Source organism: Urocitellus parryii, chromosome 11 (genome assembly GCF_045843805.1).
Source record: "Urocitellus parryii isolate mUroPar1 chromosome 11, mUroPar1.hap1, whole genome shotgun sequence".
NCBI classification, from domain to species: Eukaryota; Metazoa; Chordata; class Mammalia; order Rodentia; family Sciuridae; genus Urocitellus; species Urocitellus parryii.
This window is the reverse complement of record NC_135541.1, coordinates 88,272,232-88,416,410: the sequence shown is the minus strand read 5'-3', so window position 1 is coordinate 88,416,410 and position 144,179 is coordinate 88,272,232.

The following is a 144,179-nucleotide window of genomic DNA, read 5'->3' as shown; positions in this document are numbered from 1 at the left end:
AAGAGCCAATGTCTGATACTCAGAAATTCCATATAATTCATGTAGGTACTTTAACTTCAAGGGGGTGAAAACAATTTCCTACAACTTAACTTTGGGGTATGCAAAATTACTACTTTATGAGGAGTATACTATGGAAAGTGAGAAAAGAGTAATTTTATAATAGAAAAGGCTGAAAAAAATAAAAGAACTACCTCAACTATGTGTCCAAAGTTAATAACCACAGTGATAAACATGATAAATCATTCATTTGTACATTTAATGTTAGTTGATGATCCTTTTCACCTTATCTCTGTGGTTTTCTTCCCCAAACTCTGTAACTTCAGACTGATCATGAGAAAAAATTAGATATTGTAGCAAAGAGGCATTACAAAATGCCTTACAAGTTGTCCTTAACTCTAAAGGAAATCTTTGAAAAAGGAAAGTCTGACAAACTGTCAAAGTCAGAATTGCCTAAGGAAACATGATGATAAAAGGCAATATAGTAACTTGGGATCCTGGAATACAAAAAAGAAAGAAAGAATATTAGCTGAAAAAATAAGGTAGGTTGAAAAATAAGACAAAGTAAAATAAAGTATAATTTTAGTTTATAATATTAATATTTGTTCTTTATGATACATATATCAAAATATGATGTTAATAATAAAGGAAACATGATATGAAAATGTGGGAACTCTCATGCTGAATTATTTTTCTACTAATTTAAGACTATTCTGAAAAAAATAAAACAGTTTAAGAAAATAAAAACGATGAAAAACACCATTTCTAAATCACACAATATGATTTCTAACTTGTAGATTTGGTATCAGTTAATAAATACTTCAGTATTATAAGTTAATTAAAGTTCACATGAAGAATTAGACTTTTTGATGCCAAAATTGAACTATGATCTACGTTCTTAAAAAGTAATAAATCATTATGATCAAAGTATAAAATTCCTGATTTTATTCCCAATTAATTAGAAATAATTCTTTTCTTTTTTTTTAATCCTACTTGATAATGTTATGGGCCAGGCTACATGGGCAATGACCAAACAGACTGCATTTTACCCTGAGCCTATCATGTAAGAAATGCTTCTCCCATGGAAAAGCCCCACCTCTGTTCCATTAATAGTTACCTAGCATAGCATACTTGGCAACACAAAATAGCAATTCTTATGCAATGTAAAATTGTTCTCTGGTTTCCATTTTTCTTGGGCAATGTAACTTGTCAGAAATTGATTGTCTAGACATTAATAACCATTCTCTAACTTGTACTGAATTAGGGTCATTTTTATCCACTTCCCTTCTCCTTGCTTGGTGCTATGCCAATCTGGAAAGTCCTATGGGAAATACCAAGGTACCCTTTGCATTGTCTCCCTGACTGCCCAATCCAGCTTCTATACTTGCTTGCTTACTGCTATGTCAACTGGGATGTAGCTTTTGCCTTTAAATATCCTAAAATGCTCAGGCTTGGGGCTCTTCCTTGCAGAGATAGTTATGGATCCTGGGGAGGGGGGGTGGATCCTGTGGGGAGCAGTCCCTGGATGGCCTGCTAAATAAAGACTCTTCAATTTGGACAAAACTGGGACTTGGTGTGTTTTCTGAGCAAACTGCCCCACAACAATAATATTAATAAATCTAGTAAATCTGGAGAATCCCCACTCAAATACTAGTTTTCTAAGCAGATAATTGGAACAAGCGTGCAACCATAAGATTTCCAAATGCCCCTATGGGTGGCAGCATCTGTTGAAATAGGAATGGATTTAGCCATTTCAGTTTCATTCTTTTCTCTTCTTTCTATTATTTTTAATAATAAAAGTTGAGGTAAAGATAGTTCAGTTACTGCCTTAATCATAAACCACAGTGCTAATACACGGATGAAAGTTTAAATTGCAATTATTTATTATATATTCAAAACATTGTGTATTTATACAATTATATTTGATATTTATTCAGAAATAATTACTATATGTTTGACAGCTCTTTCCTTGTGTTTACTATACTTCACTTTGTGATATACATTATGTTGATAACTAAAACCTCTTTTCCTTTAAGATCTTGTTTCTTCAAAGGTAATTTTCCGCAATATATATCCCTGTGCAATCCAATCCCATTCATCAGAGACTCACAGAAGTAGCTCCCCCCCCCCCAAATACTGGGAATTATACCCAGGGGTGCTTTATTATTGAGCTACATCTCCAACCTTTTTTCATTTGTTTATTTTTAAATTTTGAGGCAGGGTCTTACTCAATTGCAGAAACTGATCTCAAAGTTGTGGTTCTCTTGCCTCAGCCTCCCTAACAGTTAGGATTACAGACATGGGTCACCACACCTAACTAAAGTGGCCCTTTTCCATAGGACCTCTCACTTAATTGATATCTGGAGCAATTGTTTACTGGTTTGTATCATCCTTTCCCTTCCTGCATGGATTCTGATAGCTTCAATGTCACGTGATTATGGTGTGGTTCTTATTCTTCCATTGGGAAATAGAATCAGGTTTCCTTTGCAAGACAAATGGAAATGATTTTATTAATATAGTAAAGGAAAAAATGTTATTCCTTTGTAACATTAACAGAAATTTTGTGAGTAAAATACTTTGCCAGGAAACAGAGGAGCTTCAAGGAGGTGAAAGTGCTTCCTAGCTTACAGCAGGCAAGACTGACCTTAGTCAAACAGTCATAAGTAAATAAATTTTGTCAACAACCACTGCACTTTATGGTGATTATAGTCTCAGATGACAGTTTGGCCTTCACAGAGGACTCAATTTCAGAGTAGTGATATCCTGAGCAAAGAACTCAGGTAAGCTATACTCAGACCTCTAACCCAAATATCAGGTAATACATTTGTATAAACTGCTAACTTGGTGGTAATTTGTTTGCTACAGTAGAAAATTTGTATAAGTAATTTTTCAAGGGAAACAATAATTCCATTAATTAAAATCCAATAGGTATATAGCATAAAATTGATACATAATTATTATGTTTTCTGATTATATATGTATCTTCTATCTTATGATTATTCAAATTTTGACAATAAACTATGATTAATCTATTCATGCCCCATATCCAATCTGCTACACAATTCTGTTAAATCTACCTTTCTCAATTCCACTAACATTTCCCACTTCTGCTGCTACCACTGAGGTAAGTCATTATCATCATTCTTTTAGATTAGTGCAAAATCCTCATAACTTTGCTGCTACCACTGAGGTAAGCCATTATCATCATTCTATTAGATTAGTGCAAAACTCATAACATTATTTCAATAATCATCTGCTTTCAATTACTTTTATACCTCTGTACTGGTCTTCAACAAAGATGCCAAATATAAATTAGATTATGTCATTCCTGTGCTCAACAGATGACATAATCAATAGATGTCAGTTAAATAAATGAATTTATATGGGAAATTTTTCCTGTTCATTCATTCCTCATTTATAGAAAACCCCTGACATCTGTCTCAACCTAATCCAATCCTTCCTTTGCTGAATGCTTCTATAGACTGCATCATAAATCTTGATAATTTTAGTTTGAATTTAACACATAAAAGTAATTCTTTATTTTTAGTAGGTGAGTCTTGGATCATTAATTAGACTGATTTGAAATTGTTTCTTATTCAACATTTGACATATTTTTGCACATGGAAGATACTAAATTATTAAATTCTAAGACTTGCATTCAGGATATAGGAGAATCTATTAGCTATGAGAAATTTTTGAATTTTTTCAAAAGTGTTCACTTAGAAAACATTGATGAGATATTGGGTAGATTCTACCAGGATAATATAGGCGTAAACTGAGTTGAATTTTAAAAAATTGATTCTGTTATTTTGGTAATTAATCAATTGGATAATTCACAACTGTATAATTACAAATTGATTATATTGATATTCCTTCTAATTAGTTTGGGTGAGGAATGAAATGAACCTTAAATGAGTTCTTACTCTTCAAACTCAGAAGAAATAGTCCTGGAGTATTTTGACACACTCCAACTTTGTGGGTTAAATACAGTGAAGTGTTTCCTCCATTTAGTCCATGGGGACATATGGGGAGCTTACAGAAAGATGCCTGAGCTTCTCAAAAGTAGTGAGAACAACAACTAGTACATTGGGATCTACTATTTATTTTACTCATTTTGACATTTGCCTTTTTCTCATACAGAAATTTAAAGTCAGCAGGCTTCATTGTTTTTCAAACAACCAATCCCACAGTAAATTAGAACTGTGCTAAATAAATGGCACAACATAGCTTCTATAATTCCCCTAACAATACTGAGAGAATTTCCTAAATAAATTAATCAGGACTATCATTTTTATTATTTTTAAATACTAAAGTGTTGCTATCATTATCAGTTAGACATATTCTATAAGTTATTTTAGCACAGGTAGTACTTTATAAATCACTTATAATATATAAATTTTAATAACTAAATCAGATGGCAAAAAAAGGCATTAAAATGTCTTATCTGTCAGAGTTGTGCTACTCACTGTATTTCAAAGGGACTATAACAGATCTAAAACTAAAGGTAACTGAGCTTTGTGGGACTTATGCTTCTACAGGGAGTAAGGGATGAGACACTGCACATCAGTCATATAGCCATTAAAATATTCTTCAGTAGAGGTAATAGTGATGCAGTTGCATAGAAGAAAAAAAATCTATTGTACATTTGACTATTGGCTTCTATATATTTAAAAAAAAAGAAGAAAAGCAAGAAAAGCAAAGAAAATGCAAAACTAAAAACATCAATAATGACCTTAACCTGGAGTTTAAATTTAACTTTAAAAATAAAGTACAATATGATAGAATCTATGGAATATTTGAGAGATAAGGAAAGTTGGGTAGTTCAAGTTGGGGCAGGCGGCATGGGGTTGCTATAGGCAAGAAATATTATTTTAGCCTTAGGCATTTTAAACTGACAGCTGGGTAAGGAAGGAGAGTCTAAGGTTATTGAGGTATATTATTAAAGTTTTGAGAAGGAATCAGTGAAAGTTTCTGATGACTTAGGTGTCAAAAACCCCGATTGGCTAATATTTATTATTAAAAAAAGTGATGGGTATTGGAAAATGCAGGTTGTACCTCAATCTATAACCACAAATCACAGGTAGATTGACTTATGGAAATGAACAATGAATATAATAATTAATCACTTTTTAAATAGCTGTAGTTCTATCAGGGAAAATGTTATATACTCATCATTATTATATATTGTTTCAAGATTATCTGTGATCTTTCTTAGAAGGCACTTGCGATAAACTATTTCATAATACTTTCATCATCATATGTATTTAAATACTTACCATAAATTTTAATACCCCTTTCCAACATTCCCAATAATTTCTATATAATTAATACTAGAAAATAATTTAGTAATAAGATTTAAATATTAATACATGAAATTGAATGCAAGTCATTTTGTGAGCAATTTTTCTAAAGCAATGACAGTTGGTAAAATACTAACTCTTCTATTAATGAGTTAGATGAAAGAACATAAACAAAATCTATACACCTATAAATATTTCTTCTATGGTATCATTTTTTAAGACTTAACACCATGAACCTTCCTATTTAGATATTTTTAAAAATTTACTACCACGCTCAACCTACTAAAATATAAGTGTTTCTTCATATGGTATTTATAGGTTTTAAAACAGTTCACTGCACATAGTAGGCAGTTAAAATAAATACATTTAACAGGAGTTGCCATAGACATTTTCTGATTAATGTAAAATATTTTTAAAAATCATACTGCTATTCTTTCCTGTATTTAGTCATTTACTTTTGTTATTTAGTAGTCCCTTACAGATTTTAAAATGATGATTTTTAATACTATTCTAATGCTATTTTGTAAAACACATTATAAGAATAAAGGGGATTACTGGCCATTAAGTTGAAATGAGCAAGTACACACTGATTCACATTTTATTTTATTTCCAAGAAATGATAAATGAAGAGATTTGAAATCTACTGTAGATCACACAGCCACACTTGAAAAAATCAAGAAGACAGTAACTAATAAAACTGATTTGAGAAGAAGTAAGTAATCACGGACATAAGACTAAATAAAGCCAGGAATGCTGGGGAAGAAAGGTAGGGTCAGCCTTCATACACAGTAAAAGGAATGAGCAGGCAAGGAGGGACAGAAAACCAGATCTGGAATTCCTTTTTGATGCTGAAACACAGTGTCCTGCATCAAGAAAGAGAAGTAGATTTAAAAATAGTTAAACCTAGTAGACTTGCAAATACCAAGGGGTGGGGGCAGTTTTCTGTGAAGTGAAGCACTATATGTGCTTAAAGTGTCTAGTAAACTAGTATTATAACTGTCTTGAATTCTAGTCATTTTGTATTTCAGGGACCCTTTTCCAATAAAACAAATTAACAGGATTGGGGATATAGCTCAGTTGGTAGTGTGCTTGCCTCACATGCACAAGGCCCTTAGTTCAATCCCCAGCAACACACACACACACACACACACACACACACACACACACACAAATAAATAATTATGTTCAATGACTATTATGAAGACTAATATAAGTGTGGCTATATCCATTGTTATATACTCATAATTATTATTATTATACCCATTTTCTTCATTTGATTAAAAAAGTTGATATAAAATCATTACCAAGGACTCCCATAATATTGTGGGCTCTAGGTACCATGACACCTGAGCCTGATGGTTAAGTCAGTCCTGGTGGAGACACTGTTTCTTATGTGGTATGAAACCATGTTTACATTTTTGAGAGTATATTTTGACATAATTATACAAACATGGAGTACATCTTATCTTAATTAGGACCCCAGTCTTGTGGTTGTAAATGATGTGCAGATACACTGTAGTGTATTTATATACGTACATAAGAGAATTAAATCAGATTCATTCCATTGTCTTTCCTGTACCTGTTCCCGGTCCCTTCACTTTTTTCCACTTGTTTAATCTACTGAACTTTTAATTCTATCCCATCCCATACTGTGTGTTAACATCCACATATCAGAAACAACATTGGACCTTTGGTTTTGGGGAATGGCTAATTTTCCTAATATAACAGTCTCCAGATTCATGCATTTACCGGCAAATATCATAAAGTTTTTATTTTATATGACTAATAATTCCACTGTGTATGTAGACCACATTTTCTTTATCCATTCATCAGTTGAAGGGCACTTAGTTTGGTTCCATAGCTTAACTATTGTGAATTGAGCTGCTATGAACATTCATTTAGCTGCCTCACTAAAGTATGCTGATTTTAAGTCCTTTGGGTATAAACTGAGGAGTGTGATAACTAGGTCAAACAGTAGTTCCATTCCAAGATTTCTGAGGAATCTCCATACTGCTTTGCATAGCGGTTGCACCAATTTACAGTCTCACCAGCAATACATAAGTGTACCTTTTCCCCACATCCTTGACAACTTTTATTATTTCATGCATTCTTGATTGTTGTCAGTGAGATAAATTTTCAGTGTAGTTTTAATTTTTATTTCTATAATTGCTAGAGATGTTGGACATTTTTTAATACATTTGTTGATTATTCATAACTCTTTTGTGAGAAGTGTTTGTTTAGTTCCTTTTCACAATTATTGATTGGGCTATATTTTTAACGGAGTTAAATTTTTTGAGTTCTTTATATATCCTGAAGATGAATGCTCTGTTTGAGGTGCAGGTACTAAAGATTTTCTTCCATTCTTTAGGCTCTGTCTTCATATTCTTGATTGATTCCTTTGCTGTGAGAAAGCTGTTTAGATTGATTCCATCCCAATTATTGATTGTTGATTTTACTTTTTATGCTTTAGGAGTCTTATTGAAGAAGTCGAATCCTAAGCCAACATGATAGGGCATGGGGCCTATATTTTCTTATAGCTTGTGTCAAATTTCTCATTTAATGTCCAAATCTTTGATCCACTTTGAGTTTTGCACAGAGAAAGAAATAAAGGTTCAATTTCATTCTGCTACATATGGATTTTCAGTTTTGTTAGCACCATTTGTTGAAGAGGCTATCTTTCCTCCAATATATGTTTATAGTGCTCTTTTCTGGTATTAAATAACTGCACATATGTGGGTTTGTCTCTGTTTCTTCTATTCTATTCCAATGGGCTTCCTGCCTGTTTTTGTACCAATACCATGCTGCTTTTGTTACAATAGCTCTGTAGTATAATTTAAGGTCTGGAATGGTGATGCTTCACTTTTCTCTCTAATGATTGCTTTGACTATTATGGGTCTCTGATCTTTCCAAATGAATTTTACAATTACCTTTTCTATTTCTATGAAGAACATAATTGGAATTTTAATATTATTTTCATTAAACCTGTATAGCACTTTTGGAGATGTGGCCATTTTGACAATATTAATTCTGCCTATCCAAGATCATGGGAGAGGAGATCTTTCCATCTTCTAAGGTCTTCTTCAATCTTTTTCTTTAATATTCTTCATTTTCATTGTAGAGGTCTGTCACCTGATTCATCATTAGTGTACAGGAACACAATAGATTTATGGGTGCTAATTACATTTCCTGCTACTTTTCTGAAATTTTTTTATGAGTTCTAGAAATTTTCTGATAGGAGTTTTTGGGTCTGCTCAATATAGGATTAAGTCATTGGCAAATATATATAGTTGAGCTCTTCCCTTCCTATTCATATCCTTTTAATTTATTTATTTTGCCTTATTGCTCTGAATAGAATTTTAAGGAATATGTTGAGTAGAGGTGATGAAAGAGGCATCTCTGTCTTATTCCATCTTTCAATTTTTCTCTGTTGAATTTTGTCAAATGCTTTCTCTGCATCATATGATTCTTGTTTTAAGTCTATTAATGTAGTGAATTACATTTATTGATTTTTGTATATTGCATCAATCTTGCATCTCTAGGATGAACTATACTTGATTATGATGCACTATCTTTTTAATATGTTTTTGTATGCAATTTTCTGGTATTTTATTAAGAATTTTTGTATTTATGTTCTTCAGGGATATTGGTTCAATGTTTTATTTCCTTGGCGTGTCTTTGTCTGGTTATGGACTAGGGTGATACTACCTTTATAGAATGAGTTTGGAAAGGTTCTCTACTTATCTATTTCATGGGATAGTCTGAGGAGGTTTGGTTTTAGTTCTTTGAAAATCTGGTAGAACTTGGCTGAATATCAATCTAGCCTTAGGCTTTTCATTGTTTATAGGCTTTTCCCATTGCTTGAAACTGATTTATTTAAATTTTCTTTTTTTAAAATTTTTAATAATGTATTTTTTCATTTTTTATTGGTTTCTCAAAACATTACAATGATATTGACATATCATATTTCATACATTTGATTCAAGTGGGGTAAGAAATCTTATTTTTACCATGTGTATAAATTGCGGGGTCACATTGGTTATACATCCACATTTATACATACTGCCATACTAGTGTCTGTTGTATTCTGCTGCCTTTCCTATCCCCTTCCTATCCTCCCTAACCTCCCCTTGTTTAAATTTTCTATGTCCTCCTGGATCAATTTGGGTAGGTCATATGTCTCTGGAAATCTGTCGATGTCTTCAAGATTTTCTATTTTATTTGAGTATAAATTTTGAAAATAGTTTCTAATTATTCTCTGTATTTCAATGATACCTGTGTCATATTTCCTTTTTTCTTTATGAATTTTAGAAATTTGAGTTTTTCCCTCAATCTTTTGGTTAGCATGGAAAAGGGTTTATCAGTTTTATTTACTTTTTCAAAGATTAAACTTTTTATTTTGTTATTTTTTGGAACTTTTTGTTTGTTTATTTAAATTTCATTGATTTTGGCTCTGATTTCAATTATTTCCTGTCTTCTACTGATATTAATTTTTATTTATTCTTCTTTTTTCAAGGGCCTTGAGGTGTAATTATAGGTTATTTATTAGGTGACTTTCTATTCCTTTAATGAATGAGCTCAGTGATATGAACTTTCCTCTAATTAGCACCTTCATAGAGTCCCAGAGATGTTGATATATTGTGTAGCTATTCTCATTTACCTCTAAGTATTTTTTAAAATTTGTCCCTGATTTCTTATGCTATCCATTGATCATTCAGTAGTGTTTTAGTCTTCAAATGTTAGAGTGACTTCTACTTTTTATTATACCATTGATTTCTAAATTCATTCCATTATAATTTGATAGAAAGCAAGTTATCATCTCTTCATTTTTGTATTTGCCAAGAATTTTTTTCTGGTTTAAGATGTTGTCTCTTTTAGAAAATGATCCCTTTGTTGTTTAGAACAAAATATATTCAATCACTGATAGATGAAATATTCTATATATGTCTGTTAAGTCTGTATTATTAATAGTATTTTTAGTTCTGTAGTTTGTTTTTGTTTGTTTGTTTAGTTTTTTATTTGATGGTAAATCCAGTGATGAGAGAGGCATACTAATGTCACTCAGTATTAATGTATTTTCTATTTATTTCCTGAAGTTAAAAAGGGTTTGTTTGATGTATGTAGCTGCTCCATTGTTTGGGGCATAAATACTTATAATAGTTATTTATTCTTGTTGCAAAATTCCCTTATGCAATATGAAATGACCTTCTTTTTCCTTTCTGATCAACTTTGGCTCATATGCTATGAATATAGAAAAACTTGCTTGTATCCAAGATCTGTATGAATGGAATGTATTTTCCCATTCTTTTTCCTTCAGTATGTGGTTCTTTTTCTATGAGGTGAGTCTCTTGGAGACAGCATATTGATGGGTCTTGTTTTCTAATTCAATCTGTCAGTCTATGTCTTTTGGTTGCTGATAATAGGCCATTTACATTCAATGTCATTCGTGAGAAATAGTTTTATTCCCTGGCATTTTATTTCTGCTTCTTAATTTGAATTGGTTTCTGCTTTGTTAAATTATTCTTCTAGTGTATTTCCTCCTTTGCTGGTTTTCAATTTTGTTTTTCATGAAATATTTTCTTGAGTATGTTTTTTTAGTGCGGGCTTTGTAGTTGTTAATGCTTTTCACCTTTGTTTATCATTGAATGTTTACATTTCATCATCAAACCTAAGGCTTGATTTTTGCTCGGTATACTATACAGAATGTGGTAATTCACAGGGAGAATAAGAGAGACTAGAAGTAAATAATTAAAGGAAGAGTGAAAAAATTTGGCTGTGAGCAAAAAAAAAGGAGACTAAGAAAATCAAGGGAAATAGGAGAAATACAACATAAACAACAGCAACAATAACAAAAAAGACAAAACCAAAGCATAACTTTTTCACCCACCACAAAGAGAAGATGTTTGTACACTGTCCTGGTCTTGCACCACAAAGGAGCTTGGAAAGTAACCTCCTCTCCTCTGCCATCTTGATCCCCTCCTGATATCTTTCAAAACTAAGTCCAGTCCAGAAGTATTCAATAAAGATTCCTAGAAAGTAAAAACCACAAATAAGATCTGACATAAGGAAAAGGAATTTCCTATACAATAGGAACTAACAAATAAAAATTACACATTTTATGTTTTTTTTAAACAAAGTAATATTTTTAGCAGATAATATAAAGATTTTATGGAGAATGCATACCCACAGAAAAAGTGAAACAATTTCAAAAGGATCAAGAATACAGTTGTTGTGAATGACTAAATGTATTAATTTGCAACTATTGCATGGATGAAGAAATTTATTAAATAATATTGTAAATTTTATATCAAATGTGACTCAAGGAAATCACACTTTCATGTGCTCCCTTCATCTTGAGTACAGGGGGAATCTTGCCTGTCATCAATAGATTATGGCAAAGATGATGGGATGTTATTCTCTTACCTATATATGTTATGTAAGACTCTGAGTCACTTAAGAATAGATTCTGTTAATGGACTTGAAGAAGTCCGTGTTGGGAGATTGTTGTGGAAGGACCACATGGAAGGAATCCACAGGTGATTCAACAACCTTGTGAAAGTCTCTAGCCAGTCTTTGTCACAGATCCAGGACACTAATTAAACAGTCACAAGATAGAATCCTAACAACTGAAATAAAATTTTAAGCATTCTTCCACAGTCAAGACACTAAACAGAAGTGCAGTCTGGCCCACACCTGGTTTTAACCTTGTACTATGCAGAGCAGAGTTCAGGTGAGACATGCCAGGACTCCTGGCCCACATAAGCTATGATATATATATATATATATATATATATATATATATATATATATATATATTGGTATTAGTCAATACATTATCAATGAATTGAAAGCTAATGCAAATAAGGAATAGGTATAAAAATATGAATTTGGGAAATAAAAATATTCAGTTCTATAAGTAAAAATTTATTCAATACTGATATACACACAGTAAATATTAGAAACAAATGAAAAAAAAATAATTAATAAATTGGAGATAAGTATAAATAAAAATCCTAAAATGAAGCATGTAGAAATAGGAAAAGAAGAACTTAAATTATCACTATTTGCGGATGAAATGATTCTATACCTAGAAGACCCAAAAGGGTCTACAAAGAAACTACTAGAACTAATAAATGAATTCAGCAAAGTGGCAGGATATAAAATCAACACGCATAAATCAAAGGCATTTCTGTATATCAGCGACAAAACTTCTGAAACGGAAATGAGGAAAAACACTCCATTCACAATATCCTCCAAAAATAAAATACTTGGGAATCAACCTAACAAAAGAGGTGAAAGATTTATACAATGAAAACTACAGAACCATAAAGAGAGAAGTAGAAGAAGATCTTAGAAGATGGAAAAATATACCCTGTTCATGGATAGGCAGAACCAACATCATCAAAATGGCGATATTACCAAAAGTTCTCTATAAGTTCAATGCAATGCCAATCAAAATCCAAACAGCATTTCTTGTAGAAATAGATAAAACAATCATGAAATTCATATGGAATAATAAAAGACCCAGAATAGCAAAAACAATGCTAAGCAGGAAGAGCGAATCAGGCGGTATAGGGATACCAGACTTCAAATTATACTACAGAGCAATAGTAACAAAAACAGCTTGGTACTGGTACCAGAACAGGCAGGTGGACCAATGGTACAGAATAGAGGACACAGTAACCAATCCACAAAACTACAACTATCTTATATTTGATAAAGGGGCTAAAGGCATGCAATGGAGGAAGGATAGCATCTTCAACAAATGGTGTTGGAAAAACTGGAAATCCATATGCAACAAAATGAAACTGAATCCCTTTCCTCTCGCCATGCACAAAAGTTAACTCAAAATGGATCAAGGAGCTTGATATCAAATCAGAGACTCTGCATCTGATAGAAGAAAAAGTTGGCTCCCATCTACATACTGTGGGGTCGGGCTCCAAATTCCTTAATAGGACGCCCATAGCCCAAGAGTTAATAACAAGAATCAACAAATGGGACTTACTTAAACTAAAAAGTTTTTTCTCAGCAAGAGAAACAATAAGAGAGGTAAATAGGATGCCTACATCCTGGGAACAAATTTTTACTCCTCACACTTCAGATAGAGCCCTAATATCCAGAATATACAAAGAACTCAAAAAATTAAACAATAAGATAACAAATAACCCAATCAACAAATGGGCCAAGGACCTGAACACACACTTCTCAGAGGAGGATATACGATCAATCAACAAGTACATGAAAAAATGCTCACCATCTCTAGCAGTCAGAGAAATGCAAATCAAAACCACCCTAAGATACCATCTCACTCCAGTAAGATTGGCAGCCACTATGAAGTCAAACAACAAGTGCTGGTGAGGATGTGGAGAAAAGGGTACACTTGTACATTGCTGGTGGGACTGCAAATTGGTGCAGCCAATTTGGAAAGCAGTATGGAGATTCCTAGAAAAGCTGGGAATGGAACCACCATCTGACCCAGCTATTGCCCTTCTCGGACTATTCCCTGAAGACCTTAAAAGAGCATACTACAGGGATACTGCCACATTGATGTTCATAGCAGTACAATTCACAATAGCTAGACTGTGGAACCAACCCAGATGCCCTTCAATAAATGAATGGATTAAAAATGTGGCATTTATACACCATGGAGTATTACACAGCATTAAAAAATGACAAAATCATGGAATTTGCAGGGAAATGGATGGCACTAGAGCAGATTATGCTTAGTGAAGCTAGCCAATCCCTAAAAAATAAATACCAAATGTCTTCTTTGATATAATGAGAGCAACTATGAACAGAGCAGGGAGGAAGAGCACGAAGAAAAGATTAACATTAAACAGAGTTATGAGATGGGAGGGAAAGGGAGAGAAAAGGGAAGTTGCATGGAAATGAAGGGAGACCCTCATTGCTATACAAAATTACATATAAGAGGTTGTGAGGGGAATGGGAAAATAAACAAGGAGAGAAATGAATTATAGTAGATGGGGTAGAGAGAGAAGATGGGAGGGGAGGAGAGGGGGGATAGTAGGGGATAGGAAAGGTAGCAGAATACAACAATTACTAATAGGGCATTATGTAAAATTGTGGATGTGTAACAGATGTGATTCTGCAATCTGCATTTGGGGTAAAAATTGGGAGTTCATAACCCACTTCAATCTAATGTATGGAATATGATATGTCAAGAGCTTTGTAATGTTGTGAACAACCAATAAAAAAATTAAAAATAAATAAATAAATAAATAAATAAATAAATAAATAAAAAGAAAGAAATATTTATAAGAACAGGGGCTGGGATTGTAGCTCTGTGCTAGAGTGCTTGTTTTGCATGTGTGAGTCACTGGGCTTGAATCTCAGCACTATATATATATATATATATATATATATATATATATATATATATATATAAAATAAAGGTCTATCAACAACTAGTATATACTAGAATGAGTAGCTTTATCATATATTTAAAAGAAGTTTCTTAGAAATATTAGAAATAATTAAGGGAAAATAACTTTTGAAAGCTATTTGAAAATGACAAAATATTATGGTTGAACATTTTCTAATATTAAGTAACATATCATGTCCTTAGATGAAAAGCATTGCTAGGTAAATAGCAAAAGTATAGTATAATTACTATAATTACATATTTACCTCATCTATTAAAATTGAAATGTCTCATTTGAAACTATAAACTTTTTCAAGTAATGAAACAAAGAATAATTTTACAGAAAAAAGTAAGGAAACTTTAGAAATCTGCATTGTCCTAAATTATTTACATTTTCTGATGAAATGTTGACTTTGTTTGTAAAGAATATGAAATGCATAAATATATAAAATGAAATTTAAATTTTAGTTGAAAAACTGCAGAAAATTGAATATAAACACAAATTCAAAAATCAACTGAAGTGAAAATGCATTGCAAAAAAACCCCATAACAGTGAAATTAATAGAAATATTTTATAAGCAGGGATGAATAAGTAAACAATGGAGTAATAGTCCTAAAATTAAGTGAAAAATAAAAATACCCTGGAATTCAGTTATCCTCTACTATCATTGAATTACTCAAAGACTATTTTATCATCATTTGGGAGAAACGAGGAATAAATTTACTATACTCTATTCTTCATTAAGAAGAAAAAGCCATCCAAAAATGACAAAAAAGAAAAAAAGTGAGGGGAATTAAGGAGACCAAAGAAATTTATGTAATAAATCAGAACATATGCATAATAATGTACTGTAAATAGTAAATGAGCAACAAACATTAATGCTGAAAATCTGGCATTCCATGCGAACAAGAATTGATAGTATAGGTAAGGAATAAAATAGAAACGGAAAAGGGAAGTTCAATGATGTTTCCACCACTCTAATACTATCCCTTATCCTATAAGAGGACAATGATTCTCATTAACCCTGGATACTTAAGTATTAAATTCGCTACTAGAATAACAAGATATAATATTTTCTAAACCAATTAAAAATAAAAAGTTTATGAGAAAAAAATTTTATTAATCCTACAAAATCAAGAGGTTTTTAAAAATAACAAAGAACAATCAAGGTGAATAAAAGTACCATTTGAGATGCAAATAATAGCTGGAAAATATGATCATAATTACTATAATTACATGTTTACCTCATCTATTAAAATTGAAATGTCTCATTTGAAACTATAAACTTTTTCAAGTGATGAAACAAAGAATAATTTTACAGAATAAGTGGAAATAAATTGATGGAGGAAGATACCTAAAAAAGAATAAACTACCTTGCCCAAATATTTTGTGCTTTTAACACTTAGATTAAATATGAACTTAGAAAAAAATTACTTAATTGCAAAATTTATATTAAGAAACTGAAGGATATGGATAGGGAGGCTGAGGCAGGATGACTGCTAGTTTAAAGTCAGCCTCAGCAATTTAATGAGGCCCTAAGCAACTCAGCAAGACTTTGTCTTTAAATAAAATATATTTTTTAAAAGTCTAGGCGTGTGGTTTAGTGGTTTAGTGCCCCTGAGTTCAATCCGCAGTGCCATAAAAAAATAAAGAATATACAATAATATTTTTAAAGTAATGCATACAATTGTAATTAAAATATTGTCTAAATATATATAAAGAAAAATATAGGAAAAATCCATAGATTTACAAGGCAATCATAATCTAACAATTATGATAGAAATGGTACTATAACACATGTTTCTCAGAAACATAATAAGGCAAACAAAATAGTTATTTGGTTTTAAAAATAGATATAATTTGAATGTTATCATATACACATAGATTACATTAATGGCTCAAAGGTTTTGGGAACATGGTTCAGTAATACTCTTGAGGACTAGGTTTAATTAATGAGGAAAATGTAGAACATTATTCTTAATGTATTTCAATGGTTTAGAAGTAAATGGAAATTTAGAGTAACTGCAATGTGTTAGCAATGTGTATGCTTTTATATACTATAACAAAAAGAGCCAAATTGATTGAGTTTGCCTAGTTAAGATTTAAACTTTCTAAATTCATGATTAAGTATTTATTATTTATTACCTTTCACCAAATATGTGAAGTGCAATAATTTATGGCCTATCAAATGATTTCAAAAGCAAACATAGTGCTAAAATGTACTATAATCCTGCTATGGAATAGACTCAGCCTTTTAGGTACAATTTAGTATTTTAACAAACAATGCCAAGCTGTGAATAAAGCCCAGTGTGAATTGATTTGGAGAGTAAATTCAAGTTTTCTATTAGCACCAAAAAGTAAAAGAACTGTATGTCCTATTTGAATAATTAGCCTTGAAAGTGAAAGGGAACTTTGTAGGAGATCTAAACCTCACTAACCAGCTGATTATAAGGGAGGTTCAACAATGTGGAGAATTATAGAAGAATATCCGACTGGGAAATTTATTACACATTGTGAAATTTACAGATGTCATGTTTAAAAGGAGAAAATACTATAATTCTTATCATTTGAATGATTCAAAATATACCTGATTCAACAGAAAGATATAAGTATCTACAAAAGGGATCAAACCATGTGTAAAAAAAATTAAATTTATCAATAAACTAATCAGAACAAAGCATATTTCAAGGAAAGTAAGCAGTTTCATTCCAATGGGTAATAAACAGTCATATTTAATTGGGTCACCAAGTCTTAAACAGTTGGAGAAATCATTCATAGTAAGGAGGGTTCTCAATTAAATGTTTAAGTAAAGGCAATGGTTGACTATTCAGATGAATGCTTATGTTAGTGTGGCCAAAGCAGGTTCTGTTAAGCAGTGACTTTGGTTGTTTCTGTTTCCCTTTCTCCCTTCCCTTTGGTTGGGAGTAGCATCCTGCACCTGGCCACCCCTGCCCCTTTCCACAGGGCTGAGCCTCTGCAGCTAAGGGCAGTGGCAGTGGTGGCCGAGGTGGCAATGACTGCACTAGTGGTGATGGCAATGGATGCAGTAGTGGTGATGGCAGTGGCAGCAGTGCCAGAGGTGGCAGAGAATAGCAGAGACCACCTTGTTGCCAAGCCTTGGTACAGAATACAAGTAGAAATGGAAAGGATGGCAGTTGGGGCATAGGTAGTGACATTTCATTCTCCTGCACTATTTTGACCACCTCAGTGGAGGTACTCTCTTCCTTCAGTTTTCATTAAGAATCTATTTTCCATTGTGTGTGTGTGTGTGTTGTGTGTGTGTGTGTGTGTGTGTGTGTGTGTGTGTGTGTAAAAGAGAGAGAGAGAGAGGCAGAATAAGAAAGTGTTATTGCTGTGCTGATTGATTCATGGACTTAAATACATAGACATTTGTTTCTTTTATTCACCTTTAGCTTTTAAAAAATGTAATTGTTGTGTTTTTATTTCCTTTGGAGTGTTATGCATTTTTGGTTTATTCATTTTGATATTGTTGTTTAGTTTCATTTGCTTGTTTCTTTTCCCACTAACAATCAATTTCTCTTGTTCTCCCTTCTTCTTTTCCTTTACTTTGTTTTCCTTACATTTCCTGTTCCTATCTTATAAACATTTCCTGCTACATGTCTTCTGCATACTTTCTATTCACTTTTTGAAATTGTAAATTTTCTTCTATCTTTCTATCACATGTTCTTTTCTCCTAATAACTCCTGCCCCCAATATGCTGTTGAAATTTTGATATAGATTACATGGTTGACACCAGTAGTTTGCTTTATTGCTAGATCTAGTTCTCGGTAACTGTTGTTTTTGCAGTTGGCAATGGCTGACCCCACCTCATTTTTTGTTATAATTAACATTGTAGTTGCCATGTTAGGAATCAGACATTTATTTTAATCCTATATGTTGTTTGCATCAATTTTTATTTTTATTGTTTATTTCCCCTTATTCTTTAAGGTTCTACTAAGCTACAGGGACACTACAAGTTCATAAAGTAGAGATTCTGCTGCTGAACAAAACTCAGGCAAAAGATATTCCTCTTGTTCCACACATGAATTAGTGACACTCAGACATTAGCTGTACTTTAATACAAAGACTAGGAGAGACAAAAACCAAAGCTAATGACCATACCCCAAGTAGGAATGATATTTCACTCATGGATAGCCCCTCCACGAGCAAAAACAGAATGAACACAAATGCTGTGGATACCACACAGGAAAACAAAAAGTGTGTGGGGGGGAATGGTAACATGACACCTTCTAAAGTTCACAATCCACCATCATTAATTCAAAAGAATGATTATAAAAATGATCAATGCATTTCAAAAAACACAGAAAACAACTGAATGAATGTGGAAGTCAATAAAGGATGTAAATGAGAAATCCAAAAAGAGGATAGAGAGATTAATAAAGAACCAAACAGAAATCTTAGGAATGAAAAACACAATAAATCAAATAAAATGTTCAGTTGAACATCTCTTTAATAGAAAGATCATGCTGAAGACAGAATCTCAGTGCTGGGAGAAAAAGAGGTAAGCTTTGGACATTCAGACCATATTAAAGTAAATAATTTGACCATGATCAGAATATACAAAAACTCAGAGACAACATAATGAGACCAAACTTACAAATCATTAGAACTGAAAATGATTGTGCGATGCAAGCTAATGGAATAGATACCTTCTTCAGGGAAATAAAATCAGAAAAATTTGTAAATTTTGATAATGTGATATATATCCAGATATGAGAGGTATTCAGAACCAAACTAGACAAAATCAAAAAAGAACATCTCCATGACACATTATAATTAAAATACTTGATATGAAGAAAAAGATAGAACTTTAAAACTCTCAAGAGAATTTCAGGTCAAGTTTAGGGGTTTGCAATTAAAAATTACTTCTGATTTGTTATTATAAATGCTGAAAGACAGGAGTTCTTAGAGTTGTGTGTTCCAAGTCCTGAAAAAAAAATGACTGTCAACCAAGATTCGAACCAAGATTGGATATCAATGCAATCATTCAAAATTAAAGAAGAAACAAAAACCTCCCAAGATAAGCAGAAATGGAAAGAATTCATGAATACTAAGCTGACACTATAGAATTTACTTCAAGAAAAACAAGAGAGAGAAATGAATTACAGTAGATGGGTTAGAGAGAGAAGATGGGAGTGGAGGGGAGGGGAGGGGAGGGGGGATAGTAGAAGATAGGAAAGGCAGAATACAACATACACTAGTATGGCAGTATGTAAAAAAGTGGATGTGTAACCAATGTGAATCTGCAATATGTATACGGGTAAAAATGGGAGTTCATAAACCGTTTGAATCAAATATATGAAATATGATATGTCAAGAGCTTTGTAATGTTTTGAACAACTAATAAAAAATGAAAAAAAAGAATTTACTTCGAGAAATACTCCACAGAGAAAAATTACAAAACAAAACCTAGAGCTTACATATAAGCAAATCTCAGTTGAATAGAAGCTAAGCAAATGAGAAATAGGGCTAAATTAAAGATTATAAGTAAACCAAAATGTGAGGAATTAAATGTCTCTCTTATAGCATTGAGAGTAACATAGGTTGGAAGAATGATTTACAAAACAGACTGACTGAACTCTATGTTGTTTGCAAGACACTCACCTTACAGGCAAAGACAACCACAGGGTTAAAATAAAAAATAAAAAAATGGAAATTAGTGTATCATGCAAATGGAACCTAAAAGCCAGCAGCAGTAGTTATCCTCATATCTGAAAATGCAGACTTCCAAATAAAATTAATGGGAAGAAACAAAGTAAGTCACTTTATACTGGTAAAATCCACAATCCAACAAGAAGATATAATAATAATAAACATTTTTGAATCAAATATGGGTGCATCAAATTACATGAAAGAGACACTACCCAAATTTAAGCCTCAGATAGACCCTAGTACAATAATACTTGGTATGTATACACAATTAAATTTTATTCAAGCAAAAAAAAAAGAAAAGAAAAAATGAAATTATGTTATTTGTGGAAAAATGGAGGAAACTAGGGACCATTTTGTTAAATTAAATAATTGAAACTCAGAAGGTCAAGAGTCATATGTTTTCTATCATATGCAGAAGCTAGAGGAGAAAAGGAAAGGTGGAGGTTGGTAAAGATCTCATAAAAATCAAAAGGAAATCAGTAGAGGAAAGGTATCGGAGGGTGGTAAGGTGTGGAAAGAGGCTGAAAGTGCTGGGAATCCATACTGACCAAATTCTATTGTTATATTGTGTGCCCACCCAAATATGTAACAGCAAATACAATCAATTCATACAACTATAATTCACCAATAAAGACAACAAAAAGATAATGATAATTGTGCTTTGGGGGGTGCTTCAATTAGTCTATTAGCTTATTTTATTAGTAATAATTATCACATGCACTTAAAAGAATGTTCTTTTTTACTCTGCATTTTGTATAAAGAAATTAAAACTCAGGAACTATTTCAGCCTTTATATAGACATTGAGAGAACTAGGATTCTAATCCAGATTTCAAAGCCTGAATTGTTTTCAGGAATACCTGATGTCTCTCTGAAGAAGTTTATGTTGTACATAATATAACATACAATCTGGTTGCTGTATTAAAAAAAATAGAAATTAGCCTTCACGTTTTATAATTGGTGTTAGCCTGATGAAAAAAATGTTGTTATTTACCAAATTCTTCTAGGAAGTAAATACCTTCTAACTGAAAGACTGAAATGAAAGATAATTAATCAGTATTCAATATTAAAAAATAATGAGAATGCTTATTTTGATTTTTGTGATTGATTTACTAACATTTTTGTATTAAAGACAACTTAAGCATGAGAGAAAACTTTATAAAAATTATCAATTGGCGAGCTAAATAATTGATGGGTTAATGGAATGAGTGCTTTGATTATTTTTAATACAAGTTCCTATACTTACCAATGAAATGGAAACTGGTGCACCAAGAAATTTGTAAATTCTTCTTTCTTAATTGTTTATAACTGTATTGTTATGAAATATTTTATAGATAAGAAATATTTTTAACAAAAACAATGTGGCAGTTGGTGTGTGTGTTTCTATGTGTATTTCTTTATTTTTCAACACAAACCAAACCTACTCAGCAAAAATAATGCACATGTGAACTCTATGTCTATTTTCTTTGTGTTTTTCCAACAATATATTTCCTAACAAGTTGAAATGGAGTGGCCCTGGCATCTTAGTTGCTCGTCTGAGGAAGGAGACCCTTCTAACTTTAAAGGACAACGTATTCAACTGGAATTCTTCTCATTTATTATTTAAATACTCTCTAGAACAATTCATACATCTGTTTATTTGATAAAATATCAGGTTAAGAATAGCTGGGGAGTAATTTTTTTTATTTCAGCTTGAATAATTGTGGCAAAACAATGTGGCAGTAGAAGTTTAAATGATGCATCTAAATTAATGTCCTTTAGAGAACTGTAGGAGGAGTTTAAATTACAAAACAGCTCATAACTTAAACATTGTCAGATAAGTAGAAGCCTTACTCATTTCACTTGATCACCTACTGATAATTCTATTGCTAAGCATCTCATGCTAATTTTCCAATGGCAAAATTTAGGTTTTAACTATGCTATTCATTTTTCTATAATTGCATTATTCTATAGACCCATTAAACTAATCAAAGGACAAATGAAGAATGCTATATGAGGCAAAAAGAAGGCAATATAAGAATTAGGTATGCATACAGGTAGAAAAAAAAATAAAGTTGTCTGTGATAAATATTGTAAATTACAAAAAAATTAAAATATTTGATTGCATATAGTATTTTTAGTGGAATAATATAACAGTATTCAAATAAATCATTGCATCTTCCTCCAGCTGTGCTTCCTCTCAAAATCTCTATAATTCCCCACTTTATTCTATCTCCTATAGTGTTTATTGAGATTTACCAAAATCACTGCAGTCTTAGATTATACTCCACTGTGACTGTGAAATTATTATTAAACTTCTAGAAAAACATAGCATACCAACAACAATCAGGTTTTTTCATCTATAACTTGTATCTTGTATTTTTACCTTATTTTTTTCTTTTGTGACATTTGTTTATGTACAATGTAACAGTATGATAATCATCACATAGGATACAAACATGAAGTTGACACTGCATCAACATACTGAGAGAAAATAGATATTGATAAATGGTATGATCATTGTCTTTCTTGAGCATAATTATAATTTACATGTAAACAAAGCCATTAAACACACACACACACACACACACACACACACACACACACACACCAGTCACAGCTATCATGAGAAGAGGTATAATTACGTTCTCTTTGTAATCTTTATGACATTTGTCATGTATCAACTAACTATCCCGACCAAGGACAGACATTTAGTTTCCGACTTATCTATTTATCTCAGGTAGAACTTCTCTCTATTAGGTTCATGATAATGAACACATACTCACATGCTCCATCACAGGGTTATACAATGTAGCTATAAGTGAAAGAGACTCTAGTCCAAAGGGTGATCCACAAAAAACAAGAGAATAGTTTGGAGGATACAAAAGAAGGATACATAGCAGTTTTCAGATGGCCTATTATTTTGGAAGATACAACATCTGGAGCATCAGTCCTAGTAATCATAAAGCTAGAAAGAACAGATAATGTATATAAGGGCTTTAAGAATTTTCCTTTTTATAATACGTGATGATGCATTAGTCAGGATTAGAAGTATTCAGCATATTTTCTTTCTACTTTAAGCAATCATAATTATTTGAAATTATAAGCCAAAGCTTAGAACATTCTTGCTAGATAATTTAAACTTCTTAGATTATATGTAATGGAAAACAATAAAAACTTTTTCTTGCACTTTTTCTTCATAATCTTATTTTCTTGCAATCTTCTTTAAAGACAACCACTGTCATCAATTTGGATATCTAAGGCCATTTGCAATCTTTACATACATATGTACATATGTATGATGACATATATATAATATAATAATTATGTTATAAATAATATGAAATATTATATACTGAATGTATTATATGTAATATGTATATTATTTCAATTTTTAGGTAAATTTTTCATAAATCATTTTTTCTTGAAAAATTCTACATGTATTTATTTTGAAAACTCTCCAGAACGAATTTAGGTTCAAAACGTGCATTTTAATTATGAAAAGATATTTCTCTAATTTAAATATCCAAAATTTATTGTACCATATATACTAAAGAATAGCATAAATTCTTCTCAAATTATCAATTAAAAATAAATAGATTAAATATCTCTCTATATATTCACCTAATTAAATCTATCAGTATTTCCAGCTTATACTTATAATTGGAAACTATGTGTATGGGTTTATTCAAGTAAAAAATAAGCACACAAAGATGGTATTAGACAATATTTACTCTCTCAAAGCGATTTTCAGGAGATTCTATTTTGAGGTTCTTCTGCCCATATAAATTTTCTACTTTATTTCTCCATAATTTTTGTCTTTTTTCTTTGATATGTATTTTTAGAATTCTATTATCATAAATAGTAATCCTTTGCCTGGCATGCAAAAATATTACACTTAACATTTTTTTAGTCTTCTCCAGTTATTTTAATAACGTTTGCCCTATGGGTATTTATTTTTATTTGTTGTCTGCTAAAATTATTTTTTAAATTTTTTTAATCCCTATCTTTTTTCATCCCAGTATTTTCAATACTGCCTTTAACAAACCTAAATTTACTTCTGCTACTTTCTAGCCTATTAGTTAACCAATAAACTCATTTTAAGTATTATTTTCAATAAATCAATATAAAATTATAATAACAAAGTATCTTTTATATCCACTTATTTTATAATATGAAGGTTTGTGTATATAGTGTCTCCCTTAGTCTTTTTTTTAAAGAGAGATAGATAGAAAGAGAGAGAGACAGACAGACAGACAGACAGAGAGACAGAGAGGGAGAGAGAGAGAGAGAATTTTTTAATATTTATTTTTTAGTTTTCGGCGGACACCTCATCTTTGTATGTGATGCTGAGGATCGAACCCGGACGGCATGCATGCCAGGCGAGTGCCTTACCACTTGAGCCACATCCCCAGCCTCACTTACTCTTCATTACTGAATATTTCAAAGTGTTTAGTACAAATTTCTATAAATACGTGAGTTATTAAAAGTTTGCATAATAGTTACATTTTGCATAATGCACATTTATTCCAAGAGTTTATCTTTTAGACATATTGTCCTATTTTTTTATCTGTTTCATGACAATCTTATCAATGTTCAATTCACAATTCTTTGTGTATGGACGCTTCTAAAATAAATTTTAGATTCATTTTATTCATTGAATTAGTTAAGTCCTTTTTATCTTTGGAAAACTTTTTATGGCTTCATCTTTTTAGTTTGCCATTGATACTTTTTATATTCTATCACCATATTTTTGTAGTTCCTCCAATTTGTGGGATGTGGTTTATATATCCCAAGTCTTTGTTTTAAGTTAATGCAAGTTTATAAAAGCTATGTCTTTTTTACTGGCTGTCTTATCCTGTGGTACTCCTTTGCATCCCTATTAATTCTTTGCCATTTAAATGTTAAGAGATTATCTTTATAGGATTTTGAGGACAGGTTTCATTGATCCCAGTTCATTCTTACCAGTGAGTTGTAAATGGTCAATTTGTACTAATTTGCTCAATGGTCCATTAGTTAAATAACCATTTCTCTCAGGTTATTTCACCTAACAATTGAGTTATAGTTGAGTAGTTTTCATTTATTTCTTATGATGGAGTATAAAATAATGTTCAACTTAGCTTGCCATTAATGTTGCTACTGAATAACTCAACATAGAAAGAAAATGATTAAGTTATATGACAAATTTGGTGAAAAATGATATAAATAAACATTATTTTTATTATTTTGAAAATATTATCTCATAAAAACATAATCATGAAATTTCTCGAATATTTCAGAAGATATTTTCATTAATGTATTCATAAAATAATACTTTTATGGAAAAATATGTTGTTCCCCTCAGTTTCTCCCATTTCTTCTTAGTCCTATCAAATTGAAAGACTATAATTTCAGAATTTAGTTCCCAGTGTAGACAAAAAACTTTTAGTTATAAAACTTTCCCTGAAGATCAAAGGAAATGAGTCAATTAAACATGTTATATTAAAAGTATAAGAGTACTTATAATAGTACTTATAATCAATCATTCAAGGATAATATTATGTAAAAAATTATTTATTTGTTGCTTTGTCTCATTGTAAGTTTCTTTAACTTTCAATGCTCCATGTATATTTTCCATAAGCTATTGTTAGTCATCCTGTTTTTCTGTTTTTCTTTTTGTTGTTCTTGTTTTTTTTTTTTTTTTGTTTTTTTAGGTACTAGAGATTGAACTCATGGGCACTTGACCACTGAGCCACGTCCCCAGCCCTATTTTGTATTTTATTTAGAGACAGGGTCTCATTGAGTTGCTTAGTGCCTGGTTTTTACTGAATCTGGCTTTGAACTCATGATCCTCATATCTCAGCCTCCAGAGCCTCTTGGATTATAGGCGTATGCCACCACACCTGGAATCATTCTGTTTTAAGAACACAGAAATAATTTATCATATATGTTTAAATTGTTATTCAACCAAATATTGTATAACTCAATAAGTAATAACAAATTGCATGGAATATAAGTTTGAAATATCTAAAAATTATATTTTGGTTACTCTAGTATTTCATTTACGCACAGAAAATGCAATTTAACATTTATATATAATTTTTTTTTCCTTTTTAGAATTGTTCTAATTAGTTGTACCTGATAGTAGAATGCATTTTTTCCCTTTTTTAGTTGTAGGTGGACACAATAACTTTTCTTTCTTTCTATTTATTTATTTATTTATTTTTATGTGGTGCTGAGAATCAAACCCAATGCCTGCCATGTGCTTGGCAAGCACTGTCCCACTGAGCCACAACTCCAGCCCAGTAGAATGCATTTTGACACTTCATACATAGAATATAATATCTCATTCTTCTGGTACATGATGTAGAATTACAGAAGTTGTATAATCATAAATGAAAATAGGGTAATAATGTCCAATTCATTCTACTGTCTTTCCTACCCCCACACCCACTCCACTCTCTTCTCTCCCCACTGTCTAATCCAAAGTATCTCTAATCTTCCCCAGCCCTTCCATTTTATTGAGAATTAGCATCTGTGTATCAGAGAAAATATTTGGCTTTTATTTTATTGAAATTGGCTTATTTTGCTTAGCAAGATATTTTCCAGCTCCATCCATTTAAGAAAAATACCATAATTTCATTCTTCTTTAAGCCTGAGTAACATTCCCTTTATAAAAACCACATTTTTTCTATTCATCTGTTGAAGGGCACCTGGGATGGTTCCATGGTTTAGCTATTGTGAATTGAGCTGCTATAAACATTGGTGTGGCTGTATCACTGTAGTTTGCTAATTTTAAGTCTTTGGGGTACATGCTGAGGAGTGGGATAAGTGGGTCAAATGGTGGTCCCATTCCAAGTTTTCTGAGGAATCTCCATACAGCTTTCCAGAGTGGTTGCACCAATTGCACTCCCAACAGCAATGTAAATGTGTACTTTTTTCTCCACATCCTTGCCAACATTTATTGTTGCTTTAATTCTTGATAATTGCCATTCTGACTGGAGGGAGATGAAATCTTAGAGTACTCTTAATTTCCATTTCTCTAATTGCTAGAGATGTTAAACATTTTTTCTCAAGCAAAGAAAACAAAATATATAGTCTTGCAAATAAAGTTGACCATGCTTCCTGGTTGCCATGCCCTGAGCTGCTTTCATTCAGCCATGCTATTCTGCTTTGCCTTGGGCCCAGAGTCATAAAGTCGGCCATCTACAAACTGAGACCTCTGAAACCATGAGCCAAATAAACTTTTCTTTCTCTGATTGTTCTTGTCAGGTCTTTTGGTCGCAGTGACAAAAATACTGACTAAAGAACCCCTCAAGGATGATTTGGTCCTGTTTTTCCCTCCTCAGACTGATAATTGAAGAAAATGTGTATGTTGTAGATGAGGTCATTGGTAAGGCAGGAAAGACTGATGCAGGTAGTAAATAAAAGCACAAGCTGCCACATGGACATACAGAGATTAGAAAGACCATAAATTCCTGAGGCAGGCTGGACTTTTGTGACCTGTCCACAACGCATTCAATAGCTCTTTCTGGCCAGTTAAAAAGCTAGATAGAACTATAGAGAATGATGATGGATTCACAGAACAAGTTCATCTTTACTTAGGAGGAGAGACAATGAATATTGCCTTGGGGATATTTGAACTGTGATTATATCTATCATGGTGGCTTGGAACATCACTCTGTTCCCATTCCCCAAATATATTACATTGATAAAAACACGCTATTTGGTGAAGGTTTTACACTTTCATAGCACACAGTAGAATGACTATGCACTCCCCTAAGCCTGGGAATGAACTGTCAATCACAATGATGGTCAGGGATTTGGACCATTTGTATTGTTCCTATGGGTGGTATGAACAATTAAGACTCATTTTATTCTTGGCCATTGTGAGATAAAGTGGAAACATTCCATATACCCTACATTAAAGGATTTATATGTTTTTATTAGGACTCCTGGGTTATTGGCAAGCTTTCATCTAGCTTAATGCCTATACCTATTATATCAGATGATTAAGAACTCCTTCATGCCAAATTGTAATGTTCCCAGAATTAAGCATTCCAAAAGGCAAAGATATTGGTATTGAGACCCAGGCTTTATGCACATATTTATCAGATATGCCAGTGCAGTTAGAGATCACAAGCAGAGCAGAAGGCATATATTAGATTCTCTGGCAGTAACAACAAACATCAAAAAAAATTACCTCTAGGCTTTTGATCATATATCTGGAAGGGATCTGGACTGGATATATCACATTTGGAACAGTGGTTTCTACCAGTGTACTGTACCATGTTATAGGTGGAGTCACAGATCAAAACTTTACTGCAAATTGGACTATATGTAAAGGGATGGATGAGTGGTTCATTTCACCAGCCTCAATCTATTTTAGAATAAGTCTCTAAGTGAGTGGCATGTGTATTTAAAACAATGTTATATCCTCTCCAGCAGCTTTTTGACTCCCAAGATGCAGATGATGTTGAGTCAGTTACATTTAAAACTTCCTCACACCTAACATGGCCATTCCAGGGCCAACAATTTCACAAATACAAAGAGTGTTCCCTATCACTTCAATCTGCAGTGAGAATGAACAGCTCTCCAAATGCAGGAAGTGGGTTGGACTAAGAAATTATAAGAAAGTAAGACAAAGACTTAAATATAAGTGAAAGCAGAACACAGTATGTGAGTTCTAACAATGAGCAAGGCTTCAAGTGTTTATCTTATAGGTTTTAAACATCAAAGGGATTCACTGTGAAAAGACTTCTTGAGGTAAACTGGAGGAAGTAGTAAGTAAAACAGCTTAGGTGGGGGCTCACAAGTTTATACCTGTCTCTTCTATCCCAGGCAGCTGGGATTTGAATTCAAGGGTTTCAAACTAGCAAATTCCATGAAAAGCATGGAATTATCCCTATCAACAGTTGTCATCTGCAAATGTGCATTCCCCTAGGTCCCCTAGCACCAAAGCATTCCCAGGAGAGGTGTCTCATGCAAGGATTCATTCACAGCTCCCTGCAGTTCCCTACCTGTCACTGTTGCTATCTTGTTGTGATTGAATAAAAATCAGAGCAGCCAATGGGAAGAATTAGGAGTGAGATGGCAGGTAGAAAAACATGAGTCCTGGCCACTTCTTGTTTGTATGTACAATTGGACGGTGTATCTAAGACTTGCATTGTGGAGGTTACAGTGGTAAGTGAAAAAAATGACTTATTGTCCTTACGCAACTCTTTCCTAGCAAAAGGACTAATCAAACTGCTAATATAAAGACATTTAAAAGTTAATTATGGGCTGTCTCTTCCTGTACAGATGGCCCACATTCTCCCCTGAAAGCATATCCCTTGCTTTACTCCAAAGGTTTCTCACTTTCAAGCTGGCCAGGCTTCTCCCTTTAACATGCATTTCTTACTTTTCTCAGAAAGATGTCTCCTTATTGAAATTGGGTTTTTGAAAATGTATTTAAACTAAAACAAGGTCATTAGGGTGGTCTCTGATCTTGTATGACAGAAATACTTAGAGAAATTCTGGACACAGAGGCAGAAAGAGTATCATGTGCACATGAAAGCAGAGATCAGGGTGATGCATCCGAATTCTGCAAAATGACAAAGAGTGACAACTAATTGAGAGTATCCCTTGGAGAGAAGAAAGACATGGACCTCCTCTCACAGTTCTCGCCAAGAGGTAACCATGACAATGCCATCTATTGGAATTCTAGCCTCCAGTAAATTTATTCTGAGACAATAAACTTGTGAGACCATGTTATGGAAATCCGAACCAACTGTCTTTATCAGGAAATGTGTGTGTACTTTATCTAGAACATATGACTTATTGATTGATAATTGGTTATAGTATTGTATATTCTCTTAAGACCCTTTTCATTTCTGTTAAGTCATAAGTAATATCCCCCTTTCATTTCTTATTTTACTTATTTGAGTATTCACTATTTTCCTTGGAGAATTTGGCTAGTATGATTATTAATATGATCTAATATAATTATCCTGAAAAACACTTTATATTCTTTTGAAAAAAAGTACACATTCTGTTGTTGCTGGGTGCAGTGTTCTGTAGATGTGTGCTGGGTCTTTTTTTAGAGTGTTGTTAAAGTCTTCTATTTTATTTATTGATCTCTAGTAAAGATGTTCTATTTATTATTGAGAGTGGGATTTGATTTCCAACTATTATTCAGAACTTTCTACCTTGTCTTCAATTGTGACAATGTTTATCTCATATGTTTTGACTCTATTTTTTAGAGACTCAATATGTGTATAATTATTATATCATTTCTCTGAACTGACTCCTTTATCAATATAAAGTGTCCCTCTTTGCCTCTTCTAATACATCTTTTTAAATGATATATTTTGCATTAGTACAGCTTACTAGCACTGTTTTGGCTACTATTTCTATGAAATACCCTTTCTTTCTTTCTTTTTGTTTCTTTTAGAATCTTGTTAGTCCCTTGAGTGACTCACATTTTGTTTTTCTATTCTATCAATCTTTTTTTCTTTTTTTAAAAAAATATTTTTTAGTTGTAGATAGGCACAATACCTTTATTTATTTTTATGTGGTGCTGAGGTTTGAACTCAGTGCCCCACACATGCAAGGCAAGTGCTCTACCACTGAGCCACAAACCCGGTCCCTCAATCTTTTTTTTTTAATTGGTGAATTTAAGTTGCTTTCATTTAAAGTAATTATTGAAGGGGAGAGGGGATAATAGGGGATAGGAAAGGTAGCAGAATACAACAGTTACTAATAGGGCATTATGTAAAAATGTGGATGTGTAACAGATGTGATTCTGCAATCTGCATTTGGGGTAAAAATTGGGAGTTCATAACCCACTTCAATCTAATGTATGAAATATGATATGTCAAGAGCTTTGTAATGTTGTGAACAACCAATAAAAAAAGTAATTATTGATAGTAAACTATTTACTTCTGTCATTCGCAACCTTTCTCTATATGTCTTATATACTTTTATTCCTCAGTTTCTCTAGTACAGAGATCCTTATTTGATTTTATTTCAGTATATCATTATAATTACTTCATATTTTTTTCTGTGTGTCCTTTAGTTATTTTCTTAATGTTTTCCATGGCAATTACAGTTAATGTTACAAATGTATGACAATCCATTTTCAGTTAACATCAATTTACCTTTGATGGCATACAAGAACTTTGCTCCTGTTCAATTCCGTTAGTCTCATTTTCTTTGTTAGTAAAAAAGTACAGCAGTATAATTTTGTGTAATTAACAAAAAATATGTTTTGTGTACTTGCCTTTAAATCACACAATAAGCAAAAACAAAAAAAAAATAGTCTGTACCAAAATAGAAATAACACTAGATGCATATTTTCATAAAAATTATCTTGACCAGTGATCTTTATTTTGTTGTCTAGCTTCAGTTAATCATCTACTATCCCCTCGTTTTTTAGGAGGTCCTTTCATATCTATTAGCATGTTCTTTGGGGCTAGTTTATGAAAATCTCTTAGCTTTTTTAAATCTATAATCTAATCTCTCTTTAAATTTGAGGGGCACATTTTACAAGATATCAAATTCTTGGTCAAAAGTTTTTCATTTTACCCTCATAAATACGTCACCCCTCTGTCTGTAGTCTCTATGGTCTCTAATGAGGAACTGGTCTTTAATCTTCTTGAGGATCCTTTGTATATGAGTTCCTTTTCATGCTGTTTCTGGGATTCTCTTTGTCCTTGACTTCGAAAATTTTAATATCCTATATCATGAGATGAGACTTTGGTTCTTTTTTTCCTCCTTGTAATTCACTGAGCTTCTTGAATATTTAAATTTGTGTCATCACATTGAAGTTTCTAGACATTATTTTTTAAAATGTTATTTCTGTCTCATCTCTAGCTTCCTTTTCTTTCTTCTTTCCTTCCTTCCTTCCTTCCTTCCTTCCTTCCTTCCTTCCTTCCTTCCTTCCTTCCTTCCTTCCATTTGTGAGATTCCCACAATATGTGCTTTGATGTTCTTAATGACTCCCACAGGTTCCATAGGCTCTACTCATTTTTATTTAATCTTTATGCTCTTCATATTAAATAATTTAAATTCTTACCTTCAAACCCAGTAATTATTTCTTCAATTTTAATCTTGAGTGAAAAAGACATTTATTTCATTTTTATTTCAATGGTTGTGCTTAGTAGTACCAGAATTTTTATTGGGTTTTATTTTATATTTTTTGTGTCTTTATTGGTATTCTTTACTTGTCCATATATCACATTCCTGTTGTCTACTTGTCCTCCATCCAAGGTTTCATTCAGTTTATTAGTTTATTGAGTATATTGAAGGCAGTTAATATCTTTAACATTTCTGGAATTTCCCATGACTTATTTTCAACTTCTTGTTTTCCTCTGAATGGGTTATATATTCTTATTCTTTGTAGGCTTTGTAATTTATGTTAAGGACTGGACCTGTTATATGTGGTAAATTGGTATTTGGGGTAAACATTACTGTTAATATTAGACAAAGGCTATAGTATTCTATTTGTTTTGTAACTTTTCCCACACAATTTTTTACAAAAACTATTTTTTTTCTTGTGTTTTCACTGAATTTCCTGTGCCTTTATCTTTGTGGTCAGCGAGTTACCTGGCAAAGATTTACTTTAATGCCTGTATCCATTTAAAAAACAAAAGGAAAAAAAAGATGCTCTGTGTGTTTTTAAATCCTGTTTACTGGTGATCCAGAGGAAGTGATCCAGCACAGAGGGGTTAAAACAAGATTCTGCCTTTTGTTTCACCTCCACCCACATGATCAGGAGTGATCAGTTTTCTGCGCTGACACTATTGAGTCACACAGTGAACATGGCCCAATATCTCCATGGCTGACTGCTGCAGGGGATAGCAGTAGCTACCTCAAAAAGCCAATTTTACTAAAGTTTACTAACCTCTTTCTTCACTATGCATATTCTGTGTAGTACATTTATGTATAAATTTCAGTGTTTTGCTAAATTCAAACATTCCAAAATAGTCAGATCATTTTTGCCCAGTTAAATAGATTTTTGTGGAGGGTATGAGTCATGAAACTTCATATTCTAATATCTTCTATTCTATCATGTTATCATTCCCCACATTTTCTCCCCCTCCACCTCTATTAATGTAAAATTTACTTTTAACAGAGTACATCATTCTCATTCTTCTACTTGTATTATCTTTAATTGTATGAAGTTTCAAAGAGAAAAATGTAGTTTCCTATTTGTTCTATACCAATTATTTTATAGAAACACCAGTTACCATAACTTCAAATACTCTTTGCAGCTATTTTTACTTTCTTTTCTCACTGTTTCCATTGCTTTTTAAAACTTATGAAAAAATGTTAATCATATATTTCCAGGATGAGAAAATAATTCTCGGTCTTATTTGTAAGAAAAACCATTAAACCCCAAAGAAACATAACACATTTTAATTTTTAAAACTATTGCTGGTTACAATGCTTAGGCAGTTTGCACTTCCTGAAGACCTGAATAAGTCCTTGAGTTATTCTTGGAGTTCTGTATCAAATTTCAATGACTTCTCTTAAGTGAAACAAAGAGAAATAAACACTGGTGATGACTGGTCTCCATCTTGTTCCTTGAAACTTTTCTTCTCAATCATACTGGTTATGTATTTGTACATATATGTTATCACACAAGTTTGTAACTCTGCATTTAATATCACATATAGTTGCATCAGTCAGTTTTTTTTGTCACTGTGAACAAAATATCTGACAAGAATACTTTAGAGGAGACAAAGTATAATTTGTCTCTTAGTATCAGAGGTTCAATCCTTCTGGGCCAGAGATGAGGCAGAACATCATGGCAGAAGTGTGTGGTGGAAGAAAATTGTTCATCTCATGGCAAATAGGAAGTAGAGAAAGTGAGCAGCCACAGACAAAAATCCCCCAAAGCATGCCTCTGGTGACTAACCTCCATTGCCATGCCCACTTATCTACAATTACCATCCAGTAATTAATTCAAATGTTTAAGCCACCAAATGGATTAATCCAATGATTAGGTTATGACTTCATAATGTAATCTTTTCATTTCTGAACATTTCCACATGTCTCAGACATGAGCTTTTCAAGGGGCATCTCATTCCTATGTTATTACTATATTTAAAAACAGAAAATATTTTAAATCTTATAAGTTATTTATTTATTTATTTATTTTAACATTTTAAGCCATGTTTTTTTGTTGTTGTTTTCCAGGGATTGAACGAGGCAGGTGGGGGTCAGGCACTCGACCATTGAACCCCATCCCCAGTCCTATTTTGTATTTTATTTAAAGACAGGGTCTCTATGAGTTGCTTAGCACCTCACTTTTGCGGAGGCTAGCTTTGAACTCTCCATCCTCCTGTCTCAGCCTCCATAGCTGCTGGGATTACAGGGTGCATCACTATGCCTGGCTTAAGCAATGGAATCTTTTTACTATATAAAAATTACAAGTCTGTGTTTATATTTAAATATCATAGATGCATACGTCTTTATATCTATGTGTGTGTCTCTGTGTGAAAATAAAGGGTTCTTCTTACGACAAGAGCCTCTTCCTCTAACTCTCCCTGAGTCATTGAACATTTTCAGGTTGTTCTTGAGAAACTCCTTGGTAGGAACCTTGAATGAATTGCTGGCTTGTTTAGGCCATTTCTAAGCAGAGGTATGCCTCTCAGAGAACTCTCTGTGTCCTCATACCGCTCTAAGACTGCTCCATTGCCTTGGCAATGTCCTGCTCAAAGAATAATTCTGTGATACCATGGGATTTATTGGTTCAGACAGCCCTAGGTTCAAAGGTAACTCCCCTGAGGTGCAAAGAGATACCGGTGTGCCCAAGTAGTCTGGAGGCACCAGCTGCATGCAAGAGAAAGAATCACTGTGCAAGTGATAAGTTCGAAGTCAGACCAACTTCCCCACAGCCTCTCACTTCTTGTTTATCTTGAAAATGTTTTTCTCTTATAATAAACCTCCATTTGATGTGTTTCACTATAAATAAAGCATGTACACCCTTTTTTCCTTTGTTAGGATCAGATCCATCAGGTCTTTTCCACCCACCAAGCCCTTGCTTTAACTGTATTTCTTGTGTCCTTTGGCTTTCTTAATACTATTTTTTCAGCCTTTTATTTCCAGCTGTACCCCACTTTCATATGGGCTTCTTATTCCCTCCCCACACAGGATGCAGGGAGAACAGTTGACAAGAACAAAAAGAAACTGAAATGACTTAAGTGAATCTCCTTGAACAATGAACACAAAAACTAGTAAGTGACTCATTCAGAATTACAAATTCGTTGACAAATTATATTGTATTTATACTTCTGGTTTTGTTTGTTGATGTTGTCTTTATATAATTTTTGGTTGGACTAATTTGTTACAACCTGTTTATGGTCCAATGCTAGGTCATCAAATGTGATAGGAGAAGTGTTGATTTCATGGTCATTATATATTTATACAATATATGCTATATGTCTATCAAAATGTTCATGATTTTCAACATATTAGCTTCAGAAAGTTTTGCAGGTTCAAATAACAGAACTCAAGTTAATGTAAGGAAGAAAAGCATTCAAAATGTCTACTGTCATTCAGACATAGTGGTCTGAAATGACAGAAACAAGAAATTGATCATAAACTTAGAACTCAGGCTGTTCTTTTCTTGTGTATTTTATTTTGCCTTCTCTTTGATGTCTGTGCTTTAACAGTGTCTCCCAGCATCCATGGTTTCCTTCTTGTCCTTGTACATAGGAAAAACGAGCAGGTCATAGGACCTAGAAACAATCTCACCCATTCTTATCCCTGGCTCCAGCAATATGTCCCAAACAAATTTCAAATTTCCAAAAGAAACAATCTGACTGAACTTGTTCAGATGAAGATGCTTTCCTTTGTCCAAACAAGTATGGCTAGGGAATTTACTATGAGGCCTGAATAAGATTGTTAATTAAAACTTCATATGTCAACGCTTGGCAAAAAGTAACCTGTTTTTGTTATTACCTTCATTCTTACTATAACGTGTTCACCTGTGCTGAAGGACACCCATTCTAACTCTAACTTCCATGTTTATTCTAGGGTGGATGTGTCAACCCAGTATTCTGAATGGTCTGAGATAAAGGGAAATCCAAAAGGTATTACTTAATATGAAATATATTTTCAGAGAAAAAAAAATCTTAACAAAGGTCAAATATAATTTTACCCCCTTGGTTTGTTGAGCTAAGATAATATTTAATCAATAATATTCACACCCCATGAAATATCAAATATAGTAGTAGTTCAGTTTTGCCTTGATCATTTATTATCTTACACTTTTTTTTACTGTTGTTATTGTTGTTTTATTTTGACTCAATATATTTGGGAAAGCTTAAGAGTTTTAATTCAAAATAAGATCTTGATACAGTACATTCCATAGGCAGCATGCTATTTGAACATGGAGGGATTGCTAATTATTGGAAATACTCAGAAGGGTGAACCTGAATAAGAGAGTCAGTACTCCTGCCCAAAACTGCAGTGAGGTAGTCTGAGCAATTCTGAAGGATAAAAATCCGAGGACTCAGAGCATTTGCAGCCTAAGGCTATGGCACAAAGCAGCCACGACATTACCTTGCCTGGAAACCACAAAACAGTTTAAAGTGTCGTTGTGGGAGTAGGGAAAAAAGTGCTTAGAAAATGTTTGATTTTTAATATTTCTGAGTACACAAAAGATAAAAAGTATTCAAATGTGACATTACCATATCGGAACCAGTTTTGTCTCTGCATTACAAAATCTCTTAGGGTTTTTTTTTTATAAGGGAAACAATAGTGGAGGTATCAAGGGAAAACACAATCACTTCTTTTACATGAGAACATTCTGAGACTTACAACAGAATATGTTTTCTCATTTAATTCAGAGACCCATAGCAATAAAGAAAAAGGCTATATAATGTATTCTTCTCCCATTTAATGGCACAGTTAATAAAATCACATCCAGTAAAAGAGGCTATGAAGTCTTGATCCTCTGAATTGCATTTTGTATCTCATTAGTTCATGGGGCTCAGTTGAACTCCTTTGGTATTGGGAGCTTCAGTTTTTTCAGCTATTTTCTGAATCCATACTCTGTCACCCAAGATGCTCTCTTAAAACACTTGCTACTTAGCTGTCCTCACACTGGGGTATTTTATTGCCAATTTTAAATTAACTGTAGCACCACTTAGACCCCCCAAAACAACATTGTTAAATGAGAGCCTCAACACTTCATTTCTCATGAAAACTTTGCATCAAATATATTCACAAGAAGCTGTTAAAAGATGTTGAATAATTCAATCAGCAGTCAAATTTCAAGAGTGTACTATTGCTCTCTTTCTTCCACTAGCCACATGTCAACAATAAAAGCAACAAGAAAAATATCAAAACCAGCCCACCTTGTTTCAATACTCAGTCTGGTGTGCAATCCTGAGCTTCACCAGAAGAGAAACTGTGTGTGATTTTCTGTTTGTTTTTGTTTTTGTTTTTTAGCTGAGAAAACAATGACAGTATTTTTAAGTGCAGATGGAGAAAAATATTGGGAAATATGGAAAAGTGGTATAAAATTCATCTCCATGTTGAGTAAAGGAAAAAAAAAAACTCCAAAAATAACATTGGTATGCATTCAGGAGACCAGTCTTACTTTCCTAGAGACAGATAGATGTGCCTCCTCTCAGAGGCTGCAGTTCATGGTTGGAATGGGAGAGACAAATTTTCCTCAGGAGAGGACTGTCAGAAGATGAGTTTAAAATAGCCTAAGGTAAGACCTGGGAAATCTTTCAAAGGTTTTTAACCAAGACCAGGAAACCTCAATAATGCAGGGAGAAAAATGAAAATCAAAATAACACTAAACTTTATTTTGACAGTGGTAGAACAGCATGCCTGTTTCATCCCTAGATCCCTAAGATTGCAGAAGTCTTTTATTTGGAGCTCCCTGGACAGTGAGATGACCCCATGTCTCTTCTGATCCACCAGACCTTCACAGGTGCATGGGTCCATGGGAAAAAAAAAATGGAATGGGGTGGCTGCTTGTGCAATCTCTGATTTTAGCCTCTATGCCAGCAAGAAATTAAATGTTTGTTATTTTCATATTGGACATGCAGCTACCATTGGCTATGTAAACACCTGAGATTTCTGCTTTCCTCAGCTCAGCCAAGTTCCTGACAAAGTTATATAAGTTTCCTTTAGAGTTATTAAAAAATAATTCTAAGTGTGTCAGTCACTCAGGTAAATTTCCTGTCTTCATTCAGCAGATATTTAAGTAGCAGACCCTGTGGCCCGTGCCACATGAACATACTGAGCTCTGAGCTACAAAACAGAAGCAGCTGAAGTGATGTCTTTGCCTCTTTGGGGAGGTATAGAAATGACATTGCCAAGCAGGAGTTGCTTTTAAACCCTAGAGAATGTTCCAGAAACATAATAGATAAGTAAAGTCAGAAAAATAGTGAAGGGTAATACAGTGAGACTGCATAATTTTGATAAGAATACATAGCCTAGGGAAAGTTTTCCCTCATACATAAAAGAGATGATGGCATGTATAAGTAGAAGAAATGCAGATCTCACCACACTCTGCCCAGATGCTAATCACACTATCTCCATGGATTGCTTGACTTCAAAACTAAAAACACTTATAAAAATTGTGGTTCTTTCTATTATTTTACAGCTTGTATGAAAATCTAGCCTTTTATTTTATGTGAAATTATGTTTCATCAAATTAAGTCTAGTTGAGGTAAAATAAATGATTAAAAATATGTTCTTGTGTGGAGAAAAGGGTATTTGAAATGAGTCAGCCTGGGTGAAGCTGTCTTGGGAAGAATTGTCAGTAAACATTAGGTCCTGGGCATTTAGGGAAGAGTTGTTGAGAGCCACAGCCAAAGGGGCCCCAGCAAACTTCCAGCTGCCAGCAAACTTCCAGCTGCCAGCAAACTTCCAGCTGCCAGCTGATGATTGGCTCACAGCGGCCCCAGCAACTTCTAGCTGCCAACTGATTGGCTCCTCTGTGGTGATGCTCATTGGGCTGTTTCCCTGCCGTTTCAGACCATGGAGCTGCTCATTGGGGGACTTTTTTGGCTCCTCCCACGCGACCCAGCAAATCGGCCTCAAGAGCAGGAGGAGTGGGGGAGGTAGAGAGGCTTGTGGGAAGCTGGTGGTGGCAGTTGGGCTCTGAGGGTTTTTCCTGAGGAGCTGTTTTGTTTGGCCTGTGTGGTTCTAAAAATAAAGTCGGTTTCTTTTGACAAGTGGCTCCTGAATTGTGCCCAGCCAGACTGATATTCATTATCCTAAAAATGTAATAGGCTTTACATTTCTTACAGCAAATAACCAGTAAAAATGTCAGTTATTATTGTTCTGAAATCTAAAAATTCCTATATAATGGGAGTGATGACCAGTGTCTCATTGAGGGGTTCTTCTTTCTGATGAGGATGGTGTAAGCTACTTAGAAATTCAAAGTCTAAAATAATTAGTGAAGAACAAAAAACAAACAATCAGAAATATATTTACAAAAGGTGGAGTCCCTGATAGATCTAGTCCACATGGGTGCTGGAACTAGACAAAGGAAAGATGGCTCCAGTGATTTATTTAAGGACGTACCTCAAAGGCAGAGATGAGGTTTCAAGGGTGGAGTCTTGCTTTGATGATGTCTTGCAGTCAGCAGGTTGATTGGCATCTTGGCAGGTCACACCCATCTAGGGTGCTAAGTGGAATATGGCAGAGTGGGATAGAAATTCACACTGTCCCTGGGCAATTGACCAGAGACAATGTCTATTGGTCATTCCCAGACACCAGATGTTTCGATCCACTAGACTTCAATGCACGGTGATTCACATACAACCCATGGAGGGCTTGTGACAACTGTACTCACAGGAAATCATTATTCAGTATGAAGTTTTCTCTGGTGATTACCTACATTCTTGTGTTATATATAAATATGTAAAAATATATGTATTTATTTTTTAGGTATATATATATACTTAAAAATATATAATATAAATTATATATATATGTGTGTGTGTGCGTGTGTGTGTGCGCGCATATACATATTTATAAGTATTGAATGAGTAGCCACAAATTTACAATGAGATCCACTGGAAGTGGTAATCTCATACTGTTGCCTTAGTTTACTTACTAACATGGAAAACCTCTAACTGATGAGGTGGTATTCTCAGACTACTGAGACCCAAAAAAGTTTCCTACACTTATGTTTTTTGGTGCTTATACTGCAAACATTCATAGCTCCTTTTACAGCAGGTGTACCCCAGGTCTCCCAGACACAATGTCAAAATAAGAAGATGGTGAAAATGCCAAGTATATGTCTCAATGCTTGAGACCCAAATCTGGTACCTCAGCAGTGCATGTGTCACAGAGAGGATGTGTCTATGGGATGATTCTGACTTGTCAGAAGTCTTCCAGCTGCTTATCCATCACAACTTCAAAAAGCACTAGTCTACTCTAATGATATATTTCAAAATCCTGAGTTTACAGAAGCAATTGGTGGTTATTCAAATGTGAATTCTAAATAAATGCATAAAATTTTACTTAATGACCAATGCTCTTAAATAATAAGGCATGGTGAACATTTCATCAATTACTACATACTTTGGGAGTTATTCAAAATCATAATACTCAAGGAAAATGATTTGCATTATTATAGATTCTTTGTCTCTTGAAACACATTTTCTTATAAATTTCATACGAAATGTTTAGATTAAAACAGAGGTAGTTACTTTTATATTCAATTATAATGCATGACATTCTCCCTAACTATGCTGTTTATTTTTTCTCTAGTTCATGGCTTTCTGAACAATTTCAACAAATAACTTTGTACCATTTTCCCTTCTTTTCTTACATAAGGATTAACACTAAAACTGTCATCCATGTTGGCCTGATTTATACCTCTACCTCTCCTATTTCTTTCACTATTTTCTTTCATAAGATTAATTGTACACTGACTTTTTTTTTGCAGTGCTGGGAGTTGAACCCAGGGCCTTGTGCATGCTGCGCAAGGACTATATCATAGTCACATCCCCTGTCTTATACACACATCTTTTCATCTTACAGCAGTATATATAAATCCAAAATTTTCCTGAGTAGACCTTTAAGAATTAATTTTGGGGGCTAGGGCTATAGCTGAGTGGCAGAGCACTTGCCTAGCATGCATGAGGCACTGGGTTCAATCCTCAGCACCACATAAAAATAAACAAATAAAATAAAGTTATTCTGTACATCTTCAATTACAAAAAAAATTTAAAAAGAGAATTAATTTTGGTTTCCCCCAATTTCTTGAGATAGAAAACTATCTATTTTTGGTTCCTATTTGCTCACAACACTCTTAGGGATTTTTCTTTAAAATCTGGATTTTATTCCTAAGTACTTTTGACTTCCTTCTTGATAGTTATCTTGTTATAGTTGACCCTTTAAAAACATTCTCACAGTCTTTATTTTCTCTATGATGATTATTATTGCAGTACATTCTACTGTTTTGAAAATGATGTTTTTTTCTTCCTTTTCTTCACTACACCATGACGATTCTCTTGTCTTTTAAGTAAATTCTCCCCTATTTAACTTGAACAAAGAATTAAGTCATTGTTTCCCCTTCAACTGCGACTACAGAAATGGGTCAACATATCTATATGCCTCTGGTTTGGCAAAAAGTATCCAACTGGAAGTCATTTAGTGTTCTTAGGACCCATTCATCTGCCCCCGGCTCTGGAGAAGGGTTTTGCATCACCCTCTCATCCTTGCTGAGTTCTGTGGCTGTTGTAGCTATATTTCAAGCAGATCTCAGTTTGTTGTCTTCAGGTCACCAACCTGGGCACTTTTCCATAACTCTTAGATGGATTATATTCTCAACTTTTAGTTCTTACTAAGATCCAGACAAGCATTTCTTCTTATACAGACTTGTTTTCAGAGGACAAAATATTAAACAAATAAAAAACACTAAACTTTGTCTACCCTGAATAAAGAACACAAATCTGTGCCCCAGCTCTACTTCTAACCAAGGTGAGAATTTAGGGAAGTTCCTATCTATCGCTGATGAGAAATCAGCTGTCAATCTTGGGGATTGTTTCCCTTGTTGCTTTCAATATTATCTGGTTTTGGCTTTCAGCAGTTTGATCATTATATCTAGTTGTGGATAATTTTATTTCATCACTAATATTGTCAAACTTTCTTTTAAGTCTAAAACACGATTCCCTTAATACTTGGAAAATATTTATCTGAGGTCCTTAGAATCTTCTTGTAAGTCCATCATTTGGGCTCCCTCAAGGCAGTTTCTCAAACATGAAAACAAACATTTAGCTCAAAACTTATTGTGAGATAAATAGATGATCATAAATTCTTCTATGCGAAGGCTGGAGATACAAGCAATATATTTGGTGGAGGGGACTTTTTTTAACCATTTTACTGATACTTTTTTTTTTTTTTTAGCTCATTTGATGTACTCAGTTTCTCTTTAATATCAAAAGGAAAGAAAAAGTCAACACTTCTCCCTGTTGCTTCCTTTAGTCTTTTGCTATTCTATTTGGCAAATAATCCTATGATCAAATATTATACTTATTTGTGTATATCAGCAGTTGACAGATATCTAATTTTTGATCAAGAGAATGTACAATTAAAATTAAGAAATGATTTTTAAAAGTACAAAATGTGTAATGCAAAGGTATATGGACACTTCATATATTTTAATTAATTGAGTATGATTCTCTTTCTGAAACTTGCCTTATGACCTTCTCTTCACCTTAATTCATGAAACCAATACTTTTCAAATATGATTCTTTATATACTATGGAAAAGCACTCCATGTCATCCTGTAGTCTTATGCACACCTGCAAGCACAAATATTAGAGTCTATTTTTAGAATAATTTCTCCTCAATAAGGACAAAGATTTTGTTTGAGCCTTAGTTCATCTATGATTAGTACTTTATGATAGGACTTTCCTATGAATTTCTTCACAAATTAATTTCAGAGAATTCAGCTGTAGCTTTTTTTTAAAAAAAAATGAACTAAAGCAGTGGGCAGTCATTTAAATTACAAATTCTCACCACATAAATATTATTATGTATCATGTTTAACATAATATCATGTTTTCCCTTGCTCTATAGGTTAATAATATGATTGTACACTACTTAAATTTAAAACTATGAACATTTTTCATGCATTTTAAACTTATATCCCTTATGGCTGTATGTATAAACATGGCTGTATAATTGATCTTGCAATCTGTACTCATGGAAAAATAAGAATTCATACCCCATTTGAATCAAATGTATGATATGTCAAGATCATTGTAATGTTTTGATCAACTAATAAAAAAAATAAAAAAGGTTAAAAAAAGAAAATAAACTTATATCCTTTAAAATTTACATATATAAAGAATATTGTGAATTGAAATTCCTGGGAAAGAGGGTTAGGGGAAATTTGAAAATATTGTGGATTTATTCACTCGTTAAAAATGAGCATTTAGTCAGCATACTATAGTGATGTGGCCACAATGATGTTCATAGCAGCTCAATTCATAATAGGTAAGCTATGGAACCAAACGAGGTGCCCTTAAAGACAATGTGAAAGTGGGTCAAGAAAATGTGATACATATAAACAATGGAAGATTACTTACTCTTGAAGAATAATGAAATTATGGCATTTTGCCAGTAAATCGATGGAACTGGAGACTATCATGCTAAGTGAAATAAGCCAATCCACAAAAAACAAAGGCCAAATGTTCTCTCTGAAATGTGGAGGCTGATTCACAATAGGTGGCAGGGAGGAATGAGGGGCTGTTCACCATATTGGACAGGGGGAATGAGGGGAAGATGGAGGTGGGTATGGGAAAAACAGTAGAATGAATTGAACATAACTTTCCTATGTTCATATATGAACACACAACCAGTGGAACTCTACATCATGTACAATCACAAGAATGTGAAATTATACTCCATGCATATATGATACATCAAAATACATTTAACTGTAATATATAACTAAAAAGAACAAACAAACAAATAAATAAATAAGCTTTTAGTACATTATTATTTCAAAACTTAATTTAAAAAACAGCTTTGACTCTGTGATTAGCATTTTGCATACTTTGTTCCAGAAATAGTTTTCCCCAATGTGGATGTGTGTGTGAGTATATGCAAATGTATATATGTGTGTTCATATTTATTTATAAATGTAGATTTGCATTATGGAATTGGGACTGTGTTGACATAAATAACTGGTTTTTTTTGTATTTTCACAAGATTTGTGCATTCAATATTTTGCTTCTCATTAATCATTACCCATCACTTGATTTCTTCTTATTATGTAATCATTTATATATGCAACATTTAGTGAAACATTTCAATTTGTGTGCTATTTGTTCTTTTATCCCTGAATTTTCATTCTCATAAATAAAACTCTGATGAGTATCCTTGAATACAAACTTTAGCTTGCACCTCTGATTATTTCTGGTAGCATTTCTAGGAAAAAATAAAGATCTTGATTAGTTAGTTAAAATGAATTGTTTGAGGGTCAAATAAAGGCTACTAAATAACTAAAAATGTTATTGCATTTTATAATCCCAGAAAAAGTTTATGTGAGAACATTTATCCTCTCCTGGTTTTCCAAGATGTTTGGATTTTACATAAGAAAAAAAAAGTATAGTGGGACAGATCAATATATATTTTTATTGGTTCTTTTTAGTTATGTATACCATTAGAATTTATTTAGACATAATTATGAAAACATGAACTATAGTTTGTTCTAATTCAGTCTCCAGTATTTCCATTTTCTCTCTCCTACTCCCTTTCCTTGTTCTCTTTCTTCTATTGTACTTATATTTCTGATATATAAAAATATATATCAGAGATTATACATATAATTATATATAATGACATATATGTAATTTACATATATAATTTTACATATGTATAAAATTAGTGTTTTTGAATATATATGGTAATGAAATCTTCTGTGGTATATTCATATGTGTACACAGGAAAACTAGGTCATATACATTCAAATGCTCTTTCCTTACCTCATCCCTCTTCTCTCAATTTTATTCCACTTCATCTACTTGGTTAATCTTTTTAAAAAAAATTTCAACCCCCCCACCAATTTATTGTGGATTAATGTTCATGTATTAGAAAAAACATTCAACCTTTTTTTTGGGGGGGGAACTGCCTTATTTCACTTTGCATGATAGGCTCCATTTTCATCCAGTCACAGGCAAATGGCACAATGTCATTCTTTCTTTATGGGTGAATAATACTCCATTGTGTATATATACCACATTCTTGTTTTTGTTCATTCATCTGTTGAAAGATAGCTTGGTTGGTTCCATAACTTAGCTATTATAAATTGTGCTGCTATAAACACAATGTGGCTGCATCATTATGATATACTTATTTGAAACTTTTGTATATGTATTGAGGAGTGGGATAGCTGTGTCATATGGTAGTTACATCCGTGATATTCCTGGAAAAATCTCTGCAATACTTTCCACAGTGGTTGCTCTAATTTTCAGACCCACCAACGATGTATAAGTGTACCTTTTCCCCCACCCTTGCCAATGTTTATTGTTACTTGTATTCTTGATAATTGCCATTTTGAGAATAGTGAAATGAAATCTCAACCTAGAATTTAATTTTCATTTCCCTAACTGCTAGAGAAAAGTTGAACATTTTCTCATATATTTGTTGACTACCTATATCTTTTTCTTTTCAGGCATATCTTTTACTTATTTTGCCCATTTGTTAATTGGTTTATTTGGGTTTTTTGGTGTTAAGTTTTTTGAGTTGTTTGTTTATTCTGGATATTAATGCACTATTTGAGGAGCAAGTGGCAATGATTTTTTCCCATTCTGTAGGATCCCTCTTCATGCTCTTGTTTCCTTGGCAGTGCAGAAACTTTTCAATTTGATGCCATCTTACTTATTAAGTTTTTATTTTATTTCTTGTACTTTAGTAATTTTATTAAGAAAGTCAGTACCAGTGTCAACATGTTGGAATGTTGGGCCTACATTATCTTATAGAAGTTTCAGGAGTTGTGTTCTAATTCCTAGGTCATTTATCTTTTTTTTTTTTTTTTTTTTGAGTTGACTTGTGCAGAGTGAGAGATAGGGGTTATTTTACATTCTTTTATATATAGATTTTCATTTTTCCCAGCAATTTATTTTTAAAAGCTATCTTCTTCAATGTTTGTTTTTGGCACCTTTGTCTAGTATAAGATAACCGTATTTCTGTGGGTTTGTCTTTGTGTATTCTATTCTATTCCATTGGTCTTCAGGCCCGTTTTGGTGCCAGTACCATGCTGTTTTTGTTAGCACAGCTCTGTAGTATAATTTGAGGTCTGGTATTGTGGTGCCTCTTCCTTTGTTTTTCTCACTAAGAATTGATTTCGCTATCTTGGGTCTCTCTCACTCTTGCTCTTTTTCTTTTTTTCAAATTAACTTTATAACTTCTTTTTATATTTCTATAAAGAATGTCATTGAAATTTTGATGATAATTGTTTTGAATCTCTATAATACTTTTGGTAGTATGGCTATTTTGCATATTAATTTTGCCTATTTAAGAATATGGGAGGTCTTTCCAATTTTTTTCATTTTTTTTTCTTCAGTGTTCTATGGTTTTTACTATCAAGGTCCTTCACCACTTTTTTTTTTTAGATTGATTCTCAAATGTTTTTAGGATCTGGATTGAGAAATCAGTTGAAATCTTTAATTGTCTATCTCTATCTATGACCAGTCATTTTTTTCTCTTGGGGCTCTTAAAATTCTATCCTTATTCACTGTATTAGACATTTACATTATAATATGTCTTGGAACAGAACTATTATAATTTTTATATATATTTGGAGTCCAATATGCCTGTTGAATTTGAATTTCCATCTCATTTTCTTAAGGTTTGGAAATTATTATTTCATTGAAAAGATTATACATCCCTTTAGCTTGTATTTCAGACCTTCATCTACCCCAATGATTCTCATATTTGGCCTCTTGTAGGGAACTAGAAGGAAATTCTCCTTCAAAGATTAGCCTGACAGCCCCCTGGGAGACATTCTGCCCTGAAGGCATCCTGCAGCTACCTATCTCCCTGGAACATCCTGCGGTTATCAGGATCATCAGACATCTTGCAGCTGGCAGTTTTACCACCCACATCCAGCAATTGCAGAGATCTTCCCCATCCCTAGCATATGAATACCCACCCAGCAATTGCTGATTAGAGAGCTTCCCCATCCCCAGCATATAAATACCCCTGTCTGAACAATAAAAGTTTGCAGCTTGATCAGAACTTTTGTCTTGCTGTCACCTTTCTTGTCTCTTGTCCCTTCATTCCTCCCCATTTAGGTTCGCTGCCCACGTTGATGTGTCCTGCCGGACTGGACAGCCTCTGAATGTTATCCTAGAAGGTTTGAATATTCTATTCTTGGTCTAAAAATCTTGCCTTTGTGATCAACTTGAATTTCAAGATTGTACATTGTGTCTTTGAGGCCTGAAAATCTGTCTTCAAAGTGCTCTAATATATTGGTGATGCTTTCCATTGAATTTTTAATTTGGTTTGTGGAGTCTTTTATTTCCAGGATTTCCATTTGGTTCTTTTTCAGAATCATTATCTGTTTATTGAAATGATCTTTCACTTTCTGTATTTTCTCTTTCATTTCAATACTATGTCTTATTTTAGCTCATAAAACATTTTAATTATGAACTTTATAATTAAAGTTCTTCTGATATTATCTTCATTGTGGTGTTAATTGAGTTGGTTTTTGAAGCATTATGGGTTTTAAGAGAGTTTTTTTTCTCTTGTCTTTTCATATTTTTTGTATATCTACCCATCTGTGGATATTAGTCTCACTTCTTATTTTAAGTGAGGGACTAATTTTTAAGCTTCCTTCTCTAAAGATCCTCTGGGTTGAGTGAATATACAGATACTGATATTTTTAAATCAATTTGTGACCTATGCTGATACTAACATCAGCACCACTGTAAGAAATGCCACTTGTCTCTGTTCACTATAATCCCTCCAGAACCAAATCTTCTACATTTCAACCTTATAAGGAACAAAAATTTGTTGCTGTTTTTTCCATGGTTCATCAAACCCAAGTATAAACTTGTAATAAAGTTCTGAAATAGGTAAAAAAAAGTTATTATATTTAATAAAGTTACTATAACTTTACATGAGAGATAAAGTGAGGAAGAAGAAACATCATAAAGAAGGGGGAAGAAGAAAGAAAGAAAAAGAGGGAAACAGGGATGGCAGGAGAGAGAGAGAAGAAAAAGAGGGATGATGAGGAGAAGGAGGTGGTGGTAGTGGTGGTATATTTCATAGCAAGGCAGAAAAGAGAAATAGATGGATGGTGAGTATTTGAAGTAGTTGAAGATAAAGCAAGAAGATAAACATGGATTAAAGGAGCCAGTATAAACTAGAGCTAGGAAATCAAAGATAGGAAAATAAATTCTAGTTAATGCTTTAAAACATTAGATGAAATACATTCAAATGGCTTAAAGATATAATATTGGCTATTAGGGTAAAAACTATCATTCCAGTTAAAGAATTATTTATATGATAAAATTTGAAATTAGAGTTATTAAGGGTAACCATCTCAAGGTGAAGAAAATTCTTGTTGAATCTAATTATGAATTTTGCTGGGGTTTGGACATTTAGCAGATGTCCATAATTTTTTGGCTGTGTAGCTCTCAATAGTTGTAGGGGCATCTGATTCTGATTTGTTACCTCAGGGTACTGAAGCTGCTCTCCAAAAATACAGTGTTGTGGGTTGTCTGCTTCAATTGTGTGCAATAATTCAGGATGTAGGCTTTGGAGTGTCCCTTTGATTGTTGTGAGTTACTGTGTACCTGCTCCCTTCTATAGAATCCTTTTTTGTGATAGTGAAGATGGTAGCTGTGAGTTCAGGAACTGTGGTTGGGGGGTTTTCCATGGGTTTTCTGTCATGCAGAAGTATTCCCCCTGCAGACACCATTTTCTGGGGTACAGTAGTGAAAGGACCCAGGTAGTTCATTTGGGCTCTAGTTTCCACTGCCCCAGTTTGAGAATGGTGGGTATTGATTTTCTCTATTGACTTTGACTAATGCAGATCCTGCAGTATCCAAGCAATGCCCTTTTACTCACCAGTTGTTATCATGGGTCAAGCTGGGCACCAGTTAAGGCTGGGAGCAGTGACTTCCTATTGCCTGGGCCCTGATAATTTTCTGCCTTAACTGACAGATCTATATATGATATACTTGAATTAATTTTGTTTTCTTAAGTAAATTCTCTACTTTCAACAGAAAGTATGAGCCCAAGAAGTGAGGAGTAAGAAATTAAATCTGGATGAGAAGAAGCTTTTCAGTTTGAATCCATTTTCATTTATTGATTCTTGATTTTAATTCTTGCATTATAGAAGTCTTATTAAGTAAGTTAGGCCCTAATCCAACATGATGGAGATTTTGGCCTACATTTTCTTCTAATAGGCACAGTGTCTCTGGTTTAATTCCTCGTTCCTTGATCCACTTTGAGTTGAGTTTTGTGCATGGTGAGAGATAGAGGTTTAATTTAATTTTGTTACATATGTATTTTCAGTTTTCCCATCACCTTTTATTGAAGAGGCTATCTTTTCTCCAGTGTATGTTTTTGGTGCCTTTGTCTAATATAAAATAACTGTACTTTTGTGGGTTAGTTTTTGTGTCCTCTATTCTGTACCATTGGTCTACCAGTCTATTTTGGTGTCAATACCATGTTGTTTTTGTTACAATTCTTCTATAGTATAGTTTAAGTTCTGGTGTAGTGATGCCACCTGCTTCACTCTTCTTGCTAAGGACTACTTTTACTATTCTGGGTCTCTTAGTTTTCCAGATGAATTTTATGACTGCTTTTTCTATTTCTATGAGTAATGTCATTGAGATTTTGATTGGAATTGCATTAAATCTGTATAGTGCTTTTGATAGTATATGGTCATTTTGATAATATTAATATTGCCTTTCCAAGAACAAGGTAGATCTTTCCATATTCTATCTTCTTTTGTTTTGTTTTGTTTAGCATTCTTTAGTTTTCATTGTAGAAGTCTTTCACCTCTTTCATTGATTCCCAAGTATTTTAGGAAAGACAATGGAATGAGATGGACATCATTACCCTAAGTACTTGTATGGAGACATAAATGGTGTGACTCTACCTTTTATACAACCAGAGATATTAAAAATTGTGCTCTATATGTGTAATATGAATTGTAATGCATTTTGCTGTCATATATAACAAATTAAAATAAAAAAATTTTAAAAAAGTTAAATCTTGGAGCATTAATATTGCTTTTCAAAAGACATTTAAAATTATTTACTATTTGTGTTTAAATTAGGAAACATCCCTCATAAATGTCAGTGAACATGCCTGCCAATGGCATCAACATTAGCATTCTTATTAATATTTCTGGTCTCATTTTGAAACATCTAGTCAAGATATTTTATGTTTAATATAAATATTCTAGGTGAAACAGAATATCTAAATCATACATGTGAAATTAGAACAGTAGAAATTTTGAGCCATATAGATTTATTGAGATATGTCAGCCACCAAAGGTGGCAAGAAATAATTTATGCTAAATAAATTTTACTCATATTTCTTTAAAATTATTGTAAAGATAAATGATTATGCACAGCTATGATGAACTCATCTCTTTACTACAGTCTCAGAATTGTTTAAAATTATATTTAGATTCCTTCCCTATATATCTCTGTGTGTATGAGATATTTTGATCACATTGCCAAAGGAAAATATAAAGAAACCATCAAATGAGACTAATTTAATTAATATTCTATTTTTCTGTTGAATGATAAGAGATGTACTGAAGTTAACAAATAATATAAATGACTCCATCCATTTTTAGGAACTAAAGACATTTAGTTTCATTATAGGTAGTAGTACCATATCACTTTGAAACAGCATTTATTAACTAGATAGTAATAAATATTTACCTATTGATAGTATGTAATATATATTCATATATATTATGTAATATATAGCTATATTTCTATAAACTTTGAAATATATAACATATTTTATTTATAGGACATTTTAATCCCTGTACTATATTTATAATTCTGTCATTTATTAAAGTGGTAACAGTAGTGAAAAAATAAGAAATGTTGACTGATGACAAATTGTCTTGAATTTTATAATAGTATCTAATTTTAAACCTCTAAAATATTGTAAGTTTAATGAAATTTATAATAATACATTCTTCAGTCTAGTGAGTTGAACAGATTCAATCTTATATTTCTTAGAAAGCACACAGCATTCATTATGAGTATGTGAGAAATGTGTGGTTATTTACAAATAAAAGTAAAATCAATATGACTCATTTATCTTTTACTTGCAATCTTGCCATATGAAGTGACTAATGACAAATGATCTTGCCATTGTACACTGCCTTTCATAACTTACAGATAATTCTAAAGGATCTTCTTTATAAAATGCACTGTTTTTTTTACCAGGTGCCAGGCACTATTATGTACATTTTTTAATTGGTTCTTTTTCATTATACATTACATGTAGAATCCATTTTGAGGGCTGGGGTTGTGGCTCAGTGGTGGAATGCTTGCCTAGTGAGTGTGAGGCCCTGGGTTCGATCCTCAGCACTACATATAAATAAATAAAATAAAGGAATTGTGTACAACTACACCTAAAAAAATAAATATTAAAAAATAATCCATTTTGACATAATTATACAAGCATGGACTATATCTTGTTCTAATACAAACCCCAACACTTTTCCTCTCCTAACCCACTACTCATGTACCTATAGCTATTATTTATTTAAAATTAATTTCTTGTAGATGTACAAGATAGTGAGATTAATTGTGGTATATTCATATATGTAAATAGATGAAGAAATGAGGAACAAAATTGTGAAATGTATGAAGACTTTTGAAATTACATGTCAAACTGTTAGACAATACCCAGAAGTAACATTTTGAACAAGTATTAAGATTTTTAGAGGTTAAACTCCTTAGTGAAGACTTTGTGGAAGAGACAGGCTTTGTGGTTTAGAAGACTGCCTGGTGATGTATGAAAGTAGAGATGAGGGAAGAAAGAAATTAGCTTGGAAAATTTAGACTCTGAGATCCTGAGAGAAATATAGCTTAATAAGTATGTAACCAGGTTAAAATGTATCATGATATACTCTCTCTACAAATAAAAGGTATCTTTATTTCAAACATAATTGATCACATCATAAAACCAAACCACACATTCTGGGTTGAGTACAAAGGGCTGTTGAGTACAAAGGGCTTTTAAATCAATATGCTGATTTTAAAGATTTCTAAATTAACAAGCAATGTTTATTCCCTCCAAGTTATGATTCCATGCATCTCTGTTCTTCCTCCAAGGTGGTATCTGTTTTTGTTTTTGCTTCTTAAGGTAGAGTCTTCATGTATGTAAACATTGATTTCTCTGACCCTTTTGGCAGCAGAAATAGTTTGTCAAACTCAATCCTTGTCTTAGCTGACTTCACACATCTTTGGTCGTTTTTATTGATGCTTATTTCTGTGTTGTCAATTGGGAGTATTGGGAAACTTTTGGTCTATGTAATGTCACAGAAGATTCTAAAGGGTAACTCCAGAAAATTATTTGAATGATTGCCTTTTACTCTACAAAATTATTCCATGCTGCCTATTTTAGTATTCTATTATCAGAATTGCTGTTTCTTCTTGGACATAAATTATGTAGTGCAAAATACCTTTGTTTTCCAAAAAATACTTCCTTTCAACCAAAAGAGAATAAAGGAAAGCTATTTCCAATATGAATTTACCAATTTTTCCCCCAACTTTTTGTCTCCATTTCCCTCACAATTCCTTGGTCCAGAAAAAAAAAAAAAATCTCCCTCCCACTTTCTGTATTTTCAGGAACATTCATAGGTAAATCTCCATTTTCATTTTTTTTAGATTTCAACTTTGTACACTGTGATAGTTGCTAAATATTGTAAATAGATTTTTTGAGGTTTAAATTTTCAAGATTGTGGCTTGCTTCAAAGTTTTATTTTTAATATTAATGTCAAAACAATAATTACTTATTTTTATGTGCATTCTTACATAACATTTCTAGTGGTTTCTATAACTCTTTTCCTTTTTGTCTCCATGATTGCAAATCACATAGACTTCTTGAATGAACAGTAAAAACATAATCAAAACAGAAAGGATAACAACATAATTTAAAATATCATCCCAAATACAATATGTTACTATTTAGGCAAACTTGGCTAATAGTATACAAGGTGATTCTCTAATTCTACACTAATTCTTACCATAACTGTGAGAAACTTTTTTATTATTATTTCTTAGAAGTTATGCAATTTTTTTTGTAAGTAGTAGCCCAAATAGAGCAAGACAGAAAATTTATACAGAGAAGGGGAAGGAATGCTGGTAGAAGAAAGACCAAAAAATAAATTAAAAATTACATGTGGCTTTGGAATTGGGTGGAGACCAGAACAATTTTAGGTGCATGCTAGAAAACCCTGCAACTCTACTCTCAACAAGCCTTAATGCATTCTCCTTGTGAGAACCCAGGAGAGGAAAAGGGCTGTAAGTGTAATTTCTAAGTGTTCTTAGAAATTACCCATTGGTTATGACTGAAATGCTGAAAGAAAAACAGATAGGAACAACCACTCTGATAATTTATCAGATGAAAATGAGGACTATGTTATTGGAACCTGGAAGGAAGTTTATCCTTGTTATAAAATGGAAAAGAAATTGCCTCAGTTCTATCCATGATGCTGTTTTATGAAAGGCAGAACTTGCCTGGATCAAATAGAACATTTGATTCTGGAAATTTCTGACCAAAATGTCAAGTGTAGCATGTCCAAAATAATTCTAGTAAAATTCAAACAGAAACAGAGAATTTTAAAGTAGAAAGTTTATTTAGAAGAAAGCAGTACTTCAAATTTGGGGGGAAAATCAGCTGGTCCGTATTTTAAAAAGAGAGAGAGAATATTCAGGGGAAAACACTGATGGTGTCTCCAAGGACCCATTCTATAAGGAAATTGGTGTGGGCCAGTCAGGTGACATTCATCAAGACAAAAAAAGAATGACCCCAACAGCATTTTAGAGTTTATAAAGTCTGTCACTCCCAAGAAGGCTCAGGGTACAAAGGTCTGTGGGAGAGAATGATTTCAATGGAAAGGTCACCTGTGACTTTGAACCAGGAATGAGGTCCTCATTCAGGCATGAAATCTGCTGGGAATTTGATCTTCTCAGCCTTCAGAACTGTGGGAAATAAATTTCTGCTGATAATAAATTATCCAGTATTTGGTGGTTTTAATAGTTGACTGATGGGACAAAGATGAGATGTGTAAAGTATATTATAAAATTGCACATTTTTTACATTTATTTTATACATAAGACTCAGAATAGAAATGGATTTTTTATATGATTAATATTAAAAATATAAACCTAAACAAGCAAAACAAGCAACATATGTTATGGCAAAAGGTTAAAAGTTTTACCTTAAAAGTAAAACATCATACGAGGAGGTTTACTATCACTCTTTCTCCTCAAAAATCTTAAAATGTCCTACCCCAAAAAGTATAATAAGAAGAAAGAATATATTAAAAATTTTAAAAAATTTTGACTAGTGCTTACAGATGTTACAATTTTGTAGAAGTACCCATTCATTACAAGCTAAACTATAATGAATAAAATTATAAGTTTCAGAATTATTCTGCAAGTTTGAAATAAAATTTTGCCATTCTAAATGACAGTCATCAGGGGATCTGAAATAATTGTTTTAAAGATACCACTTAAGTCTAAAATATCAAATAGGAATATATGTAAAAACCATTTCTTACACTCATATCAGCATATATAAATAAAAAAAAATGAAAAAAAAAACCTCTACAGATCCCATCAGATCCTGATGACAGCAACATGACAGACTATGAAACTCTAGGTGCTTAGTCTTCCATAATAACATCAAATAAACGTGTATCTCTTACATTTTTAAAAATGTGAATGATGCATATGTTGTAATTGCTTTATGATTTATTGTACAACTGTATTGATGTTAATACATTATAAAAATTTCTGTTTATGAATTTGTACTGTTCATATCACATTAGTTCCTTTATAATTTTGTCAATTTAATCTCAAAATAAAATTGGAAAAGGAGAAAGAAATGACTACTGTTACAGATGTGAAGTTCACAGTTGGCTACTTGGAAAACTGCTTGTATTTATGGCCCAAATCTGGAAATAATAAGGAGTACCCAGAGATCCTTGTAAATTCCAGCAACTATCTAGAATTGTTCATAACCAGCTAACTTTATACTGCATGATGAAATTTTTGTTGGGATTCTCTCATTTTGTTCTTGCAGTCATTTCAGTGGTTGCAAATTTCTACTCAAAACATCAATATTAGGAATGTATAAAATGACTTCTGTAACCTTGAGGAAACCTTGGCTGATTTTATCTCGATGTCATCACTGACATATATCCACATATATCATATACATCTGTCTGTGTACATATATCATAAACAGCCTCAATGTATTCCAAATTTATGTTGGAACCTCATCCCCATATGGAAGTAAAAAGAGATGAAATATTTTGGGAAATAATTAAGTCATGAGTTTCCACCTTCATGAATAAGATTGGCTCCCTTCTGTTGGGTTGGAAGGGATCTACCTTTCCCTCTTACTTGTGAGGACATGACATTCACCCTTTTTTCCAAGTGAGGATGCAGCAGATATTAAACTATCAACCAGACACCAAATCTGCTGACTCCTTTTCCAGTCTCTAGAATTATGAGAAGTATTTTGTTTATAAATTACCTGGGCTAAAGTATTTTGTTATAACAACACAAATAGACTAAAATAATCAGGCTTATATATGGATGTTATGTCATATTTACACATGTTGAACATTTGTAGAATACTGTCTATTTGAAAATATTGGAAATTTAAGAGAAGGTACAAAGAAAAGAGTCCATAGTTATGTGATCTTCTAGCACAGAGATTTTTTTGCTCTATGTTAATTTTTGCACATGTATGAATGTATACTTGCATTTTTTTTTCTTTTATTGTTAGGCTGACTCTGAAATTTAAGTTATAATCATTGTATTTTGAAGTCTTCTAATATCTATAAAAGGCAATGATGGCAGGTTTAAGAGTGATCATGAAAATTTTAAAACATAAGCTTCTGAGGTGCTTTTTCTAAGAAAGATGTTTAATAATGTAACACAAAAGGCATCATTGCATTCATTTTTCTTGCAAGGGGAACCATTTTAAAGTAAAATTCAACTCAAAAGCCATGGACAGAATATAATCACTCCACAGTTGTATCATCAGGAAAACAGTGCAAAAGCTGGTGAGGCAGCATGCAGAGACTACTGATGAAAGCATGGTGGAGCTTGGGGATGCAGGGATTATTGTGGGTATGTCATGCCCAGTGAATAAGCAACAGAGGCGGACATTCTGATTACTGCACTTGAAGCAGTAGGAATCTGAATCTTTGAATTGCAGAGGAGATATAAAAATCATAGGAAAAAAGTAACTACTATGTTTAACAGATTTGATTTTTGATTTCGGAATAGGACTATGCAACTAAAAATGAATTAATTGAAAAGATCTGGAATGAAAATGTCACCATCAATTTTTCAAAAAAATGCAAATGCAAGAAAAAAGAACTGAATGCATTTTGCATTTTGTTGTTGTTGTTGTTTGTTTGTTTGTTTGTTTTGATATCTGGGATTGAACTCAGGGGCACTCAACCACTGAGCTACATCCCCAACCCTATTTTGTATTTTATTTAGAGACAAGGTCTCACTGAGTTGCTTAACTCCTTGCTTTTGCTGAGACTGGCTTTGAACTGGTAATCCTCCTGCCTCCAACTCCCAAGCCACTGGGATTGCAGGCATGCACATGCAGGCCTGGCATGAATGTACATTTGACAGAAAGGAAAAAAAATGTAAAAATATGTAACAAATTTGTTTGCAGTAAACCAGTTAAGTGTTTCATTGCAGCAGTCTGGCTGGGCATGATTCAGGAGCCACTTGTTAAAAGAAACAAACTTTATTTTTAGAACCACACAGGCCAAACAAAACAGCTCCTCAGGAAAAACCCTCAGAGCCCAACTGCCACCACCGGCTTCCCCCAAGCCTCTCCACCCAAACCACAAGCCTCTCCACCTCCCACAATCCTCTTGCTCTTGAGGCCGATTGGCTGGGTCGCATGGGCAGAGCCAAAAAAGTCCCCCAATGAGCAGCTCCATGGTCTGAAAGGGCAGGGAAACAGCCCAATGAGCATCACCGCAGAGGAGCCAATCAGCTAGATGTTGTTAGGGCCGCTGTGAGCCAATCATCAGCTGGCAGTCTGAAAGGGCGGGGACACAGCTCAATGAGCATCTCCAATGAGCATCACCACAGAGGAGCCAATCAGCTAGATGTTGCTGGGGCCGCTGAGAGCCAATCATCAGCCGGCAGCTGGAAGTTTGCTGGCAGCTGGAAGTTTGCTGGGGCCCCTTCAGCTGTGGCTCTCAACATTTCATTATTTTGAAGATAGATTAGAAAATACAGGAAATGCATAAGGAATACATGGAAATAAAAGCATTATAACATTTTAGTGTGCCACCAATTTTTAAGTTTAAGAAAACTGGGAGAAATACTATGCATATATATGAATGTCTTTATCTTCCAAATTTTTTTCTAAAAGAGAACTATTCATTAATTCATTATGTTTTAAATATCAAAGTCCCTGATGAACATAGGTGGGATTCCATTACCCAGAAGAAGCACAAAAAAAGTTTTTTTTTTTTTTAATATTTTTTCAAGGTTTGGGATTTGTCTAAAATGTCATCATGTTAGGTTACTGACACCAAATGTATATTTCTTAGTCCTTCCCAAAATATGTCATTAGAGAAGGTGCTAAAAGGCTCAGCTTACCAAGGAAAAAAATCCATTTGTTTAATGGATGAATGAATTTTTTACTGTTATAATAATTCTGTACACTTAAAAGACTGCATATCCATTGAAAAACTCATTTCAAAAGCAGCTGTGTTCTTTAGGAGAACAAACTTTGAGCCATTAATACCCATTAACATACTTTTCAAGACTTTTATTTTATTGTTGTTCAGATTAATGAGTTTTACTTTAGAAACGAAAAACTTGTAGAAGAGATGCTAGAATAGATGTGTATTTAAAGGGCCATTACATAAAGGCAGAAATATATGTCACCTACCACATAGAGCAGTACTCATTGAAGCCGTCAGCAGCTATGGTGCACAATGGCAAAACTGGTGTCAGTAAAGAGGTGAGTTAACAAAACAATGGAAAAAATGAACAGGCAAAAACTTATTTAGCATTAATTTTGGCTAGGTCAAACTTTTATGGATACCATTGGGTCCCTCATTACTTTAGTATCATTTTATAGACTTATGTTATTGGGGTGACTGATATTTCAAGATTACCTTGATTTGTGGGAGTGGGGGTAAACTGTTTAGATATTTATAAATTTTTAGACAGACTTTGTTTTTTAAAGAGTGGTTATAGGCTCACAGCAAAATTCAGTGGAAAGTAAAGATAGTGCCCATGTACCCTTTTCTATCATTTTTGTATAGATAGCCTCCCCCACTATCAACATCTTGCACCTGAATGGGACGTTTTTTATAATGAACAAACCTGCTATGACACATTATATATCAAAGTCCATAGTTCACATTATGGTTTACTCTTGGTATTGTGCATTTCATATTTTTTTAAATTTAATTTCATTTATTCTCATTGATTGGACGCTATTTCCCAGTTATTTTCAATAATCGGGGTGACTTTCTCTTTTTGGATTGTGTATACCAGATTACAAATTGCAATCCATGATATACTTTCAGCCAGTATAGTTGTGTATAGCTCACATACCATTAGAATAATTTTGAAGTGAGCCCCCACTTAAGAATTTGAGAATGGATCAATTATGCCTAATATTCTGAAAATTCAGTTTATTTGAGGTATAAAAAAAAAACACATGAAGAAAAATGTGTAAATATGGTGCCCACATTATCGCAGGTTAGCAATGGGTTGAAGTGAAGTGACCTTTCACAGTTTGTATTGTACCTATATTCTTTAATTCATGCTGGTTCCCACAATTTGCTACTCTTTCTTTTATATATTCTGTCAATAATTATTGGAACACAACTTTCCGTCAAAAGTAAGTAACCATGCTTTACTGTAATTTTTGTAACACACAAATGTCTTAACACATTTTTTTTGCATTCTTACATATGGTGGGCACCTGTTATATATGTCATTTCTAAAATATGAAATAGTTTCAAATTTTCTAATTTAGATGGAAAACACATATAGTCTAGTTTATATTAAAAAAAAAAGTAAGAAAGAAAGAGAATCCATGGTACTTTTGAAAGAGTTATTTCTGCTGTGAGACCATGTAGCTGAAGGAGATTCTCTCTGGAAGCCTTTTGTATATTAGCAGTAGCATAGGCTAAAATTGTGAACAACTGAATTGAAGTATCTGAAATCACATTTTTGCCCAGTAGTTGGTATTCAGGACAAGTATATTTTGCAAGGTTATTCAGGTGTCCTTTCTGATTTCTGAGAACTATTTCCAAAGTTGTCTCTTTCTTTCTGGCAAGTTAAGGCTTGAGAATTTGCTGTCCTGGTGCTTTTTGACATCAAACTATGCCAACATTACAAGGAGCTGAACACATCTTCCATCAGTAGAAGGATATTAGTTGAAAATGAAACTGAATAGGTATTTGCTATAAATACAAAAGAAGTAATAATTGGAAATAGAATAATTATTTCAAACTGCATTTAATTTAAGTTGCTTGTAAGCTTTTAAAATAATGATTCGAATACCAAAATTTCTGGGCAATTTGGAGAGATCTTATTTAATGAATGAAAATCCACATTAGGGATTGAAATAAAAATTCAATTCATGAAAGACAATAGTTAATCTGGGTGAATATTTTCAGTTTTACAAATTGAATTGATCAAGTTAATGTCTGTTTTATACGGTACAAATAAATTTTTTATCTATTTCATCGTAACATCAGAAAGAAGTGGCTAAATGCTTCATTACTTTCTAAAAGAAAATACATTTAATAAAAAATTAATGTGTTTTTAAGTGATAAGTATGGCAATGGTTTATTAAAATACAAATTAAATTATCAAATAACAGTTTTTCTGAATGTATATATAAAAACACATGCAACATTTTTATATTATTCTTAAATAAATACACATATACAATCCTTAACTTATGATTGGAAAACTTAAGGGTTTTTTTGATATAACAGTGATGCAAAAATTATACTCCTACAGTAAAAAGTTTACTTCAGGTTTGAATTTTGACCTTTTCCCAGACTACTAACATATGGTATAACATTCAGTCCTGATACTTGACAGCTTTGGTAACCCACCCATTTCCAGTCAGCTACCTGCTCATGAGGGTCAACAAATGCTACTCTGAATTATATTGTGTTGACACTTTTTTTTTTGATACAGGAAATTAATTTTAAAATAGATAAAACTTTCAATACTTTATTAAAAATTACCTTTTGTTACATGATTTTTCTCAATTGCAGGCTAATGTAAGTGTTCTGAGATCATTTAAGAATTCATACTAAGCTATGATTTCTAGTAGGTTCAGTGTATTAAATGCCTTTGTGACTTAATGCTTTCAAATTACAAGGGGTTTATTGGGATGTAATCCAATCATAAGGTGAAGTTTGTATGTATATATGTATGTGTGTGTATACTTATTTTTTCATATGTGCCCATATATTAAAATTTCCAAAAATGTATTTACTCCATTGTACAAAAACTAAGATAAAAAGGGAAAAAAAGTTTTAATTTTGAACATCAGAAATGGTCTCTAGAACTCATGTTTTTGAATTTCTATTTTAATAATGCCAATCTTCACAATAGAACTACACAGATTTTGTTTACAAATTCCAATCTTATTTAATTCTGATGATTGTCCTTGATTTATATTGAAAGCTACTACTCTATTTTATTTCAGACGCCCTTCTTAAGTTTCTCACTTGAGCAAACAATGAAAACAACAACAGAACACACTGGTATATACTTATGGGATAGCTTGAATTTCTCTTTCTTTTGAAATGTATTTTTCACAGGGCTTTACAAAGTCTTTTGAAGTACTTGTCATTTGAACTATGATTTTTTTTAAATCTTTTGGTTTGGTGCCTGGAGAAAGAGCTTCAAAATAGTGACAAAAAAAATTAAAAGGATTTCTGAAAGATTTGGCATTTTTAAATAGTCCCAATTCTCTTAAGGCTACAAACTGTAGTTCCAAAGTAAAGGCACTGTCTTCTACTCTCATAATTATCAACAAGCACTGAAATAGTGAAAATAAATACTTTTCAGTTGTGCTTTTAGAGTTTGCTTTTCATTGAATTGTTATGGTCTGTTTCATTCTTTTTCTTTTGTTGTTGTTGTTATATTATGTAACAGCTACCAACATTTTGTATTTTGTGATTATTGTGATTAAAATTATATTTGTATATTTACTTACAGAAAAGTAATGTGTTTTATTATCATTGGTTCTTATGAACAACTTGCTATGTTTAAATGAGGAAATAATGATTAATACATTTTGATGTTTTGCTGCATCTTCACCTTCAAGTTGATAAATTTAATTTAGGCAACTGATCGCTTGGAAAATTAGTATCTAAACTTTTTACAAATAATCATTGAAAAAATGTTTCATTAATTCAAATACCTATAGGGTATAAGGGGATAAAAACTGGGTGAAGAAACTGTGGATGATTAAAGCAGCATATTTAAAGGTGGCAGCATCCTTCAGGGTCAAGCCTTAAGTGTAAAGCCAGTGTTAAAGTCCTTTTGGAGTAGTCACAATGTTGGCTGACAGACTGGCCTATGCTATAGAATATTTTTTTTTCAGCTACTCAGAATCTCTTGTTTCCTCTTCACTATCTGAGCTTGTTCTCCAGCTTCTCACATTCTTTCTGGCTGTCTCCCAAGTAGCAACAACTTTTCTCCAAAATTAATAATTATGTTCTTATAGACTGCAAAAGCCAAAATCAGGAAAAAAAGCATTTTGTCAGGAAAAAGAAAAACAGTCTTAATATGCTTCCATTTATAAAAATTATATATATATATATATATAAATAATAAATATATATATTTAAGCATACACAAGAGTATAAAGCATAATATTTACTGTCAAATAATTCCTTCAAGTGGCATAGCAAAGTGTGGTGAGCCGTTTCTGTGTACTGTGGCCGCCATTACAAGATGGCGCTGATAAGCGCCTTGGCCTGTGATAAACAACTCCTTATTTTGGGAGAGTTGGCACGTAGCTGTAAAACACCCTATGAGAAAGATCCACGTGGCAGTTGTGCATTGGGGCTTTATCTGCTTTATTAAGGCTGGGGCACGTAGTAGTAGTAGTAATAGTAGTAGTAGTAGTAGTAGGAGTAGCAGTAGAAGTAGTAGTAGGAGTAGCAGTAGAAGTAGCAGTAGGAGTAGTAGTAGAAGCTAGAAGACATGTCAAAATAAAGGCCTGAATAAACTGCTGAAGGAAGAATCCTGTGTCGTGTTTCCTTTGCTGGCGAGGGGACGCGGCAGCAAAGTTAAATAAAAATACAGTATCACTGATGAACCAGCATGAATATTTAAAGTTCTTTTTCACTGAGTGACATATTCACATGAACTTTTTTTTTTTGAGGCCTGAAAAGTTTAAAGTTCTACTACTATCTCCACATGTGAATTAATGATCTATTAGTGTGAGACTCAGGAGACAACTCCACTAACATTACCTGTGGTACTAGAAAGAAGCAGTGGGAGAAGATTTACATATGCCAGGAAATGTAGAACTGACCAGTCATCATACTCAGTAGGTAAAGAAATGACAAAATAATTTTTCTAGTCGTGGTGAAGTTCCTATATCATAAAATTAACCATTTAAAGTGTATATTCACAATGTTGTACAACCACAACCTCTATCTACTTGCAAGACATTGTCATCACACAGAAGGGAACAAGATACACATGAAAAAAATTGCACCCTCTTCCTCCAGGCCTCAGTTGCATGGAATCCATGCATCCTTTCTCAATGATTATACTTGTTTTGGTTATTCCATATAAGTGGAGTTTTATAATATTCAACCCGTTGTGCCTGAATTCTTTTACTTAGCATAATTTTTCTATGTTCATGAACTTCATAGAAAGTAAGTATTTTGAGCAGATTGGTCACTAAACAGTTAGGGTGTTCTTCAAAAAGTTAAAAGAATTATCATATCATCCTGAAATTCCATTCCTAGATATATACCCCAAAGTATTAAAAAGTGGTAATAAAACAAATTCATATGCACACATTTTCATAGTAGTTTTATTTAAAATATTCACATGTGAAACAATGCAAATATCTATCAATGGCTAGTTCTTTCCTACTGAGCCACATCCTTGGGCCTTTACAGTTGTTATTTGCAAAGATAAAAGGTACCTGAGTTTTAAGTTGATGTGTAATCATTTAACACAAAATTTAAAGGAACATGCATTTATCATCTCGATTTCTCTGGGTCAGGAGTTCAGGCACATCTTGTCTGTCCTATGCTTAAGGTTTCAAAGACTAAAAAGGAGGTGGTGACCAGTTTTGAGCATCACCTTTGGTTTAATTGGGCAAGGATCTGCATTTAAGTTCACACAATTGTTGGAAAACTTCAGTTCCTTGTGGTTGTAGAATTGAGAACTTGGTTTTGTTGCTATTTGCTGGGAACATTTTCACATTGTCAACTGGAAGTCAACTTCAGCTCCTAGAGGATGTTTGCAGTTTCTAGTCATTTAAGGTCTCTCAAAACACACACACACACACACACACACACACACACACACACACACACATACACACACACACACAAATATCTCTTGTTCCTAAAAGTCAACAAGGGACAGAGAGATTCCAGAAAGATGGACATTTGGACACTTCAATCTTACTTAAAGTAAGCACAGAATCACCTATATACAATCACCAACCCCATCCTTTTTGACACTGTATATCTTGGAGATAAGTTACAGATCATACACACACTCAACTGTTGGGGGTTCACACAGGTCATGAATTCTCAGAGGCAGGGATCATCAGGGGCACTCTAAGTGTCTGTTTACCATACAACCGAATGCAAGTGCTTCAGTAAAGTTCTGAGTTGTGTGTTGGCTGGAGAGTACCCTTCTGAAAGAGGATTTGAGCTCTCTCAGGAATGCGATGCATTGAAAATTCATTTATATCATTTATAATATAAGAATGAAAATATATCACAGATACAGATTGCAAAATATGATACACATAAAAACAATTTATATCTAACTTATGTCTAATAAAAAAGAACCTGAAAATACTGGGAAAATTGTATTTCATGTATATCTCAATTTGAATTTATATCTGTCATCTTACTTTATGTTTCCTGTATGTCTCATGGTTTTGTTGTTCTTCCTCCATTCTCTTCTGTTGATCGTTTTTTAAATGAATATTTGAGTATTAAGTGAATATTTTCTAGTACAGCAGATCAACTTTTGAATACTTTTGTCATTATAGTTTTTCAGTTATAATCTTCATATTTACCCTGTGGTTTATTTTCAGACCCTAACTGACCACAGTTGACTTCCTGTTTATACTGACTTAATCCAATGAGAGAGATAAATGCTGTTGTATACGCCTTGTTACCCCTTCTCCCTTTTGGTTTCATTCATGCTACAAATATTTATGTACGTTAAAACCCTAAAAATATACATTTAAGGAAGCTGAGAGAGTAAAAGATTAAGTGAAGATATGCTTTTACAGTTGACTCTAACAGCTTTTTAAATAATCACCTTAATGTGGAATAGTAACAGTTCTCTTTTCATTCTTTTCACCGTCTCTTCAACTCAAAGTTAAAGTTGTAAACATTAATTGAACTTTTAACATTAAAAACTTTGATTAACTTTTTAATCATAAAAGAATACAACTTTTTCCCCTTTTGTGAATTGTGCTTTTGAAAGTTCACATAAAAATCTGTTGCCAGTTTCAAAGTAACCTCATTTTTATTTATTAATGTCTTCTAGTAGTTACAAAGTTTATAGTCTATATGTTGGTCTATGATCAAATTGGGATTAATATGTGCGAAAGATTTTGTCTCTATCTAGAATAGATTGGTTTTTTTTTTTTTTCTTTTGCCTGTGAATATCCAGGTGTTCTGGCACCATTTGCTAAAATGCTCACCATTTGCTTGGCTCCTTCATCAGAAATCATTGGGCCTATTTCTGAGCTCATTATTTTATTTCCTGGATCTATTTTTCTAATATTCTTTCAATAACCTTGGAGTGCTTGCTTGCAACTGTGTTCACTGAAGTTTTGGTGTATAATTTTCCTTCATATTAATGCCTTTATCTAGTTTTGTGGAAAGATTAATGCTGATCCCAGCATGAACCAAGGAAAGCTCCCCTGCCTCCTAGTTTCTGAAACACTTTGTAGAGAAGTGATCATCTTTTTATACATTATATATTTGGTAGACTAGCCTAGTTAAAGTACTTTGGTCTAATTCTTTCTATTTAGGAAAGTTTTTACTTTGCTGATTCAATTTATTTAATATATTTTAAATTCTTCAGATTATACATTCTTTCTGGTGGGAGTTTTGGTCAATTGTGGCCTTCTAGAATTGGTCCATTGCATCTAGTTTATCAATTTTGTTGTCATAGAATTGTTCATACTATTTCTACATTATCCTTTTAATATTTATGATATCAATAGCTATGGCCACTCTTCTGTTTTTGATATTAGTCATTTTCCTCCCCCCATCCATCCTAATATTTTCTTTGTTACCTTGTGTACTGGGATAGATGCTCATCATTTTTTTAAATTATTTACAAATATAGATTTTGGTTTTGTTGATATTATTTATCAATTTCTTATTTTTAGTACCTTTGTTTTTTACTCCAGTTTGATTTATCCATTTTTTTGTTGGTTTGTTGGTTTGTTTGCTTAGTTTGGATTTCATTTGCTCATCTTTTTTGAGATTCCTAAAAAGAAACCTTACTGATTTCATGTCTTTCTCTTTTCTATTTTTTTTTAATTTTTTTATTAGTTGTTCAAAACATTACAAAGCTCTTGACGTATCATATTTCATACATTTGAATCAAACGGATTATGAACTCCCATTTTTACCCCATATACAGATTGCAGAATCACATCGGTTACACATCCACTTTTTTACATACTGCCATACTAGTGTATGTTGTATTCTGCTGCCTTTCCTATCCTCTACTATCCACCCTCCCCTCCCCTCCCATCTTCTCTCTCTACCCCATCTACTGTAATTCATTTCTCTCTCTTGTTTTTTCCCCTTTCCCCTCACTTCCTCTTATATGTAATTTTGTATAACAATGAGGGTCTCCTTCCTTTACCATGCAATTTCCCTTCTCTCTCTCTTTCCCTCCCCCCTCTAGTCCCTGTTTAATGGTGATCTTCTTCTCATGCTCTTCCTCCCTATTCTTTTCTTGTGAAGATATTAGTAATAAGTTCTATGGCCTTTAGAGCTCAGATCCTCTGCTTTTTACTTTGCTTATTTTCCTTTTGCTAAATTTTATGTTCTTTGAATCATTTACATATTTTAAAGTTTTTTTAGATATAGAATGTTTGATAGATTTTTGTTTCTTCTTAGTACTTTGAAAATTATCCCATTGCCTCTGGCTTCTATTTTTCTAGGGGGAAGTCACATTTTTTTAAAACAGGGTTTCTTTTATATGTAAGGAGACATTTATCATTTCCTGGTTTCAATTCATTGCTTTTTGTATTACACATTTATTTTATCTTATTTTATGTGTCTGTTTCTGGCTGTTTTGTGTTTCTTCTACTTTTGTTCATCAAGCGTCTTGGATATTAGAATTATTTTTCAGTCAATTTCAGAAGTTTTCATGCAGAAATTTTTCAAGGGCTTTTTTTGCTCCTTTTTCTGTCTCTCCCCTAGAACTTCCATTATTCATATGCTACTGGGCTTAATGGTGCACCATCATTTCTCTGTTCTTCATTTTCCCTCATTCTTCCTTCTGTTTTACAGGCTACATATTCTCTCAATATCTGTTTGACTTTGGTAACTCTTTCTGCTGATAGTTTATGTCTACCATTGACTCCTTTAGTTTAATTTTTTCTTCAGTGATTTTACTTTTCATATCTAGAACTCCTCTTTGGATCCTATTCTATAAAGTGTTCTGTGTTGTGGACACATTGTCATGGTATCTTCAGTTACTTCTTTAGTCATGTCATCTCTTGGTTCTTTGAACATAGTACAGTGGTAGGCTTTCAATCTTTGTCTGCTAAACCCAGCATACAGACCTCCCAAAGTTAATTCCCATTTTCTACTCTTTTATCCTATGTATGTGTCACAATTTCTCATTCTTTATGATCTTAATTTTTTATTGAAATGGACATTTTAGTCAATATATCATAGGACTTCTGGTTACTAATTCCACCACATCAAAGTTTATTGATATTTGTGCTTGCTTACTTATTTGCTTGGTGACTTGAATGGATTTCTTAAATGAAGTTTATTTTCTCTGCAGTGAAAATCTTTCGATGTCAACCCCCAGTAGGTCCAGCCTTGTGCATGCACACTCTAACTATGGAATGACAGTGATTTTAGCAGAGCTCTTTTTTTAAAGGACAGGACACTTCCCCTGATCTTTGTATTATGTTGTTTGCAATCAAAGTATTACACTCCATTAACTGTCATCAAATTGTTCCTTTATTTTTAACACAGTTTTGGGATTTGAATTAATGTGTCCCCCTATCCATAGACATTTTGGTTCAGGCCTGGTGATGTGGCTCAATGGTTGAGTGTCCCTGAGTTCAATCCCTGGTACCCCTCAAAACACACACACACACACACACACACACACACACACACACAGAGAGAGAGAGAGAGAGAGAGAGAGAGAGAAATACTATAGTAAAATTTTACAGTAGGGAAGACAGATTATGCTCAACTCTAAATACAAGGGTACATGGAGATTTGTAGCTAAGGAGCAGAGTGTGAGTATTAGTCAATAAAAAAATTGCTAAGATGAAGCATTAAGGCTGTGGGGAGGCTTGATAGATCGAATGATCAGGATTCTTGCTGAAGACAAGAAAGTATAGTTAGATACTAAAGAAAGACGATGAGGAATGTTAGCAAATATCAAGGGTGATCAGATCAACAGTGAGGGATTTTCACTAAACTAACTCAGCAGGATTTTTATTAAAACAGGACAAGGTGGGCCAAGGACAGAGCTCAAGGTTGGGGTCTAGTCAGAAGGGGGACTTAGAGGAGGTGCGCTCAAGTCTGACCCAGGAGAGAGTCTTCATTATCCACACAAAGTTGATATCAAATTCTTTAACTAGGAGCTGGGACTAGAGAAGTTCACTTTTCTCTATAGTGCTGAACTGCTGTGAGAAGGAAGAACAGGGTTTGAGTACCACAGACTTTTGGTATTCTAGAAAATCTAGTAGGTATTCTGGAAAAAAATAACCCCTGTCTCTCTGTCCTTAGGACACTTTGCAACAATTTTAACTGGTTATTCTGCTAAGGTAAGGGTCACAGAGCTCCTCTCACAGTTATTCTGGCAAGAGAGCTCCTTCAAATTCAGTTTTTATTAGAGACATTATTTTATTTATTCCTTCAAAAACATGCCACATAGTTTTAGGGTCTCAATAACACATTTTTAAATGCTCATAAATATAGCTTAAATTTTAGAATAGTTTCCCACTGTAAATTTTTAAGTCATATTATGTACATATACCACACTGTGCTTTTCAAAGAAGAAAGAAGTATAATTCTTTAATTCATCATTGAGGCATTTGATAGGCTTTTTCTATCCTTCAAATTTATTTCTGAAATGTGTTACTTATACCAAAATTTTGATATTTTAGGACACTTTGTGAAAATATTGATGTTCATATATGAAAAAAATTGACCTTGTGATATTACTTGTCATATATTATCTAAATGCTGTTCTATAAAATTTACATTATTTTTCTTCTGTTGATTTTTCTCAAAAATTACCTCTTCTGAGCCTAACTGTTAAACAATAATGCTAAGCCTAAACTTTTTTTTAGATGCATAAAGAATCTAACAAAGACTAATTTAATCATGAGGTTATCTTATTAAAATGCCTATGAGGAAGATCTGATAAGGAGACTCTTTGAAGGAAACCAAAATAAGAACCAAACAAAACAAGACAGACAAAAATGTGAAAATTTATCCCCACCACTGCCCTTTCTCTAACACACAGACACACTAAAGTCGTTCCAGTCTCTAGAATGGAGCATCTCTAGAAACTTTTACAGTATTGAATGTGGTCCAATTTAAGGAAACACATGACTTTATCTTTTAACTCTTTATCTGCCTGATTAGCTGTTGTAAAATGTTTCATTTATTTTTCAGATCTGTTATTCTAACTACTTTTAACTAACAGGAGTGAAATGAAAGTAAATTCAAACAACAATATATAAAAATTGTAGGAAAAAAATGGAGTTTTGATTAAATTATTTGCCAGTTAGAATAGTAATGAGAAATTTTAATTGTTTTTGTTACTAAAACAATAGCATCCTAACATTTTACTAACATGACTAAATTACCTTAGACTATTTGTTCTCAAAAACTTCTATAACAAAATATCTCAAACTGGATGGCTTAAACAACAATTAACTGTCCCACAGTTCTGTCAGATAGAATTCTGAAGGCCAGCAAGGTGGTTCCTTTTGAGAGCTGAGAAGGAGATTTCTTTTTACACCCTACTCCAATTGTTCTCAATATTAACATTTGTCTCAATGTCCAAATTCCCCTTTTATATAAGGGAACAGTCATATTGGATTAGAGACCTCTACTTTTCTTGATCATCTACAAAATTCCTATTTGAAATAAATGGTCATACTGCTCGATACTGGGGGTTGGGACAGCAGCAACTTTTGGGAAGATACAGTTTCACTCATATCACTTAGGAATAAAACTTCATTATCAAAGTTCAATTAGTATTAATTATGAGAAAGTAAAAAGGAAAAGAAAAACAAAATATCAAAGCTAGATAATTGAAACTGTGTTCTTCTTTGTAATGACTCTTCTGTCTCGATCTGTGTAATTTTCCTGTAATCAAAAATTGTATTTTATCAAGTCTAAATGTGCATTTTTCACATTTTAAATGTCATAAATCCTGATGGATACCAAAACTGTGGCAATCTATAATTATAATTGCAAGCTTTTTTCTTCCATTAGTGATATATGTCTTAATTAGATAATGTTCATTCCATGAAATATTACTGTGTGAATTCTTTTCTAGTATGGATGAAACCTGTGTCACCGTTATGTATAATTTATTCTTATTCAGGTCATATCTGCTTTCTTTCTTTGCTTCTATGATGTGAATATTGTTTATTCCCCAAAGTGCAAGTGCTGGTAACTTGGTTCACTGTGTGGAAATGTTGAGGTGATGGAATCTTTAAGAGGTGGGATTAGTGCAGGGTGGATAATAAGGTCACAGTGGTTCCACCTTCATGAATGCATCAATGCTGTTTTGAGAGATTAGATCTGGTCTGGTAGAAGTGGATTAGTTCCTGTGAGACTGGGTTGTTATAAATGAGCCTAATCATACCTCTGAATCTCTCTTCCCCACATAATCCTGTCATCGTGATGTGCATCATGTGGCCCTCATCAAAGCCAAACAGATGTCCCAGTGCAATGCTCCTGGATTTCTAAACTGTTACATAAATCAAACTTTTTTCTTTTGTAGGCTCAGGTATTTTGTTATAGCAACATGAAATGGACTGAAGTATTTGCCCAGCTTATTTTAGCAACATTTAATATTTTCAGGGGAGAGGCAATATATTATTTTAACAGAGATATAAGAAATCTGAAATCTATATATTTGCAGGTCACATAATATTTTGATTGGGATCAACTTGGGTTAACCAGAAATATGATCAATGGTCATAACCAAAAGTTTTAATTTTAAATCTTTTTCTTTGATCTCAAAGCTGTAGTATCCAGAAGTAATTTCATTTTATTAAAATAAATTAAGTCCCAACTCTTAATGAATAGATAGTACTACAGTTGTCACCATAAATTATGCATTATGCAAATTCTCCTTAAACAAGTGTATAGATTTTTAATTCTTCAGAGTGGCACAAAACATTCTCTTCTTAAAAATATTTAAGTTGATATAGAGTATTTGGAAATGCCATTTTCTTAATCTATGTAACATGTCAACCAAGTGCTGACTATCTGCCAAGTTTCACTTTTAAGTCAGACTGGCAGATATTGTTTTATAATCAGAATTTCTTTCCAGTGAAAGTCCTTAGCAAAGTATGGATGGACATGGAATTAAAATTTTCACTGTACTCATTAGCATTAATATTCATTCACAAATATATACACATGTTTATTTTATCTCATTCTAATAGGCACATCCTAAGAGAATTGATTTTTGAAAAGGTTAGGTCATGTTTAGTCAATACTTTTCTCCCAGGGACATTTTGTTCTTACTTAAGTGGAGAACAATAAGGCCAAGGGCAATCTAATTTTTGTTTGTTTGTTTGTTGCTATGTTTGTTTTTTGGAGAATATCTCTATGGTTGACTGATGATCATTTGTAATCCTATTTTTATTTGAGCTTGGGAATTTTAATTAGTTCAAGTTTTTAGCCAATTGTCTTCTGGCAATTCAATACACATGTCTCAGGGCATCCACTTTAACACCAACTTATTATGTACTGAAATTTTTCTCCCTAATTAATCCACATAGTTTTAAATAATTAGCTTACTGCTCACATGAAGCTTTATTTTTAGGTTATCTTAAAATTTATCCTTTATTGTTATTTTGACCATTTGATATAAGCTTTTCTGACTATAGTTCCAATGTGTGAAGCTTAATTATTATTTTATTAGATTTAAATTATGTAGTGTTTTATTGTTCAATTTGTATAATTCCCCATTATGATAGGTACTGATATAGATTAATCTATAATAGCTCATATGAGGAAGACAATTTTAAGACACTTATCCTTAATATGAATAGCAAAGTATTCGAAATTATTTTATTATTATAAATTTAAGAAAACAGAATTATAGCTTGTTTTAGAAAATTTCTGGTGAGAAGGTGCCTGATCAAAGAAGGTAAGTGCTAATGCATCATTTTAAAAGTTTCTAGAAATTGTTGATGTGTTTAGTTCACTGAGAAAAATAATTACAGGATATATTTAATCCGTTCAACATACCATTTTACTAGTCACTGAATTCTGTTCTGAATGAAGATGTGATTCCTCAAAAGAGTATCATTAGTTGAATCAGTCTCCAATTTTGGATTAGATGACTAAGGGAACAGTAAAGCTGCCACGTCTATTATAACAGCTGTACTGTAGACACATCAGTCAGATGCATCATCCAGAGGAGAGGAGGGAAACTTCCCTAAACACACACACACACACACACACACACACACACACACACAAGACTGAGTCTCAGGTGGGAAAGTTGCAGGGAGTGTTTTTCTTATTTAAATAATGCTTTTTGATGCTAAATTATATTCCTAAGTCTTTCTTAGAAATAGCGTATAAAGAAACTCAAAATGGATATAACCATGCCATGGTTCTATACATAAAGAACATCTGATGTATGATTATATCCTGTAAGAAGTCAATGTTGGGAAGAAAGGTGAACTAGTAGTTCATATCACATATCTTCATTTGTGCCACAAGAACTGATTAACTAATGATATTCCTCTTAATTATTTTTTCTTCAATTGTGTATGAATCAAGATTCTCTAGAGAAACAAAGCTAGTGGGAAATTATATATAAACAGTCCTCCCTTAGTTTCTGTAGGAGATTGGTTCTAACATTCCCATGGGTACCAAAATCCGAAGGTCTCAAGACCATTATAAATTGATGGAAATATTTGTATATAGCATCTGTATATCTTCCCATACATTTTAAAGCATCTCTAAATTACTTAATGTAACTAATATAAGTATTGTGTAAGTATTCAGATAATACTGGTAAGAAAAAAATCTGCACATACTCAGAACAAAAAAAAATTAAATATATTCTACCCATGGTTGATAAAAGTATGTGTGTGTGTGTGTGTGTGTGTGTGTGTGTGTGATGTGAATGTGCCAGTTGGCAATTCTAAAATCCATAAAAAGTTGGCTGTCAGGCCACAAACTTCTGCCAGAAATTGATACTGCAGGGATACTCCTCAGGGAAATTTCAGTTTCATAATTAAGACTTTTGAACCAATTGGATAAAATCAGGATTAAGGAAGGTAAACTACAGTACTTAAAGTCAATTTATTGTAGGCATTATCTACATCAATAAAAGGCCTTTGTAGGAGCACTAAGATTAGTATTTAATTGAGGAATCGGGTACTATAACCTCACCAACTTGACTCATGAAACCAACACTGTATTTCATTCCTTGTCAGCTTGTTGTCCATATATATCCCCTTGAATCACACTGGACGTGCACATAAAGATAATTACAAAGTTGTACTCACTCATAACATACCTATGCTGTTTACAACTGAAAATTTGCTAACCCTTTCCCCATAACATTTTCCAAAATTTATATCAAGAGCATAACATATCAAAATTTATGGGTGGGATTTATGCTTCTGATAACTCTGTAAGTAAAATAAGATGAGGTAGAGTTAAATATTATAATTATTCTTCTTTTACATGACAAAGGAATAAGAATAGAAATATTTTTTTAAATGACATATATACATATATAAATATATAATTATATATCACATATATTAATAAAAAAATAATAACCACTCATAACAATTGCCAAATTATAGTCCTTAATTCCTCAGCTAGCAACCTGGGCCTAGCTAGTATTTAGAACAAACATCTTCTCCCACCCTTTTCCATATTTGCTTTGCCATAAGCAAGCATCTCAACTGGTGTGTTAGTCAGTTTTTCATTACTATAGTAAGATACCTCAGATAATTAGCTTATAAAAAGAAACGTTTATTATTATGACTCACAGTTTTGGAGGTTTCAGTCCATGATTGATTGGTCCTCTTATTTTGGGGCCTGTGGTAAGGAAGCATATCATGGTAAAAATACATGGCAAAGCAAACCTACTCATCTCATCATAAACCAGCAAAAAATAGAATAAGAGAGAGAACAGTGTGCCACAAACACCTTTAAGGTACTTCTCCAATGACCTTAGCACCTCCTACTAGACCAGATGTTTCAAATGTTCCAAGATATGACCTTTGAGAACATGTCCATAGTGACTTACTTTCAAATAGGCCACACCTCCTAAAATTTCCAGCACCTTCCAATATTTAATTCTGTCTTCTTAGGTGCTTCTTCTCTGTAGAAAGCCTGTCACCAGATTTTTTGGTAAGTTTGATGTTTCTGAGGAATATTAGTCTCACACTTTGTAAAATGTTCTTCAGTTGGAAGTTGCTGGAGGATCTCCTGAGGATTTGACTGAGATAAAGAGTTTAGGGGAGGAAGACTGAAGAGGTAAAATGATAGACTCATCAAGAGCATATCATGGATATGACTTATAATCAACATGACATATCAATATGTCTGTGTTCACTGGGATCACAGGCAGGGCTGTGTTTGTCAGCTTGATTCTCTATAGAGTTATTTTTCCTTTTTTCATACTCTATGTTTCAGAATAAAATACCCATACCTAATCAAGGAATGAAGAATTATTCCCCATCTTCTTGAAGTTTAAGGTGTCTATATAAATTATTTTGAATTCTTCTGCATAGGGAATTTTCTATTTTGCCCTGTTTACTTATTTATTTATTTATTCACTGTGGAGTTTTTTGGGGGGAGGTATCAGGGATTGAACTCAGGGGCACATGACCACTGAGCCACACCCCAGCCCTATTTTGTATTTTATTTACAGACAGGGTATCAATGAGTTGCTTAGCACCTCACTTTTGCTGAGGCTGGCTTTGAACTTGTGATCTTCCTACCTCAGCCTCCCAAGCTGCTGGGATTACAGGCATGTGCCATGATGCCCAGCTCATGTGTTTTTATTTCAGAATGAATTCATTGGTATTCTGAATGCATTGATATTCTGTTGAGTTAGAATCGAATATTATTTTATTTTGGCACTCAGATTTTTCCATCCTTGGCTCTTTGAATCTTTCAGTTATTTTCCTATGCCTCTTCGACATACCCCAATTGTTAAGCTTCTTTATTTATTTAGGTGATCTGAATACTGCTGTGGTATGTTATCTTCAAGGCTTCCTCAGCTGAAAAAGCAAGGAAATAGATGTACATATACTAAGAAGTAGCTTTAATCATATCCGCAAGTATTTCCATTGTGTCCACCTGGATCTGCACTAAGCGAAGCATGAATTCATCTATTTCCAATTACAATCTATTCACTTGTGAGTTTTCTTGTCTTCTCACCTTGCTTGTCTGAAACTTACCCCTTAAAGAGTGAGAAACCAAGTTCCCATTATCTAAAATGCATTTATTTCATCACTCAACGCTATAATTCATACTGGTTTCAGAATTGCCAACCTGTAGCTCTGTATGAGTAGCAAAGTATAATATGGTGTTATGCTCTGTTTTGATCATCTTTAGTCATGTAGTTTCCCCTCATTTCAAATGTTATTTGACTTGACAACTTTTCCATTTCTTCTTAAGTTTAATAATTTCATATGTGTATTTAGATTATTTTGTCTTAGTCTGCATTACATCTTGGGCCCCTGAGAAATGATTAAAAATAAAAAATACACATATTAATATTTGTTCTTCCTGTTGCAAGACCCTTTGTGTTTGGTATGCATGCTATTGTTTACTGTATTTCACCGCAAACTCGTCACCAGCACATTAATATACATCAGTATTCATGCAATATTCATGAGTATTCCATGCATCCCAATCTTACACAAAAGACAGTTTAGTAATAAATGGTTTTCAAGTATTACTGGCACAATTTTTTTAAACCTACATGCAATTATCTACATCTTAATTTTTGGTAAAAAATGACATAAAAGCTGCTATGATTATGCAATGAAATATTGTATGAACATTCTAGTGTCATATAGAATACTTTTCTAAGAAAAATTTATTTTTTATCTTTTCTTGCTCCCAACCCACCCTGAACTCCAGTCAACCATCTAGCTACACTACCTAGATTGATTGATCATTTACAGAATGTCAGATAAACTGAATCATGTAGTATATAGCCTATTCTTGCTGTCTTCTTTCTCATACCAATGCATTTATCCATGAATATCTTTTTTAAGGCTCAAAATCTTTTTATCATTGAATAGTATTTAGGTTGCCAGAGTTCCCTGCTGGCTTCTGCAGCTTTGAAGAACATTTTGCTTGCTCCCTGGTTTGGCCAGTAATGGATAAATCAGCTATAAATATTTATAGGCAGAGAGGTTGTTTTTTTTTTTTTTGGTGTGGATGCATTTTTAAATCAACTGAGTAAATAACTAGAAGTGTGATTTTTGGATAATAAGGTGAGAAATATGTTTAGACTTTGTAAGGAACTGCAAAGCTCACTTTCAAAGTAGATGTATAATTTTGCATTCCAATTTTTTTTTAAAAAAAGAATTCCTGTTGATTTTCATTCTTATCAGCAAGTGCTGTCCTATTCTTTTTAATTTCAGACATTCTTTTTGGTGTGCAGTAGCATTTCTGTATTATTTTATTTTCATTTCTCTAATAAACAATGATCTTCTGTACACTTGTATATGATTATTTTTCACAAGTTTATAACTATTGGCAAGTTGTTCAAATATTTAATACTTAACTGTAATATTTTATTGTTGAGTTAAGCATTTTTCATATATTTTGGGTATGGATCTTTATCACATACATGTTTTGTAAATCTCCCAATCTGTTGCTTATCCTTTTATTCTCTTAACAGTGCTTTACATAATGATGAAATATTAACATATAAAAATGAAAATTTTGTTATTTCCTTCTTTTTGTGATGTGAATTTTACTCAAAATAGAGCACATAATAAGATGTGATTTAAAATATTTTTCAAGCTCTTCAGTATTTTATTATGTTTTCCCATATTTTATATACATTTCTATTATATTTTCTAATATCATGAAACTATATAATGCAGTCTATGGGATTCTTAGTCGTAACAACAAGCATAAGAGAATTTAAAAAGCAAACAGTATCTGCTTGATCATTTATTTTGTAAAATATGAATATGGATCTCCCATTCAAATTTGTATATTCTATTGAAGACACCATTTAAGATACATTATATTATTATAAAAGACATGAATGAATAAAAATTTATTAATTATCATTTTTCCTACTTGATTCAGTTACATTTAAAGAATACTACTTTCAAAATATTTCTAAACAGCATTTTTTTTGCACTGATAGGTGACAAATTTCTTCGAAGTTCTTAACAATGTCCTATTCATAACCTCACTATAAACATTATTCTGATATGTATACTGATAGAAAATAAATAATACCTCAAATTATACATAGAAAATTCTCAACACTGAAGCAGAATATGCTTAACTCAGTGAACCTTCAAATGGATTTTTTTTTAGCTGTAGCAACCCATCTAGAAATATTGTATGAACATTCCAGTGTCAAATAGAATAGTTTTCATGCTAGCTTTATTTTTTTTTTTTTTTTTTTTTTTTTTTTTTTTTTTTTTTTTTTTTAAAGAGAGAGTGAGAGAGGAGAGAGAGAGAGAGAGAGAGAGAGAGAGAGAGAGAGAATTTTTAATATTTATTTTTTTTTAGTTCTCGGCGGACACAACATCTTTGTTGGTATGTGGTGCTGAGGATCGAACCCGGGCCGCACGCATGCCAGGCAGGCGCGCTACCGCTTGAGCCACATCCCCAGCCCTCATGCTAGCTTTAAAAACAACAACTGGATTACTTTATTGTCAAAATCTCAGATATATCTGTGTGTTCCTAAAGGTTACATTTAAATGCACTCTTTTTTTATATTCTAGCACTGCATGCTATAGATTTCCAGTGTGTATATGATTAAGTTGTGTGACTGTGAGGGGTGAGAGACTTCTAGTAGACATAATTACTGTGCCTGACAAGACTTGAAGAGCTCAAAAATGTCACAGTGCTATAACCTCGGGTAGTAATTCTGAACTCACAAATGCTTCCTGTGAGACAGAATGAACGAAAGCTTATACACAGAAATTACAGAAAGCAATTGAAGGCTAGACTGAACTCTTCACGGGAGTGATAACAGCCTCTGCCAGTGATTTTTGTAATGTTTCAATTACTTACATTTCAATGATACTTTCTCTCTAATACTAGCTCTCCATCCTGTTAAACACACATTCAATAACTTCCCTCTTCTTATTAGCCATGCACTAGAAATAAGCAAAATATTTTCTCACAGGCAAGTATAACTACGATGACTGTGAATTTCAGTGATACTCATGTTTACAAGAGTATTTCAAATCAGTTGCATTCTCATTCTGGTACTGAATAGCTAGCTATATTCTTCATGCAAAAATTATTTAAAACGATTTTTTTCAAATGAAGCAGTTCTATGAGTTGAGGGTCCGCTAGTATTGTCCAAAGCTCATTTTTCTGCAAAGCAAATGATGAAAAACCCAGAGAAGATCACAATAATGGTCTAAAATATTAAGAAACCAAGCTCAAATTTTCCATTACCATTTATTTCAAGTCTCCTGGTGTATGTATACATTTCATTATTTTTGTTATTTAAATTGTAAGGTATTACTTAATTTACATACCTGTAACATGTGATTGCTAATGTTGTGTGCTTAGAAAAACATTATCTAACCCCCTCTTTCTTAAGAGTAGTTCTAGAATCACCTGAGTCTGTATTCCCTTGGACTGTTTTAATATAAAACACTAGTTCCTTATCTGCATTGAATCAGATATAGGTACTAAAGCTTTTCTGATCTGGTCCTCTTTTACTACTCTTTGCAACTTATGGAAAATGGAGTTTAGAAACCACTGACCTAAACAACCCTGTACCAAGAGCATATTGCTTTTAAACCTAAATTGGGTAGTGCAATTGTTACTTCATGTGTTAATTCATGTTATTATATTTCAAAAGTTACTGAAATAGGTCCTAATTTAAAAGTAAAATGACTCCTTCACTTATTATTTCGTATTGCAGAATGTTTGGAGTCTGCTGAATATGAAATTTTCTTTTTTGTAACCTTTCCACATTATCCTTAATTCATAGTCATAAGCAATAAGCAAAGACAGCACCTTCCCCAGCAGCTGTGTTGTTTTTGAAAATGACTATGTAGTCAGTGTATGCAAAGGTCAAAATTTTCTTATGATTTTCATTTTAATAAATATATTATTTTCTTAATGAAACTTCTTACCCTAAAATTACTCCACAGATATTCACTTTATACAAATTTCAGACAATATACTTAAATGTGTACAATCTATAAACTATAAATGAGTACAAACTAAACTATACATGAATACAATTCACTTAATAAATGATCTCTGAACATTTTGTGAACTCAGTAGTCTCAAGATTGTTTGTTATTTCACAGGCTAAAAGCTGAGTTCACATAAATTGAATAGTAATTTAATGATTTTATTTTTTGATAAAATGTACCATATCTAAATATGCTTGGGTTTTGCTAAAGATGAGGAACATATATCTATATCATCAGTAATGCATGACATGTTCTTCACCAAAACAATTTTGAAAGTGTGGTTTATGACTTTAATATTTTATTTTAATCGTGCTTAATATAGAATTAATGCATAATCCTTTCAATATGTTGGAAAACAATTTAACTTTCAAACAGAATATTTCTACCAGTGAAGTCTGTTGCTTCCATGCTATTTTTTATTTTACAGTGTCCCACTTTAAGCTCTTAATTCTGAATCAGTGAACTGTTGCTAGAAAAAAAGTTACTTAAGCTAATACCAATTTTAATGACCAGAACTCAAGAGAAGACCAAGGCCAAATATTCTCTCTATATGTGAATTTGTCAACAAAATAGTCTTTTCGAGAATAGAAAAGAAATAGTGCTATTGTGAATTGTGCTGCTGTAAACACTGATGTGGCTGTGTCCCTGTAGTATGCTGTTTTTAGGTCTTTTGGGTATAGTCTGAGAAGAGGAATAACTGGGCCAAATGGTGGTTCCATTCCCGGCTTTCCAAGGAATCTCCATACTACTTTCCAAACTGGCTGCACCAATTTGCAGTCCCACCAGCAATGTATGAGTGTACCTTTTTCCGCATCCTTGCATCCTCAACAACACTTATTGTTGTTTGTCTTCATAATGGCTGCCATTCTGACTGAAGTGAGATGGTATCTTAGAGTAGTTTTAATTTGCATTTCTATGATTGCTAGCGATGGTGAGCATTTTTTCGTGTATTTGATGATGGTTTGCATATCCTCTTCTGAGAAGTGTCTGTTCAGGTCCTTGTTGATTGGGTTATTTATTTTTTGTTGTTTAACTTTTGAGTTCTTTGTATAACCTAGAGATTAGAGCTCTATCTGATATGTGAGGGGTAAAAATTTGTTCCCAGGATGTAGGCTCCCTATTCACCTCACATATTATTTCTCTTGCTGAGAAAAGACTTTTTAGTCTTTTCTTTTTAGTTTGAATTCATCCCATTGGCTGATTCTTGGTTTTAATTCTTGTGCTATAGGTGTCTTATTAAGGAACTTGGGGCCTAACCCCATGTGATGGAAATTATGGCCAAATTTTTCTTTTATTAGAAGCAGAGTCTCTGGTTTGATTCCTAGATGTGTGATCCATTTTGAGTTAACTTTTGTGCATGGTGAGAGATAGGGATTCAATTTCATTTTGTTGCATGTGGATTTCACAATAGCTAGACTGTGGAGCCAATCTAGATGCCCTTCAATGGATGAATGGATAAAAAAATGTGGCATTTATACACAATGGAATATTACTGAGCACTAAAAAATAACAAAATCATGGCATTTGCAGGGAAATGGATGGCATTAGAGCAGATTATGCTAAGTGAAGTTAGCCAATCCCACAAAATGTCTTCTCTGATATCAGGGGGTGACTCAAAATGGGTTAGGGAGGAAGAGCATGAGAAGAAGATTACCTCTAGATAGGGAAGAGAGGTGGGAAGGAAAGGAAGGGAGAAGGGGAATTGCACAGAAGATGGAAGGAGACCCTCATCGTTATGCAAAATGCATGTATGATGATGTGAGGAAAAAAAAGTGTGTCACATTAGATTGTGTAGATAGAAGTGATGGGAGGGATGGGAGGGAGGGGAAGGGGGTAAAGGAAGGACAGCAGAATAAAATAGACATTATTATTGCTGTGTGTATATACATGAATGCATGACCAATGTGATTCTGCAACCTGTACACTCAGAAAAATGAGAAATTATATCCCATCTGATTCAAATGTATGATATGTCAAGATCATTGTACTGTCATGTGTAACTAATTAAACAAATACTTTTTTAAAAAAAGAAAAGACATAGTGCAAAGAATTTTGTTAAATAAGGAGCCAAATTTAGTACATGGTGCTCTTCAGTGGAACATTTAAATATATGACATTAACATCCAAAGATAGCTACCATGAATGGCAGGCGGAAGAAACCTGGTACTTAAGCAAGGAGTCAACATCCAAGTCTTTATAATAGTGCCTAAAATTGCAAATTGTCAAGTTGAAATACTGTTTTTAGACTAATCATTAATGGCTAAGTGTTTTAATGCTGAACAATAATTTTATGAAATATTGAATTGTGGTTAAACTTGTACTAAGAGTTTAAAAATCTCATAAAAATCAGTATGTTAGCTAGGTGCAATGGCTCCTCCTGTTATCCCACTAGATCAGGAGGCTGAGGTGGAGGATTGAAAGTTAAAAGCCAGCCTCAGCAACTTAGCAAGGCCCCAAAAAACTTTGAGAGATCCTGTCTCAAAACCAAAAGGATTGGGGATATCGCTTAGTGATGTAAAGCCTCTGGGTTCAAACCCTGGTACCAAATAAATAAATTCCATCTGTAAATATAAATAATGAATGTCTAATCATCCTCTTAAAACTATCCTGTTTCTAATTATTATCATAGTAATTTAGCATATGTTTAAGAAATAAATACACATAAAGTTGTATTACTTTTAGACTTATAATTTTAAATAAAAAACATCATTGGGACTGTGGCAAAAATGTTTTGTGAAAATGATAGATATGTCTAAGACCTCTAACGATTCTAAAAAATAGGCACAAAACTAAACAAATAACAAAAAGAGCTATATAATATACAATTTTTCTATGGAATAGTAAAATCCAGCATGAAAGTGTGAGATGCCAATAGAATTTTTATTTATTGAAAGATTAATTGAAAAGTATATAGAAACTGGGCGTGGTGGCACATGCCTTTAAAACCAGTAGCTCAAGATGCTGAGGCAGGAGGATCACAAGTTCAAAGCCAGCCTCAGCAACAGTGAGGTACTAAGCAACTCAGGGAGACACTGTATATAAATAAAATAAAATATAGGGCTATGATGTGACTCAGTGGCCAAGTACCTCTGAGTTCAATCCTGGATAACCCCCAAAATAAGAAAGTAAACAGAAAAATTATAAATGAAATCATAAGCTTTAGCTAATGCATTCATAAAGAAATTCACAAATATAACAAATAATAATTATACTCTTAGACATAAAGTAAATCCCAATAAATTTAGATAATTGGTATTACATATTATCCATTATTTATGCAAAAAAGAAATTAAAATTAATAATAAAAATAAAATTCCATATTTTTGAAAAATTAAATATGATTAAATTAAGCTATGACTGAAGAAGAATTAATGGATATGAAAGAAAAAATAGAACAGAAATGAAAACAAAATAAAAGTTGTAGTCTATCATGAAAACAATACTAAAGAGAAATTTAAAGCCTTAAAAGATTAGTCCAATTTTGTCTTAATCAATTCCTGCACAGATGTTAATTTAAAAATCTAGATATCATTCAATTTAATTTTCAGTAGTCTTCCAGATGTTTTATAAAATAATCAAATTATATGTATCACTGAATAGTGTTACCTGTATGGAAATAAAGATATGCACTATCAGGAACTTTTAGCCCATCTTTGAAACTACTATGAGAAAGACCATTTCTCCCAAGTGAATTATTACATCCCATTGATTTAAAATTCTTCCTGATTTCAAAAATGTTAGAATTTTGAATACAGAAATGTCTTCAATTGATAAACACAATGTATTTTTGCAATTTGGGAGCTATCTTTTTGCTTTTTCATTGTTTTAAATTCAGAAGAAACAATCTTGTTTGTCAGGAAGCAAAATGTCTAGCCAAATATACAAACATCCACAATTAACAATATTAATTAACATAGTTAGTGTGTATCAGATTAAATGAAAGATCAAATTAAATTTATAGTATTTTCATGAAAAGAATAATAATGATATAATTGATATATTTAAATGCAAAATCAATAATTAATAGTAAAAATACATTTGTTATCTGACAAATGAAGAAAATAATTGCAAAAAAAAATAAGAAGTTAACTTGCATTACAAGTTTACTATATTTTTGGAAATTTATTCCTGATATTGGATACCATTTTACATTTGTATTTAATATTTAACCCATAAAATATTATCATATATAGTTAGTCAAACATTTGTAATTACTTTTTTGTCATCAATTTTTGTTCTTCTGCTTTTAAGCAGCACACTTATTTTTCTTTGAAAAGCCACTGTTTCCATCCTGTATCACAAGAATATGTTTGTGAAGACTCTTGCTACTGACAGCTTTCTCTACACAGCGATTAATTTAATTTGGTTTACTCTGTACAATTCTCAGAATTCAACCATCAACTCTTAGATGTTATATATATTCATTTGTCTAAGTTAAAGAATTTATTCAAAAATTGGATAAAAATTATGTGTGTTTTATTTTAATAAGTTGATTTTTTAACCAACATCTGAATTTGTTCTATATTATTTATAGAAACTATATAACATTTCCAGAAATATTTAATTAGACTTATAGTTTAAATGGTTATTTCTTAAAAGCTTAATCACACAGAGACAGAGATACCTTTCTCTTTGGGTCCTGTGATGGATCCTCCAACCTCAGGAGTCTATGGAAATACAGAGAGAGAGAGAGAGAGAGAGAGAGAGAGCGCATATGCTGAACCCTTTTACTGGGAAGAAGCCATTCAAATGAGGCAAGGGGTCAGGTTTCTGTGGGTGGGGAGGTGGGGGTTGCTTCATGATATCTGCTGAAAGAAGGCCACATCCAAAGACAGAGCAAGAGAACAGGAAACACAAAGGGAGTTTCCATAGAACATTCTATCCCAAACAGGACAAAGGGATAGGATTATGAGTGTAGCTCATCCCCAGTGGTATGCCAAGTCAGAAGATTGGCCTTGCTATCCCGGGGATGGGAGGGAGGGAGGGCACTACCACACCAGACTACAGTGGTCTTTCTGATCCCCTTGGTCCATCAGGACTGGAAGCCATGGTAACTCAAGGTGGCTCCCTAAAGAATCCAAAGCTGTGGTGGAGAGCCTTGAGATTAAGAAATGCAAGTAATGTGGGAAATAGTCCCAGGAAAGCTGCAGGAATTGAGCAGAGACAAGCCAACAGAAAGGCCACTTGGGTCACAACCAACATGGCCTTCGGGTGAAGCCCTTTAGTGAGACCATTCACAATGGCATTTGTTCAGGCTTCTGAATGTGGAGCTACAGGACATGTTTGCCCAGCTGAATTTCAGACTTGCTTTGATTCTATCCCTTCTTTGTGTGCCCCTAATTTTGTGAAGGGAAATGTTTACTCTGTACCTTTATACATTATATATTTGTAAATTGCTTTTAATTTTACAGGCACTCACAATTCGAGATTGTCTTGAGCCTCAGAGAAGACTTTGGATTTGAACATTGAGAAATCGAAGAACTTTTGAAACTATGGGGACTGTTGAGAATAGACTAAATGCATTTGCATTGTCAGATGTATATGATCTTTTGGGGGCCACGGGCAGAATGTTATGGTTTGCAGATGAGGTGTACCCCAAAAGTTCATTTGTGGGAAAATGGAAGACCTTACAGAGAAGAAATGATGGGGTTACAAATGCCTTAACCAAATCAGTGAATTAATCACCAGATGGGATTAATTGAGTGGTGACTGAAAGGAGGTGGAGTGTGGTTGGAAGAGGTTGGAAATAGAAGTATATATTTGAATCTGGCAAGTAAAGTCTCTCTCTCTGCCTCTGATCATAATGTGAGCTGCTTCACTGTGCCACACTCTTCCACCATGATGTCCATCATTACCTCAAGCCCCAAGGAATGAATCCTGCTGTCTATGGAGACCTCTGAAACTGTGAGTCCCCAAATAAAACTTTCCTCCCCTACAATTGTTGTTTTCAGGTCTTTTAGTTACAGAAGCAAAAAATCTGACTTATGTGTAAGTCTTGTACTTTCTTTATTTTTCCATGACTTTAGGATATTCTATTATGCAGACATAATATTTCTAATAGAATCAATTTTGACATTTTATACTTTGATGGAAAATTATCTAATTTTCCTAGATTTTAAAGTGTTCAAACTGACACATTAATGATACTCTTGTCTTTAAATATGTTCTGTATCTGAGTTTCTTAAGAAATTTAGGTAAAATGTTTTACCTTTTTTCTTTATTCATATGTTCCAGATTTATGGATGTTCTAGTGTTAGGAAAGAAATTGTAAAAATTTTATTATCAATTCTTGATTTATAAACTTAATTTGACATTTTCACTTTTCTCTAAATTAAATGTTTAACACATGAGTTTTCAAATACTCTTACTTCAAAAAATAACTTATTAAAACATAATCCATATTATTTGTAAATAAATATAACATTAAACCTTTTATTTTCTGAATTTAGCTTGAGCTGTGAATCATATGTGTTTTTATGTACAATTCTTCTTTACATTACTTTCCAGATAACTTAAATCAAATAGTAATTTTTCTTTCCATTTTTTTAGTGGCTAGATATAAAATGTTTCTTAGTTTACACAGTTAAAAGCTCTTAATATGTTTTCAAAATTTTATAGTTTTTTTATATTGCCATCAGAAATAGTGATCTAGAAACACTTTGTTAAGATTTTCTTTATGGTCACGTAAAATTTAATTTTTCAGGGCCTAGGGTTGTGGCTCAGTGATAGAGTACTCACCTACCACATGTAAGGCACTGGGTTCTATCCTCAGCACCACATAAAAATAAATAAATAAAGTAAACATTTTGTGTCCACCTGCAATGAAAATTATTAAAAGATAATTTTTCAAAATTCCTATAATAAAAGAAACAATAACAATTAATTAATATGACTAAAAGACACATTTCTAACAATTTTGGGGGTTTCTTTCTCTTCTCTCCTTACATTTCCTATTAAGCTTCTGTTGTGTCTGATTTGCCAAACTTCAACTCCTTATTACTCTGTGACATTCAAGGCACAACTCTACCTCAGGTCTTATACACTGTTTTCCCCTCTTTTTTGGATATAATCCTTCTTGCCATAATAAATCTATAAAGCAAAGTATTCTACTACTTTTTCCAGATAGTCAAACCTCAATAACGGGGCTCAAAAGTTCCTATGACTGCAGTATATCTAGTATATTGTTATTTCTTTTGAAAGTGTACAATAGGAAAATAGAGGGGAAAATTAAGTAATTTTACGGAGGAGAAACTTAACAAATAATACTTAAAGCTTTGTGATGAAAATCAATATCAAAGTGATAAATTATGTTCATAGCATAATTATTTATACATAATATATACCTCTGATATGAGGTAAAGATGGCACTTTACCTCTGTGGTGTTCCTCCAACAAACCCACAAACATAGTCTATTCAGGATAAAAAATCAGAAAAATTATAATAAGGTGCATCCTGAAAAATACCTCATCAGTACTCTTGAAAGACTCATCAAAGATTTTGAAATTGTCACAACCCAGATGATCCTCAGAAGACAAGACAACTAAGCATAATGTGATTCCCTGGGTTGGATGTTAGAACAACAACAACAACAAAAAGACATGACTTAGAACAAAGGAAATATGATTAAAGCATGCAATTTAAATAATCATAATGAATCAATATTAGTTCATTAATTATAAGAAATATAAAACATTAAAATAGTATCTAAACAATAAAGATGCCTGGGTAAGGGCATACAAAAGTTTTTTTTTTTGCAGTATCCTTCCAACTTTTCTGCAAATATAAAAGGATTTTATATGTAAATATTTTTAAAAAATGAACATCTATTATTTAAAAAGTCAAATGTTGAAACAAGGGTTCGTATAGAATTTTTTTTAAATTAATCTTACTGGAACTGATTTTTATGGTCTATATTTTCTAGAAATATTAATGGGGTCAGCCTAACATGAAGTTTATTGTGAAAAAAATAATAAAATATAATAATACTATTGTTAAAACATCTCTACTATGTGGATTGATGAGAAAATCTGCTTAAGTTTCCCTAATAAAGTATTCTTACTCTTAAGACCTACTCATAGTTTTTATTTTGTCAAGAGGTACTGTTTGAATTATATAGACACAAGTACATCCACAAGGTAATTTCATGAATCAACTAATACTGACATTCATAATAATAATAATAATAATAAGAGTTTACAAAATTTTAATTGTGTACTTACTATCCTACTTTCACTGAGGAAAAATGAGGATTATGTTCAAAGAAAGCAGACAGTCAGTCTACCAGGTTATTTGGCAGAATCTGCCATGGTAGGAATTGAAAAAAGAAAAACAAACAAACAAAAAAAGACCTGATACCAGACTGTGTTAGTCAGTTTTTCAACATGATGACCAAAATAGCTGACAAGAAAAACATAGAAGAAAAAAAAAAAGTTAATTTTAAGCTCACAATTTCAGAGATATAGTTACCCTATCCCATTTCTCTGCACAGAAAATGAGGGAGAGCATCATGACACAAGAACATGATGGAGAAGAACTGCTCTATTCATGGTGAGGGCTCTCACAATTTCTAATCTATTCATTTCCCCTTCTATTTTAACTCAGGAATTTTGGGGGGACCTCTCATATCTAAACCAGGACACTCTGCCCCCAGATTCCAAAAGTTTGTGTCCGGCTCATTATTTCATATGAATTTAACCCTTCTCCAAGAGTCCTCATAGTCTTAAAAGTATCAGAATTGCCCAAAACTCCATTTACAAAGTTTTATGCGAAACTCAGTGGCTCAAGCAAGTTACATATAGCCAAATTTCAATGACACAGAATAAACATATCCATTCCAAAGAGAAGGTATAAGGGCATAGAAAAAAAAGAGAGGAAGCCAAGACAAGATTGAAACCCAGCCAGGAAAATAAGTCACACCACTCTATGAACAGAATATTCAACACATGGCACTGATAGGTGCTTTCTATAGGGCTTTGGATGTCCAACTCCTTTGGCCTTGTCAATTGCAGACCACATGGACTCCCTTTTAGCCTGGCTTTCTCCACATCCAGCAACGTTTCTTAGCAAATCAGTCCATACTACAATTATTACTTAATTCCTGGGGTCTCCATTTTATCTTCAGCTTCATCTTAATACCTTCATGCACTGACCTCACAGGGGAAGTCTGCATAGATTCTGAACCTGGTATGTGCTGTCTTGAAATGTTCTCCAGTATGTTATTTACTACATTGTTTTTAAATTGAGACTTACACAAAACCTCAGGACATGTACAAAATATAGACAAGGTCTTTTCCAGATGTAACATGAAGGGCATCTAGTCCAACTCCCAACATAATCCTTACTTCCCTGTGAAACCTAATGAGCACAGTTTATTATTCACATTCTCATCATCTGAGCTCCCACAAGAATTACCCATTGACTCTGCTTATAAAAACTTTAAGGATTCTCCTGCTTACATCTCATAACTTTTTAGAATTCTTTCCTCAAACCATTTCCAAATGTTTCTAAACCTCATAATAAGGTTAGTCACACCAATGACACCACTCTTGGTAACAATTTCTATCTTAGCTTTGTGTTTCAGTGACCATAATTTTGAATAAGAGCAACTTTGATAAAGAAAAGTTTATTTTGAGCTCATGGTTTCAGAGAATTAGTTTATAGTCAGTCAACTCAGTAGCTCTGGGTCCAAAGTAAGGCAGAACATTATGGCATAGGAAATATTGAAGGAATGATGCTTCATTAATGGTGGCCAGGAAGCAGACAAGGGGATTCTAAAGGGATTACAGGGAAGATGAACTTTTCCATGGCATGTCCCCGGTGATCCATTTCCTCCAGCCACTTCCCATCTGCCTATAGTTACTTCCCAGTTAGTCCATTCAAACTAGGATGAACTGGTTGGATTGGTACTATCTTAGTGTAATGATTTTACCTCCTGAGTTAACACAGGAGCTTTGGGGGGACATGTAATGTGAAAACCATAGTGCTGACATCATTAAATTACATTGTTTATCTTTATACTTTGCAGGACAATGCAAGCAGAAGTAGAATGTAACATAAATGGGAGCTTATCATGCTAGCTCTCCATGGTTGTTTAAATTATAGAAAAAGTTTTTTTCATGTTGAAAAAGACAGTCAATTCTTTTTTGTTAATATAATACATTGTTATGACTTTTGGTGACATGCAATAATCTTTCAAAGACTAAATAAGTAAAAACAAGAGCAGTGCCAACAACAAAATAAACTATTTGACACATTGTTCTTTGCTACAAAAGTCAGAGTAAATGCCTGGAGAAATTTAACAAATAACAAACTGAAAATAGTCACAGTTGAGCACAGTTAAATTTTGTATTCTTGAATAGAATTCTGGAGAAAATTAATTAAATCCATAATTTAGGAAGCCTTTTTTTTAAACTTTACAGGTCTGAGATAAAATACAAACAGTGGTTTGAAATTAATGGAAACAATTTTGTTTGAATTTATCTTTAAGTCAACACCTATCAGTTAATATATATAAGAGAGGGGGAGATATTTCTGTACTAGAAATCAACTGAAAGAAATGTATCTAGAATAAAGATGTTATCAACTCATCAAAAGCTGTTAAAGACATTGCTCATTTTAATTGAGTGTTAAGAATTCACCAGAGAGAAAACATAGTTATTATTGAAAATCTTGATGAGGTGTGGTTTTGTGGCTCCTTTGTGGAGATGTGTTCAAGAATGAATAGAAGGTGAGGAAGTAGAGAGAGTAAATTTAGCCAAATATTTCTGGAGTTTTAATCCAAGGTCTGAAAATTAATTTGAATACTGGGATTAAATATAAGGGGAAATGAGATATTTTTAATGGAAGAAATATTTTCATGTTTCTTTGAAAAGAATCAAGGAGAAAGGGTCAATGATGAAAAGAAATAATAATTGTAAGACTAAAAATCATGAGTGGGGGGGAAACAGGATATCCATTCAGTATGTCATGAGAAAAATCGGCCTCTAAAAGAGATTGGACAGTTTGCAGCAAAACAGAGTCTGTATAAAGTACAGTTATTATATGTCATATTGTGAAAATTCGAAACTTCTTTATTTTTATTTTTCAAACACAATGAGGAGGAGAGAAGAAACATGAAAGTCTGACTGAAGAAAAGGACATGATAAAGTCATATGATGGTATTTGATGGTAAATTTTCTTAGGGAATGAAGGAAAACAGCTTGAAACTTCTATAGACCTACATGAGACACTTGGTTAAATTTTTAAAAAGATCATCCACCATCTTTGTTCCCTTCACCCCCACCATATTGATCTGTTTTTCTTGTGTAAAGAGTTGAAAGAGAGTTTTTTGTGTGTTTGATGGAAGAATAAAGAGGCCACAGTGATAAAGCATACAATAAAGACAAGAAAGTCCAAGAAAATAATAATAGAGATGCAAAGTAAAATAAAATCATAAGACAGAGAAGAAAAACCATGATGGGATGGAAGGATAAAATATGTTTCTAAGGAGGTCAAAAAACTTTTGCTTTGTATTTACTAACAAAAAGGCACTGAAAAAAAGTAGTTGCGTACAATTAGGGACACTAAACATGACAAATTTATATATATAACATTGTTATTGATAATAACTGTTATTGATAATAACAGTGTTATTATTGATAATAACAGATAAGCATGATATTAAAATCTTGAAATGACCCTTATTTCAAAATAGAATATTTGCATTTTTTACTTCATTATAAATATAATAAATTTAGAATTCTGGAGATACAACTATTTATGTAGTTTAGAGAAACTCATATCTGCCACTAGCAAAATTAAATGTATAATTTCCAGCATTCCATCAACAATGCTTGATGAAATGTTAGTGTGCAAGATTATTCAAATAATATAGTGAATTATATAGACACAAATCATTTATTTTGTAGCTGTGGCTGATAAGTGTTTGAAACTTAAATTGCAGTATGTTTATAAGTTATAAATAGTTAATATTCTACTTTTTTAAAGCAAAAATTTTATATTATCAATAATAAATACAGAAAATTTCATGTATCCACAGGGAATTACATTTACCATTATTGCATCTCTTTTAAATTCACATCAATATGTTTATAACTAAATGAATGTTTCAACAAAAGTAAATTTTATATAGAAATCTTTCATATAAAGTTTTTAGCCATTGACATATTGATTTTAATTTTCAATTTAATTAAATTATATTTACTGTGTCCTGATTATTGAGCAAGCTTAAAATAACTTTAAAACAGAAAGGTAGGAATCAAAAGATTATCACTAATATATTGTCTGATTATGTAAATTCAATAATTGGGAGAAAATAACAATGAGTAAACATTAATCCCAATTAAACTGTCTTTCCTCATTTTTAAGGAATTTTTATTTTATTTATTTAATTTTTCATTTAATTTTTCATTATATATTCCTAGAAATTCTGTTAGGTTGATTTCAGGACTTATGGATGACTTCATCATTTATTTTAACTTCTATTTAATAATTTTCTTACATCCATTAATTTTATATTTCCCAATAAAAAATTGAGTCCTAAAATAAAGTGCTACAACTTTAGTTATTTTAAACAAGAGTTCCAGTACAATGTCTGAATAAAAAGTTGCCCTACAGTTCAGTAGCATAAAGCATTTCTTCATCAAGGCTTTTGGGGGTCAGGAATTTGAACCGATCAAGGGCCAACTTGACTGCTGTATGATCTGTAGAAACTCAAACTGAAAGATCCAAACTGAAGGTTTGGAGGTGGGATTATTGAAAGGCTTGATAACTCTTGTCTGGTGGATGAACTGCCTGGAAATTGATGACAATTGGGGTTATTCATCAAAATCCATATACTTGATGTGTCCTCCTTAAAGAAAATAAAGATAGTAAAATACTATGTCACTGAATATGCACCTTTCTGTTAAAAAAAAAAAAAAAAAAAAAAAAAGCCTTGCCTGTGTAGAGGGAACAATGAGAGTGCAATGTGAATGTGTGAACTATGTGAACTGGGTTCTCTGAATACATATTATGTTGAAGGATACTTTTCTCCCCATCACATTAGGAATTTGGGTCAATTAGCATTATTAGTAAGAGCTCTTTTGCATGCATGACAAGTTCCTTAGGATACTAGTCATTTAATGGACCAATGCAACCATGGTTAATTGCTTCTGTAACTTAACCTCAAAACCCCCCACCCTCAGGTAACTTCTGAAGATCAGAGCACCGTGGAGAAGTTTTTGTCTAGGAGGCCATCCCTAGACATCATGAGAATTGGGTGCACTATTTCTGGTGAAGTATTGGGGGAAATTTGTGAAACAGAGATGAATCTTTACAGCTCATCACCACTGGACTTTTGGGTGAAACACCTATTCAGCCTATAAGCATCTCTGGATTTTTTTCTCTAAGATTTTTTTCTCTAAAATTTTTCCTCTCTGGATTTTTTCTCTATTAACCCATTATTACATATTCCATACTTGTGTGTTTTCTTTGGTCTATAGGCAACCTGTCTCATTTCCTTAGCACAACTGGATTGTGAATATTATTCTTTTTTTTATCTCTGTATATTTTGGGCTTAATTAATGGGTGATGGCCAACCCATAGTGGTAGGTATTCCAGAAAAGACTGAGTGAGTTAAACTACATCATATATTATTGCCTACTTTGAGAAGGTATACAAAATCACTCTCTAATTCTCTTCATGAAATCCATAACAAAATTCCACTGGGATCAAGGAAAGATGAAATAAACCATCTCTTGATGGGACAAGAAAAATGCAGCTTCAAGTAGAATAAGAAGCATCACTGTATATTTTTTTGACAATATAATCTACCACAATCAATGCCTTTATGAATTTGTTTTAAAGAAGAGAAAATAATCAAGATGGTAGGTGGAAGGAATTAATGAACTTAGGAAACACAATTTTATTAGCTTGAGAGACAATAGAGAATTTTTATGGTAGTTACAATGACCCAGAAGAATGAGAAAAATATGAGAGCAGAAAATAAATAAACATAAAAATGAAGCTCTTATAAACCAAACAAGATGATCCAAAGCCAAAGGGAGAATCTGACATTCGAAAAGGTGATTTATTTTTCATTGTAATACTAGGAAACGGAGTGAGTATGGGAATAGTTACAGATATTCTTTATTCATTTACTGAACACTGATATTAATTTATGAAACATGAGACTATGTTTTAAGTGGTACATGTGTGTTAACTGAACCCTCACAATAACCTTAGTAAAGGGCATTCCTGTTTTCTTTATGGGAAACTGAGAAACAGACAACAAAAACAAATTGTTAAAGATCACATAGCTGATTACTGGCAGAGTTGGGATTCCACTCTAAGAGAAATGTAAGGCCTAATGTAGAGAATAGTGACTTCAGTTATAATCCAGAGTTCCAGTATAATGCTTGTGTAAAATATTACTAGGGCTCCACCCTGGTAAGTGGGCTCCAGAAACATGCTAGAAAGCACTAGACTAAATCTGATGTCTCAGATATGTTGAAGAAAAGAAAAGTAAATTTCCAAATGAAAATTTTTAAAAAAAATTATCAATAAAAAATGTCATCTAAGGGCATCATGAATACACTGCTCAATGGAGCAGATTCAATATAATATTTATCAGATAATATAAGCAGAAATGTTAGAATGCATATTATATCTGGTCCTCTCAATTTTCCACCACACAGAATGGACAAAGTACTCTAATACACAATGTGGCAAAGCTTCTAGCTGAAAGGAGCTTGTGTAGAAAGCAGGTAGGTGAACCTATGAAAGGAGTATCTAAGTGAACAACCAAGTCTGGGCCACATTGTGTTACATACACATAGGTTAGCCTATGATGGAATGCTGCACTTCTGTTTTCTCTAAACAATGAGAAATATTTTAAGGCAACTTGAATGCTTGAGAGTGTGAAAGGTCTGACAGGCAAAGAAATACAGTTGAGTTGAACTGCCAAAAGAGGAAAGAGATGAGCCTGTAAACCATCTAGACTTGTCTATAACTGAGATATTATCATCAGAAATGAAGACTATATTCAGACATGACTTGAGTTATGTAAAATGTGAAAACAACTCTATTAAATTTTGCAAGTGATTAGTCCAATGTGAGCCAGATGGTAATGAAATTAAGGATACTAGTTAGCAGAGTTATAAGATAGTCTTAACTTATATGTAGTTTTTTGAGAGGAGAGTAGTGGGCTGAACCAAAGCTTGGATTTTGTAAATTGGATATAAGTAAGTAATAAAGGCCCAAAGCATTAATAACACTTGTAAGAGAGTGTTATATTATATAATCTAATATTTATAAGCAAAGAAAAGAAATATGAAAGCAATGATGAAAGCAATTTACTATTACTAATCCTATGAATTCATTTTTGGTACCATTTTTATCCCTAAAACTTCCAAATCCTTAATTTAAAATAATCAGTCAAAATTATTTCTTGTGATAATATTCTGATTCATAATGGACATGAAAAATTTCATCTTGTTTGAACACCAAAACCTAGTGAATTGGCTGTGAATGTAGTAAACTCATATATAGCTAGTGGCCTTAATGATGATAAGTAGGAAGTTGCTTTCTCAAGAGAAAGTTATTTGAGAGAATTAAGTAGAAGTAGTATTGCAAATGTAAAAGAGAAGCATGGCTATAATTGAAAGGTACAGCTATCAGCTCTCTTTCTAAGTTTCAGACTTGTAATTGGTCCTGTTTCTAATTTTCTCTAAATTCAAAGGGATTGATCACAGTAAATATTACTTATACTGTTATACCAGTAAATCACTTATTATAATAGAGATCAGATTAAGAGGCACAGTATCCCTCTACGTTTTCTCAGTTGCTTAATGTTAGAAAAAGACATTTTTCAGAGACTTAATATTTCTGGGTTCTTTTCAGATACAAGCAGAGGATACAATGGAATGACAATTTGTGTAATTGATCCCAGTTCAACAACCAGGACAATAGCAATGGATTCCCAGTGGTCTGGACCCAAAAGATAGAGGGTCTTCTCTCTCTTCCAATATGGGTCTTCACATGTGCTTTTAGTTAAAGCATTTGGTGCCCTCTGTTTTATTATCAACTTAAAGCTTTGTTCTCTAGTGGAAGAGATAGTAGGTGGGGTAGCAGTGGTACATTCCTCATCCAACACTGCATACTAAAGAAACTTGTGTTATATCCTGTCTTTCCCCATCTTTTTTGGTAAAACCCAATGGATTATCTAAAGAGAAGAGCCTTGGGGCTGGGGATGTGGCTCAAGCGGTAGCGAGCTCCCCTGGCATGCGTGCGGCCCGGGTTCGATCCTTAGCACCACATACAAACAAAGATGTTGTGTCCGCCGAGAACTCAGCACCACATACAAACAAAGATGTTGTGTCCACCGAGAACTAAAAAATCAATATTAAAAATTCTCACACTCAAAAAAATAAATAAATAAAAATAAAGAGAAGAGCCTTTGTGTCTCCAGAACTTAGAGATTCTGTATTCTCAAGTTACTCCATCCTTGGTGTTTAGTAATCCATTTTTTTTTTAGAAGAGAGAGAGAGAGAGAGAGAGAGAGAGAGAGAGAGAGAGAGAGAGAGAGAGAATTTTTTAATATTTATTTTTCAGTTTTTGGTGGACACAACATCTTTATTTTATTTTATGTGCTGCTGATGATCAAACCCAGCGCCCTGAAGCATGTCAGGCAAGCACGTTACCGCTTGAGCCACATCCCCAGCCCAGTAATACATTTTTTTAAATGCTGAAGACATGGTTCTGATCCACGTTTATACAAACCTCATCTTCTTCCTATTGCTATAGGCCAGCTTATACTCATATTGCATTTAAGCTTTGAAACCATTTTTTTTCTTTAACTTTAGATCCTTGAACTTAAAATTCAGCTCACTAGATTCATGATTTGGTATGTCATTTGGCTGTTCTAGCTACTAGAGTAGATGTGATGTTTCCAAGTTTGTTTTGTTTTGTTTTAGTCTGACATGGAAAGCAGAAGCCTTGCACCATGAAGCCTTGCACCACCAGAAGCCTTGCAATGTAAAGCCATTCAAAGAAGCCATTCATCACAGTTGACAAAACTCTAAATGTAGAATAGTGGGCATTAAATCAAAATCATTCGATCTATATTTAAAAATTTGCCCTTCAACAGTCTTTTAAGTAATAGCTCTTTCTGTTTAGTTGCATTTTTAAAAGTAACAATTTCTTTGAATATGTAAAATTTGTCCTAATTGGAGGTACAAAGTGATAAGACTAAATTTACATGAGAGTAGAACTTTCTTAGAAAGGTTTAGATTCCACTTTTGGACACTAAGGAATATAATGATAATATCTTACCTAGTACTTATGTTATTTATTAAACGGATACATTTTAACCAATTCAATTTTCAAGTAATTTTGTGACAAAGATTCTTAAATGTTCTTATTTGACATAAACAATATTGAGGAAATTAGAGTCAAGGGAACTACTCAAGAGCATAAAATAATTATTGGTCATGCCAGTATTGAAACCAGGAACTCTGGATCACGAAGTCATATTTTTAGTCTCTATGCCGCTGTCTCCTAAGGAAAATTATTAGACAAAATAATAAATGAAAGTTTTATAACTTTTTTAAACTTTATTTTTGTTTCTGGCTTCTGTTTGTTTTGGGTTTGTATGAGGAAACTTGCAATATGAGTTTTGAACAAAGCATTATCTGCTGAAATCATAGAGCCTTTTTACCAATAATGCTAATTGGTAGGAATACTAAAAATAAAGAGTTTAGATTGTATTCTAGTTTGAGTAAAAATAGATTTCTCTTATTTATTTTTGTCATGTAATAAATAAATAAATAGATTTCATTTAATAATTTTGGGGGGGTACCAAGGATTGAACTCAGGGGCACTTGACCACTGAGTCACATCCCTAGCCCTATTTTTATTTTATTTAGACACACTGTCTCACTGAATGGATTAGCACCTCAATGTTGATGAGGCTGGCTTTGAACTCCCAATCCTCCTGCCTCAGCCTCTCAAATTGCTGAGATTATAGGCATTTGCCACCGTGACTGGCTAATAAAAATTTTTGACTAGAGTAGATGTGATGAACATTTGTTTCTTCTTTAATATAGTATGGATAGACAAATTTATATTTTATAGTAAAATGTAACCTATTTTTACATAATCCTCTACAATGTTTTATAAAATATGTCAAAAGATAAAATTCAATCAAAAAGTATATATTGACACAGTTCAACAAGACTAGAAATGCCTTCCAGTATACTGTTGATAAAGGAATTTGATCATCACATATACTTTCTTTCTTAAACACATTTATTAAATACATACTATTTATCAGACAGCATGATAGATTTTAAAACACTTATCTCATTTAACTACTCAGATCTTTCCTATAATATGATTGGTAATATCATTATTATGTTATCTGTGTTTTAGATAATGAAACCACTTTTCTTGCTGATTAAGATAATATAGTAAACATAACACAGATATTATTTCATCTGATTTAAATTGATTGATTACATATTTAGTTAATAAATGGTATCGAACTTGAAAAAAGCTCATGTCAACAATGTTAACTAGCAGCGGTCAAGGGCTGAAAGGGATACTTATGGTTTTAAAGACCAGCACATAATGAATTTGACAAAACATGTTTGAGCATATCTTAACTTATTAATCATGTGTCCTTGTTGGTCATATTGAGGTAGAAAAATTTGGCGATAACCTCTATAATATTAATAATAGGTAGACTAGGGGCTAGGGTTGTGTCTCAGTGACAAAGCGCTTGCCTAGCATGTGTGAGGCACTGGGTTAAACCCTTAGCACCACATAAAAATAAATAAAGGCATGCCTGTCCATCTACAACTTAAAAAAAATAAAAAAATAATAAGTAGACTAGGAAGAATAGAATCACAGAAAAATGCATGTGGTAAAATGTTAAACTATTCACAAACTATGTTCATATTAGTGATTTTCGGTGATAACCGGTATAGAGCTATTTAAAAATATTAAAATGGTTAGATAGACATACAAATAAAACAACTGAAAATGCACCTAGTGTTTCTGGGATCAGTATTCAATTACAGATCTCAATCAGCTGCATACAACCTACTGCTCAGGGATTCTGTCAGATCATATCTCTCTCTCTCTCTCTCTCTCTCTCTCTCTCTCTCTCTCTCTCTCACACACACACACACACACACACACACACACACATTTTTAAGAGTTAGGAAAACAGTTTCCTGTCTTATTTAAGACTGAATCCATTGAGTCTGGCTAAAATGTAAGTCTAAGGAATAGAGTTACAGGATAGTCATTCATTGGAGAGGGAATAAAGATTGTAGTTTTAAGGTATTTTATATCTAGTATCTAGCAGTTGTGTTACAATAGGCTTGAGTATGGTACTCTTATGAATCCTAATATTTCAAGTCAAAACTATATTGTAAAATTGCAAATTTACTTGAAGTTGTTAGTCTAGGATTGCTGACCTTGGCAGTTCAGCAAGAGTCAATTTTTGTGCATGTGTCTACTCTTCTATTTTCAGGTTTTCTTAGACTAGTGTTCTAATATTTCCAGAAACACCTTCTCTCCTAATTAATTGTGTCTGCTATTCTTCTAGTATTTTCTATTTCTGTTTAGCCTATTTTCATTAAGTGAATTCTCCAGCTTAACTGAGTTAGATGATGAGTTAGGTATATTCAAAATATACCATAAGGCAACTTATGCTTCTGTGTATAATGAGGAGAAATCATCAAATACAATAGTTTAATAACTACATCTTCAGGGAGACACAGCAGAACACAGTTTGTTTACAACTGAGGCACTAATTCTCATATCCCTATGCAAACCTGCATAAGCAGTTTGAGTACTTCATTTGTTTTATCTATAGAGAAAGGAAGAGACATATTGAGGTGAAAGTGTTCAATTTTACAAATTAGTTTGCTAGGCTGAAATTAGAAATCTAGTTTCCAGCTCAAAACTGCAACCTTGGTAGATTTCTTCTTGGATGCATGGGCTGTTTCTATCTGAACTTTTCCCATTTGATGTCTGCAGCAGTACTAAATTTAAAATAAAATGAGAGGTGTTTGCCTGACAAGGAAACAAGACTAAGAATCAGATTCACCTCCAGAAGCAACCTATTGAAGCGCTTATTCTGGTTTTGAGCAGAGCTGTGTGCCTCTGCTACCAGTAACTCCTTGTAGAATGACCTTCATGCCAGAATTTCAGGGGTGTTGAGAACATCAGTCTGGTACTATAATCATTAAATTCTTCCTCTGGAGTGCACTTCATATGAAGGATATTCAAGTGTAGGACAGACTTTCTATTCCTAATGACTTTGAAGTTGCAGCTTTATATTTTCGGATAAGATAAAATAGAGCCAGGAAGAAGTAAACAAGAATTTACTATGCAGAAAGGATCTAACTTTGCTGCAGGCTATTTTCTTCTGAGAGGTATACCAGAAGACCATGAATCTATAATACATAATCAGGTGATAGGACTAATTCATATTCTTTAAAAATATGCATACCTTACAATTATTTGACTGTGAAAGATCTAAAAAATTTCCCATTGCTATGAACAGGTGAAATATAATCAAATTGACCACTCATCACATTTTTACATGTGATATTACCAACTCAGATGGTGCCTAGAAGGCTCTGTTGTGCAGATTTTAAAGCACAGATTTCTAAACACATTCCATAAAATGACATCAAACTTCATTTCAAGATTTTTTTCCCATTAATTTCTTAGCAGACTTTGCTCTCCGCATACTGATTAGAGACATTAATGATTATAATAACATCATGCATCCTTTTTTCCTTTGTTTTCTATTTTCCTCCTTCACCAGGTTATCTTCTCATATTAAGCCCTATCCCAATACTTTTATCTCTTCAAATTTTACATGTTTAAATTTTCCCTCATGTAATAATGATAATGATAATAATAATGATAACTAGCAATTGTACAAAAACAGTTATTAATAACTGCTCTTCTATATGCAATTTTTCTTTTCAGAAGCAAAATAATCTTATATGTAAGTGTTATTAATTTCCTAGTAGATTATAAATTTCATGAAGGCACTGGAGGTACTTAGTAAATTTTGAAAGAAAAATTTCCATTTTACATATGAGTGATTTGGCAAAGGCACAACAGTTTGTGACAGAGTGGAGTCTATTTGGCAATGGTGAAAAGGTTTTGAATCAGCAGGTTAGTAGAGTAAACTTTTAACCAAAAACTACCAAAAGTTATGTGAAATATAATTTTGCATTATCATAACAATACTTCTAAATTATTTTCTTCTTACAGGTCAACACACCAAGCTTTGGAAGGCTACTTACAAGTGATAGAACAAAAATTTGTATAAAAGTCAATCTTAACCCAAAATCTAATATTTAAAAAAATGATGTTTTGTGTCTCACAATATAATGTACATTTACAAAATACTCTGTAGTATTCAGAATTTTCATCAAAAATTTACTATCCTATCTGAGTTTTAATTCTGCCTAAACATCTAAAAATGAAGTTTGGACAATCAAAGCCACATTGAAAAATAAAATAAACTGACTGTAAAATAAACCATCAATTGCTTTTCATAGCATAGTGATTAAATCAAATCAACTGAGGAGTTTATAACATTGATAATAATAAAAAAGGGTTATTATGACAGACAAATGTTATTAAATAGCAAAAATTCAATTTGGCAGCAACTCAGAGATACAATCTGGGCCTTTTCCAATCATATGTAGAGTGCATTTTTATTGCATTTGATATATTTTGTGACAATTATCTTTGTTATTGTGCATTTGAATGAAAGACATTTCTTTCTGTTGTCATGATGCAAATTTCCTTAGTGAGCAATTAGATTGATTTGCTGGTTATACCCTTTTGCTAAGTGATGACAAATGGTAAATTAGGTTCAATAAGGTAGTAGCAGTAAAATACATTGTGTATTACTCTATAGCTGAGATAATCAAGCAATATATTGTTGAGAAAACAGCTAAACTATGATGTTTAGAGGAGAAATATCTCAGCAGTCTTAGCATTGATGTTTTTATCAAGTAGTTTTTCATTTGTGAAATTAAAGTCTTTGAATAATAACAGATGGTCTGGGTAAAATCTGTTCCATTATCATTGATATAATTTCTGAAATCTGTCAGTGTAAAAATTCATAGATCTAAATAATTCTATTGTATAGAAATTGCTGGCCCCATATTTTCAAATACAGATTTAAAGAACTGTATATCAACTGATATTTTGTCAACTAGAAATCTTAGTTAACTGGTATGAATGCAATTGTACTGCATTACATACTGCTGTAAAATACCTTAAAATAATTTAAAATAAGATATGCAAGATACAGGGTGAATTTACAATGCATTCTTCAAAATTGAGATAAAATTTGAATTTGTGTTTTGCAAAGCTGAACAATTAAATACTTTTTTTCTGTGTTATTCTCTGAAAGTAGAATCATAGATTTCTAGAACATAGATATACTTCTTCCAAAAGCATTCCCTACAACGTAATTAAACTTAGCACCTGCTTGAATATTTGTCCTTCAAAATTTTCAGTGTATCTGCTGCAAATTCAAATATCGCCTACATTTGAACCATTAAAAACATAAAATATATATAATAGTCAATTTTGTTATTTACTTGAACTATAATTTAGGTCTTATTATTATTTCTTAATAGAGCATTAGAATGATACATAGTAGTTAGGTTCATTTTTAAAAATTAAAAAAAAAAATGTATCTTTTTAAATTTGTTGATGGACCTTTATTTAGTATGTATACATGGTGCTGAGAATCAAACTCAGTGCCTCACACATGCTAGGCAAGTCCTCTACCACCAAGCTACAGCCCTAGCTCCCAGTTGGGTTCATTTTGCCAAAATCATACATGAATGGAATTTGATTTACTCCATTTCAGCCCCCAGTATCTCCTCCTTTCATTTCCATTCTCCCTCCCCTTATTCTCCTTCCTCTACTGTATTGGTCTTCCTTTCACTCATTTACTTATTTATAAATAAGTGTGTGTGTGTGTGTGTGTGTGTGTGTGTGTGTGTGTGTACAGCTAGAATTAACAATGTTGTAGGAATATAGTGGGGTTTCTTAAATTCAGTCCCCATTTTTTCCCCTTTCCTGTGCCTCACAACCCCCTCTCAACCTCTTTCTACTCCATTGTCCTACTCTATATCTTTATGTTATCTGACCTCTCTTCTTTTCCCCTTATTTCGGTCAAACTTCGGCATATGAAAGAAAAAAATCTGACCTTTAATTTTCTGGATCTGATTTATTTCACTTAGCATTATGGTCTCCATTTCCATCCATTTAACAGCAAATGCCATAATTTCATTCTTCTTTAGGACTGAATAAAACTTTATTGTAAATATATGTCACATTTTCTTAATCCATTCATCTATTGATGGGCAATATGTTCTGTTCCATAATTTGGTTATTATTACTTGTGCTGCTATAAACATTGATGTAGCTATATCACTATAATATTCTTATTTTATATCTTTTGAATAAATACCAAGAAGTGGGAGAGCTGGGTCAAATGGAAGTTTTATTTGTAGTTATTTTGAAGAATTTATACAACTTTTTAGAGAGGTTGCATTAATTTGCAGTGCCATTAACAATGTATGAGTGTCCCTTTTTCTTCATTTTCTAGCCAAGTTTTACTATTATTTATATTCTTGATATTTGCCATTCAGACTAGAGTGAGGTGAAATCTCAGTGACTTTATTCGTATTTCTGTGATTGCTAAACATGTTGAATTTTTATATATTTTTGGACATTTGTGATTCTTCTTTTGAGAAGTGTCTGTTTAGTTCTTTTGCCCATGATTGATTTCTTTTGTTGTTGTTGTTAAACTTTTTGAGTTCTTTATATATTCTGGATATTAATCCAGGGCAGAGGTGATGCCCTTCTGAGAAATCTCAGTGGAAATGCACCATTTGAGACTTCTAAGTCATTGAGGATGCCCTGTTTAAAGGTGGTTCTGTGTAGCTCACAGAATTTATTGGTTCATGGCCTTGAAGTCAAAATGCCAGCTTCTCAGAGGAAGAAGATATATGGGTGCAAACTGATAAGTTTAATTGGGCTGTTCCCTCTCACAACCTCATTTTTGTTTATCATGAAGAAGCGTTCTCACAGTAAATCCTTTAGATCTTTAAACCCACATGAACATGTGAAGCCTGTTTGTTTGGTCTACGGAGTCTTGCTTTTCTCTATATTTATATTTGTTTTTCTTATTTTCAATCCTCTTGCCATCCAAATTTGGAAAACTGAATAAATGCCAGTTGGGTCATCACACTACTCCATTGATCTTCATATCTGTTTTGAAGCCAATCGTATGCTATTCTTCATTATTATAGCTCCACAGGATAATTGGAGATCAGGTATTGTGATGTCTCCTGCTTCACTATTTTTGGACAAGATTGCTTTGGTTATTATGGATATCTTTTTCTTCCAAATGAAATTTAGAACTGTTATTTCTACTTCTGTGAATAATGTCATTGGTATATTGAATGGGATTGCATTGAATCCGCTTAGTGTTTTTGGCAGTATGGCAATTTTGACAACATTAATACTGCCTATCCAAAAACAAGAAAAGACCATGTTCTAAGGTCTTTTTAATTTTTTTACTTCAGTGTTCTATAATTTTCATTCTTGACTTCTTTCAATCCTTGGTTACATTAATTCCCAAATACCATATTGTATTTTTTTAGATTACTGATAATGGGATAATTTCCCTGATTTCTTTCTCAGCAGAATTCCTGTTGGAGTATAGGAAATGTATTGATTTATGAATGTTGATCTTGTATCCTTCTACTTTGCTGAACTATTTTATACAGTTTTAGATATCTAGATATTTATGTGAGTTGTTACATTTATTGATTTATGTATACTGAATCAGACTTCCATCCTTGAAATAGAACCCACGTGATCATGGTATATTATCTTCTTGATGTGTTTTGAAATGTGGGTTAGCTAGTATTTTTTAAAGGACTTTTGTCTTCTATGTTCATCAGGGATATTGGTATGCAATTTTCTTTCCTTATGTGTTTGTCTGGTTTGGGTATCAGGATTATAATGGCTTCATGAAATGTATTTGGGAGTGTTCCCTCCCTTTCATTTGCATGGAACAATTTGGAAAGACTGTTGTTATTCTTTAAAGGTCTGGTAGAACCCAGCTGATAATCCAATTTAACTGACCCTGATATTTTCATTTTTGGAAGGCTTTCAATTGATGTTTTTTTATATTATGTTTGAAATTTCCACTTTCTGTGTGTCTGGGTTTTTTTTATTATCTAGAATTAAATTACAGTGAGTTCTTTTAAGACCATTTCTCTAAGGAGTATTCTTTCTACATTTTAAATCTGGAGGTAAGAAATTTGTGGGAGGGTCCCTTCCTCTAATATGTCATCTTCTCTTTTTAAACATATTGTTAGTTTTAATTGATAATGTATTCATTATTTTATAATATCACCTCTTATAATTCCCCCTCAGTGCTATAAGACAAAAATAATTGAAACCTCATTAATAATCCTTAGGCCAGAAAGATTCAGAATCACAGAATTCTATTTATTCTCAATTGCTCCAATTTTGAGAACACTTGTGTTGTCAAGATCAGGATTTTCATCTTCCTGTAGAACTTTGAAGACACTGGTATTCTGTTTCACAGTTACACTGTGAAAACACATTTTTCTCCTTGCCTTGACTAAGATCTCAATATTCCTGGGATAATATCATTCTGTATTACATCACTCAGGCATAAGACTTAAACCATGTTCTATTCTGTAATATTCAAGGTATTTTAACACAGATTGCCTATGTTAGTTTACATACAGCCTATTTCATTACAATTGACATTCTATGGATGAATAAACTAGTATAAGCAGAGCTAGGAAGTGAACTTAGATTACCTGACTCCAAGTCTAGTCCTCTTTTAAAGTTATTAATTGTCTCTTATAGCCATTGCTTATATTTCAGCAGTGCAATTGAAATCTAGAATTAAATTTCACAATCTTTGCACTGAATATGAATTTAGAAAGAAGTTATATTCTTTATTAAGAGATCTGAATGAGGCAATCATTGTGTAAACCCTAACCATTGATTAATTTATATATTTTATTCTGATTATATAATACAGTGTGGTAGGATCTGAAGTGTTTCAATGATAAAAAAGGCATTTGTATTCAAACCATCTATGTCTATATTGAATTGATATTTCCTCTATTTGAAACATAGCAGAATTGCAAAACAAAACAATGGAACAAAATGATAATATATAATATAAAATGCCAATTGTTGTTCATATCAATACTCAGTTCAGAGCAAGAAAGTTGAATAGGTACTAATGAAAGCTTCAAGAAATCATCATCAGTAGGACCATCTCAGACATAGATGTATGACAAGAATATTGTAAAAACTGAATAAATAGGTTAAACCTTTAGCTGAAATATGTTACAAACAAGCATTGAAAATGGGAATTTAACCAGGATCAGAGTCACATAGTGACAATATATCCCACATTTCCCACCTTTGTGAAGCAGATCTTTTCTTCACTTGATTCATTTTTTTTATTACTACTTTCATAGCAACGTAGTCTTTAAAAGAATTATAGAATACTGTTGACCTTATATGAAGCTTCTGTCCTTTTTATCTGGTGACAAGATAAATGTGAGCTTTATTGAATCTGTATTCCTTAATGGCAGACCTCTGTCAGTTCATTTTATAATTCAGAAATGATACCTTACCACCTCCGAGCCTCGGTTTCACTTTTGTTCTAACTACTTTTATAATAACAAACACTGAAAATTTCCCACAACACCTTTTAGTTTAACATGGAGACAGATGATAAAGTTGTGGTCCTTTCATTAGGATGTATTCAAAATTACTTTTGTTATCATACATGATAATTCTAATTTCTACTTTTTTAGTAAATAAAGTAGATTAGCTTTCTTTCCATACAATATATCAAAATAAAAGAACAAATTAGTTGCAAGGTTTGAGAACTGTATTATACGTTGTCCATACTCTTCACTATATAAATCAAATGAATCAAAGTGAATGTTTCAGAGCTGAGGATGTACCTCAGTAGTAGAGTGCTTATCTAGGATGCAAGAGGCTTTACATTCAATCCTCAGCATCTCAAAAGAAATGAAAGAAGGGAGGGAGGAATAAAGAAGGAAAGAAAGGAAGAAGAAAATGTTTCTAGTGGTTTCTAGTGGTAGATTAAAAAAAACTCTTATTCAGAGAACACCTCTAATTTTTTAAAACAACTTCATTAGCACATCAATATAACTATTACATAAATGCATTTTTTTTTGTTTTGAACATACAAGGAGTTTTTTCCCCACTTTTTGAGATAACTCATTGTAATAACTATGTTTAAATAATGTTCTGTATCAACATCCTAAGTATCTGGGACTGGGAAAACAGAAATATTGAATTTTGTAATAAAATTAAATTTTGGAAATATAACAACTGTACTGATATATCTGAAACTATTAAGTTTTATTCCAATAGCATATATTGTCAGAAGATGAGCATGTATTTTCAGTTGAAGGAGCGCTATGATTTGCATGTGAGGTGTCCCCTAAAAAGCTCATGTGTGAGACTATTCAAGAAGGTTTAAAGGAGAAATTATTGGGTTATGAGAGCCTTAACCCAATAAGTGAATTAATTCTCCTGAGAAGATTAACTTAGTGGTAACTCAAGGGAAGGCAGGGTGTGGATGGAGGAGATAGATCATTGGGGGAGTGACTTTGGGGTGTACATATTGTTGTACTCTCTGCTTTCTGATTATCATGTGAGCTGTTTCCCTCCACCACACTCTGTCCATCATGATATTCTGTCTCACATGGAGCCCCGAGGAAAGGAACCAGCCTGCTATGGATTGACACTCTGGAACTGTGAGCCCATAAATAAACTTTTCATTCCCTAAAATTGTTCTTGTCAGGTCATGTAATCCACAGCAGCAAAAAAGCTGAATAAAAAAAAAAATGAACAAACTTATGCCGGGCGTGGTGGTGCACACCAGTAATCCCAGTGGCTCCGAAGGCTAAGACAGGAGTATCCTGAATTCAAAGCCAGCCTCATCAATGTGCTAGGCAACTCAGTGAGACCGTGTCGCTAAAAAAAAAAAAAAAAAAAAAAAAAAAAAAAAAAAAAAAAAAAAAAAAAAATTACAAAATAGGGTTGGGGATGTGGCTGAGTATTCGAGTGCCCCTGAATTCAATCCCTGGTACTTCTCCCCTCCACCAAAAATGAGCCAACCTGTTGCAATCTGCACTTCTCAAAAAATAAAAATCTTCAATTTTAACATAGTAGCCTGAATGAATGTGGTATCTGAGTTTAATAGGTTTTGATTTCACCCTAGCTTTAATTTTTAAAAATTTCCTTTCAAAACTAACAGTTTTAGAAAAATATTTTCCCATATTTACCTCGCCATGTTGAAAACTGCAAGAGAATGAAGAGTTTGAGAGAGTGATTTGGTGATGTAATCATTAAAATTGTCAAAGTAAATTAGTTATTGATGTAGAAACTCTAGTGTGTATAAGGAAGGGGGCCAGAATGAAATAATGAAAAACAGAAATGAAAGAAGGAAAAGGGGAAGCCAGGAGGGACAAAGGAAAACCAATCTACAGTTAGACTCTGCCTCTCACTACTCTATGAGAAATGCAAACCACCATGGTTTTCTTATCTCCTCCTTCTGAAATATCCATTCTTTTTCAGGATTTAGCTTTTCTCTTTGTGCTCATTGTTAGGGTCTGAGTGAGGGTATATTTGTTATTTATTGCTGCATAAAAAGAAAGACACAGAGTAACTTAAAACAAAGTCCCATCTTTTTCCTATCAAACTGAGAGTCTCAGAATTTTTCCTATCTGTAAGATGGAGCCCCTTATTGTTCCTGTTCCACATTGCCTTTTAAAAAAGAACTGCTGCTGGATAATAAGACCTATGCTATATATGAATGTACATATAATATAAATGAATTTTTATAAATGCATAGTTCACTTTTGTTTGTACAGTGTATACATACTGATTTTTAAATTAAAATATCAACATAATCAAATGATGACTTAGAATAGTTTTGTCTGTATTTCTAATAGAAAATAAATAATACAATTTGACTTATAATATTTTCCAGTCTTTTTAGTAATTTGTTTTATAAACCCCAAATTATACATGTTAAAATCGTTATACCCACTTTTGAAAAGCACACACAAAATTCCACACTAATACATAGACTACCTAGAATGTTGTTTCCATAAATAAGCAAGTACTAAATCTTCAGCAAATTCATTTTCCCTTGGGTTTCAATTCATAAATAAATAATTCATAAACATTCACTATAACTGAGGGACTTATTACATCCCAAGTAAACTTCCACGTGGTCATTTGAAATAACATTAGCTTATAAAATAAAATAATTTTAATGACATAAGAGTTCCATTCAATGTTTTGGAACACATATTTTTTGGTTAAATTAAAAAAAATGATAGACTAAGGAATAGAAGAAAAGGAGCCCACTTCACACCTAAATATTTATTTTCTTAAAACTTCAGCTTTTGCTTTCAGTTTGCAAGATTTATACTTGTTGAGAGCATGGAAACCATTAATGCCAAGTATGATTGGTTTTTGAGTCCCTTTTCCCTTGTAGCTTGATGATATGCTTTGTTTTCTTTAACTATGGTGTTGTGACTGGTTATTTCCACTATTTCTGTTATGAACTGAGTTAGCCTCTTGGCCTTTTCTAACTAATAATTTGTCTTTTTGCCTCTCAAGTGAATTTTTCCTCTGCATAAAGTACTTAGGATTTATCATGGTGCTTATTTATTTATGTTCTTGTTTTTAGAAAATTCAGAAGATAGCATGAAGATTCCATCAGCTTATATAAAAAAATTTGTAAAAACATTATCGCAAGAATAAATAATAGCACAAAACACTACAAGGCTTTGTAACACAGATTAAACCTAACTGCACAGTAAGAAACACAAAAAACAATCTAAAATATTTTGAACTATTCCCCCCCCTTAAGATTTAGCTTACATAACAATGTGTATGCATTGAGATCAAATTTAAGTCGTGAATAACTTCTGCATTTTTTATTCTTTTATAGTTTTTCAACCTTAAATTTCGGTCATCAAACACAATTTGCAAGATCACTATGCTTTTATAACATTCTTAGAAATTTCTTATAAATACAAGGAATTCTAATACCTACTAGGAATTTTGAAACATCCTCTGTCAATGTATTTTTACCCTTCCTTTTTATTTTTAATGTTTTTTTTAAAGAAGCTAATTACTGGCATATACAGGACACAGAGGATTTTACACAGGTTGTTCTTCCCTATGATAATATTTTAAGTGATATGAAGCATCTTGTACTTATTACAGAGCTATCAGCTTGCAATTATTTAGAGGAAAACTATGAGGATAGACTGCCCCAGAAGGGCTTCTTAATGAAATACAGTATCTCCTTGAGGAACATGTAACACTAAGCAAGTTAGTGAGATTAAATACAGCATAAAAATTGTTAAGTATATCAATATGTTTGAATACAAGCACATCTATGGGTATGTGTATATGCTATGATAATAACTTAAACAAAATAATAAATTACTGAACTCTCACTGATTGCACAGATAATGAAGGTATATGATTTTGTCATTGATGTGAGGCTGAGGGCAAAGAATAATTAGATTGGCATGGTGTTTTCTCCTGATTCAGGATTTGTAGTGTCCTTAGAGAACATTGGTAACAACCTTTCAGAAACACTGATTACAAAGCTAGATGGTTTGCATATTAACTACAGTTTTTGACCCAAGAGGGTCTAAAAAAAATCCATCAGTATTACAGAAACAAAACAAAGAGGTGGGAGAGTCAAGCAATTGTCTTTGAATATAACGATTAAGATGCACTTGGGTTGAAGCAAGTTAAGTTGCTGGCATTAGAAGGCAGAAGCAATGATGAAATCAATTACATCACTCTTCACTTAACATCTCGGTAGTGGAAATGTGAGTTGTTAAAGGTGAGATTTTTTTTAGCAGTGTATGCGATCCGTGTTGATCTATGATGACTAAGTCATTTATGTTAAAATTGAAAGTATCCGTTTTAAGAATAAATAATTTTAAAAAATCTTACAGGGACTAAAACATTTGTTTTACATATAAATGGCCAAAAGAAGAAAGCAATTAGAATCAATGAAGAAAGAAGAAAAGAGCAAAAGAAGGGAATAAGGCTGGATTCACACTTCAACTCTGCTGTATAGGCATCTTCAGTGAAGGGTGTTCTTTTCATCACACTCATGGGCCAATTACAGCATGGAATTTTTGGTCCCTTTCTACAGAAGGAAAGAGTAGTTCATTCAAATCATGCTACTCAGATTTCTAAGGAATGCTACCTCTGCTTAGCAAAAGGAGCAGTGACATTTTAAAGGCCTAAAACCCATGGAAAATAGGAGCAACAATCTGATTAACACCCCTAGGCATTTTCCTTGTTTGGGCATGATCAGTTTCCCACCTGTGATTGGCTGAGGCTCCATTCTTTGTAATTGGCTCAAACTCAGTTGTTTCTTCTAAAAATATATTCCTAAATTAGTCTTCAGCTTATCTATCTACTACATTAGGTCAGAGCAGTGTTACACAGAAATTCAAGTACTTATATAGTTTCAGCTTAATGGCTTCTTATTTATTATTAACTTCAAAAATAAAATGTTTCCCAGATCTAAAGAAGACGTGCATTGGAAGCTGCCATGGGATAATTCAATTTTCCAGAGATAGATATTTAATATCTGTGCTTTCTTTTTGTTTGTGTCCTTCACTAATCAGTAATAAAGTTTGCTTTGGTTAAGATCTGCTCTGATAATTTAGCCTCCTGCAATACTGAGCAGCAGTCATCACCAAGCAGATTATAACGAAACAGTTCTTATCTACAGCAATAATAAGAATCACAAACATTTGGAAAAGATTATAATATAAAATATATGCTACTCATAATCAACCCATAAATCTTTATTGACAAATGTATGAACTTCAATAAAATGTGAAATAAACAGAATTCTAGAATAAGAACATGGAACACTAGAAAGTTATGACTTCTTGCTAGATCATGTAGATATTAATGGAATTCCAGTAAAACTCTGTGCTTAATATTAATTTTATCTTGAAACACTTTTAATGAATACAAATAAAAAACATAATACAGGTATATGATAAAAACATTTGTGAAAAATCATTCTTACTCTTCCTGTCAAACAGTCAACACCTGGCAAGACACTGGCTATGAGCACTGTGTCTAGCTAATATATTCAATGCAATGGCCACAAACAGATGCCATCTCATGAAATAGTAGAGATAGTGATCTAGAAAACTAACCAGTGGCATTAAAGAAGACCACTGTCAATTAATAAATCTAAGAAAAATTGTGAAGTATAAGATTAAAAGTAAAAATAAAAAAACCAAGGTGTTTGCAGAAATAATCTCACAAACATTTTTCCTCACTAAGATCTTAGAATTTACTATCAGTGTTGACAAGGTGCCTTAGAATTAACTAGGCCCTCTCACCTAACAAAATATACTCCTCTCGACTCAGGTTTCTGTTCTGGAAATCCACAAACTGCGATATTTGGATTCATTTTCTTTACCTTAACAAATGAATTTACATCTTTTTTTGAATGCATCTACCAGGAATGGAATTATTTGTCTGCTCTTTTAAAATATATGATGTCTTGAAAAGAATGCATGAATGGAGAAGCAATAAGTTATGATTACTCTCATTCTAGTGATGAACACTGTCTAACTTATATTTCATGCTTATTGGAATTTTTAAGAATAAAGAGAAAACTTACATTAATGTATTTAAAACCATAATTTTATTAAAAAGCTTTGACAATATGGACAAAACAGAACAAAATGAACCATTAAATTCACTAAAACCAATATTAAAATATAAAATATCATAAAAGAAAAATCTCAATTTATGCTCATAAAAGAAAAATCTCAATTTATGCATATAAAAGATAATACTTCTTAAATAATTTTTATTAATACTGGTTAAAAATTGAAAAAAATAGTTAAAAAATTTTCTCACTATTTAACAAAAAGTATTAGAATTGCAATTTAGATTACATTTAAAAACAAACAGAAAAATAGAATTAATTGCCACAGTTCTCAAATATTTGAATGAGGTTTTGAAAACTACAAGTAGACATTATAAAGGAAAACATAAACATTTTACACATATATCTTGCAACTAACTTTTAAAATTTATTTTGTTGTATCTTTGATGAAAAACCATAAAAATTATATAATGGTAAATATATTCTCACAAAAACAGTGAAAATAAGATTTTTATATTTATAATACTAGCTTAAAATTAATTACAATTAAATATATGCAAGGTAAATAAAGTGAAGAAAAATGAAATTAAGAAGTAAAATGAATAATTGGTAACCCTAGAAGGAAAATGTTTAACAAATGTTTAACATTTTAACATTTAACATTTTAACATTAAAATGTTAAAAATGTTTAACAAAAAAATGTATTCAGAATGTTAGCTAAAATAATGACTATAATTAAACACTAAAAGTGTATCTGAGAATCTATATCATATCATAACTTCTTGTGTAATATAGGCAAAAGAGAGAAAATATGGTTAATGATTTTGTAATAAGATTCTTAAATACTATTCGAATATCCTAAATATTTTGATGAAAAGATAAATGAAACATTGAGACATTTCCTTGAATATACTGTTGCTATCAGCTCACTTATCACCTTGAGTTCTTATAAACAGTCAAAGCAGAAAATCTATTTCTCTCTTGTGAGAATCATATCCTTTTTTCTCTGTCTTACTTTTGGCTGAAGTCTCTGCAAATTCGTTTGAAAAATTGGTGTGTCAGTATTACACTTCAATTCTTTGGGCTACTGCTATAAAAGGACAGGTAATTTTCTCAGAGAAATGGAGGAGTCTGGCAGTACTTGCCATACCAATGTTTAATTGTGAAACCATTAAGAGCTTCAACATAAAAGTATCTGATATAGGTTATCATAAGGATTAAGTGAAACAGAGAACACATACCAGAGTTGTTGATATGGTTTACTATTTTGATCAAATATGCCATGGATATTATTTGCTTTTCATTATTCCCTTGAAGAATGTTCAGAAGTGGAGGCTTGCATTTAAAAAATTATTGAGAAGTACTATTATTATCAACATATATGTAGATAACAAAACAGGAGGCTTGAGCAAAGAAAGGAGTAGAACTCTGAAGCCCTATAAGAGACACAACAGAGAGTTCCAGATCTGGTATGGCTTTTCATAGTTATCCTTCCCTGAAGAAATAATTCTAGGTCTGCATATTCTGGATGTATGGACCAATCTTTGAATGTAGGAGGCTTCTGAAATGGGAATGTGATTTTGAGTAAAGAAGATCATTTCTGCTGAAGGCAATGTCCAAAAAGGGGTTCAGCTCAAAGATAGTAGCAGCTCTTACAACAACTGGAGAAGCATGTACCTCAGTCCCAATTAGAACATCTGGGTAGTGTACCAACGCATCGACTTCAAGCCACATTTTGTATTTATGATTTCATTTTCTGTGTACCAGAAACATCTTCAGTATTCTTTTCATTTTATCCTTAATAAACCTATAAGAGAAAAAAAAAACAATTATGGAGACCAATTATAATCCAAATCCTGGAACATGATCTTAGTGGCATATTGCTGATATTCTAAAAAATTTTTCACCCTCAGCTAGCAATTTTGCTGGGTTAGGTTACATTTCTGATAGTTTGACCAAGAACCTCATATCTGAGTACTTTGAACCCAGGGATATACTCTCTTCTTAGCCCACCACTGAGGTATCTGCACACTTACCATGAAAAATAGGCAAAAGAATTGCCAGAGATACAAACTATATCACCTGGATGCCAACATTCCCCTTGCCCTTATTTTTTAAAATGGCCTACCTACTAAGAGAATTGTGATGGTTATCTGTCAGTTTAAATAGGTTAAGGAAAATCCAGATAACTGGAAAACATTATTTCTGAGTGTGTTCATGATGGTGTTTCAGAAAGAGATTAACATTTGAATCAGTACCCCTAGTGGAGAATATCTATTTGCACTAATGTGAGCAGACATCATGCAATTTATTGAGAATCAAAAGGTAGATAAAAGGTGAATTTGTTCTTTCATCTGGAGCTGGGACACCATCTTTTTCCATTGAGCATAGGAACTTTAGGTTCTCAGTTCTTCAGATCCTAGGACTTATACCAGTGCTCCCACCCCTTTCCTGTCTGCAACCCAATTCTCAGGCCATTGGCCTTGTGCTGAAAATTACAAGTTTTTGTTCTTAGACTGAATTACCAACACAAGCCTTTGTGGGTATCCAGCTTCACAGACAGCATATTATGGACTTTCTCAATCTCCATAATTATGTTAGCCAATTTCCATTGTAAGTTTTCTATCTTTCTACCTATTGATCTCTCATTTATCTTACTGGTTTTGACTTTGAAGAAACATCACTAATACAAATATTGGTTTTCCCCTTGATTGAAGTAATTGATTGAAGTAATCAAATGGCAGGTTAATGTTTGTTGGGATACTTGTGCCCAGTGGAAACATTCTTTTGTCTAGGACTGGAATTTCTAAATTTACAGTTCTCAGTGCTATGGTGATATATAGTATACATTTTCTGAAATTAACCATGGAGTATGATGAAAAGTGTGAACATCCTTATTCCATTTCTTGGTTCTTCTTTCCTTGTGAAACAGAATTATATCATGATGCATGGTTTAAGATGTATCCTGTGTCCTAAAATATATGACTCCATCTTTGCATAACATCATCTTCAATAGAGTAGCTCAATTGCATTTTTCAGAGATCATTTTCTCATTCTGTAAAGGTTAATGTTTTCCATGATACTGAATATGCTTAGGCCAGTAGAACTCATATTTATACTGCTGTACTTACATCACTCTAGAGCTGTAGAGTAGGTCCCTTGGGCCAGGTGCAGTGATGCATGCTTCTAATCCCAGTAGCTTGGGAGACTGAGGCAGGAGGATCACAAGTTCAAAGCCAACCTCAGCAACTAAGCAAGGCCCTGAGCAACTCAGGGAGACCCTATCTCAAAATAAAAAATAAAAAGGGCTTGGGAAGTGGCTTAGTCATTTAGGGCCTCTGGGTTCAATCACTGGTACCAAATGGGAAAAAAACATAGGTCCCTTGGTTCCTTTTTTTTTATATATTATGAGGAATTTTATGTATTGGGAAATGTTATGAGGGATTTTATGTCAGTGGATTCAACTTTCTATAGACTTTTGCTATTGGTTTTGGCTAAGGTCCTGTGAGTGAAAAAGAAAAGCCATTTGTTTTAGTCAGCTTTTTCACCTCTGTGACCAAAGATCTGACAAGAACAATTTCAGAGGAGAAAAAGTTTATTTGGCATCATTCAAGGTTTCAGAGGTTTCAGTCCATAGATCGCTGATTTCATTGCTGTGGCCCTACAAGAGGCAGAACATCATGGCAGAGGAAACAGCTCAGGACATGTTGATCAGTTATCAGAGGGAGGACTGCTAACCAGGGTCAACATATAAAACCCAAAGGCATGCCCCAAGTGACTCTTCTCCTTTGACCACAGCCTACATGCCTATAGTTACTGCCTACTTAATCCATCCTTGGAAATGCACTAATTATGTTAAAGCTAATCATTTTCACATCCAAACTTTCTTGCATTGTCCTACACATGAGTTTTGGGGCAACACCTCATATCTAAACCACAATACCATTATTGAAATATATGTCAGTTCTAGTCAAGATGAAACATTGTGCCTTTAAGGGTAGAAGAGATCTAATGTAATCGAGTTTTAATCAATTAACTAGGAAATATTTCTAGAGAAGTTGGACCAGGTACTGTGTTAGACCAATTTTGATAAATTGTAGCCTATGAAAACTGCCTTTATCAGTTCTCTAGAATAACCATAATAAAGGATCACAGACAAGGTGGCTTAAACATGAATTTTTTCTCATTGTTCCTTAGGTTAAAAGTCCAAAATCAAGGTGCTTTTAAGTTCTATTCTTTCTGAAATTTCTGTCCTTGTCTTGCAGATGCCTGCCTTCTTGCTACCTCTTCATGTGATTACTCTTCTCTGCACACATTCCCATGGTATCTTTCTCTGATATTTATTTATTTTGTACTCTTGCAGCATTTGCATGTAATTACTATATTTTCTTAAAATTGTTTATGAAATATGTAGTGTAGGTAGTATTTTTTAATTATTTGTTGGGAGATTTCTTTTCGTATTTGAACCTTTACAGTAAGATTGTATTTTTACTTTTTTTTTTCATAAATAACAAGTGGCTAATTAGTACTTACGATAATTTTTTATTGCATTTGTTCTTTTTCCTATTTATGGTTCAATATAATCTTGTACTTTTTTTCTGTATGATAGAGTATATTATGAAACAGATATTACTTACAAATTAAACAGAAGTGTACTTTGGGTTAAGTTTTGATATAATGGTCTTAACCTGCTATAATCCCCTAATCCCTAGTGAATTTTGATTTTAATTTTAGGTATTACAAATAGTATATTTTTTAAAAGGATGTAAAACCATGTTCAAAGATATGGAAAATTCATTTTAAAGAAGTTCCCAAAGTATAAGCACTATTTTTCATAGTCAGTCTCTATTCTGCATGATTAAAGTATAAGATAATATATTTTTCATGTGAATGACCCACAAAAGACCACATTATCCTTGTGATATGCTCCAGTGATATATGCAAACTATACTCCCAGAAGACAGGCATGCAGCTTAATGGATAGTCTGATATATTGGTATTGTAAATTCTTCCAATCTAGGGATCCTGAAATTTCATTTTCACACCTTTATTGGTCATAAGTTTAATTTTTAACCAAAATTTTTTATTTGTTCATTTTAGACATACATGAGAACAGAAATATTTTGACATGTTATAATACATGGAGTATATCTTATTTTAATTATGATGCTAGTCTTGTAGATGTACATGGTTTTGAGATTCATTGTGGTGTATTCATATATAAACATAGAAAAGATATGTCTGATTCATTCTACTGTCTTTATTTTCCTATTCCCCACCCTTCTCTTTATTACCCTTTGTCTAATTCATTGAACGTCTATCCCTCCTATTTATTATGTGTTAGCATCTGTATATTATATAGAACCTTCCACAGGTTTAATTTTCTGCAATTTAAACTCCAATTTACATCAACTAGAAATATTTGATTTTTTTCTAATATTTTGGTTAAATTTGAGGTTAAAGACATAAATCTCTTGACATTTAAAGTCATGTCAGGGAAAAGTAAAGTCTTAATAGTCAATGACAAATAGCTAAGACAATGTCAAAATTTCTAAACATTTGGAAAATGAGAGAAATGTAGCTCTAAATTGAGATGAATACTTATAAAATGATCATATTTTTAGTTTCAATGAAGAAATATGTTACTATTATTGTTTTATAAATACAGTTGACCCACAGGAAGTATTTAAAACCTATTGCCTCTGTTTCAGGCAAGAAATATAATGATATTTAAATAAAAAAAAATAGGGATTTCTTTTTTAAATTTTAGATTCAGAGCTCAATCTAAAATTATTACAGCATATTACACACTACAGAATATATATTATTTTGTATCTGCTTAAATTCAAAGTAAATTTATATTTTAAATTTTTACCTATTAAATAGGGCTCATTATGATCTTAAAACAATATAATAAATAATCTGGATTAAGTGTTATATGGCTCCCAAAAGTTTTAACATAGACTGCTGTATGTTGCATTGATGCTTTTAGGGAAGGGTCTACTCTGTACATATATGATGAGAGTAAGTGGTCTCATTCAACCACTTACTGTGGTTAGCTATGTACAAGTAATGAGAGAGAGAGAGAGTATATGCTCTGCTTCAAAGACTTGATATCAAAATAGTGACTGAATAAACTAAGAAGAGAATGATACAAGATCAAGTTGAAAATAATTAAAGATATTGATCAGCATATTTTTACTGTTCAAAAATAAATGGTTTATAGAGACTGTATAATGAAGTATTTGAAATTATATTGATTTTTGGACTCAAACCAACCTCAGATTAACTCTGATGCACATGGTCCAAACTGTACTACGTCAGGCAAGTGACTTATTTTATGTTTATTTCCTCATATATTAAATTGGTGTGGTGTTAGCAACTATACCTTACATTATTTCTGAGAATAAACTTGATGAAGCCCATGAGGCACTTGTGGCTATTGTGCACTATTTAGTATGTATTCATTATTTAGCACATATTCAGTATTTGATACATGTCAAAACATATTAGTGTTAGTACTATTGTCACTTTTAGGATATTTTTCTATTTATATCAGCATGATTTCGAATTTAGGTGTTCTTATATATTTGGAAATTAAACAAGGTAAAAGCAGGTGTATGAGAGTCTTTTGTGTCAATGGATTTACATAGGTGGTTGTGTGATTCTTGTAACACAGATAAGATTTAGCTGAGGAGATGGGAGAAAATGCATTTCATTAACCAGTTAATAATCTTTGAACATATAATACACACCAGACACTCTTTTAATTCCTAAAGAAATCAAATTAATTCATGTTTTGCTGTCATAGAATTTATAATCTGTGGATAGAAAGTGATAAGAAAAGAATTAAAAGTGCAAAACACTATATTCAGATGCCATAGTTGCACAGGTTAGGAGAATCAAAATTTGGATGTCTGGTCAGGAAAAAGTTCAAGAAACAATGGAATGGATAAGATTCGATTCCTACAGTTAAAACAAACCTATGATATACAGATAAAGCTAAAGTGTCCAAAATGTCTAGGGTCAAAGCAGAAGATGTGTTTCACAAAAGTTTGGCATAATTAATGATGTGGAACCCATTCATATATTATTGGAAATGTGGAGAAGATGTGGAAACTGGAGGAAGGAATTTAAAAAAATGTTTAGAAAGTGTATGAGCATCATGTTACAAACAACCTCTATTATTTAAAAAATAACATTTATGTGATTTCAAAAAAAAGGAAGTCTATTTTTCTATTTTCTAGCCTTATAATTTCCTTAAAGAGAAGACACCTAAGTGATATTCATCCTGAAATGTTACATTTTGCCAGCTACAGTGATCCATGGAAAAGTGAAAATGAGTTTTTTCTTCATATGACAACCTTCTCTTGGTCATTGCCCTGTAGTCTGAAGGCATTTTTTTGTGTGTGTGTATGTGTTTACGCACACGTGTGTGTGTGTGTGTGTGTGTGTGTGAATTATCCATTTAATTAATGATAATCTCTTCGTGACAGAAATGAAGCATTCTCATATTCAATATTTCTGAAATAAGAGTTGTCTAATTTCCTTCTTGAAGATCAATAAATTTGATTTTTTTCAGCTTTGTGTCCTATGTGGAACACATTAATACCTTTCCTCTTACTTTTTGCATCCTCATATGTCATAGGAACTTTAAAAAGTATGTAATCATTCTTATCACACCTTTATGAACATAAATCAGAACAAAATAACTCTATCAGATATGTGAGTGAATAATTCAAGGTAAAAATTTCTCTGAAAACCTACAGATATTACTTGAGATCACATATTAATAGCATCTGCATCATGAGGTTACAATTATATAACTTAAATATAGTATTGAGAAAATAAAAAGAATTTGCCTTTCTCTTAGAATAGATAATATCTTGTCCCACTGTCTCAGTACTGCGACTTCTAGGAAAAAAGGCAGACAGGGACCACCTTAGTTGTTTTTTGTTGCAATTACAGAATGACCCATATTGGGTGATTTTTGAAAAATAGATGTTTATTTCTTACATTTCTGGAGGCTGGGATGTCCAAGACTGAGGGGTCTGCATCTAAAGGGGGCTTTCTTATTGCATCATTCCCTCATAAAAGAAAGATTAGAGAGCATGCATAAGAGACAGAGAGGGCATAAAAGTGCACCAAATTTGCTTTTATAATAAACCCATACTTATTATCAACCCACTTTTGCAATAATAACATTAATGCACTTATGAGTCAGAATCCTCATAACTTAATCACCTCTTCAAGGTCATACTTGTCAAGCCTTTGGGAGATTAATTTCCAACACATGAACGTTGGGGGATACATTCAACCCACAGCAGGTGTGTTTCATCCTGCAGGAAGCATCCCTTTCTAGAATATGTTGAGCCTTGCAGGGTCCCCACTGAGATGCCTGCAAACCTGTATGTGCTTCTCACTTCACAAAGTGATTTCTTCATTGATCGTAATCTCTTGGCAGAGATTCCATGCTTTAGTGTATCTTAGAAAACCATGGTTTATAAACATTGATGTGGCTGTGTTACTATAGTATGCTGATTTTAAGTCCTTGGGTTATACACCAAGGAGAGAAATAAACAAGGACCAAAAAACCAAAAGCTGAATGTTCTCTCTGATATGCAGATGCTAACACACAATAATGGGATATGGGATAGGGACTAGAAGTTCATTGGCTTAGACAAAGAGGAAAGAAGGGAAGGGAGGGGAGATGAAAATGGAAAAGATAGTAGAATGAATCAGATATAACTTTCCTATGTTTATATATGAGTACACCTCCAGTGATACAAGAATGGGATACTAATTGCAATAAGTGATAGCTCGTGTACATATAATATGTCAAAATATACTCTACTGTCATGTATATCTAAAAGGAACAAATTTAAAAAATGGATGATTTTCCTCATGGACATAAAAAAGTGAGGAGAAATCTAACTAAAAATTATAGGAAATGTGGGGAAAATGTCACTTGAATGAACAGAGACATGGTCTCACTAAATTTTTAAATTAAAACATTCAAAATATAAAAAGAAACTATAAAATGCTTTATTTTTAAAATTTGATTCATACTGATTTTTTTCTTGTCATAACATTACATTTTGTTTAATATTCTGTAAGGTGTCAGTACTAAACTTATTTCATATGAACATCTGCAATATATTTAATTTCTAAAGTAATTATAATTAATTTCTACTATATATTCTGCCTCACAGCTGTCATATAGTTTAATATAACTCAGAGAAATTATTTCAGCCATAAAACTACAAATTCAAAAACGATTTTACTATAAGCAATGTTGTATATTTTACATCAATGAAAGCCAGGAAGTGCTTTTCAAGAATATAACTCTACTCTAAAATACATAAATGGCCTAATGAATTTCCATTGTAATATATGTATTATTTGTATTTTGTAGGAATTGATACATTGTGTCTTCAAAATGTATTTCCTCCATCTTGTTTCATTTTTACTTTATACATAAAAATTCAGATTATTTTTGTTGAATTTCACATTTTTGCCTTTTAATGGTGAGGAATCAAAATGTGAGTTATCACCTTACATAATTAGATTCATTTCAAGTTAACATTTTTCTTTCTGTTAATTTGCAGTATTGTTAAAATACTGACAAGTAAAAGCAAGTTGTGGGCTGCCCAAGCAGATTTGGGGGAAATGAAGAAATCATTGACTCCGACACCTAGCCCAAATCACGTTGATCTGTAATCCAGAATTATATTTGGAGATATTAAGATTAATTTTGTTAGATATATTTCTTTCCATAAATTCAAGTTGGAGGATATTTACTTTATTATTTAGTAGTTTGAGAAATCAATTAGTAATACAAAAGATTCAGTGAGCATGAGACTGATGCAAAGGAACTAGCAATCCTACAGATTTTAAATATTTGCAAATATAGATCATAGTATTTTGTTCCTATTTGGGGAGAAAATATTGAATAGGACATTTTATTTCTACACATCTTAATATCTATTTAATATCTATATCTACACATCTTAATATCTAATAAATTATTTTATTAAACATTTTACCTTTACCGATAGAATAAAATTTTCTATCAGTTGACACTTTCTTTAGAATACAATTTTACAATGCACTGTGTCTTTTCTTTCCCAATTATAATATAACTTGATGACTTTTATATAAAGTCATCATAAGACTGAGTAACTAACTAAGTTTTAAATACTGTTTTCAACATTTGGAGGAAATCTACTTAGACTCCTCTACTTAATCTTAATATTGCTATGCTCTTTAAATCACTCCTAAAATAACATCAGTGTGTGGATAGCTATTTTGCTTGCCAAATAATCCTTTCTTAAGACATGTTTAATAACTTTTACTTTTAAGATCACTAAAGGAATTACCAAAAGAAAAATGAAAGCAGTTAGAGGGAGAATAAAATTCAGTTTTCTTGGTCTCAATGTTTAAAAGTTATTGGTTAGATTTAATTCAGATTTTAAAAGAGGTATTTTAATAATCATTATTATTATTTAGCCACAGTTTACTCACTAGACACTCCCATACATGATAGGTCTTATATTTTAAGAATAAAATATTGAAGAAGACATAGATTCTGTCAGTAATCTTGAAGAGGGACACAGATTAAGAAATTTGAAAATTCCATTTTAGTAAAGTTAGAGCATAAAGAAATTTAGTAAGAATCTAGTGAAAGTATATATTCTTGGGGGAAGATTCTTACCCACAACTCAGAGATAAAGAAAAATTCATGTAGGAATACAGTAAATATTAAGATAATTAATGTACTAATTAAAGGGTGAATAGGAGTTAAATAGGCTTAGAAATGGGATGAGAATCCTAAGCACAGGGAATATCAGATGCAAATTCACACAGATGAACTATTTCATGGTTCCTACAGAAACAAACAAAAAAAAATTGCATGTTTACAATGTAGATACAAAGTGGGAAGGTAAGAAATATGAAGGGAGAGAAAAGGAGAATCATTTTGCAAAGGATATTGCAAAGGATGTTTTAAATCATCAAAGTTTGTTTACTTTTAATTTTTTAAAACTCTTTTTAAGATTACCAAAAATTGAAGGTGCAATCAGAGCTATTGTGTTCACTTTGCCACCTAGAATTCAGGATAGGTCAGTTTCCTAAAAAGGGGATAAAATGGAAGAAAAAGAACACACAATTGAGCTAATCATTAGTTATTGGGTTATTTCCATCAACCTTAAATATTCATCAAAATAATGTCTTTTTAATGCTTGTTATAAATACAAAACAAGTATGTATATATAAATATAAGTTTCAAGCATACTTGAACAAGTATGTATAAATAATATTTATATAATAATATATAAGTATGTATAATAATATACTTGTTACATGTAATATGTATACTTGTTATATATAATGCTGTCTGGCCCTGGGCTTTTCTTAGTTGGTAGACTTTTGATGACATCTTCTATTTCACTGTTTGAGATAGATTTGTTCAATTGTTTATATCCTCCTGATTCAGTTTGGGTAGGTCATATGTTTGTAGAAATTTGTCAATGTCTTGAAGATTTTCTATTTTATATGAGTATAAAATTTCAAAATAGTCTCTAATTATCTTATTTCAGAAGTGTCTGTTATGATATTTCCTTTTTAATTATGAATTTTAGTAATTTGAGTTTTCCTCCCTGTGGCTAAGGTTTTATCAATTTTATTTATTTTTTCAAAGAACCAACTTTTTGTTTTGTGTATTTTAGGAATTGTTTCTTTTGTTTCAATTTCATTGATTTAAGCTCTGATTTTAATTATTTCCTCTCTTCTACTAATTTTAGTGTTGATTAGTTTATCATTTTTCCCCCTAGAGCTTTGAGATGTAATGCTGGGTCTTTTATTCATTGACTTTTTATTCTTTTAATGAATGAGCTCAATGCAATTAACTTTTCTGTAATCACTGCATTCATGAAGTCCCAGAGATTTTGATATGATGTATCACTATTCTCATTTACCACTAAGTACTTTTTTAATTTCATCCCTGATTTCTTCTGTTATCCATTAATCATTCCATAGCATATTATTTAGTCTCCAGGTGTCAGAGTAGCTTCTATTTTTATTCTTTAATTGATTTATAACTGAAGTTACACAGGCTATTATCTCTAATTTTTGTTTGCATTTGCTTTATGGCACAAGATATGGTCTATTTTAAAGACTGATCTATGCAGCTGCTGAGAAAAAATGTGTATTGACTCATTACAAAAAGGAAATGAAGAACTCAAAGTCTCACTATTTGATGATGACATGATTTTATATTTATGATCCAAAAATTTTCACCAGAAATATTTTAGAACTAATAAATTAATTCATCAAAGTAGCAGGGTATAAAATAAACACATATAAATCAATCCCATTCATATACATCAGTAAAGAATCCACTGACAGAGTAATTAAGAAAACTACCCCATTCACAATAGCCTAAAAAAATACTTGGAAATCAATATAACAAAAGAGGTGAAAGATGTTTACAATGAAAACTACAGAACACTAAAGAAAGAAATTTTAAAAGACCTTAGATGATGGAAAGATCTCCTATGCTCTTGGATAGGCAGAATCAACATTGTCAAAATGACCATACTATCAAAAGTGGTATACAGATTTAATGCAATTACTCGTAAAATCCCAATGTCATTCTTCAGAGAAATAGAAAAAGCAATCATAAAATCCATTTCAAAAAATAAAAGACCCAGAATAGCCAAGGCAATCCTTAGCAAGAAAAGTGAAGCAGGAGGCATCACAATACCTGATCTTAAATTATACTACAGAGCCATAGTAAAAAAAAAAATTATGGTATTGCCACCAAAACAGATATGTAGACAAATAGTACAGAATAGAAGACATAGAGACAAACCCACCAAAATAAAGATATCTCATATTAGATGAAGGCTCCAAAAACATACATTGGAGAAAGGATAGCCTCTTCAACAAGTGGGGCTAGAAAAACTGGAAATCCATATGTAGCAAAATGAAATTAAACCCCTATCTCTCACACTGCACAAAAATCAACTAAAAGTAGATCAAAGATTTAGGCACTCACCACCATGTTGGCTTAGGAACTGACTTCCTTATTAAGGTTCCTAAAGGGCAAGGAGTAAAATCAAGAATCAATAAATGGGATGTCATCACACTAAAAAGCTTCTTCACAGCAAAGGAAATAATCAATAACATGAAGAGAAGGCCTACAGAATGGGTAAACATCTTTCAATACACATCTCAGAGCATTAATCTCCAGGGTATATAAAGAACTCAAAATAAATTAACACCAAAACCCAAATAATCCAATCAATAAATGGGCAAAGGCACAGATGCATCACAGAAGACATACAATCAACAAATACATGAGAAATGTTCAACATCTTTAGCAATTAGAAAAATGTAAATCAAAACTACAATGAGATTCCAACTCGCTCCAGTCAGAATGGCAATCATAAAGAACACAAGTAACAATAAATATTGGCGAGGATATGGGGGAAGAAGTACACTCATACATTGTTGGTAGAATTGTAAATTGGTAAAATCATAATGGAAAGCAGTAAGTAAATTCCTCAGAAAACTTGGAATGCTACCACCATTTGACCCAGTTATCCCACTCCTTGGCCTATACTCAAAGGACTTACAATCAGCATACTAAAGTGACACAACCACATCAATATTTACAGCAGCTCAATTCACAATAGCTAAACTATGCAACCAACCTAGATGCCCTTCAACAGATGAATTGATAAAGTAACCATGTTACATATATACACAATGGAATATTACTCAGCCTTAAATTAGAATGGAATTATTACATTAGCCAGTAAATGGATGGAACTGAAGAATGTTATGCTAAGCAAAATAAGCCAATCCCAAAGAACCAAAGACCAATTTTTTTTTTCTGATACTGGATGCTAATTCACAATGGGGGAAGGCAGGAAGAATAGTGATATTTTGGACTACACAGAGGGGAGTGAAGGGTGGCATGGGGGTTGGAATGATAGAATGAATCAAACACTATTATCCTATATGCATATATGATTACATTACCTGTGCAAATCTATATCATGTACAACCAAATGAATGAGAAGTTATACTCCATTTATGTATGATGTATCAAAAATGCATTCTAGTCATATGTAATTAATTAGAACAAAAAATAAATATACAATAAATTTCCTAAAGAATCTGTAATAGGAATGGGAAAAAAAGTGAGAATATATTCCTTCTCTGGGTAAGCAGATCTTCAAAGGATGAGGTCTATGCAAATTCAGTTGGCTTCTTCAAATCATCAGTCATATAAGTTTCTTCTTTCTATTTTGGGCAAAAAAGAGACCAAAATATTGTTTTAATATAATAGCTTTCCCCCAAATGGAAGTAGCTATCTAGTGTGAAATACATGTATTAAGCTCTTATTAGTAAAAATGGGGTTGTTGATGGTAATTCGCAGTATGGAAATTCCAGGTACAGAGAGAAAGTCAAATAAGAACGGGGGGTGGCGGGGGGAACCTCAGTGTAAGAGTATCATATCACAATGGACAAGAATTTAGCATGGACTAATTAAGCGCCTTCAGAAAGTTTGAGAACCTCAGATTTGTGTATCTCCAGTGCCTAAGAGAATACACTTCTATTCCCTTAAGACATTATCAGTATGTTTACACCACTAGGCAAAGAACTCAAATTAATACCTTCTACAATTTTATTTATCTTTTATTTGCCTATTCAATTCAGTAAATATTTACTTAAGTATCTACCATGCTTTAAAAATAATTCTTAAAAATAATACATATATGATAAACATTATTTCTCATTAAGCCACAGTTAAATGGGGGGATTCAGACCAAAAAATGAACAGAGTTTCATCATGATGAGTTGTATAATATGCTGGGAAATCACAGAGGCAGAGAAGACCATCTAGTTCTTCAAATAGGATACTTTCCTAGAGAAATTAACTTCTAAGGCCCAAAGGTAAATTTGTTCAGTTTGAGGAAATTCTGAAAAAAAGGCAGTATGGTGAGGAAAACAATCTTAAACAAAAGAAACAAAAAATGAAAGGGCCTGTTTTTGTTTTAAAAAAACAAAAATTAGTAATTAGAACTTTGGCTCAAGAATCTTTTCTAATATTCTTCTGTGATAGCAGAATTTAAGCAGCAAGGATGGTAAAATACCCCAGAGTTGGTAACTGCAGTAGGCAACCATCCTCTAACCATAGACTAAATTGGAAAAAGGAGGAAATTGCTGTATCCTAGAGACAAAACTGTATGGCATAAAGGAACTATGTGTTTAATGGCACAATCAACCCACCACCACAGCTCAGAAATGGGACAAGAGACTTAGTTCCTAGTTGTCTCTCTCTCTAATCTCCTTTCTCATATGGTGAATCTTACTGATAAACCTCTATTGGAGTCAGATGGCTTGGGGCTCTGCTTCTACAATCTGTAGAAATGAGACTTTCAACACATAGAACACATTGGACAATGGTGAATAGTAGCCATGGAAGGGTCAAAATCTTATTTTCAACTTGAAGCAACATCCATCCAACAGTTTACCTTCACTCTACTGTGACACAGTTGACCCTCAGTAGGAGCTAATTCCTGTACCCTTTCCAGTCCTCTAGCACTTAAACCTGAAAAAATAAAAAGTACGATTTGACTTTCAATATTCAAAGAAAGAAGGATATGCAAAATAAGGTTGACTTGCAGCTGACCTATGGTGGCTCTATGGTTCCACAGTTCCATTTTATAAACTCTTGGCAAAAAAAAAAAAAATAGGATGAAATGATATATTAGTGATCTATTTTGGCAAACATAAAGTTCTGAATCTCCCCTGGAAGTATGAGAACATCATTTATAGAAAATGTACGGTTTGATGATTTGCACTTAGTTTAATAGATTATCCAATTTGGTTCTGGCTATGTGACTAATGGGGTATTTAAAACTAAACAAATGCACCCCGTGAACCTCAGGCTCAGATCTCCTTACACAAAGATATATAGCGGTTTGCGATACTGAGAATGAAGCATGTCATGACCGAATGAGAGAAGACCTTGAAGATATTTGCCTGTTTTGATGTCTGGGATCTCCTTGATGTTTGCCTGTCTGTTCTTTTGTGTAGATTACCTCCATTACAGCTTCATTTGAGTAGACCTTACTTAGTTATATCAATTCTTTCAGTAATCTATCTCAAAATAGACATTAAGTAATTCTTGACATGACATATAAGTAACCATTAAAATGTTTTTTTTTCTTGAATAAGTAAAATAATAAGTAAATAAGTGAAAAAAAAATTGTACCAACTATTTTGTACAGATAACTCATGCACAAATGAAGTGGATTCAATGAAGCTTATGGGGAATTTTATTAATATTAGCAATTAGGTACTTATAAAACCAATTGCTTGTTCATTTATTTTAAGGAAGTCTTATTTATATTAAATATTATGAAAAGAATTGTGGAATTGAATTTTTAAAAACGTATTTATATATTTAGGAAGATGCCATAGTAAATTTTTTTATGTAGTACAAACCAAATAAAATTATTTAAAGGTGCATAAAAATAATGTGAGTCATCTGTCTTTGTTACCTTTTATATAGGTTAATGTCGGATTAAATCAGGACTCTTATTATTAAATGTCACATAAGCTCATGCTCAAAATATTTCCTCAACCAGTTACCAGGCCCACATATATTCTGTTTAAGGCTGGTGGCCAATATTACATAAGCTCATTCAATGATCCCCATGTATCTCCTCCACCACTCATTCTTTCACCTGTCTTTAAAATGTACTGCATGCCAACTCATAAACTATGTGCTGGCTCACGAAAATGAAAGGCATAATATGTTTTGGATATAAAGATAAGGAAAGGTCCATTAAAAAATCCTGATTTTTTTCCTGAACCAAATTAGGCTTGCTTCAACATACTGGCTCCTCATATTGTATAACAGCTCAGTGTGTGGATCAAACACACTTTTGGTTTGGGCATAATCAACAATGTGCCTGTATGCCTGCATTGCTGAGTTCAGCTCCTCTGTGTATGAGCACTGAGTTTTTAGAGATGCTCACTGATGGCCTTTCTTCTCTTCACTATTCTAATATACTTGTTAAAGGAGAAGTAATTTAAATATATCTTCTCAAGACCTATATTGCCATAGAAATTAGTAGATTCAATCTACTCATACTTTTAGTATGAGTTTCATATTCAATATTATTTCTCACAAATTAAATGCAGATATATTTGCATAAAGTTGAAAAAATACACCTATGGAATTTCATGCCAACCTGATGCCAGAATCACATGCTTTGCTTATTGGGCTATTATTCTAAATATAATTTGGTATTTGAACTTGAACTAACCTGAGAAAAATGCTAGAATTTTCTTCATATAAAAATCTTTAGTGAAAATATGTAGTCAGGATAAACATAAAGCTGCAAAACCGTTATCTTCATTCATTTAATACCTGATCACAAGGTGCCAATAAATTGCTCAAATATAATATACAGACTGAGTAGAAATCTAATTTTACTCTAAGGTCAAATGGTGGATTTATCACTATATTTCTAAAAGAACCATGAAGATAATTTAAAAAATGGAACTCTAATAGCTATAATCTCATTTTTTTTCATATTATCTAGACATGTGGGTCTCAATTCTATTCAAATATCCTTAAATTATTTACAAGTGTGTGTCAAACATCTGCAGTGTATGTAGTGTAGCCAATACTCCAGTTACAACAAATTGGTAGGTTGACTAAGCCTTGAATTTGCTTCCATTTTAGAATTTTGTCTAATTAGGACATTTTTGGTGTTTCTCAAAGAAGTGCATAGCATATCATGAGAGTACAAATAAGGGGCATTGTTTTAATCAGCTTTTTTGCTGCTGAAACCAAAAATTCTGACCCTCTACTCAAAAAAAAATTAAGAGGAGAAAAAATTTATTTGGTGCTCATAGTTTTAGGTCCGAATCCATCTGTGGCCAACTCCATTGTTCTGGACCCAAGGTGAGGCAGAAAATCATGTATGAAGGGCATAACAGAGGAACACAGCTTAGAACATGGCCACTAGGAAGCAGACAGAGCTCTACTCAGCAGGGTTGAAATATGAAACACAAAGGCTACCCAACCCCCAGGTACCTATTTGCTTCAGCCACACCTTACCTGCCTACAGTTCCCACCCAGTTAATCCATATTCATTGATTAATGCACTAATTAGGTTAAGGCTCTCATTACCCAATGATTTAACCTCTAAACTTTCTTGCATTGTCTTACATATGAGCTTTTGGGGGACACCTCACATCTAAACCATAATATGAACCAAATCTGAGTGGTGTTGGTACCTGATTGATGGAATGAGTCAGTAAATAAACACTATGAGAACAAATTTCTGAGAGAAGAATTAACCAGTACAAAGATAAGAGGAAAGTATGAGTCTAACAGATTGAAGAAACCGAACACTTGACATAGTAAATATTTACTAAATACATGTCATCATTATTCTTATTTAATTTTTATTAAAATAGTTTTGTTATTACAGCTGAAGAGTACCTTGTGAGAGACAGAGAGGTAGAGAGCTCTGACTAGAACAATAATTGAAGGGAGCTAATAATGGACTTTGAAAATTGTGCACATTTTTTACAGATGCTATGGAACAACTAAAGAGACATATATGCGTAATGAATTGATTAGATATACAATTGTAGAAGATTTTTAGAATAGAAAATAGAAGTGTAAAACACATTACTAAAGTTTTATTGTAGCAATCTAAAAAAGAGACAATGGAGAGAAGAGTATCATCATTTTCAAAAATAAATCAAAGGATGGATTAACTTTTTGTGAGAAATGAAAGGAAAGGTAAATCAAGAAATCCTTAGTGATTTTTTCATAAATCACACTTGTACAAGAGGAGGAGTATAAAGACTGAGAGATACAATGGTTAGGGGAAAAGATGCTACATTAGACTTGAGCAGTTTAATTTTGACATACCCATGCGACTTTTAAGTGAAGTATCAGATATACAGATACAGACACACATTCTGTTAATCTGCAGCATGTGGATAGTGGTTGAAGACAGGGATGTGGCCACAGCATGTACAGAGATGGGTTACATGGAAAGTACTAGGAAGACGAACAACTGCCTCTCCTGAATACCAATATTTTCTTACAGTAGTCAGAGAGAAATGAAACCACACACATGTGCTTGCCTGCCCACACACACGAGCTAGCACACATGCACACACAAAGTTACAGAAAGTAACAGAATAAGAGAAAAGAGGAAAGACCACTCCCTCAAAAGCTATATAAGATAGCATTCTGAGAAAGATGAAGTGAGTATTCTCAAATACTGCAGTGACAAACTACCCCAGAAAGTGTTCACTGGATAGAACAATAAACAAAAGGAAGCAGTGTCATGGTAAGTGCTGTTTCCTTGGATCAGTGGGACTAAAAATCAGTTTTTGATGACTTGAAGACAAAATCACGTGTGAAGAAGTGGGAGTGGGCAAAGATAGTGTAAACTAGCTTTTGGAAAGGTTAGCAGGAGGGAAAGCGCATCTTTTTTCTGATGGTAGACGTTTTCAGTTACCAATGGTTATTTCTCCAAGGTCAACATCAGTGAAACCTTGAGAAATGAATAAAAATTTGAAACTATTAGATTTTTAAATTGAGATAATCTTCATGATCAAAAATTAATATCAATAATAAAAGCATTCTACTTTAGCCAATGGGTATTAAGAATCATGACTATCTAGGAAAGCAAATATAGGAGGCATATATATTTGATGAAAGCAATGAGTTTTGTTTTTGATATTTCTGCTATATATGCAGGTGGAAACACCTGGCTGGAAGGTAGTGATGGAGGTGAGCTATTGAAAGAGTGATCAATGGTGATTACACGTGAATTCCTATCATATAAAATATTTTTTATGATTTGCACTATTTAGATTTGCCAAGAGGATAAGAAATAAGACTAGAATTAGTAATTGGTAATTAACTCCAGATGGGGTTACAATAACCTGGAGAAAAAGGAGATGTTTTAAATGAAGACAGGGGTAGCTATTTGAAATCTATTTACCAAAAGGTAATATGATTTTCTAATTGACACCAAGGCAGTTGTATGTGCTGAGACTGTTGACATATTGATGGTAATTACTACTATGAGAACAGATAAGAGAATATAGATTAAAATTAAATAGAATCCAGAAAGTAAGAATACAGAGACCAAGTCTAGAACCATGGAAAACCAATGTGTAAGGATGGATACGGATAAAACATTCAGGCAAGAAATGTTTAGAGATAGGAAGTAAACCAGGACCAAATAATTTCTAGGAAGCAGAGGTGATCTTGGATCCATGACTCTGATGAGGTTTGACATCCATTTGGAATAGCATTTTCCATTAACTTAGTCCATAATAATCCTTCCTCTTTCTCCACTTTTCAAATTAGAGGATTTTTCTGGCCCAGACAGCTCTTTGCTGCCCCCTTCTGATTCTCGCTTGCTATAACCATTGCAATTAGACTGAACTGTGAATTTAGGTTATTTTAAAAATCAAAAGCCTCACAGCTCATGCTTATCTTGCCACTGGGGGCATAATGTCTTGTACTGTATTCCTCCAAAATCTGTAATTGCCTTGAGCCATCCCACTGAACTATGAAAGAGCTACTACCTTTGTTTTCTAATTCTATCAATTTTTAATTACTAATGGTTATTGCCAAATAGGTTAACATCAATGAATTTTTGTGTGACATGAACAAACCAATAAGATCATTAGACTTTCAGTAGAATCTGAAATTAGCCTAATAGTAGAAGCCCGTGTCCACATACGTGGAGAAAGCTCTGGATATCTGAGTGTCCTTGAATCTTCATATAATCCCAAATCAACTCATTGTCTAGTGCTTAAAAATAAGATTCTGCAGTTTAAAAACTAAAAGGTATGATATTAGGAACCCTGTTATTCACTTCCAAATTACCTTGCTTATCAAGACTGCAATATAATCTCTTTCTTAATTACCAGTCTTTGATGCTAGCCCTTAAGTGATATATGTTATGAGTCCTACACAATCTTATTTGCAGCTATATTCCTGGTGCACAAGGTAAGCATTGTAAATACGAAGCTTCCATATTATTTCTTAAGTGAATTAAGGGATAAGTAAATTAGGTTAAATATACAATCTAAATCCTAGACTTTTTTTGATTCGACATCACATCTGCTTTTAAAAATTGAAGAATAGACATTGTGATGTTGCACATCAGACTCCAATATCAGGATACCTTCTATTTAAACTGAAATTTAAGTTTCCAGAAACTCAAAATTTCAGTGCTTTGTCACACATAGAAATTTGGACTTCAGCTAATTTTCAAAGATCTGGCACTCACCTGGGTTAATTCCCTCTCCATGTACACTCAGTTTTCAACCCCTCCTCTTCCCCTTGGTCACAGTGGCATGGACCTAGCATTCTTTGAATCTGAGCATTTTTTTGACAATTTTGCTCTGATAACAATATAACATCTTGCTGTACACATTTACCAGGAGGTTTACTTTTAAACTATTTATGCCTCTATTTCTAATTTCATATTTTCTGGGCCTTCTGTTGTACACATGCTATTTTTCCTGCACAGCCTGAGTATTGCCTATTCATATACTCTGTTATCACATGTCAATATTCAAATAATACTTACTTATCCTTTCTCTCTCTCTCTCTCTCTCTCTCTCTCTCTCTCTCTCTCTCTCCCTCCCTCTCTCTGAGTGTGTGTGTATATATATGTGTGTGTACGCACATGCGCATAAGCACATGCACATGTATAGGGAGAATCTCAATGAGCATAATCTCAATTCCTTTCTTAATCTATTGGTATTTAAGGAACAATATGCCTTTTCTGAAGATCTGTGAAGGCAATGGGAATTTTGCTTAAATCTTTGATTGTGTGATTCAACAAAAAGAAGGCAAAGAAAATAGGAACTTGAGACACTAAAAAAATAAATAAATCAAGAATTATTCCTGAAATATCCTAGGAAAGGATAATATGTGACTAATTTGCTTTTTCTCTTCATAGTGTAATTCTAATGTCATTACTATTACTGCCATTATTACTAGTTAGCACATGTGCATCAAATAGTGTGCAGTTGGTTACATTCATATAAACACAATTTCTATATTAATATCTTTCTCACATTTTCTCACACCAACACACAAAGAAACATATGACACTATATAGAGAAAGAGAAAAGATCTTGCTGAAGATCAGTGACCTACGAGTAGTGAGCTGAGGTTTTCATCCATAAACAAATAACAAATTTAAGGTTTTGTAGAACAGTATCTAGAAGTTTGAGGAAGCAGCATGGAATCAGGAAAAGGAGCTCACATGGGGTTTTGAGGGCTATGCTGCGCTTCACACAGTGGCTGATAGGTGTTTATTGCATATTCCGTCTTTAGTCTTTACATCTTAGACATGCCCTACAAATAGTGTTGTATTGTTTGGTAGTTTTATCTGCATTGAATTTATAATAAAACTACGTTGAAAAGAAAGGAATCAGTATTCCTGTTGGCAACAAGATGAACTTTACTTAGCAGTTTTATTTGGCATAATGTAAATTAGTAAACAAAACACAAAGGTCCGCTTTCAGCGATAGGACCTGTCAACCTAACATTTTAGATTGCACCACAGGAGATTTGGTAAAATGTAATATTGTACTTTGCAACTGCAGTTTTACAAATGTGACAACCTGAAATTCACTTTTTCAAAAGTGACATATCAAGCAAATGGCACATACATTTAGGCACTTTTTACAAATAGGTGCTAGGAAAAATCTGATGAAAATAACAGACATTGGCATCCCAAAGCAATCATTTATGATACAGAGATTGTATACTAAATTAATGAATGAGAATAAGTGATTCATTGAATGTTTGATCAAAAAAAGAAATTTAGAAATTGTTTAATTCTTGGAAAATTCACAATTACAGAAAATGCAGAGAGTAAAATTACAGTGTAGATTAAAATCATTATCTAGTAGCAAACAAATTTGAGCATCATTTCATATGTAAATTAGTCACTAGTATTTATTCACTTGTAATGTAATAGTTTATATTTGTTTTCTACTTGTTCTACTTTAATTCTTAATTTTTTAAAAAAAGAAATGCTTTATGTATTTTCAACATTATTATCCAAAAAAATCACCCTTATAATCATTCTGGGGATGTACAGCATCTTTCTGCTATTCTGGGTCACTCTTTTTCTAGAACCCATGTCTTCTATTTTTGGAATGATGCTCTCATCTGGGGAGTTCATGCCTTCCCAAGGCTTAGAAATGAGATATGATAGGTAAATATTTAAGAATGTGAGTTCTCAAAAATATCTTTCACTCTCATATTCTTTTACTTCACTTACTATCACAGGTGGAATATCTAAGGTGGAAATCTATATTTTACATTCCTTGACAAGTTAATGATCTGGGAAATAAAACTTGAGCTAAGTATGGCATGGAATTCTTTTGGCCAACTGGAATTATTCAATTAAGAGGATCCTCTTCCTTTCTAGTAGCTATGGGAAGGCAGCTTCTGTCCATCTAAATGGTGTGCTGTACAGAGTGAATTTCTTTGACAATGAGGCCACTACAGTAGAGCTGATAGGCAAGAAAGTACTGGTTCATTAGTGAGCCACGGAACTGACTCAGTCCTGAAGCATAGTGTATGTCTATATCATGCAATAATAGAAACCAATGGATTAACCTTATTATATAAACCAGTCTCAATTATACTGTCTGATACTTTATACATAAAGAATCCTAAGAAGGAAGCAAACAGATTGTATAAATAACACATATCAGTACATATTTCTTATCACCATAATAACCACCTCTTTCCACAATTCATAAGAGCAAAGGGCAGGAAGATGTTCCTTTCACTGTTTATCTAAAGACCAACTTTTTAAAAGATTTTTAACATTAGCAATATCTAGCTATTATTTGCTTTCATAAAATGCACACACAAACACAATCCATGTAAGATAAAGAGAACGATAAGATATCAACTGTGTATATGTTTGGTCTGTCTTTATGATGGTTGTGATAATGGATTTAACTTCCAATGAGATGTATAATGAATTCCTGCTAGAAACAGTAATGAAACTTGTTTCATGATTTTTTATAATATACTTTTACTATTTTATAATCTAATTTTTTCATATTATGATTTCTTCATTTATGCCACGCATACAATTAATATTTTTAGAAATGGTTGCCAAAATTATACTTATTTGGGGGGATGGCATTTCCCATAGACATTGAAGAGTATTAAAAAACACTTGAAAGTAATTAATTGAAACTAGAGGGATCAGATAATAATTCATTGTGGCTTTGAAAACCATTCTGTTTATTCAGTTACAATCAGTTAAAATAAAGATTATATCAAAGTTTCTAATCTTGGGAACTTTTATGATTTTTCTCATTCAAATTTCATTGCCAAGTTAAATTTGTCACAACCTACTATACCAAGATGATTTAACAGAGTACATGCGGAATGAAAATGGCCTGGAGCATCATGGAAGGTACTGCTCTAGGACTTTAGTGGATTTTTGATATAAGGGGAATCAAATATGGTACTTGCAAAAAGACCCATTCCATTCTTTGACAACATGCTTAGCTGATAACCGCCCTCTACTAGATTTGATCTGTTTGATATGAGAGGAATAGAAAAAAAGTGTGCATAGTGTGAATAGAATGAGATTATCAACAACACTGACAAGATCAAAGCATTCTTTTCAAGTAGGATAATGATATTAATGCTTTGCAAGAATATTTACAATAAAAGTTGTAGTTCACCTCATTATCATTAGAGCATAATAGGTCAGAAATAGTGTTTTAGTCCATCAAGCTAGTCATGTAGGAAATAACCTTTAAAAAAAAGGGTATGGAGATTTTTCAAAAGATGAAAAATATTAATATTTTATTTCATTGTTTATATATACCACCTTTTCTTTGTCTGCTCATTTTTGATGAATGTTTAGGTTGATTCCATGTCTTATCTATTATGAATAGTGTCATAATAAATATAAGCATGAAGTTGGTGGAAATACCATATAATCAAATTATCCCACTGTTGTAGTTTAGATATAAAGTGTCCCCCAAAAGCTCATGTGTGAGACAATACAAGGACTTTCAGAGGTGAACTGATTAGATTATGGGAGGTGTCACCTAACCAGTACTTTACTCCACTGATATGGATTAACTGAGCGGTAACTGTAGACAGGTACTATGTGGCTGCATGAAATAGGTCACTGGGGTTGTGACTTTGGAGTTTATACTTTGTATCTGGAGAGTGAAGCTGTCACTGTGCTTCCTGACCATCATGTTCTGAGCTGTTTTCCTCTGCCATACCACTTCACCTTGATGTTCTACTTCATCTCAGACCCAGAGCTATGTAGTCAGCCACCCATGGACTGAACTCTGAAGCCATGAGCCAAAATAAACCTTCCCTCCTCTATATTTTTTATCTGTTCTTTTGGTCACATTGATGAAAAAGTAACCTAAAACACTCAGATGAATCTGAAGTCAATATGTCAAAGAGACATCACACTGCCCTGTTCATTGCACCATATTCACAATTGTCAAGATATGGAATTCTATGGAATAAAATGTCTATGAAAGTGTCCATCACTGGATAAATACAGAACACACACACACACACACACACACAAATACTATTCAACAATAAAAAGAATTAATCCTGTCATTTGCAACCATATGAGTGATCCTGAAGAAATTTGTTAAATGATGTGATCAAGGCATACATATTCTCACTCACATGTGGAATCTGTAAATGTCGATCTCATAGAAATTGAGAGTACAGTAGTGTTTCCTAGCAGCTGAAGACAATATGGGGGGAAGGAATGGGGGCAGTTGATCAATGAGTGCAATGTTGCTGTTAGATAAGGGGACTGAGTTTTTATGTTCCATTGCACAGGGGGTGACTATACTTTATAATAATATAGTCTATATTTCAAAATATGTAGAAGGGAGGATTTTAATGTTATCACCCCACAGAAAAAGAAAAAGATGTGTTCAAAATAATAGATATGCTAATTATCCTAATTTGATTATTACACTATATATACATTATAAAATGTCACATTATACAATGAAACATCACACTATATCCTCACACATACAGTTATTATATATTCATCAAAAAAATATAAAAAAATACTTGATATTTAATGTCATCTTAACAAGTGGCATGAACTTATTGGAGACATTTGCATAACATCTTGCTTATTAGCTGACCCTTACTCAAGCTAAATATAGTTCAAAGTTTTTAATTTTAGGGGAACTAGGGGCCTCTTGGTATAAACATGCCTTTATACTCTTGATAGCTTTTTGCTTTAAATCTGAATCTTGAATTTTGTATTTATTTTAAATGTAATAAGATATGGTATGTATTGTAACATTTTCTAGCAATATCCCTATGATTTCTCAGTAATTCACAGTAAATATGGTAAAGTAGCATACATATACAGGATAAGAAACAAGCTTAACTGAAAGAGATTTATTCTTATTGCTGAGGATGACATTTGAAAACAAAATGTTGGGGAACACTCCACAAAGATTTTTTTTACATGGACAATAAAGTAAAAAGAGAAGCCCCAATCCTTATTTTATGAACAAGAGCTTTTAGTGTATTTCACACACCTAGAAATTAGAAGCCTGCAAAAAAATGCTATTTCAGGTTATCATTTCATCACTGGACATTATATGAACATGCAGTCTTTGTTTCTTGTTATTTTTACTCTTGTTTAAGTAGTATTTTAAAAATTAAATAGGAATTGAATATTCAAATACTTGTTTCTAAAGAAGTAATTTGTTTTTACTAATAATTAGCAATAATGCTTTAACTAACAAAAAAGGTAATGATAAAGATGATAATAGCAATGATAATAACATTGTCTTTTATGGGATGTTTAAAATGTAATAGACTCTGCACTAAGATATTTATGTATATTATCACTCAATTGTAAAATTGTAATTCATGATCCCTTTTAAATTAATACAAGTATGTTTTACTTATACAATAAAATTCAAAAACTGTATAAAACAAAAAACAAGCAGTGACAATTTTACATTTTTATTATTACATAATTATTTTCTTAAAATATAGTCACCAAGTATTAGCTTTCTAAGTTGTACTTTAAGATTGTTTTTCCCAATATCTCTTAATATGAGTAAATAATAAAATAAATAATATAAAATAAATAAAGTAAATAATAAAATAAATGTGGAAACAAAGTATGATATGACTTTTCCCCTAGAATTTTTAGAATTTTTAAAAAATTGTTTATAGTCACAGTAAATTAAAAAAAAATTTCTCAAAAGGCATAGATAGGCTTTGGAGACCAGATTTCCTATGTTCTTTCTTACCTTCTTTTTCAGTTAGTTGACTAACAGAGGGCTTCCTATTTTGTTTTTTAATAATAACTAATTCTAAATAACTCTGTGTTAACTAATGCCAACCATTCTCATGATTTGTCTTGTATAAACTCATTCAGTTAATGCTTCACAAGAACTCTGTGAACTATATATAACCACCACCTTCATTTTTTCAGAAAAAAAACCGTCTTGAAATTCATAAGTTAAAATCTTTGCTTCAGTTCTCACTGTTGAGGGAGTGGGCAGGTAATCTTGTATATGAACTCCAGATCTTGAACACTTTTTGTGATGGAGAATTGTCAGAGGGTATGGGAGTATGTTTGGACTGACCATGTATTGATGATCCTTTGTATACCATTACCAAAAAATCTAAACAAGAAGTTAGGAGTTTTCAACAGTTTATCCCTACATAGGAAACACAGGCCATGAATCATGTGTTCGATATAATTTATTAACATTTTAGTATCCACAACTCACTGCAATAATTTCAGATTCCTTACAGATATTTAAACAAAATGTACTAGATATTTAGTGTTTTATATCATGTACAAAATATAAGGAAAAGAGGCAATGTTTTAAGTCATTAAACAGCCCAATTTTAAACTTAAAGGAACTTACTAGGTCAGGTAAAGTAATAGAATCATCTTTTTGTGACATTTTATCAAATGGTTCTGTGTCCAAAGGTGAGCTACTCTCTGTGTAGTATCTGGTGACTTTTGTTTACAAAGAATGAAAGAATTGTACAGAAATAGGTAGTACTTGTGAATCTGGATTGAAAGATATCACTTGATCATTTACCACTGAAATCAAACTAGAAACAAAAACATGTCAACTGAGTTCTGTTTTAAATAAAAATAATATGTGAGTTTTATCCAAATCCTCAACATATTTTGACAGACTTTCTATTTTAACAAAGATTTAATTAAGGCACATCCCAGTTTTTCTTCCGTTGAATTTTAATTTTGAATTTTCATATTTTTAGTTCACAGTAATAATGTGTTCCTTATAGGAAAAAATAACCTCTTCAGCTAACGAGAAGGGCACATACAGGTCCAAAGGAAAGAAGTCACCAGAGTGTGCCTTATTTCAACCCTCTGAGCTCCACATAGAATTTTTTTTTTCTTTTAAGTTATCAGAACCAGCAGAACAGATTTTAAAATAGTCTATCTCCAACTGTCTCCTTGTTTGGGCCCCTGGATGATTTCTCTATGTGAAATTTTCTTTTATCTTTTTTCAGGTGAAAGGTTTGCTTGTAGGTTTTTTACAAATGAAACCAACTGAAACCTCCTAAGTTCAGAAATGAAGCTTAGAATCTTTTTGAAGGAGGCTGGCTGGTCATAGCTGCTCAGCTGCAGGGCTCACACTGAGGCTCTGCCACCCACCACTTGAACAAGGGGCAGGTGCCAATTAAAAAGGAGCCAAGCAGGTAGTATGCAGGTAAGCAATGAGGGACCTTTCCCTTTGCTCTGCCAAATAGACACAGCCTGCCAAGGAGGCACATCAGAGGTAACTCTGATGCTTCTTTTCACAGGCTATCAGAGGACACGGGGCCAGAACTAAACACACATGGTCAGCTTTGCCTGTGATACTTGGCTACCCTGGATTCTTATTTTGCCCTTCCTGTGTGGTATGTATATCTTCCTTTATGACTTCTTCCAGCTTATCAAAGCACTATAACAGGTTATAATGAGAAAGAAAGAAAAAAATTGATTAAAATTTTTTAAAATGATGTATTCATTCATTCACTTTAGTGTAGATAAGAGGGCTGGGGTTATGGCTTAGTGGTAGAGCTTTTGCCTACCATGTGTGAGGCACTGGGTTCAAGTCTCAGCACCACATAAAAATAAAGAAAATAAAAATTCCATCAACAACTAAAATAAAATAAAATAAAAAAGTGTGGATAAGACATCCTTTTTCATGGTCATTTACCATTTTGTATGGAATAAAGTCTAAAGCACATTTAAATGGTGGGCTATCTCCCAATGGCAAACAAAAAAAAAATGAAGACAATAGTTTGTAAACATTGTGAATTCTGAATATTTTTAACATTTAAGAGTTATTGAATGTCTCTATAAATCACATAGAAATACATAGTACTAGGGGGGTGAGTGGTGCCTGTGTGTGTTAATGTAAGCCTGCATGCATCTGATACTGGTGGTGGTGGTGTTTGTAAGATGAGTAATTGGAAATTTCTTTTGGTAAAATTAATTCTTAATACATTGAAGACAAAATAAAAAATGGTGTCTCCTTTAGGTAATTTCCTTATGTCTTTCTATATTAATTCTTATTGTCTTTCTTCTCAGGCCGTATGATATATTAAATATCCTAAATGTATCTTCCCATTGAAAGCACCTAGAACTGCTCAATAAAATCTTTTAAAAATTTTTAACTGAAAAATTGATCTGGCAGGAAAACAGGAAATTCTAAAAGGTTAAAAACAAACAAGGTAGGAACTTTGGATGGTGAGCAGGAGGCAAGCATGCTGTCAAGGTGGATTTTGCCCTGAGGGTATCTCACAAATGCTTGTGCAGCAGTTACACAGGGTCAGGTAATTGAAAGGCTCACACCATTCCACAGGGTACACTCACATAAGGCTTCAATAAAGGCAAAATGTATGGTCCAGAAGGAAGAATAAAGCACAGGCTAACATCAGAAAGGGGCAAGGTGTGAAGGCAACTTGGATTCCTTTCTTAGCTGAAGGACTTAAACATTTTGTTTTTAGATTAGTAATCACACAAGGAATGATCTAGTTCTCAGGAGAGCCTTTGTCTCACCAAGGGGAAGAGTCCTTCATACTCCTCTATTAATGTAACCAAAACCAGCCTGCATTGGCATATATCATGAGAATCATAGAGCAACCAAGTACAAATTCAGGCCATTTGTTTTCTTTCTTTTCTTTTCTTTCTTTCTTTCTTTTTTTTTTTTTTTTTTATTAGTTGCTCATGTGTAGGCAATGCTGAAAAGCTAGGGCAGCTGTATTCTGGTCAGTCTTAAATCCTGGCCCAGGACTACATTCGTCATTCATTATTGCAGTTAACTCTGTCTTGGCCAAGTGTTCCACAAGGTTCCAGATGCCTCTGAAACTAAGCACAGGGTTGAAACAGATTAACTGAAATTAATCCAGTACTTCCAGAAATTACAAATATTTGACGGCCCTATGGAATTGACTTTGTATTTGAAGAGAAAAATTATATTCTAGAACGAATGAGAAAATGTCTATGTGGGGCATTCTAATGAATTCCAAGTAGAATAAAGGAAGGCAAATATCCCTTATGCAATGTAGATAGAAAAGAAAAAAAAAATTTAAAACTTAAAGAGAAAGCATTGGTTTGGTAGAAGGAGAAGAAAAGACACCAATTACCTGACTTTTCAACGTCAATAATGAAAACAAAACTAACAATATAATATAATTATGATATAATATAATACTGGTATATGGATATACAGGTAGGTAGATATATACACAAACACATACACATACACACAGACACCAGCGATTGAACCCAGGGTCATTTAACCACGAGCCATATCCTCAACACTTTTTATATTTTATCTTTAAGTTGTTGAGTTTGGCTTTGAACTCACAATCCTCTTGACTTAGTTTCTGGACTAAAAATATTGTTGATAGGAGTACTTCTCAAGAATATGACTAATCTAGATTTATATACCAGAAAAAGTCTTTCAGGAAAAAGACTGATGTGTTAACACTTAAATAAGTAAAACGTGAACAAACATTTTTATCACTAGATACTCTACATAAAAAATTCCAAAGAATAGATTTTAGAGAAGATAAATACCAGAAAGATGGGCTGGGGATGTGGCTCAGTGGTAGAATGCTCACCTAGCATGTGCAAGGCCCTGGGTTTGATCCTCAACACCACATAAAAATAAACAAATAAGGTATTGTGTCCAACAAAAAAAAAAAAAGAAGAACAGAAAGTCTCAGATGAAATGGTTGAAATCCAAAAAACAATAATTAGTGAATATAATAATAAATATGCTGGCCATTCACAATATTGACTTTCCAAATATGTTTATCAAATTTTATGTTAAAAACAGATCAAACTAGAATGTTTAATTACAGTATATTTAACTTGAGGAAACTTAGCAGTTAGATTGGTTAGTACAGGGAATTTCATAGGTATCATCATTCCACTAATGAGGTCTAGATGGTGAGGGTGGGTATAAATGTTGACTCCTTATTGAAACATTTTATAGTAACATGCAGATTATGTACACAGGATTGTGGCACTATGTCAAAAACATAAAATAATCTATATCTTTAGTCTTAGCTGAGCATCTTTCCTCTTCTCTACTG